The sequence below is a fragment of the Plecotus auritus genome, assembly GCF_963455305.1.
Source record: "Plecotus auritus genome assembly, chromosome: 5".
NCBI lineage: Eukaryota > Metazoa > Chordata > Mammalia > Chiroptera > Vespertilionidae > Plecotus > Plecotus auritus.
This window is the reverse complement of record NC_137776.1, coordinates 108726288-108848183: the sequence shown is the minus strand read 5'-3', so window position 1 is coordinate 108848183 and position 121896 is coordinate 108726288. Positions and strand designations below refer to the sequence as shown.

At 48.4% G+C, this 121896-nt stretch overlaps 1 protein-coding gene and 1 long non-coding RNA gene across 4 annotated transcripts; one reads left to right on the top strand and one right to left on the bottom strand.

Moving 5' to 3' along the window:
* Nucleotides 1–4192: 4192 nt before the first annotated feature.
* On the bottom strand, nt 4193–65505 carry PTCH1 (patched 1). 3 transcript variants are annotated; one of them, XM_080667751.1, is made up of 24 exons: nt 65100–65505; nt 63313–63505; nt 44028–44217; nt 41113–41182; nt 40927–41018; nt 39346–39544; nt 38928–39049; nt 38012–38159; nt 36835–36966; nt 36303–36458; nt 35570–35668; nt 34945–35070; nt 29021–29139; nt 28035–28437; nt 27310–27619; nt 22099–22241; nt 19997–20180; nt 18315–18595; nt 16579–16716; nt 13667–13809; nt 10319–10418; nt 9607–9861; nt 7465–8008; nt 4193–6981 (listed from the first exon to the last, which is right to left on the bottom strand). In XM_080667751.1, exons 1-23 carry the CDS (start codon nt 65295–65297, stop codon nt 7466–7468), a joined length of 4344 nt encoding a protein of 1447 aa, XP_080523877.1. In that variant the 5' UTR covers nt 65298–65505; the 3' UTR covers nt 4193–6981; nt 7465. The 3 variants fall into 3 exon arrangements, with proteins under 3 accessions (XP_080523877.1, XP_080523878.1, XP_080523876.1); XM_080667752.1 differs by lacking the exon at nt 65100–65505 and adding an exon at nt 64200–64409; XM_080667750.1 differs by lacking the exon at nt 36303–36458 and having other exon boundaries at nt 65100–65415.
* LOC308247917 lies at nt 63810–68638 on the top strand. The gene is made up of 3 exons (XR_013960586.1): nt 63810–63892; nt 67597–67892; nt 68313–68638. It is a non-coding gene; the product is annotated as an uncharacterized lncRNA (long non-coding RNA).
* The last annotated feature ends 53258 nt before the right edge of the window (nt 68639–121896 follow it).

Below are 121896 nucleotides of genomic sequence, written 5' to 3'. Positions count from 1 at the left end.
AACCTAGTTTCACATATTAATTGCTTCTAATTAAGAAGGAACATTTTAACCAATTAGCTTTTGGAATTTAAGTGTAATCAGAAGCATAATTCAGGGACTTGCTAATTGCTAAAAGCTCTTAGCCTTTGGTCTGTATGCACACGGTCATGTATGTATAGGTGGTGGCTGAGAGGCCCAGAAACTCTTTAGCTACAGTAGCTGTGTAGACAGCCATCACCCAGACCTTGGAAGTTAACATGTGAAACAAACGGGGTGGGAGGAATGTAGGCAATAAGAGAGAATAGGAACATCAGACTGGACTGATCCAGGTTCTAAACCAACTTGACTACTGAGGTGTTGGCTAATGTTAGGCATGTTGCATCACTTCTACAGATTTATTGGATACAAAATGGCAAAGGTCTCATTCAGCTCCCAGGATTCACGACAAACTCCAATGTTTTGTGATAACCTTCCATAATTCCATGTGAGGTGCGAGCTGTATAGGAAAAGAGAAAAACATCCATTGATAGAAGATCCAGGTGTGCTGATTGACACTTCAGCAGACACAATACTCAAGTATTATGGGTTGGCAACGGCTTCGGCAGCCCGAGGATGTTTTGAAGGAGAAGATCTTTGACTGTCTCTTGGCACTTCATTCCACTCTGGTTTTTCTTTGTCTATCTTCATCATTTTAATGGCTTTTCCTGGGCTGGGTGGTACTTCGTCTTCTCCAGTGTCGGCCTCACATTCTGGACACCTGACCGTGGCCCCCCTGGTGGGTAGCTGTTCTCTCTCTCCATGCATAGCAGAGAGCATCCTGCTCTTCTGGTCCTGCCTCATCTTGCTTCTCTTGCTGCAAAACGGGCTCTCAACAGGAGTCTACCTACCGCTGCTGCTGATTGAACTTGGTAATTACCAAGATTTTTCTTTGGCATCTTGACTTGGGCTTAATGCAGCAATCCTCATTATTATATAATAACTTACCAGCCAGAACTTGCTCATCAATTTCTCCTCCATCTACATGATTATTTTCTTTATAAAAGTAAAACAGGTTCTTATCCACCTCCTGCCGTCCCTCTCTGGGAGAAGTCAAGCTGTTGTCCATTGGGTACAAATGGTGCTGTTGATGTGTGTTTCCTGGGCTTGCGTTAGTGTGAGCTATGATCTGACTAGTTTCTGCCTTGCTGGTGGCTTACAGCTCACACTCCTGTACTCTCAGCCTCCAGGCCTGTGGATGGGAAGCAGAGGGATGAGGAGAACACTCCAGGAAAAAGGCATGGAAAGGGGTCAGCTAACTGTGTGGTTGCTGCTTTTGGGTGGCACTGCTGGAAGGGCAAATGCTCTCTACAAGTTGGGTAGACAGCCATCACCCAGACCTTGGAAGTTAACAGCATCTTTCACAGCATCTCAGCTGAAAGGCCCCGTCCCCTCAGTCTCACGAAAGGGAATCCCTATGGAGGAGGCAGCAGACCATGCCCTCAGCATCCCGGGCTGAGGCTGTAACTTCCCGGCAGGGCCTGTGCTGGAGATGGCGTCCAGCATGCCTCCATCACAACAAAGTGAACAATGAAATAGATTCATGTGTGAGGCGTGTTCTCATTAGGTGCAGCCTTCACGAAAAGTAATTAAAAGTTGGCAAATACTCTTTCTAGATGATTAATAGGTCATCTCCACGTTTCCTTTTGGGAGGTCAGTTGCCAGTTACCAAAAATGAAACACCTGCTTTTACATCAACGTGGCTGCTGCCCGAGACTGAGCAGCATGCAGCATTCCTGGAGCTGTTAAATATGTCCACTGTGCCAAAAAAAATGGGGCCTTATGTTTACCCAAGTCCTGAATAAATATGGTGGATTTGGGGACACAGATCTGATTAAAAATGTCTCCCTAAGCCAACATGAGAACTAAGCTAACTTACATGTAACTTAGGTACATGTAATTTATGAAGAATACTAGTGGCCTGGTGCATGAAATTCATACACATTAAAAGGGAATTAATTAGAGGAAATATTTTAATATTGCTCTTTGCCCTTTAATAGAAGGTCAGAGATGAAAGAAAATTAGTAAAATGTATATGAAAATCTCCCTCCTGTCAGAGTCTGGGCGCGCCACGGGACCCAAAGTCAAGTGTCCGCCCACCCGCGTATGCCTCAAAATCGCGTGAGATCCAGACCCGGCCGGCCCCTCCCCCCTCAAGCCCCACCAGGCAGGGGGTGCAGCCTCAGGTCCCCTGGCTCCAGTGCTGGGGTGGGGGATGTGGCCTCAGGTCCCCCATCAAGACTTGCCAGGTGGGGGGTGCGGCCTCAGGTCCCCCGTCCTAGCGCCAGGTTGGGGGCGTGGCCTCAGGTCCCTCGGTGCAGCCTCAGGTCGCCCAGCCTGGCGCGCCTGGCGCCGGGACGGGGGTGCGACCTCAGGTCCCCCAGCCTGGCCTCAGGTCCCGCGGCCCTGGCGTGAGGGCGGGAGGACCATTTGCATATTAGCTCTTGATTATATAGGATGATTAGATGGCAATGAATGGTCATTTTGGTGGAATAAAGCACATTTAAAAGAAAGTGCCTCTGAATTTGAATTCCAGTGAATACAATCAATATTTCCTATGTTCAGTTTCAGGGAGTGCAGTTTCCTCCAGACTTTTGCATGAACCAGGTGAGCACTGAGTACGAACTTCACTACTGAAGGGCTTAGAAACAGATTGCTGGCTCTTTCAGGAGGAGGCAGGAAGATGAGGTTATAAGGCAGAAAACCTGCTTAATAATTTCCTTTTTCACTAAAGTGTCCATTGATGCGGACATTGTATTACCTGAACATTTCACTCCTTGGTCAGTTTACTGTAAACCTCAAATGCCTCAAGGGGCTTGTTAAGGACAAAACCTTCCCATAGTACCTCTCAGGCTCCTGTCACCTTAGAGGTGGGGGCTCTTAAGAGACTCAGAGTTTGTGATTGAGCCACATAGGTTGTTCTCATTGGACTCTAATGTTCCCTCTGGTCCAGACTCATCACAACCACCATTGTTGTCAACCTCCAGAAGTCGGTGAGGGACACACAAAGGTGAGGACACAGAGGTTCCAAGGTTTCAAGTCAGACTGGGTCAACTGAAGAGGGTCTGGCCTGCCGCAGACCTCCGTCCCCTGCCTGTTAGGTCAGCAGTACCCCCACTCCACTGAGGTCCTGCCCACAGTGGCGGCAGAGCATAAAATAGGGAATTCATCTCTCTGGACTCCAATGAGCATGTGTTTCTGTGGAAAGACCAGAGAGGAGTCAGAATCCCCATGTTTCCAGGTCTAGCCCGCACTGGCTCCAGGTCTAGCCGGTACTGGCTCCAGGTCTAGCCCGCACTGGCTCCAGGTCTAGCCTGCATTCATTCCAGGTCTAGCCTGCATTGGCTGTGTAGCCTGAATCAGATGATAGAATCATGGCCATAATCTACTGGAAGGAATTTAGGGATCACCTCTGCTGGTGCATCGGAACCACCAAGACAGCTCATGAAAGCACATTCCTGGAATTTGGATTCAGTTGGTCTGGGGCAGCCCTGAAGATCCTGCTTTTCTAGCCAGCTTCCAAGGTGGGCCAATGCTGCCTCACTACGGACCTCATAATGCTTGAGCATCATCTGCTTATGATAATCTTGTCATAAAATGGATTGGCAAACTCTTTAAGGGCCAGTTAGTAAATATCCTAGACTTTGTAGGCTATATCGTCTCAACTACTCAAATGTCATTGTAGCCACAGACAACATGCACGTGAATGAGTATCTGTCTTCTGATAAGTCTTGACAAAAGCAGGAGGCAGGCTGTGGGCTCAGGGGGCTGACCTCTCAGCACACGCTTCCAGCCCTCAAACGGGGTGCTCTGGCCTGACTTTTCTCCAGGACTGCAGATAAGGTACAATCATACCATAAATAATAAGTATGACACCTTCACTTATTTTAATAATCATTGAATCTGTCTTTATAAAGATTCCCTCTAGTTATTAGGTATTACATAAAAAGTAAGAATGTTAAAGAGATGACAGAATGGACCACTTTGAATGGTAATTTAGGAACTTTCTTGGTCTCAGGAAACAGATGCAAAGAACTCCTTTGTATCAATAATACCTCCATGAAATAGAGCACAAACGGAGGCTCGATAGACGAAACCACCACGTTCCCGATGGTCTGACACACTCACTGCCTTCAAAGGATATTTTACTTAAAGAACATTCGATACACGAAGACATACCAACAAGTTATATTATTTTTTATTCATGTTAGAATTTCTATCAGTGTTTGAACATTAACATTTAGAGAGTTTGTACATTTTTGCCTTCCAAGGTTTAAAATGAGAACCACACTAGGTCACAAATGGTAACTAATACACATTTCATAATTGCATGAATACTCACTCGATCTCCATCTCTTAACACTGTTAAACATTTTCTTTCTTGCTGTACTTTACAATGAAGTGTGCCCCACTCATGTCTCAGCAAAGTTTAGACATTATGGATTCATCACATATAAATTCTTTAAAAATATACTTCTGTCAAAGACTTGATGACTACTATGTACACTACAAAAATAAATTTTCATATAAATAAATTATATGGCATACTTTTATCTTTGTAATTGAAATGACACAAACCCATTTCCACCAAAATTGGCAGGCAATGAGACCCAGTTTGAATATTTATTTCCTTTAAACTCCTTACACTAAAACCGACTATGAGACCTTAATGAAAATGTTATATACTCTGAACTATTTAACATTAGTAAGCACTCTATACAAATAAAAATTCTGTTCCAAAGTAAAACATAGCTGTAATAGTGTTTCCAATAGAAATAAAAATCCCTGCATTTTGTTATAAACTGGCATGACAAATACTGTAGGAAAACATTCTTATGATACAAAATTATAAATATCAGCAAAGATTTCTTTTAAAAAATTAAAACATCCAAATGAACAAACAAGACAGACAAAATAAAACTATTTTAAAAAGGGAGAGAGAGAAATTCTAGTTGCCTGCCAGCCCTGTGTTCTCCCTTTGCCAATGTGACTATTGGAGAAAGTTCCACGCTGAGCAGAAAGCAAGGGCTGGACAAGCTGTCAGGCACCACACAAGTTGGGCTCAGGAAAGGAGCGAGGGCACGCCACGAGCCAGAGGGAAGCAGACCTCAGAACTTGCATCCTCTCTCCTGAATGCAGGACGCATACATTTTCCGAGCAGAGCTGGGTGTTAGGTAGACAGTGTGGCTAAGGGAGGCACCAAACAGTAGCAGGGGGGCCGGCGGGCCCCTGGCATATTAACATACACCTGGGGCTCACAGGTGGCTTCCAATTACCATCTTACAGTCATGCATTTAGGGTCTGAGGTCACTGCACTGCTGGGTACTGCAGGGGGCCGTTGCCTTTCGAGGAAGATTTTCCATGTAAAACAGGAGGGCACAACAGGAGGGAGCTGCCAGTTGTGCACTCCTAGAGTAGCTTAGTCTAGGTGCCAAGTGCTTCCCCGGCATGCTGGTCTCTGGCTAAGAGCTGAGGAAGACCAAGCCTCCGCGCAAGAGAGAATCGATACAGAAGCAAATCTTTACAAATAATGCCTGGTTGAGAAATCTGCCTCCATACCCATTCCTCAGTGGAGTGTGTGCACCGAGCATCTTCCTGCTTGTCAATAAATGTCACATTGAAAGAACACTAATAATGGTGAGAAAAAAATAACTTAGGAAGTGTGCACCATCACGTTAACATAAACACATTGAGAAGGATCCTTCTAAATCCTACCAAACTTCCGACCCCGTGTCGCCTTACTGAATGCTCACTATTTATTTTTAAAGATGCAAACAGACCCAGAAAGCCCCAACCAACTGTGCAATTTAGGGAGAAAGAGAATTTAAATGGCAGGGACTCAAAACATCCCCTCTAGGTTTATTGTGGGCTCAGAATAGACAGGTTTTTCTACCTGATAGCAGGGTCATTATCTCCAAAACATTTTTAATCCACTCTTAGATTTTTTGTGTGTGTGTACTGGTCACAAGAGATACAAGGAAGGCTGCGCAACATGCTCATGCCCAGCTGAGGCTCAGCACGAGGCATGCTCTCTAGCTGTTGAACAATAATGAAGATGAACAGAGGTTAGCTCTAGGCCCTGAGGTCCCAACGTCCACCACAAAGATCCGTGTGAAGGAACTTCTCCCCTCTGAGGCACGAGCTGGGTGCCTGGATGGCAGCAATGATCTTAAGAGGTGCCTTGGACATGAAGTGAGTCTGACAAAAGCATAAGGCGATGTTTTGGGCCAGACTAGCCCCCAAGCACTAGGCAATGCTCTTCCAGCCTGACCAGGGCAGAGCCCACTAAAGGTTACAGACAGTGAAAGAAAAACAAGAAACAACAATCACAGTACAGTACATTGGGAAACCACACACACGTTCACACGCAGCCAACAGGAGGGCCACGTCCAACTACACCTAGAAGCCACCGGGTTTAACGTGCTTTCTTCATATCTGCTCATTAAACAATAACAAAATTATCACGCATAGCGTGTTTGAAAGTTAACAGTAACATTTCATACTACCACAGGGTTGTGATATGCAAATTTAAAATATTTTAAACAGAAACCTTTACAAAATAATCCTATTATATAAGCAATATTTGCATAGAATTATACAGGTAAATTATACAATATTTAAGCAGCAGCAAGATATGCTGAAATTTAAGACTAAGTTAAGCTTGGTTGGGGCACTGAGACCAATGTACAAACAGGGCGGGCCTTGCTGCAGCCGCCCCACCGCCCACCCTGGGCCCGGAGTGGAAAGCGCCAGACCGCACGCCTTTACATCATTCCTTCGTATTTACAGATGTGTACACCTCTTAAATATTTAAAGAAATATTTCACAAAATAATACAGCCAGTTACAGTAATAGCGAACTGCAACCCCGGTGCAGGGCGTCTTCCCAGCTCCGAGCAGCGCGCTCCTTGCAGGTGCGGGGCTGGGATTCCGATCTTTGGCCTCTTTGCTTCAGGTTTTACTCACCCTTCGAAAGAATAAAAAAGGAAGTCAAACGAAGTAACAGGTCTAGGAGTCCATATTTACGAAGCACACTAACAGGCAGAGAGAATCTCTGTATGGAAAGTCAGGATGGTGGGGCCGGCGGGCTCTCCAGGGGCTGGTCTGGACCCTTTCCTTGATTTAGGGGCAGGTGCCAGTGTGCTCACTTCGTGCCCATTCACCAAGCTGTGCGCCTATCAAATCACCTGCAGGGTATGTGAACCAAGACGGAAACATTGGTGAAGGGGCAGCTGCTAGCATCTTTGTTAGTTGCATCACCCTCAACAGGTTAACGGTGGGGGTGAGACCAATCTGGGACGAGACTGGTTGCCCAGTGATGAGAGCCTGGACCTGGCAGCCCTGCCTTGAGAATCAGGTCATAGGCGTTCAGGTCGGGACATACCAATGCCAGGGGCTCCGAGCCCCAGAAACCTCAGGAGCCTGGCCCTGTGTCCCCCACCGCACGCACCTCAGCTGGAGCCGCTGCCCCGGGGCCGCTCCTCACACTCCACGTCCTGCAGCTCTATGACCTCCACCTTGGAACCCCTCCTCTCGCACCGGACGTTGAAAGGCACATGGGGGTCCTCGAACAGCCCAGGGTCCATCTGGGGGTAGTCCTCGTAGCCGGGGCACAGCCCCCCTCGGGGGTGCCGCCCGGGGGCGGGCGGGGGGTGCACAGCGACAGTCACAGACGCTGAGGCTGTCACGGTGGTGATGGGCTGGCAGTAGCTGGGCACCGAGCTGCCCGTGGCAGTGAACACTGGGTGCCGAGGGTTGTGCGAGCGGGCTCCCCGGGGGCCCACGCGGTCCCTATTGCTAGGGCCAGAATGGCCTTCAGTAGAAATTTCGAAAGCGTCTCTGCGCGGTCTGTAGGGGGGCGGCCGCAAGCCTTCTCTGGGAGGTTCCCTCTGGGGCTGCGGGCCTGGCCGTCCGGGTGGCAGGGACCCTGAGTCCAGGTGGGGCTGCGGCCGAGAATTGGAGGGCGGGTGATGCCTGGCTTCCGGATGGACCACCTGCAGAGGGCGAGGGCAGGTTAAAGCAGGCTGGGTGCTGACCCCAGGACGGGCATCACCCCGTCGCTCCCAGCACTCCCCTACTGGCCCTGGTTCCCGCCTGGCCACCCACACACAGCTCTTCTTAACCCAGCGGCCTGTCGACCCTGCAAATGGCTGGGAGAGGCCCTGGGAGCCAACAAGGACCTTCCACTCACAAAGAAAAACCCGTTCTCTTACAACCCCCACGGTGCTCCTCCACGGCAGAGGAGCGCCTTACTCGGACCCTACATCTAGGCCTAGACTCTAGGAGTCTTACTCGGACCCTGGACTCTAGGCTTTCACCAGCACAGCTGTCTGGGCACAGAACAGCTGCCCGCAAACGCAGGGCTGTGGTTGTAGAGGATCCGAGCTGCCTCCCAATGTACACCCCCTGCTCAGGAGGGCCAGCTCCTGAACTCCACTTAGAGCTGCTAAGCATCTGGCCCTGGCTCGCCCAGATGGCAGGCCTTGGCAGGACCATCTATATGTACTCTGGTGAACACACCAGCCATTAGGGACATGTAGCTATTTGCATTTAAATGAACTAAATTCAAAATTCAGCCTCTTGGTCTCACTCGCCACATTTCAAGCGCGCAACAGCCACACGTGGCTACGGTCCGCATCTGCACCGTCGCAGAAAGTTCTGCGGGGCAGTGCTGCTCGGCCTGCTCGTGAGGAATCTGGCTTCTGGGTCTCTATACAAAGCGGAGAGCAACACAGTGGCCACATCAATCAAAAGGACCGTGACCAACTTCAAAGTCGTTCAGCTTGTACCTATTTTTAGGCTCCCGCTGAACTAAACCAGATTCACACTGCAGCTCAGCAGGCATCACCCCGGGGGGTAAGCGGAGGAAAATTTAGGTGATTTGGTTGGCCCTTCTCTCTTTCACAGAAGGCGTGCTCTGGCCGGCACTGGAATACCCATTTCCTGGAGGGACAGCAGGAGGCCCTCGGTGGGGGTAATCTGAGCCCCAGAACTGGCCTTGGAGAAGCTCTGTGTGCTGGGCTCTAGGACTGGGGCCGAGGACAGCCTGGGAGCAGAAGACGAGCCTGGGCCCTGCGAAGGGGCTCCCAGCTTTCCTGAATGACCTAAGGCTTAGCTTCTCAGCCACCAAGAATATGTACCTGGAGCCACAAAAGCTTCTGGTAAAGTCTTAGACAACAAGAATAGAAATAATTTTGTAACCAAGGGCAATTAAAGGTAATAGAAATGAGAGAAAACAAAAACAGATCACTTTGGCTAGCAATAAAAATCCCACTCCATTTTTAAAAAGTATCATTTTAAAACGATATGCAGCTTTAAAAAAAAAAAAAGAGGCCAGGCCTCCTCTACCTCTAGCCGCTCAGCTCACACTGCACTGAGGCCAAAGGGACAGCAGCTGCCTTGTGTCCTTCCCTTACGGCCTCTGCCGTTGTGACCCCCGGGAGAGCCAACTCTGTGAAACTGACACTTACAGTTTCAGAAGAGTCAAATATTGGCAATTGCCGACGGCTCCCCTTAACCCCCACTTTGCTTTCGCATTGGGTCCGGCAGACTTGCTGCTCAGAGCAGGGCGGGGCTGCCGAGGCGGACTTACGGAGGAGCGGGCGAAGACAGGGTTCTCCGTGGCCTCCACGATCACCTGGTGGGCAGGGCCCCTGCTGCCCTGCTGGGCCTCATACTGCCGGAGCTCCTCGCTGATGCCTGACACCGTTGTCTGAGAACTGTACTCAGAGTCAGAGGAATCAGACCCGTTGTTCACATGACGGGGGGGCACGGCAAAGCGGACCACACTGGGGGGCGGCTCAGGGGAAGGCGTGGGCAGCCGGCTCAGCCCGTTGGCTGGAGACACCTATTTGAGAGGATTCTGTATTAAGAGTGCTATCATCCACATGCCTGTTGTTCAGGGCCTCTGTCCTCCCTCACCACGAAGCTGTACTCCCCCCACCCCCTGCCACCGGGAGGACCCCCAGGGCTGTGGCTGGAGCAGAAGCACCGCCCTCGCTCACACTGCGAAGGCAGGTGGGCCTTTGACTCCTGCCCACCCCACATCTATCTTGAGTGGAAAATGCTTTACTGATATATGATAAAGGTCGATAGGACTAAGGTGCCAATCATGTGGTTTAAAAAAAAAAGTTGAAGGACCAGTACTACAACCCCAAAACTATTAAAAAAGAAAAAAAGCGATAGTTCTTGAGATGTTTGCTGAAAAAGTAACTCATCAGTAATGTGAATATACCTAAAATATCTAAATTAAGAGGGACACCAGGCAAAACAGCGTTCACACTCAGCCAGGCATGGTTACTGACCTCAGGATACGGTCCGAAGAAGGACAACAGGACCGGAAGCAAAACCAGCCCGTTGAGGACACCCAGGATCGTCAGGATCGCCAGGACGGCAAAGAAATACCTTGAGGATAAAAGGGAAACAGAAACTCTCACTGAGAACTGTGGCCAAGGTAAATTAAGCTACGATCCACATGCCCGAATGCCACAGCATGTCATAAGCCAAAACGAGCAAAACCCACACAGCGAAAAGGCTGTTACAAAACTGAGGTTCAAATTCAGCACAAGAGTATATATTTTCACTTTATGATTTTGAGGGCTGCATTGCACAACCTGAAGTTCATGAAGGAAGAAAAGAATTAGTTTGTTAATTTGCTGAACTCTCATGGCATGTAATGTTATTTATGAACGTGCTACACAAACTCAAAAATATGGAATGTGAATTGAATGGCTGCGCAGACTGAAAGCACAAATACAATGCAGAGGGGCCCTGTCCGTGAAAATCCAGCAGAAGCAAACAAATGAAGCGAAGGGTGTAGAATTGAACCAATTTGGCCCAGGAGGAAAAGCAGCCCACTGTCCAGCAGCTAACCCACTGTGAAATGGTCTGCCCCCTACAGCGGCATCTCCAAGTCTCCGGCGTATCAGGTAAGGCTCTCCCTGGGCTTTCATTAATCGCGACTCTCTGTCTAGAATTCGGTGGGTTCCAGTTTAACCAAACAGCTGCCACCTTCCTGAGACCAGGAACCAGCCTTCTGTAAAGAAGACGCTGCCCATTCTGTGTTTGCTGGGGCGCTAGTGGAGTGGGGAGGGCGGGCCACAGGGATGGGGCTGCTCTGCGGCCAACCTTTTGTGGACAATTTAGCGCCTCTGAATACTCGTTTTGCAACAGCCAATTCAAATCTAAAGGCCGCAGCAGCAGGAAGAGGAGGAGCGTGCACCAGTGGCCCTGCTCTCCCACCACTGAAGGCTAAAGTCTGGGGTGGGTTGTGAACACCAAGGTAAGCCTGTCCGCCAGGGACAGCCACTGGCGGACACTCCACCCGGGGAGGCGCAGGCGCCACACGAGCATGTGTTTCTGTAACAAATGATTTCTAGGCCGTTTTGCTGGGAGTGGGCTGTGGGGTGGGGGCTCAGGATGTTCTGGGAAGAGGGAGGGCAAATATCTCTCTGTTAATGGTCCTCTTGATCATAAAACAGAACAGGCACCAAATGTTGCCATTTCTATATATGTTTCGACATTAGATGAAAGGAGAGAGAATCCCTATAAAAATACAAATACCTCGCAGCTATTGTAAACACCGGGAACTCCTGAGCTGCATTAGTAAAAGCCAAGCAGCCGGCATCCTGCTCTAATGTAAACTGCGGGAACTTTAGGCAGAGGCATACATCAGCAGCAGGCATTAAGACATTTGCATCCCATCCATCTAACTGTAGAATAAACAGACCAATTAGATTTCTGACGCTTAGTGTATACAATGTCTGCTCATCTAGTCAACCCCAGCGAGGGCCTTATCAGGTTAATCCATCCAGTTCTAGAAAATGGGAAGCCCTTTTAAGTGCTTGACACAGGAGGAACTCTGGTGTCTCTGGGAGAGAATAGCAGCCAGGGTGAGACAAGAGAGCTGGGCTTCTCGGCCCTCCATCCAGGCTCCCAGCTGCTTGCTCAGACTCAGGCTAAGTTACCTCTGTGCGGCCCACTTGGCACCCCCCATGAGACAGCTCGATCCTCTGAGATCCCGTCATGCCCTGCGTTCCCCATGGCTTTGAGTTGCGTGTGAACTCTCTCCCGTAAGTTCCACGGTGGGGGGCAGGGTCCCTATGACTTGCTGTTGTGTGAAATGGCTCGTGTGAAGTGCTTGTCACATTGTGTCCCGTGAGAACTTACAGAAGAGAAACTCTTTTGATATAGGTTCTTTTTAATGACAAAGAAACCACTAATGTCTGAATAAGTAAATGCATGGAAAGGAAATACAGGAAAAGTCAAATTAGGAGCTTAAAACAAAGCTCAGAACAAAACCTTACTCTAGTGTAGGCATATATCTATCTGGTATCAGCAAACAAGAATGTACTAATTGGCTTGGTAAGTGATCAACAGTCCATGCTGAGGACACCGGCAGTATGGACATCACCCGGGAGTCACCTTCCCACCCCAACGAAATCCACTCTGCCTTTACAGAGAGCCCCGGCCGACTCACAGCACGTGGGTGTGAGAAGGGTGGTCCGCACTATAGTGACAGTGAGCCAAGGTCTGCCTCTCGTTCTAGGAAGGCTCTGAGATGCTGAACCGCCCCGCCCGATGGGTTATGCCCCATACCCGTGCACTGATGTTTTTTCTGTAATAAACTGGCTGAAACGGAAAACCTTCTTCTTTGTACTTGAAAACGAAACGTCTCCCCAAGACACACACGTGTACACACACCAGGAAAGCCTGGTTGGCTTCTCTCTCCAGATTCCTAAAGCATCGCAAACCGTCCAGCCATTTCTCACATTTGGTTCTAACCCTGGATCCTTGCTCCCATGATGCTGCTGCCTTCCTTGCCTGAGGCGGGCAGCGTCAGCCTCGAGAGTGGCTGCTGTGCAAAGCAGCAGACCTGCTCAGGCCAGTACATGCTCTTGCCCTGCTGTCCTCAACTTCTCTTCAAAAGGAACACCTGCTCTCCTTCTATACGTCACAAAGTCACATTCTTCATTAAACTCACCAGAAACTCCTTGCCTTCAGTTCCAAAGAGAAATGGCAAACTAGGCTTGGATTTCCGAAACGTGACACCCACGTCACATCTTAAATGTATCCCGAATCTTCGTGGAACGCAAGACTGAAAACTGGGCACCTTACCTTCGCTTCTTAAATGAGTAAGATCTAGGTGACAGTTTTAGGCAGCTATGTTTTCCTGGATCCAGTTTTGAAGGAGAAGTGAAGGTCAAATGCAGTCAATTACTGGGAACCACAGTTGTCTCTTTCTGTGGATATTTCTAACCCGGAATACTTTCCCTGGGCTTGGGGTATTGGATGATCATTTGGCCTGGAGCAGTTTGCTGCTACCCTCCAAACCCTCCATCTTTTCTCCCCAAGATATTCCCCAAGATGGCCCTGTTGGAGGGCTTGTCTTCATACCTCTCAGCATATCTCTGAGTTAATAAAATAAACATAAAGTGGCATCACAGATTGTGGTAATCAAAACGTGTTGTATACCTTACATATATATGATTTTCATTTGCTAATTACAAATTATACCTCAAAGATGGGGGGAAGTTGAGTCATAATGAAGAAATGCTGTAATCTACCACAGACAGAAGGAAATAAGCAACAGAAATCACATGAGCAAGAAATAACGATTTTCCAAACACGTCTTCTCTCCTACTCCTGCTTACCTGACGATGAAATCAAACTCCGATCCCGCCAGCATCAGCACCCCCAGCAGCGTGGAAACAGCCCCGTCGAGGACGGGCGCAAACATATGCTCCAGGGCGAGCACGGCCCTGCGATTCTTGTCGCCAATGGCCGTGAGGAAGGCCTGTGCAACGGAGAAGGGCAGGCGGTCAGTCCTGGGCATGACTGGGCAGCTCTGTCTAAATTCCGTGAGCTCTTTTATCTGCCCCGACAGGATCTCTCAGATCTTCCTGGGAACATTCAAGTGGGGTTACTCAACTAGCAAAATCTGGGCTTACACTAAAATGACCTGTTCATGACACCGGGTCATATTCGGTATTGACGTACATCTTGAATAACAACAACAACAAAGAGGGAAAGCATACTTGCCTGAAATTAAAAACCAAACCAAAACGATACAAAAATGAGCCAAATGCGCTCTTCTTTTCACCGTTACTCGCCCTTGAGCTTTCTCCCCCAAATTCTCTCCCACAATTAGCATGGAGACCTCAAGTTGTGAAAGTGACAGCATTCAGCCTGACATTTGGATGGTCAAGATCGCAATTCTGAGTGGACTTAACGCTGTGTCACGTGCAACTAGGCGCTATTTGCTTCCTCGTGAGGATGCTGAGGTTAGAATTTCTATTACTGGATTCAAACTAATGTGCTTGTAGCACATCTCAGCACCACAGACATATCACAAGAAAAAGACAGGATTGTAAATTCCAGTCAATCCTGGTCTGACCACAGGTGGACATACCCTGTTTCCTCTGCCTTCTCTAAGCTCTGCCTGGTCAAGAATGCTGTTTTTCTCAATGGCAACTTCACAGAGCCCCAGTGTACCAGACTGTTATCTCCAGACTGCTGGCCTGAGATGAGAACGTGACCCAGGTCTGATTAAATGTGGGTCAGTTACTGTTATAGCCTGCCAGGCCCCACAGCTGAACCCAAAAAGGCGACGGGGGGTGGGGAGGCTGGGCTGTGCGGAGAAAAGAGGGCTAGGAGGTTCTGAGGGCCCGGCTCCGTAACCCCCCGGCCTACATCACACTGCAGGCGCCCTGCCATCGCCATGCGCCCTGCACAGGGACAGGAGTGTTACTTTCCTTAATGGATCAAGAAACAAAAGCACACCACGGTGTGCTGTGAGTCTTCATTATTTTCTCTTAAGTGGGCTTGGGTTCCACATAGACCTAGTTAGGAGCCTTCAGGGCCCATCTATCGGCCTTTTTCTCTTGGGAGGAAAGACCGCATTGTTGGGAACCTGTTACTTTGTGCTGTACTTGGACCGTGAGGCCGTAAGCATTGGGCTGGCTTATCCTCTCAGTCAATGTGTGTCACCGACACAGCACACTGACAGGAGACCTTCACGGGAGAAGAATGCATGTCACCACCAGTAGCCGCTGCCCGCTTTAAACACACACTCAAACCCAGGATGGGGAGGAACACCATGCGTGTCCCGTGTGTAGAAGGTCTCTCGATGGAGACTTGGGCCCAAAGCCCTGAGCAGCTCCTGATCCCCCTTAAATCTCGGTACTAAGAGACATCCTTCACTAAGAGACCCGGGCACCACGCAGTGTGAAGCCTGGCGCAGGCATTTCCATCGCTACAACATGAGCGAAGACACATCTGCCCGTGCGCAGTGTCAGCTACCACAACTGCATCCGCGTCAGAATAAAAATGACTGTGGAATCCTAAATGACTGTTTTCTCCTTCCTGAAGAAATGATATTAGAATCATGTGTTTTTAAGCTCTAGGCTGTTAGGGGCCTTCCTCTCTCCCTCCTCCCAGTTCAATAGAGAAAGTAACTTGGGCAGGTTCAAAATTTAGCAAATTCTGTTTCTGTATTACCAGCTTTTCACGCTGCACACTGGGATGAAAATGGGTCCATTTCAACAAGACATCCCTTCCGAACCACAAAGGTGTACACTCTCTAAGCTGCATGAAAGTGGCCCTGAACGAGTCCTGTGGAGGACCATGAAGGCATGGAGTGGGAGCAGATGCCCAGACACGCATGTGCTAAGCGCTGAGCCCAAGGAAAGTCAATGCTGGACATGCCAAAAGCAAAGCTAAACGTAACTAGATCAATCCCAATGCTTGGGGTCCTAGCCGAGGGCAATCCAAACATCAGTCTTCACTCAGTCAATAAACAGTCATGGAATGCCGACCCACAGCCCAGGACTCGGCCATAAGCACGACGCATGGGCAGGCTGTGAGGCTCCTGAGTAATTCTCTGATGCACACGGACAAGGGGCTCGTCTCCTGGGCTTAAGGCTCCTGCTGAAGTTTACTTCCCTCCAACAAAGCACTCACAGGACGAGGGGGGAAACTTCCTGTGGAACAACACTAGCTCTCAACCCTGGAGGAGCTGGGTGGGCTCAGGTGGGAGCGCGGCCTCCACGCCGAGCACCTGGCCTGCATTCACCAGCCCCAGCGTGTCTCCACGGCTGCCAACTGGCCGCGCCCTCAATTATGCCATCCCCAGCGAGCCTCTGAGTGTGGTCTCATGTTATCCCTGCTTGATTAATGTGGTTTTTAACACTGTGTGTGGTCCTCTGTGCGTGCGCGCGCATTCTCTCTCTCTCTCTCTCTCTCTCTCTCTCTCTCTCTCTCTCTCTCTCTCTCTACATGTCTTGAAAACACAGTCGACAACTTCAGGACCTGTGGTGCCACTAATGATACCACCAAATAAATGGCATCCTTCGCGGACCTTCTCCTTAGATTCCTTAAGAGGGAAAGGAGTCCAGGCAAATTCTAGTCACTCCTCGGGAATGCGAGTGCCAGTGCCAGTGCACGTGTGTGTACTGGGTGTGTTCCTTGATGGGGGAGAAAATGAAAAGGTTCCTAACTTGGAGACTACGAGAGTTAGAGGATATGTTACTTTTTCATACAGTGGTAGCTGGCAAGTGTCCCGTACCAGAGCGACGTGAACAGTGAATTCCACGCCGATGCCGACAGACGCAATCAGGATAACCACAGGCACGGCACTCAGCTTGATTCCGATGAGGCCCATCATGCCAAAGAGCTCGACCGTCATCAAGGCCAGGACCGTCACCTGTCAGAGGGCACAGGGATGAGTGGCTGGGCACAGACTCGCTCCAGGTATGGAAAACGAGGGGAGGGTGGAAGTCCTGATGTGGCCTCACTTCAGATCAACAGCCAAGAAAGCCCTGGCACCCAAATGCAACACCGCCCTGCTGCAGCGCCAACAACTACCCTGACCTCTAATGCAGCCTCTCCCCACTGGGAAGGGAGCCTGGAGACCACGCTGGGACAGCAGGCACACGAAGGCAAAGTGCAGTATGCCCCTGCAAGTTGTTTCCAACATCCCTGCTCTAGAAAGCATTAACATTTTCAAAACTCCACCAGAGCAACCTATGGAGATTTACACAAATAAGAACTCACCACTAGCTTCAAATTTAATTTGAAACAAGGTATTTCCTTCCGTTTGGATCTTACCTACCCCTCAACTTTGTAAAAGAGTTGGTACTTCAGTTTTGGGTTGACTGGCCCTCCATCCTAAAGAATGCAGATAGGATGGGGTGAATAAAAGTTCTTTCAGCGAAAGGACCTGTGCTTTTGTCCCGAGCCCACGAACTAAGTGAGGATGACTTGGCAGCAAGTACAGCAGGAGAAAAGAGACTTGCCAACCGCTGATGCGGGTCAGGTTACAACCCCCTCACTCTGCAGAAATGGAGAGCAACGGGGTGGACAAAGCAAACAGTCAAACCCAAGGAAAAGCTTTTCTTTGCCTTGTAAGAATTTGCGAGGAGATGGAAAGAAAATCTGCCAGGGAGAATTTGGAGTTTCTTGGGCCAAAGGGGAGAAAATACAAATAAAACAATAAACTTGACACAGGAGGGAGGAGGCATGGGGCAGGGGGAGCGGGCAGTGGCGATAGGGGAAGAAGCACCATGAAAGTCTCCTTGGCTCTCTTTCAATAAGCTAACGAAAGACGGACACCATCAACTGCTTAAGAACCATGAAAAGTCCTGCAGACTAAACAGTGACCTTTTAACATACCTGCTGCAAAAGCTTATGGCGCAGGAACGAGACCTGGTCTCTTGTTTTTATAATTTTGGCATTTAAGTCTATACCACAGTTCATGGAATCTAAACACTGCCATGATTTTATTAGACTCTACATAAAACTTTCTTCAAATCTGAGAGTATTATACGTGGAGGAAGGATGCCAAAAAGTAGGTGAGCAATACTAGCTGACCATTTCCCCCAGGAGTTAAAATACACACAACACATACAACCACTCTATTCCTATTCACTGTCCCACCTTCTCTAATCGTCCCTCTATTTAGCAGAACCTTCTATATATTAGGTCTAAAGTGATCCCCAAATGACACTTGAATTGAAAATAATTAGTTTTGTTTTGAGTGTCTGCATTTCATAAATGCTTGGCACTGTTACGGAAAGAGTGCGTAAACAAAACGTTTAAGGCTGCAGAAAGGGGACACAGGAGGGAGGCCATTAAAGGCTCTCCCTAACCCCGGACCTCGCCACCTCCTGCAGAATAAATATAGTGTGGGTGATGCAATCTATCCCTGCCCCAGAGGCCCAGACATAAACAAAACTGCTGGCTGCAGAAAGAGCTAGGCCGAAAGGAATGCGACTTCCACAAAGACCCTCAGAATAAACTCACAATGATCCCGGCGGTCCAGGGGTTCAGGAGGAAGACGGCGCACACGAAGAACGTGCAGGCCAGCACCACGCTGATGGACAGCAGGAGCCAGTGGCGCAGGCCGATATACTGCTCCCAGAAGAGGAAGGGGTAGCCGTTGGGGTAGCTGGAGAGCCCCAGGCTCGTGTAGTTGTTGCAGATGGTCCTGACTTTTTCAATCGCTTCCACGAAGTCCGAGGTGTCATGCAAGCCGTTGAGGTAGAAAGGGAATTGGGCGTATTCGATGGGCTCTGCGGCTGGGACTGGACAGGAAGGCGGGAGGGAGAGAGCCGTGGGTTAGGGGCTCCTTGCAACACTGCAAAGGCAAATGGCTGGGATCCAGGCATGGGAGAGAAGTGACAAATTCCCCTTGTTGGCCATACCAGATGGGTGTCCCCAAATTCTCCGTCATTACAACAGACAGAGAGAGAACCCTGCAGGGCAGTCCACGTACTGCTCCTCTTTCAGCATCCAGGACAGACACGAGAAGAGTCCTCAGCTCTCAGAGCTGCAGAGTTTGGTTTACATTTTTTAAAGCAACAATAACTAACCTTTGCTTTTTGGGGAGCCTGTGATCTGTGTATTATTTGACCTTTGATCTCAGCGTTCTAGAAGCAGCCACTTTTGTAATGGGTCTAAACAACTTAAGAATTCAATCGCAGAGGCATTTTTTGTTCAGCTGACACAAGTGGAAATACCATATTCAAACTGCTTCACGCAGTCACTGATGAGGACAAAATAACCTGGAAGTCATGCTTTGCCGAGAGAGCGATTCCCTTCCTTATCCTCTTAGCGCTCCGAGCGCGGAGCCTCCGGCTTTCACGCAACGCTACGTCTTCAGCAGCAGGGGAAGAAATCCCCACACAACAAGCATTCAGTGACTGCCGCTGTGTGTTCCAGACCCGTTGGGGTCATTCAGCTGACTTGCTAAACATGATTTGCCCTATTATAATCTCAACTATAAATTTTCATTAAGACAAGCATTGGCCGCTTGCCACAGGCTCCGAGGTTTAGATACCGGGACGTACAACCTGCCTGCTCTCCAGTCGCATGCGCAAAGGAACCTGTCTCCTTTCTCCCGTCCCCGCGCCACTTCCTACCCAAGGTGGAAGCTACTACTATCTCTAACCCGAACGCAGACGAGCCGCACACAGGGCCGCCCTCCTCCACGGCGCAGCACGAGGACGAGGAGGCTGCGCAGGCTCCCGCTCGCTCTAAGCGGCTCTGACGGAGCACAGGTGCTCGGTGGCTGACAGGAATGACCCGACTTGCCAAAAATCCCTTCAACACCAGAGCTGACAAAGTTAAGATAAACATATAATCCCCAGTGATAAAACTCTGCAATAGTAAACCAACACTCAACCTGGAGGCGTCCCCAGCTCTCACAGGGAACAGCTGGCATTGAAGAGCCAGGCCTGGTGGGCGTCTTAGAGTTCAAGCTACAAACGGAGATTACAGGCTTATTTCTCAACATGATAGAGCACGGGCTGTATTCTATTACACATCCTCATCTGTCTCCGGGAGTTTTAAAGTAAAAGACGTAGATTGTTCTGTTTGCACTTTTGAACCCTGGGCAGCCGCAGAGGACGAGGGCTATGACTGAATGTGGAGCAGCAAGGTGAGACGGCTCCGCACGCTTGCGGGCCCCGGACGGAGGCACTTACTTCTTAGCCTGGTTTCCGGCATGTAGTCGGCCTTGTCGTGGACCCACTCGGGACGGTGAGGCCGGATGTTGGCCTGGGAGGCGGCGTAAGCCACGGGGTCATTGCTAACCCAAGCGGTCAGGTAGATGTAGAAAGCGCTGGGATTAATGATGCCGTCTGCATCCACCAGGCGCCGTTTAGTCAACTGCAAAAGGGGAACAGAGGTCTTTCAGAAGGGGGTTTGGGGGAGAAGAGGGCTCTGCACCAGCATTTGTAGCAAAGCATAGAATGCCCATGTTCGCGAGTGTGAGAACAAATCCCATCCGAACACCTTGGGTTTCTTTCAAAACGCGCTGAACAGAGGATGCAAAAACTGGAGTGTTTATAACACACACAGCCCTGCAGATGGCCCGGGAATCAACCGGACCAATTACGTCTGAATGCTAAAAAACTGTCTGCACCCAGGGCGGAGAATGAACAATCTGGAGCAGCATATTTATAGGAGGGGAAGGGGGAAACCTGGCAAGAGTCCCTCTACACGTCTGTGTGCAGTTAACCTCTGCTGTTAACACTGAAGGAAATGCCACCCAGTAAATGGAGGAGAGCTATAAAAATAAAACAACATCTGTATAAATTTTGCTAACACTAGCCTCCTATGACCTGTGCATTCAAAAAATGCCCATCACCAGAAAGTGGAGGGACTGGCGCACAGCCATGGGCTTTCTGGGTAATCTTATTTCTGAGAGTGGTGGTCACCAGCAGGACCCATAGCCCGTGCTGGCCAAACACTACGCTCCCTCGAAAGCAGGTCTGGTGGGCTTCGCTTAGGTGAAGAACACTGTGAGAGAAATGTACACACATATATACACGTATGCGGATATTTTTTTCCTGCTTACTTTAGATTCAGGCCTGGTTCCAATGCTTTTGGTCTTTTTTAACAAAATGAAAAACACCAGTGACAGCAGTTAACAGAAAAAGAGTGAAGGAAGAGCATGGAGGAGAGAGAGAGAACTAAATTTCGGAGATCTGGATTCAATTAATCCACAGGATATGTAACAACTGTATGTCTTCAAGCCGTCTCTGGAATTACATAGCACAGCTAAGGGCCTCCGCGCACGCAGCACCCTTTTCCCTCCCAGGCAGAGGAAATGATGTGTGTGTGTGGGGGGGGGGGGGGGAAGAGGGAGAGTTCCCCAATCACTTGTGTCCCATGGTGTCCCTGTCCCTGGAGCCCACCCCAGCCATGGGGCATTCCCGCTATTTCTCAGACAGGCTCCTGTGCCCACATCCTTGTCAAACCTGACAGCGTGCCACATGCAGCCATAAAGAACCGAGTTCACACTCTGTAATAACTCTGAACAATGTACTTTGTAAATCTGTCACCTTTAATGCCAGCAAAAAAGGGGAGACGATAAACAGAGCCGCCGGGAAGATCATTAGCCTGACGGTTCTCTGCTGAAGGTGAAGGCCGTGCGCCACAAGGAGCAGTGGACAGACCTGGGGAGCCAGCAGCAGAGCTGGGGTCATGGGAACCCCAACCCGCCGGAGCGAGCAGCAGGGACTCGCTGGAACCCAAGCCCCAGCTAAGGCACAAGCAGGGGGACTAAGAGGCGTGAGTACAACTCCTTTCCAAGGACTGTGTTTCCGCATGTCTTGCTCAGGACAGGGCAATCTGTCTGTCCTTCTTTACACCTAGGGCCGGGGACCCTCCCATCCTCCTAGGAACCCCTCCCATCTCCGAACTGTCCACCCCCCTCAAAGTCTGCCAGCTCAAGTGACTGCTACCCAACCACGCCACCTTTTCAAATTTGGATACAATCAGGACGAATGAGGCAATAAACATTAGAATTCAAAGCAAATAATGCAACCCAGCATTTCTAACACGGAAAAGAGCCTGCATGCCTCGACTGTGCTTTGCGCTGACAACTGCTCTGTAGGAAGGTAACACCCTTGTCCCCACTTGACGGATGAGTAAAGTGAGGCTCCCTGACCCTGTGGCCACACAACTAGCTGGTGGGATGAAGGGCATCAGAGTCGACGTAATGTTCTTCCAGGCCCTGGGACCTCATGGGAGGGCAGGCCGCGAACCCGCTGCCCCGAAGCCCAGGGTCAGCAGTGAGTACCTGACTGATGTCGATGGGCTTATCACGGCTGCCAGTCTGCACCAGGAGTTTGTAGGCCAGGACCCCATCATCGGATCCGTTTTTGTAATTGTTTGGCATGATTTTTCCAGTTTCCCAATCACTGTCGAATGCGTCCTGAAGTCCTGGAAAAGGCAAGTGTGTGTAACTCGTTAGAACTCCTCAGCGACCGGCCATGGGCCTAGCAGGGGGCAGAGGATGGAGAGCAGGGTAGGGTGGTGTGGGACATCGACCCAGAACGTTCTGTGCTCTACTTGTACTCAACTTCACATTCAAATAATACCAGGTTTTTCACAAGTGAACTTCAGGTTGCTAATAACTATTGCTTTTAAGGTAAAAGGGGAAAATGTTCACTTCTAAGAAATAAATATACATGGTTTACCTTTAAAAAAAAGAACTCCTTTTCCTCCATGACTTATTCCAAAAGAAAGAGGAAGGGAGGGAGAAAGAGAGGGAGGGAGGGAGGGCTGAGCACGAGGAGAGGAGGAAGACAGCGGCTCATTAACTGTTTCATGCCACTGTCTGGCTGAGCCATGGGTTCTTCAATGCAACCAGAAATTCCACGAGGAGGGGGAGAGACACATTCAAACTCCCAACTTCAAACAGCAACTCAGCTGCTCCAAGCTCAGGGTGAGTGAACACGGTTCTGTCAATTTGTTCCATCTGTTCGACTTGTGGAGCTAACACAAGCTGTGGGATCGGCTGCCAGGTTGTGTAAAGATCACAGCCAACACCTATTCACTCTCCACTGTTCTCTTCCTCTTTGCCACCTTCCTCAGGAGAGGGTGTGGAGGAGAGCAGGCGGGGAGCGGTGTGCGCGTGTTTGTGCGGGGAAATACCTCACAGGGGAAATTTGGATCAGATTGAGAACAGGAAGCCACAGGCCAATACAAGGGGCTCTGTGAGAACAGATGACAAACCGCAAGCCTTGGGAGGGGGAGGAAGGAGCGGTCTGGGTCTGGGGGATGGGCGAGCCCACCACACACAGCTGCGCTGGCCTCTGTAATCAAAACCATCACTACAGACCTGACGGCTTGGCCACAGCTGTAAAGAGATAAGCATGTTGGAAGAGAAAACAGGGCCCTGGTGACCCGGCCTGGGGTCTGGGCCATCCCAGTGTGCACACATTCTCCTCCGACACCCCCACCCCCTTGCCATCGCCCTGCTCCCCCCAAATCACCTCCCAAGTAGAGCTCTGAGCGCCAGCAGCTCAGGAAACCACATCTTTTGAACAAGTTGTACATGCATGGGTTAGACGTGGCCAGTAAGGATAAGAAGGACAAGGGCTTATTTCATTTCACGACATGCTCTGAATGACTTCAAAGACACCCCAAAAAGTGGGTTCCATTAGTGCTCAAATGGTTAAGCTCCTGGAGTTTGAAGTGTGCTGATTAGGGGGGAGGAGCACAGGACCCTGCCTTGTCTATGTCTCTCTTTAACTACACCTTCCTTCCGATGTTGCTGCGGGCATTGTTTTTATATAAACAATGTGGGGATGAGGCCTGTGGGCGCAGTGGTGGAAGAACTCCCTGTTAGGGCCAGAGCGGAGGAGCAGCCGGCAGCAAGACCACCGGGTGGCGGGCCCCCAGCGCTCACACAGACTGTTTTCACGGCAGGGCACGCACACCACAACCTGAACTGCACAGATGTTACTTTATTACCTGAAGCCTTGTTTTCTGGTTTTGAAAAAAATAAACAGGAAGGGAAAAACACCCCCCTCCCCCCCATAGAGGCCAGATCGGTTTTCCTCACCATAATAGAATTTTCACCCTTCATGCCTGTATGGTACTTTAACCCTCTCTCTCTTGACTTGCTAATAAATCCTAGTTTAATTGCTGCAACAACCTCTGAGATTTCCCTATTTAGTACCCCTTTACAGATAAGGAAACTGAGGCCTGGAAAGGTAGAACTACTTGAGGAAGCCCCCAGCTGTTGGAGCTAAGCATTGGACCTGTCAGCCTGATTCCAGAGTTGGCTTGAACCACTGATGCTCTAAATTGCCCAGAACACACTATTGTGCCCAGGAAGGATTTGCTGAAAACACGAATAAGATGAGTAGAGTTAACATGGGCACCGGCAACATCTGGTGGCAAATGGGGTACCAAAACTCTAAGATTCCTGGAACACCCCAGAGTGAAACGAAGGAAGAAAAACCCAACTTGGGGAGGATGACCCTGCTGGCCACTCAAGTTCAACTCCGCAGCCATGCTGCTGGCCGCCACCTGGCATCCACTCTACTTGGAATGCAGAGATGAACGAGAAATAGTCACTGCCTTTACAGGAAAGCCAAGTCCTTGGAATTATTAGTTTCTGACTAATTATCAAAAGCTCAAGTAACAATGGTTGGCCTAAGTGCACTCACAATTCACAATTCTGGACACAAAACAAGGGACAAAAACTTACTTCCACTGCCCCCTGGACAACATTTTATATTCCAACACAGGCACGCAGCAGAAAAAATTGTGGCATTTTACTGCAAAACATGAAAAGTTTTAGCTAGAACGTTCCTCCTTTTATATACTTCTCATACTAATTATTTCCTGGTGAAAAGTTCTGAGCTAATGATCCCAATTGCTCAGAACTTTTCTTTGATACGGGGCTCTAAAAAGAAGATATTCAGTTACATTTTAGTTACATAATTCACCGTGAAATATAAACAAAACCATTTGTATATGATACACACTGTGATTTTATCTCCAACTTTACCTTATTTGCATGTGGGTTCAGGGATGACATGTGGGACAATTTCTATATTGCTATTTTGTATTTTTATGAATTCTAACCCCCCCAACTATTTTTTTATTTTTTAATTGATTTTTTATAGAGAGGAAGGGAGAGGGATAGAGAGTTAGAAACATCAATGAGAGAGAAACATCGATCAGCTGCCTCCTGCACACCTCCTACTTAGGGTGTGCCTGCAACCAAGGTACATGCCCTTGAACGGAATCGAACCTGGGACCTTTCAGTCCGCAGGCCGACACTCTATCCACTGAGCCAAACCAGTTAGGGCCCCCCCCCCCCCCCCCAACTATTGAAATATTGATAAAGACCAGTGGGATGACATGGTTTTCAATGACAATTCCATTAACAACCACTGAGGGTTCCATCACTTAACTACCACACACAATGTTTTGAAGGAAAGTTGGCTCAAGGATAACTGCTTCCTGCAGGACATGTTCAAAGACCAATCAACCCCCGGATAGGCCAGAACCTCCTCTAGGCAGCCCACGGTCCAGTGTCCAGCCGTCTGTGTCCAGGGCTCTGCTGGACTCCTGATAGCTGGCTGCAGAGTTAGTTCTAAGGCTCCTGGGACCCCGACGTGGGAGCATTAAATGGATCTCACGTGGTCTAGGTGGGTGCAGCTCACTTAGCAATCAAAACATGATTCAAATGCACTTTTAAAAAAGATTCTCAAGTCCAACTGCTTTAGGTCATTAAAGGTATGAAAGCAGAGCAATAATTTACAATATGCTAAGCAAAGGTTAGCCCTCAGCGATGCCTGGAGACAATACCTCCTGCCCCTTCCCAAACTCCTCCTCACATGCCGCATGGAGCACCCAGAGGAATGGCTGGAGACACTGAAATCAGTTCTACAACAACCCTCCTTTGCTCAGACACCGGCAGCACGGCAGATCTTTGTCATTTGTGGCAAGCTATTTACATGTCTTTGGCCAATGTGGGTGGGAGGTGGGTGGATGTGGAATGAAAAGCAGGGAAATCTCTCCACTGCCTGGTCCTCTTTTGACTCATTATCCAAAAACCAGTGCTTCCCAAACGAAGACTAGAAACAAATTAAAATTAATCTCGCGAGCATGTTAAAAAATTCTATTGATATCATGTAATTTTCTTTGCTTTCCTCAACAAAGAGGTCAAATCTGGGGTACATGTAATGAACAAAATCCCAGGAACACAAGTCAAAGCCAGAAACGGTACTGAACAATTTTCAATTAAACTAGCGCTGTTTACCATTTCATGCAAACACACAGGGAAACTGGCTGCTTACTCTCTACATACAAGTATATTGACTTAAGACCCAAAAAGGCACTTAAATCTGTGTTTAAACAAGTCTAATTAAGGGGGAAATTAAGACAATCACTTGGATAATTTAAGCCAAAAGTGTTGGGGGCCATAATTATTTGGGTGTTTCAGTAACAGCATTTTTGCTGGAATCGTGTGGATAATTATCTTGATTCTCCACTTTCCATGCGTCAACACAGAATAAATGAACAGATGTTCCTGGAATCACTGAATACATTCATTCACATTCAGTCAGCAGTTAGGAGTAAATCTAGATCTTTTTTCCTCCAGTTGACAACTATTTCTTAGAGATGTTTCTAAGAGCAAGGTAAGAAACTGTAAAGGCATTTTATTCCTTTTTTAATTTTTTAATTCCCACTCGAGGATATATTCCCATTGATTTTTAGAGAGAGTGGAAGAGAGAGGGAAAGACAGAGAGAGAAACACGAATGTGAGAGAAACTCATCGATTGGTTGCTTCCTGCACATGCCCTGACCAGGGCCTGGGCTGGGGAGGAACTTGCAACCAAGGTATGTGCCCTTGACCGGAAATGAACCCAGGACCCTTCTGTCTGCAGGACAACACTCTATCCACTGAGCCAAACTGGCTAGGGTTAAAAGACATTTTCAAGCAGAATTTGATTATTTATGAAATACTGTGAGATGTGATTAAGCATTTATAAGGTTGCTTCATGGCATTTTATGCCAAATCAAAACATGGTCAGAATATGGAGTTTTAAATTACATTCACCAAGGATGCACAATCTGTGGGTATATGAAGCTATACTTCGGCAGTGAGTCAGCCTAGAAATCCCACCAACACTTCCTTTAGACTTGGTCACCCAAACCACCCACCATCCCCCCTAGAAGAACCCCAGAAGCAGCCAGCTCCACAGTTTATGACGTACTTTCCCATCTCCTAATGTGCACTCGTGAATTCTCACGAAGTGCCGGAGTCACCCCACGAACCATTTGCATTGTTTTATAGGCCAAGGCCTGCTTTGGGCGGCCTCCCCAGAAACAGTCTATAGAAGAGCTTCAAGCAACACCCACAAGTCGATGACACATGCCGTGTTACGTTATAACCCAACACAGTGGTAAAGTGAGCAAACGGGCTTGTGGAAGCTGAGCTCCCGGGCCCCGCCGTGGGAAGGACAAGCGCCCCAGCAGCCCTCACCTTGCAGCCAGTCTCGGAAGTAGTGCAGCCACATCTTGGGAAGCTGTTTGTTTTCTTCCAACATGACGTACTTCACCGTGCTGAAGCTCTTGTGAAGGTCGTACAGTAAGTGCTGGATATTCGGGTAGTCAGCTTTCTGGGTGACGATGTACATGTTGTAGAAGGAGAAGTACTTGAACTGCGCAGCAATGAAGTCGTACTCTCTGGTTTCCCGAGGCACAATGTCTGTCAGGTCTAGCCCGTCGCGCACGCGGGTCGTCCCATACAGGCTGAGCCCCAGCAAGCCCAGGAAAAGGAAGATCACTACCACCTGCAGCAGAGGGAAGAGGCACAGGGTCAGACCCCAGGGACAGAACGGACTCTCCCACCACCAACAAGCTGTTTGCGTTATGCCTCACTTATGCCATCACACGGGCCCTGATGCAGCATTGGGGGGGAGGGGGAGGCGGCGGCAGCGGAGGGTGTCATTCTCCCAGAGGGAAAACATACAAACATAGCAATCCCATTTTTCATGAAGAGTAAATGTGTAATATGTGAGGAGCTGATCTACATTCACAGACACCATTGCTACAGATCCTGTAGAAGTGAGCTCGTTGAAATGGCCCAGGGGGTCAGTGGAGTAGCTCCCCACCAGGCCTGGAATCCATCACACCAGAGAATTTTCCCAAGGAGCCTGTTCTGCTGCTTCCTGAAGACAGGAAGAGCCTTCTGTTTGGGTAGGTTACCTTGGCTTTGGGCTTCAAGAGGAAAGGAGCATAGTGTTTCTCGGCAAACGATGAGAGCGTCCACTTGGTACAAGGGGGCTCGAGGCAGTGAAGGCTGGAGTCGGAGAACTGGGAGAGCAGGTCCCGTGTGGAGCTGGTGCTCTCGGGGCTCTGGCCACTGAGCGTGTCCTGCGTTAGGGTGACAGGCTGCACGGAGATCTCGGAGCGCGGCTCGGCTGTCGTGTAGTACACGTGCGTGTGGGGGTCGTACTCCGTGCGGAGCTGCACCGTGGACTGCATGGTGATCTGCGTCTCGTGGGCGAAACTGTGGCTGCTGTAGGGGGGCGGGGGGCTGGAGCGGGTGCTGTCGTGTGTCTCTGTGTAGGCCTGAGGCTCGACCTGAATCACTCTGCTGACACAGGGGCTGAAAGAGGGGAAACGTGCTGCAGCGGCCACCAAAACGGGCTCCGTTCCTGCCAATGCCTGGTAACACCCGCTCCACACAGCTCTGACTCAGGAGAGAGGCACACGGTGGAGCTCCAGCACACTGCCCGACCGCTCAGTCTGGGCACAGACACAAGTCAATCAAAGGAGGCCAAAGGGATGGCTGATCCTGAATCTGGCTCACAAAATCAAGTTGCAGGCTGCTGAACCCCTTCAAGGCATAATTCCTTCCAAAGAAAAACACCCCAAAGGCTATCATTTTTCCAGATGTGTGGTTTTCAACCTTTGTTCTGCCCTAATCCATCGAGATGTGACACACGCCTAACAATGAGCAATATTGGTTCATGAGAGGAAATACTCATCGTGAGTATCACAACCTCAGGGCTGTGAGAATGTGGTCAGAGAGGCGGAGAACCCCAGGGGTTCTGCTATCTCCCCAAGGCAGCACCCCCACTACTAGTGCCACTCCCCTGCCCCCACCCATCCAAGTCCACAGACGAAAGCGTGTCTAAACACTACCGCTCTGTACCCCACAATAAGGGCCCTGCAGTCAGGGCCTGTACCTTGTAAAACAGCAGAAAATGTCCAGCCTGCGGTCCTCGCGCCGGTACAGGTCCATGCTGAGGATCGCAGGGAAGATGAGCAAAACCATGGCGAAGTTGAAGACTACCACCACGGCCGCCTGGGCGGGAGAACAATGTAATGTTACCAGCAGTCTCCTCCCAGGCAGAGGACTGCTCTGAAAATAAGGATATGCTGTTTTATAAATTTATTTTAATTAATTTATTGACTGATTGATTTTTAGAGAGAGAGAAACATGGATTTGTTGTGCCACTTATATATGCATGCATTGGTTAATTCTTGTATGTGCCCTGACTGGGGGTCAAACCTGCAACCTGGGCCTATTGGAACAACACTCTAACCAGGGATGGAAATAAAGATGTTTTAAACAACTTTCTTTCCACTTTCCTATTGAAGTGTTTAAACCTAAAGTAGATGTTCAAATTTCTCAGCACTTTGCTGCTCTCTCATCACTAAGAGACCATGTGACTGGACGAGGCCCCACCATCCTGGTCCTTCCCATTGCTAATAATTCCATGAACCTGTACGGTACAAACACAGGAATAAACTGGCATCTTGCTAGCGACCTACCTGGACCAGAAGGCAGAACAGAGAAGATACCTGAGACATTGTAATTTAAAACAAAAGGGAACATTTCCCTCTCACAATGTTTCTAAGAGTTCATGCAGCCGATTTTATGCTTAGAAAGTGTATATACAAGATGGATCGAGTATATCAAAATGTCACCTTTAAAACATGAAATAAAATTGCAAACGTGTCCCCTGAGGTTTTTAATAGGCGCATTCCAAATAGCCCTGCCGCAGCCTGTGGGGTGAGAGCAGGAACAGAAGAGGTCAAGGAGAGAGAATTCCTGTGTGCGATCACAGTATGCAGAGCACAGAGTGCAGATTCAAAGTCACTCCACCACCCAGAATAAACACCGGGTAGAGGCTGTAGCGCTTTGGCAAATCTACTGCTGACCTCGTCGAAATCACACCACGGGGCTGTTACTAAAGACAGTCAGCGAGGACGGCTGAACGCGCTCCCCGCTCAGAAAGGCCCGGCGAGCAGCAGCACAGTGAGAAAACGCAACTCGCAAGTTAAGCCACCAAGAAATCATCAGCAATTTTTTGGACAATTATACCCTTTTTGTGAGGTTTTTTTCAAAGAACTGCTTAGTTCTAAACCTTTTCCAATTGGGCACACATCTGAGGGTGGGGGAAGAAAACTGACACCCAGCAAAATGACAAGAACTGCACCAAGGGCTTGGGATAGTCATCGGAATGTATGCTCAAGGAGAAATTGCAAACCTGAGTTCCAGAGGGACGCCTTTCAGTACCGAATTCCCTGTCAGGCCTACAAAACCAAAAAGTCACCAACGGGCTCCTCCTGAACATGACTGGGCCCCTCTCTTCGTCGTCTGCCGTGAAGATTCCTCTTCAGCTCAGAAGAAGCGCTAAGTGCCCACGCTCACCTGTGTGAGGAACTGTAAGACCTGCAGGCGAGGCTTATTTATTTATTTATTTATTTATTTATTTTATTTTTAAAATATGTTTTATTGATTTTTTACAGAGAGGAAGGAAGAGGGATAGTCAGAAACATCGATGAGAAACATCGATCAGCTGCCTCTTGCACACCTCCTACTGGGGATGTGCCCACAACCAAGTTACATGCCCTTGACCAGAATCGAACCTGGACCTTTCAGTCCGCAGGCTGACGCTCTATCCACTGAGCCAAACCAGTTTTGGCAGGCGAGGCTTATTTAGTAAGCAAGTCACTATTCTGACTGGAGGAACCACCTAAGAGATCAGTACTTTGGAGAGAAAAGGCAGGGCACTGTGCTGGGTGCTGCAGATGCAACAGTAAGTCAGACAGAATCCTGCTCTCAGGGACCGACACCACCCTATCCACAAATGACACTCTAGGCTGATGGATGTGATGAAGCAGGCGTGGGGCTCCACAGTGGCTCAGGACAGGGAGAGAGCACGCAGGTGGGCTGGAATGGTGGTCAAGGAACAATCTCCAGGGAGACATAGGAGACAAAAAAGGCCTCTGGCAAAACCCAGAGGAAGGATGTGCCGCGTGGAGGAAATCCGAAGGGCGGAATCTGAGAGGGACATGCTGTGCGGCCATTCAGCACTGGAGGTGAAGACTCTACTAGGGAAGAGAAAGGAGAAAGCAGGAGCCCTGGGAGGTGAGGTCGTTACACATGATTCATGGATTCCTGTAGCAATCAGGGGGCAGACATCAGCATAGCTTCCACCCCCTAATGAAGACTTGGTGATGCAGAGGAAGGTCACCTGCCGGAGGTTACGCAGTAAATCGGATTCAAATGCAAGCATGGTGCCTCCGCCCTCAGCCCAACTGAGACCTGGGAGTTCTTATCCGGTCTGGTCCCCTCCTGAGGGGAGGGACGTGGGGTGGGGAGAACTCCGACCCATCAGAGAAGAGGGATGTTGGGAAGAATGGGTCTGAGTCTCCAGGATTTTCTAGGAAACTCAATCCTGGGGATGAAATCCTTTTAGCTTTTCTTTTGATTACAGTTATTTTTAGAATTCAGGAGTACAACGCAGACAAGAAACTCTGGTGACTCGGTTTGAACAAAAGTTCCTAAAGACCAGGGCCGAGACTGTGGAAGGATAAGCCACGCAGGCACACATGTGGCCCAGGTGTGCAGCCAGAAAGACACAGGTCCTTTCCGTAGGGGCTGGGGGATGTATATGACACCAGCTTCATCCATTGAAGAAATCTGACCAGCATCCTCCTCTGTCTCTCGGTGGAAATAGCGCAATGAGAGAAGAAACCCACATGGCTTATTACATATCCAGGGAGTACATTGTCTGGTGAGAAACTAACAGAATGTCACCATCCCCTCAAGGGCACCAGGACAGTGAAAGCGAACAGCAAGGACTCCTCACAAAGGAGAAGTGTCACTGCTGGAGCCAAGGTGAGGTTAAGAAATGAAGTAATTCTGAAAAGATGCTGGGGAGGACCGCGCACTGTCCATCGATTCTAATTGTGCTGAAAGGAAACGTCCCTGCAAAGCACCCATGGCGGCCTGCTGAGACCCTTGCAGAGCACAGAGACCAACAGGCTCGGCCTAGAGGGGCTCTCATCTCCACCCTCGACCACTTGGAACAATAAGGCATTCTTTCCTGGCAGTTTCATGAGGAACAAACACCGTTCAGTTACCAGCAAAGCCCCGTTGCAGGCTTAGGTTCCCAAAGGCTTTCAGCGGGTGCCCTGCTTTCTGGTCTAGAGGTGGCATTTGGACAGATGGGTGGAGATTGGCCAGGAGGTGTGAGACAGCTTCTTTTGGGGAAAAAATTTCATATAGTCTGGTAAACTCCAGGGAAAATTCCCAAGTTACATGGGTGCTTTATTGGATAGAACCTCTCTGGGTCTCTCCCTTTAGATGCTTAGTTAGTAGCATCTGGAAAATATAAACATAAATGGATACCCAGAGTCACAGCTGCACACAGTTCACTGAGGGAAAGAGAAGCATGCCGAATAATCAATTTTGAATGTCAATACATTTAAAAGGGAACCAGTGTTAAAGTTGAAGTTTCTGATGATTACTGCAAAACTCATGGCACAGTCTCTGTCTTTTCTGACATTTTCTTCTTGTTGTTTTTTTTTTTAAATTTTGTTTGACAGAGAATGAGCCAGTGTCCTGGGAAGCCGTTCTCTAACATATGAGGACTCCTGGACGCTGCAGATGCAGTTTTCTAAGGTGACACCCCAAGTGCCAGGGAACAGAAACGCAAACCGACAGTATTCATTCCGCCTCAGGCAGGGGCTTACCTTGGAAGCACTTAGTGTACTGGATTTTCTAAAAGACGTTAGGGAAACTCAGGTAGCGTTTCAGACCACCACACCATAGGATACCATTAAAGGAGAGTGTGCCTTGATGAATCACCCGTGTACTGAGAGAGGAGAAGAGAAAATGAGAGAGGACAAGGAGGCAAGAAGGAGCGTGAGGCAGAGCAGATAAAGAGCAGCGAGGGAAAGGGAGCAGGAAGGAGAGGTGCGAGAGAGGGTCCCACTACTAGAAGACTCTAGAACAACTTCTCGGTTCTAGAATCTGCTGCACAGGAGGCCAGAGTGGCGGAAGAGGGAGCTGTGCGGAGGCATGCCTGTGCAAGGGGCGGTCCACAGCCCCCGGCCCCGCACCCAGCAGCAGCTCCTTCCCTCCATCACTGAGAGGTGCTTTCTTTTTCCTGAGCTTCCATCTCAGTCTCAGATTTAACTTTACCCATGTATTCGCTTACTATTTCTCTACATATTGATAACAAAGTAAACCTTTTTTTGTTGTTTTACAACTTTTTGTTTTCGGGAGCTGGTGGTCATAGTGATTGGCACAACATCTCTCTTCATGTTATATCTAACACTAAATATCAAACAAGTCCAGTGTCCCAAACACGGGAGAGTCCTTAGCTGCTGTGTCAGTAATTAGTGAAATGAAATTCAAATATTAAGACTAAAAAAGAGCTAATCGTGTTAATAAAAATGTAAACTGAAACCCATCCTTAGAACCTTTTGGTAACTAAAGACAGTAAAGCAGTATAAATGAGGGGGTATAAAAACAGTTTAAAAGTGACACCAGAAGCTGCTTCCTTTAAATACCTGGCCATCTCATGAATCACACATCATACTGTAAAGGAAAAAGAAAAAAAGAAACGAAGGGAAAGCCATCGCTCCTCCCATCTGTTTTGGAAAAAAGTTAAGGCTTACAGAGGGGATAAATGGTGATGGGGGAAAAAATGTAAATGTAGTTCCCAAAACTTGAAGAACATCCTTGAGCTATCAAACACTAAGTCAATTCGGGTTAGAAGACCCGAGTAGCCAACAACCTCTCCCTCTGCCCCGGGAAACGGAACGGGGAGTTTCCCACATTGCAGTGAGGCAGTGCTCGAGCGGAGCCGTCTGGAGTGACAAGCTGTAGCCCCACCCCGCCTGGAGACCTCTCCACACTCAGTTCACAGAAGCGGCTCTTGGTTTGAAAAGTTCCCCATGGCCTTCAGGTGTGCAAGGGCTGCTTTGGAAGTAGAGCGCAGAATGACGCGGGGCCAAGCTGCTCTGCACGAAGGGAGAGGATCTGAGTTTTCTCGGGCAGCCTAAGAGGGGAACCGGGGGCCAAGAGTAAAGACAAAGGGGACAAGAGAGTCTGTGGGAGCTAACTAAGGAGAGGCGGTGGCAAGGGCCATCAACGGACCCTCCTGCAGGCAGAGAATGGCGACACGTTCTAACACAGTGGCATTCAAAATGTTCTGAATTATCACCTAGCTGGCTACCTGCCACCTCCTCTTACTGCCACTGAGGTCTGCTCCATCGGTGGCCTGGGGCTGGGCTGTGAGGCGGGAAGCAGGAGGGAAGGTGGCATGCTTGGGGGAAAGCATGGAAACCCAGAGGGGAGTTTCAGCAGGGAGGCCATGATGCAGCCGGACCAGGACGAACGCGGGGACTCCTGCCTATTTGCAACAGGGGCTCATTGGCGTCCCACAGGGAGCGGCCCTGGTACCATGTCAGTTTAGCTACCAATGAAAAGGGTGACTCCTGAAGGCACCAGGCCTTGAGGACACCCAGGTTACAGGCCTCTGGGCTCTAGGGCTTCCAGAGAAGGAAAGAACGTCAGGGCTCTCCTTAGACGCAAGTTCTCTTGCTCTCCCCTCCACTCCTCTACTTTGAATTTCTATTAGTTCACACAAACACTCCATCCATACTTTTGTTCCGGCCCTCCGGTCCAGTTTAAGAACCCATTGTGGCCCTCGAGTCAAAAAGTTTGCCCACCCCTGGCTTAGAGGAATGTCAGGGCTAAGCATCTGCCCAGAAGGAAGAGTCCCAGGAGCTGACATGCTATCTCTCTGCCTGGCAACGGGACCGCAGCCGCGTGGCGACGCTCACAGGCTCAGCATTGGAAACTCACCTGCAGGGAGAAGGCCCGCAGGGCAGGGATGGGGATCAACGCAGCCATGAAGAAGGCCGTGACGTTGCTGATGGACGTGAGGGCCACGCTGGCTCCTGTGCGCTTGAGGCACTCCCCGGTCCTGTCCTGAGGACAAGAAAGCACCGTGCTGAGCGCTGCACAGAGCAGGGTTTCCAGAGAGCAGCGGTTGCAGGAACAATTCAAATACAAAATCAGAGCCACGATGATGGAGAATGCTGCCTCAGGCAATCCCACAGGGAGACCCGCCCTCCCCCAACGCGGGCACCGGAGCATTTTCAGTACCATCCACACACTCATGTGCTGTCCATGCTATTACCACCCAAAACACAAAGCTACAAGATAATGACTTAATTCATACAGTTTAAAAGGTGGTGAGGACAAAGTGACCAGCCTCCCCCAACAAACCCTCAGGAAAACAAATGCATACTTTGGAATACATTTCCTGAGGGACTTCTAGCTGACCTTCCTTATGTGGAGCCAGAAACACGTCCTCTGACTTGGGACTACATTCTTTATTGGGGCAGACTGAGGAGAACCAAGGACAAGTACTCGGGAACAGAGGGGTTTGGCAGCCCCCGCAGCCCTATTCCTTTGTTTTTCTTACCTCAAAAGGGATTCTTTTGTTCTGTCCCGTTTCACTGAATGCGTGGGCCAGCAGGAACACATCATCCACACCAACGCCAAGAGCGAGAAATGGCAAGACCTGCACGGGAACGAGGATAGCGCGTCAGGCGGGGAGGCTCCAGCCTGGCCGCTCCAAGGCTGTTTCAAACACTGCCCCAGCGCCCCAAGAGCTCCCAAAGGGCAGCGTCCGTTACTCTAGGGAGATGTTCCGTTTTATCTGACAGTTAAATCCCCGAAGTCTAGCAGTTTCAGCTCACAGATCTTACATGTTTCTGATTCTAAGCGCCACACACAATGATTTTCTTTTTTAAAGTTAATAAATGAGAAGGACTGTAACTCATCTAAAGCAGTGGTTCTCTGGATGTGATCCCTGCACCAGCATCATTGGGAACTGTTTGGAATGCAGATTCTCCACCCACATCCCAAACCAACAGGCTTAGAAATGCGAGGGTGGACCCAGCCATCGAGTGTTCACGAGCCCACTGAAGTTTGAGAACCATTGCTCTATTAATGATCTGAATTCCACTGATGAGGGAAACATCTCTACTAATCACCAAGCCCATTCAGCTGTCCCGCCCACAGAGGCATGGGCATGCTCCCCGGAGAGACGTGGCATCCCAGCGGAAAAGACCCTCTAGGTGACATGGACACACAGGGGCCGGGGCCTGGGGAGGGGTGTTGGTCAACAAAGCGATGGGTGGCTCCTTTAGTACCTGAGTTGTTGCAGCATTAAAGGAAATCCCGATCAATGAGCACAGGCCCAATCCTGCAGCCACTGACAGTGCAACCAACAGGACGCCAGCCAGCCCCACGGCACCCTGGGACTTGGAGCAGTCCCAGCGCAGCATGGTTAAACAGGCATAGGCAAGCTGCAAGCAGAACCGTGGAGGGGAAGGGTGGAGGAGGGGAGGAGGGCAGGTGGGGGAGACACAAAAGCCAAACATTAGAATGTGTAAGGATTCTAATGTTTTCCCCCACCCATCACCCCAAATCAAAAGGTAAAAAAACTTAATGAAATCCAACAACAACAAAAATTTACATTACAGACATCACATGAAATGGTACAAATCAAAGATGTGCAGACTTCACACAACCACTTCTCAAACTGTTATGAAGCCCGAGCTCTCTCTTTCCGAGATGCACACATGTTAAGAGCAGTTAAAAAGCAGGAGCCATCACGGAAAGGTAAAAACCAAAAACCAAAAGAAACCCAAACAACCGGGGGGGTGCTGAACGGACTGTTACCATCAGCAAGTAGCCGCTGGCCACTCGGATGACACTGACGTCCGAGAAGGACTTGAGGATGTCGTCCAGGGTCGTCGTGGTAAAGGACAGCACCTTCTGAGAGGAATTCTGGGCGACGCTTTGATGAACCACCTGTGGTCACAACAGAAGGGAACGTCCTCGATGAAACCAACGCTTCAAGGAGCTTCAGTGAGTAGCCCAGGGGCCAGGGGCCGCGTCTCTGCACCCTAACCCCCACTTGTTTTCTGCTGCCTTAGAAAGAGTTCTGCACAATTCAGGTTTGAACTTGGACTCGAGGACCCTGGACCTGGGACAGCAACGGTGACCACTAATCAAGCGAGCGTGTAGGGCTGTGGTGAGCCGGTGTCATCTGAGTTCACGCCCAGAGCTTTCTGTGCTCTACGGGAGGACTGCTACTCCCTCCCCGCGGCTCTCCAGCAGTTCCCACTAATCCAAAACAATTCGCTCTCAGGGGCACCCCTCCCCATTCATCCTTGGGCCACCTTTCAGAGGTCGCACGCAGCTCAGGAGAGGTCACTGCTCGGGAAACAAAGGCCAGCTCCTGTCATGTGACCTAACCAAGGGAACTGCAGCTGTGACGGAGGGTATGTCTTGCTAATGTTTTCCAGACACCTTTTCTTGCACAGCAAGTGTTTCGTTTTGTTTTTTTTAAACAGTGATGCCTAACTCCAGAGTTCACAACTGGTTACTCAAAATGTTTCAGGGCACCCCAATGAGCATGTGCATCGCAGACATTAAGATTTTCAATATCAGCCCTAACTGGTTTGGCTCGGTGGATAGAGCATCGGCCTGCGGACTGAAGGGTCCCAGGTTCGATTCCGGTCATGGGCATGTACCTTGGTTGCGGGCACATCCCCAGTAGTGAGTGTGCAGGAGGCAGCTGATTGATGTTTCTCTCTCATCAATGTTTCTAACTCTCTATCCCTCTCCCTTCCTCTCTGTAAAAAACCAATAAAATATATTTAAAAAAAAAAAAAAGATTTTCAATATCAAGAAAAGGGGAAAATGTTTTCATCCCACAAGTTCCCAGGCTCAGTCTGTTTTGAAAATAAATCTTATTAAAAATAATTTTAAAACATCATTCAAATGAAGTATTTAGGAACTAAGGGGCTTGTACCCAGATTCAAAGGTGGGTGTCAGGACGCTGGCGGCTCACCTCCACGTAGGTCCTCTGCCACGCCTCCAGGATGGCCGCGGCCTTGTCCTCATTCCAGTTGATGTGTGAGACATACTCGTACCCCTTGAAGTGTTCATACATCTGCTTGGGAGTCATTAACTGAAACATGGTCTGCAGGGCGTGGGCACTGGACGAGGGGGTGGTGGTGAGAAGGCATAGGTCAGCACCCCCGGAAGCAGCTCTCCACGCACCCCACTCTCCCGCAGCCATCCTATCCTTCTACATGAGCACAGTTTTCCACGACAACCGGACCTGGATGTTACTTTATTTAACAGATTGATGTACCATATTAAAGGTGTCACCTTACAAACCTTCTACAGATAGACCTCAAAATTAAATTAATAGGCAATTTCCTTTCTCAGTTTCTACTCAATGAAGCAGGGAGGGTAGAAGAGTAGATAGCTTGGCCAGATATGCTGGGCTCACGCCTGACCGTTCGCCTGTGCAGAAATCCCAGATGGCTTTCCCGAGGGAGCGGGCTCGGACGAATGCCTGTGGCTGATGGCACGGAGTGCAGTGCCCACGGGACAATTCCTGGTTGGCCATCATCGGCTGGTCTTTCTCTTTAGCTTAACACATTACGAGGGCGTTCAGCTCGTACAACTTAACTCCACACGCTGTGACCATGTCTGCTTTACACGTGCCCTGATTTTCTATACAATGGGCAGATCTAAAACCCTATATTCACTAACTACAGTCTCGATGAAAACGGCAAAAATGTTCTCGAAAAATGCCCCCCGTGGTGCCTTTTCGAGCTGGTCTGGTCTGCTATTACACCAGACAGCTAGCCAGGAGAGCAGTGAGGCATTAATACCAATACACTTGAGATGTTAGAGGGAAGGGGTTTCTCAGGACAGGACGAAATGCGATGGCTGGATTTCCCTGTGTTGGTTACCTGACGAGCTTCCCAGTGCTGTTCTTGACCGTGCCTCCCACAATCAGCTCCTCCTGCCAGTGCATGTACTTCCTGGATAACCCATGGCACCCGCCACTCAGAACAAGGGCCATATCAAGAGGCTAGAACAGAAAGACAGCCACATAATCGTGGGAATTAGCAGGCAGGTCACATGCCTTGTTCAAACCCAGTGCATTCAGGGCTTGGTTGTTTCAGCGAGAACATTAAAAACAAGGCTAATGAGAGGCGTATGGCAAATCTTACAGCAGAATTTCGCTCTATAAACAAACTCAGTGCCACAGACAAAAGAGGTCATTGAGAATGAAATCTTAAAAATGAAAAGAATAAAGCGAAGGATGGGGGAAACCATCACAGTGTTCTCCCTGCCTGTCCTGAGAAGAATCCCGGATATACTCACTTTGGTGGCATTTTTGTTGGGGGCAGTGGTGGGGCAGTCTGGATCCGCTGGGTTGAGGCAGGGCCGGTCCATGTAGCCATGGCCAACTTCCGCCTTGTTCAGCATTTCCTCCCAGCTGTCCACCTGGTAGTTTATTTTCTTTAACTCTTCTAGGAATTCCAAAGGGTCAAAGTTTGTCCACTGCAAAGGAGGCTTACCTCTGTGAGAGAAACGAGGAGGCAATGAAGGGGCTTCTGAACCCTCAGGAGAATGACAAGATGACAGAGAGTGCACCTTACAAATCTTAACATGACACTAGCTCCAATCACATGAGGATTTTGGTAACGCTGCCATCCTGAGACCCCCAGCATGAAAAAAACAAACGCTCCTTTCCCAGTCTATGCATGCAACCCAAGTCAGGAAAGTAACTCAAACGAAGGTGGCAAGCAGAGGGCAGATGAATGAATGAAGGCACTAAGAATCTGAACTTGCCCGCCTACTGTATTTTAATACCTAAAAACAAAATTAGCCAGTGGTGCTTCTAAACAGAAGACTGAGATTAAAAAAAAAGAAAAAAAAAAGAGGGAGTCACAATATCAAATTAGCACTTGCAAGCCTAATAACTACTTTGTCAATGTCATCAATCAAAATATTTGATCTCCATTACCTGTAATAATCCCATACTTATGAGCTCCCTCTGACAGTCTGGCAGTCAACCCCCTAAGCCCCCTGCAGCCTCCACCATCACCGCCATCAAGCCACTTCCCCCCACACTCACTTTTGAATTTGTGCTGTTGACAGACCAGAAAGGCTTTTGGCTGCCTGTTATGTGGTTCAAACCACACTGTAGCTGCTTAACCAGGCTGAAGCCATTATTCAGAATCTTCCAACCAGAAAACACAAAACCCCTTATTTCCCATCTAAAACTGTACACGGAGGGTCAGGGGATGGCCACTGCAAATTGCTTCTGCAGAGATGTGCAAGCTAGGACAGAAACAATAACCCAAGCACCAACTCTTGCATAATTAACTGAAAATGTCGACATTGATTAGCAATTATTCTTTAGATGATGAGGAGTATAGAATATCCAACTGCTAAACTACGAAGCATCCACTAGCAGGGCCTTCAAAGATAGCAGTTCCCCTTTAAATGTCATTAATGTGATCCCAAGAAAGGTTAACATTTTCCTCCTCAGGAAGACCTTGAACTTTCACTCAAAATATTTAGTTCTGACATGTGCCCACTAATAAATTCTCTCCTTAAAAGATAAGCTAAGCTTGAGTGCAGTCTGCAAAACTGCCAATATTTTAAAGAGTTAAAAATCACACATACTCTGACACCATTTGCATTTTATTTGCATATAAATAGGTTGGTAAAAGTGAATGAAATTTAATGATGCCTACAGAACTTTTTTTTTTAAAAGAGGAAAAATATTCTGCTGCAGACCTCTTTTTCCCCAAACTATTCTCTCAAAAAATGCACGTGGAATTCCAATGTTTTTATTTCTTGTTCAAAACTGAAACAGAATAAACAATGATAAAGTATTATCAAAAACATTCTAATTTAGAAATCAGATGCCAGAAAACAAGATTATACACTTACAGTAGGTATGCTGTTCCAGACTGCAACTTGGCCCCTTCCCAGAAGCAGTCCAAAGGCGTGATAATTAAACAAGGGTAAAGATATTCTATTATCTGTCAAAGTTAAAAAGAACAGGCCAAGTGTTAGGCTGACGCACACCGCTGGGGTGTTTTTGAGAATGTTCTTTGTAAACAAAAAAATATATACCTGATCCATGTAACCTGTTTCTGTGATAAGTTCTCCGGATTTGTAACACAAATGTTCCAATTTCCACTGCCTAGTAAAAAGCAGAGACAAAAATTCCTCATTGCAATAAAGTAAGGAACTCAGTGCAAAACCGGAACTATAGACTATATAGAACGAATCGAGATTTTGATCACTTTTAAGTATCTGTCAAAACGAGCAGAGCTTTTGCCAAGTAGAGACCCAACAAGCTTGCTTTAATGAATAGTTAATACTCAATTGTAATTAACGTGTGGGTGTTTATGTAAATGAATACTACCAAAGTACTTGAGAAGTCTTGTTTCCTTAAGTGTTCTCCCAATAATCTTGTTTACACCATTAATCTGCTTTCCACATACATTAAACAACTTCAGGGCAAATAATTCAGATTGAGTTATCATAAATTCAAAATAACTGGAGACTAAATTGGTAAGGCTTATAATGTATTAATATATTCAGGTGGGAAAATATTACTGCCTTTTTTTTTTTTTTTTTTTTACTAGCAGACAATGTCCTTATTAATAGAGAGTGTTCACAATGAACTTTCCTACTCTTAACCATGAATGAATGCTGCAAACAATGCCAGGTACATCCATTTCCCACTTTATAGTCTTCTCTTGTCCTGTAGACATGGTATTAAGTATACTGACCTGCACTTGCGGTTCATCTAGCACCTAGATAGAGTACTGTTATCCCTAAAAGAGTGCTATAGAAGCCCATGCCTTTAGGAAGATAAGTCTAACTCAAAAAAAAAAAGGAAATTTGGAAAAAGTAGGGGAGAGAAATCCAAGAGAAGAAAAAATAGATACAAAAAGCTCCCTCCATGCTGCTCTATTGTACTGACCACCCAAAGGAGAGTTCTGGACTTTGCCTTCTTCCCTGTGGCACCTGCTCATACACCCCTCTGCAACCCACTGAAAGGCTGCCTCCTATGAAGCGTTGTGACCGGTGCTCCTAAGAATGACCCCTTTCTCTTGAGCACTGGCTGGTCAGACCTCCTGCGTGACACCAGGAGCAACTGCAGCGAAGACTGCCCGTGTCGGCTTTGTATCTGCTCATCTATATTGAACTCTTTCTTTTCCCTAACTAGACTCTCAGCTCCTTCCGCAGGACCCAAGTTATCAACCCATTCATCCATCTGCCCACCCACCCACCATGTAAATGTTCATATTCTTCTAACTCCATATAGCATCAACGCAGACTATCCAGCATGAGCAGGTTCTCACTTCACATCACTTGATCAATTAACTCATTTAAACTTGCTTGAGAAGGGCATGGCTGTGGTGAGAAACACCACTAGGCTTGGAGCCGGTAAGAAAGGTATGAAACCCGGTTGTGTACTATTTAATAACTGTATGAACTTGGACAGATGCTCTGATCGATCTAATTTCCAATTTTCTCACCTAAAAAAAATGTGATGGGTTGAACTAGGTGTTCTTTCAAGTTCATGCATAAAAGTCCTCTGGTTCCATCTCAGTGACAGTGTTACTTCATTGTACAGATGCTTTCACTGTCTCCTAGGTAAGTGACGAGCCCCTCAAGGTAAGCTCGTTAAGTAAGAACCCATCCGGCAAGCCAACAGTGGCCCTGGAACACCCATTTCCACTTGCACGTTTTACAAAGTTGCACCAGGTAGTTGCTTTCCCCACAAAGCTCCTGACAGACTGGAGGGCTGTGCTGGTGAGAGCTGGGATGCGCTCTCCACCCAAGTTTGCCTGACCAAGGCGCTAAGATACACCCCCTTACGTTTTCTAAAACCCTTTCACATATATGTGTGCCTGATCTTGTTCTGGGACCCTCCTGAGGATAACAGAGCAAACACTCCATAACTTAGTTTACAGATGAGGAAACAAGAGTGTGCTAACTAGGTGACTTGTCCCAAGGTCATGTTGAGCCCCCCAGAGCCTGCGTCCAGCTGGATGGGTCTTCCATTACAGGAATCCAGCGAAGTGCATGCAGAGTCGAGGTTACAGCAGAGACAAGGACAGACTTTCATTTTATTCTCCCTCATTCTCCCCGGCCACTAAATGTGTCTCTATTGCTACTTCCTCATGGTGTTGAAAGCCTATGGGGGCAGGATGGAGTTATATAAATGCCAACTCAGTGGTCCCCTGGAAATGGGGGTTAGGGATAGTCATCTCAACCGCTCAGGGAGAAGACCCAATTAAATTAATCAATTCAGGCAGTCAGTCAGTCAACAAACTCCAAGTGCCTGCCCTGACCTAAGTGCTTGACAAGAACGGACAAGATGTGAAATCCCCACCCTGATATCTCACAGCTTAGATAGATAAGAAAAAGTGCCAGAACCCCTCCTCTGCTTTTACTGTACCCACAGTACTGTTAAATTAGCTATGAAATTAAAGGGTAATATTTTGTGAAGCTGTGCATAGGTCTATCCTATGCCACCTACCTATCAGCAGAAATTTGCCATTGTGGCTCCACACTCTATTGGTTTTGTGACACAAACCAACAACTGTCAATATCTACAGTGAATACAAAGTAATGAGCAGTAACTTCTTTGTTTTTCCTTTCTATTCTATTCTTTCCTTATTCTTTGCAAGCTGACCAAAGACAATTCAAGATCTGACTGCTCTAGAAACAGCTCAAGTAATAAAACACCTTCAGAATAGGTGTACTGTATCGCATCCCAGTGGCTGCTTGAAGGATCATACACATTTGGGGATAGTGACAAAATACTTACTGAAAATACATTATAAAGTCATGTCTTTGGTTACCAAACTCTGGAAATGGATCAAGATTTTAAAAAAAAATTTTCATTTAAAAAGTCATTTCATTAAAAAACTATTTGAATTAACACCCCACTTGTATTTCTAGGGCAACCTTATTTACTAAAATAAAGGGGCCTAAGTGAGCAGCCTCTTTCCACCGCCTCACCTTACCTGTTATACATATACACGTGGACCCGGCTGGCCTGGAGTGCTGAGTCCAGGTGTTGGCGGAGCGCTTCTGTGGTCAGGACGTTAGCACCTTCTTCTTTCGGGGTCTGGATCATGAGTTGAGGATTAAACATAGCCTCTTCTCCAATCTTCTGGCGAGTATAATTTAATTCACGACTTACTCGTCCACCAACTGATAAACATGTATGGGTTTCAATTAGAACAGCAAAATCCCCACCTTTTCAGGTTCTATGTGCTACCTTTTTGAGAAGCAGAGGATACATGATAAACTCTGGTTATGAAAGTGTGGGGCTGATGTTTGAGGAGTAACAGTCACATGGCTGTTATCAGGATGTTTAACTTACCAATCTATATATATATAAAAACCTAAGAGACTGTTCAACCGGTAGCTATGACGCACACTGACCACCAGGGGGCAGATGCCCAACGCACAGGCATGATAACATGGAACAGACTGATGAATCTCAGAGGGAAGGGTGGAGGGGAGAGGGCAGGAAGAGATTAACCAAAGATCTTATTTGCATACTAGAGGCCTGGTGCATGGATTCATGCACCAGTGGGGTCCCTCAGCCTGGCCTGCGGGGATCAGGCTGAAACCAGCAGTCCAACATCCCGAGGGGTCCCAGATTGCAAGAGGGCACAGGCCAGGCCGAGGGACCACACCAGTGCACGAATCTGTGCACCGGGCCTCTAATAAACATAAAAAATATTTGCTAAACCCATGAAGGACTGTTGTCACATGCACGAACCTAATGCATGGGTGCTTTGTGCACCTTCTAACTACTGCACTGTTGTGCAAAGAGGGGAGAGGCCAGAAAACTCAGACACCTTTTCCTTGCAGACCAGACCAGATACCACTGTTACAATTTCTTTCACTTGTATAAACAAGGTGCCCCCACAGCACATTTCAAGATAAATGGCTTTAATTTACACTCTTCTCCTAAATAATCTGGCAAAGGTAACAAGGAAATGTTTCTCCTTGTGGAAAAAGAAACAAAGAAAGGTGACAAACTGTATTCAGCATAAAACTTGCCAGGAGAAGATGAATAATGGGATTCACGTCAGATGCACATGGGAAACCCCACTGGAGAGGAACCAAATGTGTCAGCCAGAGCTGTCAGGGGCAGGCCCTGGAACCCAGTTCCCTCAGACTCACCTGGTCAGCATCCAGAAAACACAGGTGCCAGGCTGAGCCGCCTCGGGCGGGCAGCCTGTGTTCTGGGAGCTCCCAGATAATTCTGAACGTGCTGAGGAAGCCCGAACCCCGGCCCCAGCACCAAGCCTGCACTCTAGTAGGCCAGCCAAAGCTGGGCATGCGAGACGCCAGCGCAGCTGGGCTCAAGTGGTGCTGTTGCCGCAAACTCCTTTTGTCTTTTCCTCAGGCCCTACGTTGTGGTTTTAGAAGAAGCCAAGCTGAGAATGCTGCACCTGGCTGGGAGGTATGGAGGGAGGGGAGGGCTGAGGTGAAGCTCTGGAGGGAGCTGTGATCCCATGCAGTCAAGGGGAAGGGGCTGGGAGGAGCAGCAAACAGAATCCTAGAGCACCCTGACCCCACACACTCCAGGCCCACAGTGAGCCTGCAAGCTCCTGAAGGTACTGACGGTGAGTGCTTGCCCAGGGGCAGGCCTGCGGCTACTCTGGTGAAGGAGCCTCGGCGATCACTGCAGTTTTCCCACGAGGAGGAATCCTTTTTCTTGAAGTTTAGTATTCAAGGACATAAACATTTGGTTTGGGCAAGTAAATAAGTACTGGGAACTGTGGGTTGTTTCATTCTCTTGGCATATTTTATAAACAAGGGGGCAGGCTAAAAAGCAAATAATGCCCTCATTAGGAAAACTAGTCCAGATCCACAGACTGGGGGGATTTGTGCATATGGCCCAGGCCACCTTGGAATGTGTGAGGTGAGGCTGGACGCGAACAGACGGTGTGTATCAGAGAGGAAGAGGGGAAAGGGGAAAGGGGAAGGGGAGAGAAGGGGGAAAAGACAGAGGGAAATGATCAATTGGCCACAAAAAGAGTTAAGACTCCACAGGCAGAACTTTGACAAATGCCCTGGGGAGTTAGGGAGGAGCTTGCAATCAATTTGACATTCCAGAAAGACCACAGGAAAACATAGGAAACAGCCTGCGATGCAGGATAAAGGTACAGAATGCCACAGGCCCTTTCCAGGAGGCTCCGGAACGCTGCCCTCGGTCATGGTGAGGGCTGCCTGCAGCCAGGCTCTGATTGGCTCCTCGGGCAGAGATTGCAATGCTTGTCTTTAACCAATTAGCTAGTGGGCTGAATTACACGCCATCCTACCTTCTCTAGAGACAGAAAAGTAGTTTGAGGCTAAAAAGTCAATTATTAGCCCAGAGCCCTCTGAAAGGTGACAGCACACCCAGGAGCTCTAGTCAGCCTTTTAGAAGAAGCTCGGCTGCTTCCCTTGCCTGGCTCTGACACCAGGGCCCCACACCCTGCATCATGAAGGTCTCCTCCTGCCTCCTCAGGCACTGCCTAGCAAACCATTTCGTCTGCTTACAAAAGTCACACTTCCTTTACCTTTATTGAAGCTTAAAACGTCAGGTGAATGACGACAGTGAGGTAACAACAAACAAAACCAGAGCAGGAGCCCAGGCCTGTACCCCCTTAGCAGAGCAGCGGCCTGGGGTCACGGTCAGTAAGGTAGGGACCCAAGGGAGGGGCGCCCACGAGGATGACGGGATGCAAGGTCCCAGCCACTGGGGACTCCGACTACACTCTTCCAGGCCAGTCTCAGACTAGAGCAATTACTTTATCGCAGGGGTCTTCAGAAATGATGCTATTTCCTACCAGGGGCTCCATAACATCACCTTTTTAGATGTTTTAAGATAGATGTGTTAATAAAGGCGTATATTTTCAGGTGTCTGGGATTGAAAACCTTTTTGCTCTTCCATCTCGATGCTCAAGTGATAAATACGAATATTTGGCTAACGTGACAACCAGTTTCAACCAAGATAAGACTATCATCACGGGTGGAATGAGCAACTAGAGCTGAAAGACCCTGAATTCTAAAGTTTCCTCAACCACCTATGCTGTTTCCTACTTTTGAGCATTGTTAAATTCCATTTATTTTTGCACATGACATGGCCACATTTTACTTATCATTTCATCTTATAGTTGACTAAATAAGAATTTTTTGCAAAGTTATTCAGTAATTTATAAAAAGTCTAGTTGACACCCACTTTACTTGACAAATGGCCGTAACCATTCATTCATCTGCCAACCACTGGGGTGTGTGTGCTATAAGCTAAGCCGTAGGGTGCCATGGTGGGTGGAACCAGTGTGTTCTCTGCTCCAAGAGGCTGGCTGGCCCACGAGGCAGACAGGCATCTGACAAGCAATGCAGTAACATAATCTCCTGGCACAACACGGGCCGAGGAGGAAATGAAAGTGAGGCGGGGATGCCTTCTGAGTTACTAGGTGGTGGGGAGGGGCAGGCCACGTCCCAAGGAGTGGCCCGGGAAGACCTGAAAGGAAGTAACTTTGAAGAGCGAGGGGACCAGTGTTCTGGGCAGAAGAACTGGCAATGGCAAGGCTGCGTAGGTTCGGCTTTTGCAGGGAGAGAAAGGAGGTGAGTGTGGCTGGCCCCTGCAACACCATGATAATGTCCTTCACTTGGCTGCAACGGCTCCTTCTCCGGTGTGCCCGTGTCACAGACTGCACAGCATTCCCATGCTCTTACACTGGTATTCGCCTCGAGGCGCTCTGGAACAAGCTACCAGACACGGAAACCCCTCGGGGCAGAGCAATGTTATGGACTCATCTGACTTGCTACCCCAACACATGCTCCTCTCCTAAATCACAGCAGAGTGGCAGCCAGAGGGCTCCTCATGTTGCTGGCTTTTTTGTCATGCACCCATGTGAAGCTTGGCTCTCAGAAAGCCCCACAGACCCCATTTCAAGCGACTGATATTACACGTGTGATCTGGGGGAAATGGTTTTCTTCTCTTCCCATTTTCCAGGTCAAAGCCCCTCGCTCTTATTTGTAAAATAATTGAATGTTCATGAAATATTACATAGTTATTTTTCACTACTGAGCAGAACGAACCATGAGATCTAGTATTTGTGATGTAGATGTAGGAATACTGACAGCCATGTGAACAGCCATTATTGCCGTTGTAGTGGTTTGTGGGGAATGTTCAGCCACTTCCCTTTTGGAGGTTTATCTCTGTTTCTTAAATTTTCTAAAATGTATAATTAAAGACTTCCATGTGACAAGAGAAAAATAAATATGAAGCTACTTGGTAGGAGTCTGAATTAAAAAAAAAAAAGCTCTATACAAAAATAACATGCATCTCTATAATGTCCTGAGTCCTCATAGTCTTTTCCTTCTCCAATAAAATAACAACCAACCTCTTTGAACAAGGCTCAGAAAAACATGTTGCCTCAGGATCCTGGGACACAAAATAACCTTTATACTTGTGTGGTATTTCCCACTTGCAAAGCACTTTCACACTCATTATTTACTTATTGATAAACATGTTGCTCAGTGTCACTCCCCCATAAACTGGGACACCCTGGACTGAGCAGGTGATGAGAAGGGGAACCAGAAGTCCGGGGTTCTGAGTCCCAGCCCTGCCACCAGTGGCACTGAGATTTGGAATGAGCCCACAATACTGTTAATCCACAGTAACCTTCTCTGTTAAAATGGAATAAAAATGCTACTACTAACCTCATAGGATTGACAGTAATGTGAAATTTCCCAAGCCCTTAACCAGTAGCTGAGTAGGCATCCATTCATTCATTCATTCATCGCTGGGTGTGTATCAGCACCCAATGACAGAGGAGAACGTGTAGCTGCAGAGTTTGGGTGACTACAGAGTTGGCTGCCCAGACAACAGGAGGCAGAACCAACCCTTTAACCCCGAGTCCAACTGCCTTTCAAGCCTCGCGGCCTCTGAGCACCAGCTGAGGATACAAGCCTGGGAGCACCAAACCCCATGCACCAGACAGAGCCAGTTCACGGCTAGAGCTCTCAGGATGCGGGACCGTGTTACCCAGGGCGCATGATTGGTATCTTTCTTTAAAAGGCAACAACATTGCATCGAGATTTCCCAACATCCCCGAGGAGATCCAGTTTTGTCAGTAGAGCCCCATGGACGGCCGTGGTCAGGCCCCATTTTCTTCCTGGTCCCAGAGGGGCAGAGAGATGAGGGCCCAGGGAACAAGCAGCCCTATACCTCTTTGTCTGCAAATTCCACCGTTTGGTTCTCCAGAAAGCTGAGGTTCAAACCAGTTCTTCAAAAGAGCTGGGTAAAAGAGCATTGCTTCTGCAAAGTTCTTGATCAAGCTCTGTGGATCCTTCCCTCCCCGAAGCAAACCAAGCACAGTTTTCCAAGGCGAAGAAGGGCCAGCACAGGTGAGAAACCATTCCACGCTGGGGGCCACAGCTGGGCCCACGCTATTCCGATCTGTGGTGAGTGAGCCAAAGACACCCCCTTCATGGAGTCCGCTTGCTGTCTCATCCCTTGCCTCAGCATTCTGCACAGGCTTAATACACGCCTGTGGCATTCATGCAAAAAAGCTTTGCGCAAAAGCTTATTGTGATCCACAAAAAGATAATCTGGGCGACCAACCAAAGTGTTTTTCCGCTACCCACTCACCTCGGCTCACCAGGCTCGCCGGGGCACACTCAGGGTGTCGGATGAATAAATGAATGAACAGCCTCAACACAGAGAGAGCCTTGGGAACAGGCAGTCATCTGTATAAGATATTAATGCTCCTCAAAGCCTCAAAAAGTCAATCAGTCAAAACAAATGACCCTTTCAGCCTGAAAAGTACCCACTCGGAGTCCAATTAGGAAAACAGGTCTGTGTATATGCAAGCGTAGCATTTGCATTTGATTAATCCCATGAATTATCGAACAAACGCTAGAGATCCCCACCCCCCTTTAGTTACTTCTGGTCCCTCTTTCAATGTTGCGATTAGTTATTATGAGGGTGGAAAAAAAGTACCCATCTCTAAAAGGGTGTAACTGCAAAATTATGAACACCAGCTCATTTTCTAACTTGAAAAAAAAAAAAAAAAGAAGATTCAGTAATTTGGGCAATTGGCTGAAAACTCCTAGGCTTGAGTTTTAGTCACTTTTCCACCCATCTCTTTTATTCATGACTAGCCAACTGCTGCTTAAGCTCTGGGCTGTTTTTCTCCTTGTGGGATTGTGCCCTTGGGTGTTGCCATGGGAAAATGCTAAAATCAGATAGCCCAGAGAGAATGTGCCTTCATGAAGGGAGGCCAGTGAGATGAAAACCACAAAAACAAGACAAAAAGCAGGACACGTCCCTACCCCTCCCCAGAGCCAAGGGGTAGGGGTGGGGAGGGGGAGTGCAGAAGTCGCTGGAGGCTCCTTTGGAGCATACGTCTGCTGCAAGACCCCACAACAGCTGTTTGTGGTGCCATCTGTTGCAGCTCAGCCTGCTTCCTCTGAATGGCCTTCCCTGGAGCCAACCGCTCGCCCTGTCGGACACGATCAGGTCACCCCAGCACTCTGCCCAGACTGGACCTGCTGCCTGCCACAGTCCCCCTCACCTCCCAGTATTTCTTACAGGGCCACCAGCTCCCAAAGCAACACTGTGTCTGTCAGGAGGCCCATTAGTGGCTGGCTGTGCGAATGAGGGCTGCGGTCAACCCCGCCTAAGACAGGCGGAGTGAAACCACAGCCTGCAGACCCAAGGTGCCCCTGGCTGCGGGCAGGACACAGCGGAGTAGAGCTCTGCTCTAGCCTCGATGCGTACCTGCCCCGCTGTGGACTGTCCCAGGTCCTACCACGATTTCACCTCACTGTTCAAGGGCTGAAAAGCCTGCAGATGCAAACCTAAGCCCTGTCTTTCTGAGGAGCTGAGCAAGCCCAGGAGGGTCCTGCACACAGCCGGCATGCTCTGAGGGAATGCTGAACCAGGAAGCAGCACCCAGGGACCAAAGACAGCATGCAATTATCAAGTCCTCAGTTTTTAGTTAAGGCCTGCTGAAGTCTCCACCAAAAAAATAACAGAAAACAAGCCAAGAACAACAACAAAACCCAGGGCTTGTGTGGCAGTGGGCTCCCTCACAGCATTCAGGCTGATGCATAAAATTAACCCCAGTTCCCTTTTCCATGTCTGTGGGACTGACATCACCTCTCCTCTCTGCTCTCAACAGTCTTCTTGCCATTGTCCTGCCTGGGCTCTTTGCACTGGCCTCCTCCTTGTGTGTGAAGAGGGAGGAGACAATGCAAGTCCCCACCTTCCAGTGCAGGCTCCTGCCCTGGGAAACACCAGGGGCACCTGATTTATCTCCCACGAGGGATCCTTCCCTCTGCATCTGTGTGGGAGACGCCCGTCACTGGGGCCATTTTCATGATTTTGTTGCCATTGGGATTAGCTGGATTAGGGGCTGATGCATAAGGACCCCTTGGTGTAGTGCGGAAGTTTCATCACCAGGTCAGTGGGGGTGTGAACTATATGCTGTCACCACCACACCTTACAGCCACCAACCAAAAGGGAGGCGGGGGGCTGATGGGGACATGGCAGGAAAAAAATGCTTCAAGTGCAAAAATGCTTGAACTCATCATAGCAATAAATCCCCCCATTGTGCATTTCCAAGGGCATGAGCCATTCAAGACTGTCCTCTTCTCAAACAAGAAACCTGTGGTTCCTTTCGTATCTAATGGGTCTAGCGGTGGTGGGTGGACTGGTGAGCAGAGCTGCCACAAGCACGAAGAAACTTCGAGCCCTCTGCCCAAACCAGTTAAGCAGTTTGGGAAGAGTCACTCTATTGGAACCTTAACAGGTTCCAAGGTGAACTAACTCCTCCTCTGATGGCTGTTCCCATTCTTCTAAAGGACAAGCACTACCCCATCCAGTGGGGGGCCCCCTCCCCTTTCCTCTGAAGGAAAACAATGGGGGCAGGAGTAGTGAAGGGAATGGGGGCAGGGGGCAGGGGGCAGGAGGATGGAGAGAAAAACAGAAGTGCAACTCTTCAAGTTGTCCTCCCAGAAACCATTGGGCCTGTTCACCTACCCAGAGCCTCCCATCCTGGTCACTGTTCATGTGGACCCTGCATGAAGCAAAACAATTTGTAGGGAAAGTAATGGGATTTCTGCGAGTGTGTGCCAGTGTGTGTTTTATAGGACAGTCTCTCTTGCACAGAACTGGGCTGTTCCATCAAAGCCGTATCTGTTATACTTCTGTCTTTCTCTTCTGTTTGGCGTATTCACCAACGAGAGAAAAGGAGGTAAGCTCTGGGGGCCCTGACCTGCAGCTGGAACACAATACTTTCGCACAGCCCTGCCGACCCCTGACATAAATTTTACACCGCAGCTGGCATTTACACACTCAGCATTACCATATGTATAGCTGCTCAGTGCTAATTATGCTAATCACCTGTCTAACTCGCTGCTGCGAAAAATGGTTGTATTTAGCAGTCCAGTGCCTACCAATGCAGCTTACTGTGTGGCTGAAATGTACATTCAGCCGGCCCTGAATGGTAAGATTTTTCCACGTTGCTGGCTACATTCAGGCCTCAGAAAAATTTATTCAAGTCAACTGGTTTCGGTCCGCAACAAAAAAGTTACGAGAAAAAAGTGAGTGTGTTCTTGCCCTAACATTCTGGATCTGCTTGCAAGCAAAATGATAAATCAATTGGTGTGGGAAACAAAAAGGGAGAGAGATTTCTTTTGGGAGCCATGTGAAACTGTAGCCTATTTTTTTAAAAAAAGGGGGGAGGAAAAAGGGGTCATCCTATTCCCCAAATCTCTAGAAAGAACAGTTAGTAGATATTTCGTCCTAATCCAAAGTCTCACAAATTGTAAGCTTTGTTTGCAAGTAAGCGAGGTATTAAACGTGTGCAATGATTTTTCTAGATCATGTGTGGACTGAAATGATGACATATTTATCATTTTTAAAACTTACCACAACAATGCATAAACTTCATGGGGAAGTAGTCAGGTAAGAGGAAAGCATTTCTTAGGCAGCTGGGGGAATTCTTTTGTTATTTTTTTCTCTTAAAAAGCCTCTATTTAAAAATACACATTTTGATATCTATATCTATTTTGTGAAGTTTTCTTATTTCCCCAGTAAAAGAGCAAAGGAAGTCAGGGAATGGGGTGGGAAGATGGGATAATCAAAAAAAAAAAAGTGGTGGTGGTGGGGAAAGTGTCAAGAAGCTTACACTTTCCTTAATCTCAAAATTCCTATTTTTATCATCACTGTTTCTCAAAGCAGTTTTCTGGAATCTCTGTATAGAACTGATTTCTTAAATCAGGATAACATTATTTCAGATTGTTGTAACAATTCCCCAAATTCAAACTGAAACCCATTTCCTCCTAACTCACAAAATACCTTCATATTAATTTTTAAAAACCCTGAATTTAGTCCATTTAAGAACTGCTTAGTGTTAGATGACCTGGATGTACAGATAATGTTTGGCATCCAATCTCCTTGGACTACTGGCAGCCCTGCCCTGTGATCTCCTGGAGGGGTGGCCCTACGTGCCCAGTTACTTCCTCACCTCCAAAAGATCATTATTAGATTCTTCACTTAAATTTAGAAACTGGAAGGCCATTTATTTTGCACCATATCTTGAGCTACTCCCCACCCCCACCCCCCAGTGCTACAAAACACCAGAGCAACTTTGTGATATATCTTGGGCTTACACACAGACTATTCACCAACCCAACAGGCTTTCTCAGACACAGGAGGGGGTGGGGAAGGAAGCTGGCCTCTCCTCCACTTGCTCTGCTCAACTTTCAACTTAACTCACAGCGGATGAAAAGGGTGATGCTCAAGGATGCTGCTAGGAAGTCAACAGCTTTCTTACTATCAGCGCCCCCACATTTGGTTCAACATTTGATATACTTATCTGACCCAAAGAAGCACCATTATCCAAGCCACATCTTGCTCGCTCTGGCATCCCTATTCAAGCTGCTTTTCTTTGCCAGTCCAAAGCATTAATTCATGTATGGTTCCAAACCTTGACTGTGCAGCCAAAACACCAACGACAGGGCCGTGTCGGCTCACTGCAGAGCAGAGGGCTTACCCCTCGTTCCCCGCCCCCCTCCCCCCCACACACAACCTCTCTGTCTTCTTAAATAGGAGATAGACCACCCTGCTCATGGCACAGAGCAGTGTTTACATTGCAGTACTTGACTGTGTAATACATCTGGCATTTTTGGGCAGGATTCCTGAGCTAGGGGCCAGAAACCCTTAAGCAAGGACTGGGGTGGGGGTGGGGGGATCATGCACATTGACTTAACAAAGCCCACTTCCAGTTCCTTCTGCTTACTTTTGTAACACGTTTCACCAGTAACTGAAAGCTATCTTGCTTGATAAATTGGGAAAATCTGTTTCTGTTAATTACCCTAACCAACCGTGAAAAGTCTCTGGCATGGAGACTTGCTCACACTGGCTTCCCCATCATAACCAGTTGATGTTTGGGGACCCACATGCAGTGTGGACTATGTGGGCAACTCACACCAGGGTTACTGGGCTAGGAATAAGGTCCTGACTCTACATTATAAATCTCTCCAACAACAAACTTGTCATTCATTAGCAGGTACCTGACTGCCCACCAACGATACAGTTTCCCTAACACATGACAGCTGTTTTTCCAACCATACTCGAAACCCAAATATAACAAAATAGTCATGGTCTTGAAGTGATTGAGACCAGGATGCAACTCCTAAAAATCTCCACGGCGGTCAAGCAGTTTCTTGGTGGCAGCATTCTACTGTTCTGGAAGGCTAATTATTTCTGTGAAACTTAAGATACTAGTACATGCAAGAAAAGACATTGCAGTGTCAAGGAAAAAACAACGCTAAATCCAATTTAAGAGGAAAAATCCAGTTATTATCCTAAAGCACCCAGATTCAGAGTGTGAAAGCAAAGAACAAGCAATACAGTTATTTACATTTTGATAACCTTGATACCTGTGTACAGTCCAGGGAGGCTGCTGGCGAGAAACCCCCAGGAGCTCCCTCCTTCACAAGCAAAGCCCTCCTCCCCAGGACTCCATGTGGAACGGACCATCAAACGCTGTGCAGTTGGCCAAAATGTGGTTGCGGAAGCCTGCCCTCTTCATCTCTGAGCAAGCTCCGTGCTCCCTATGGCTGTGGCGGGAGTTCCACTCAGGAAAGTCTGGCTCAGAATATGCGTGTGGAAGTTTCACTAACCATCTCAGAACCGCTAGGGGGACCGGGGCTTCCATATTCCATATGACACAGGAAGCGCAGGGGACCGACACTGACGTCACACTCCACTCATCAGTGGAGTCTACATTTCCCTCGAAGTTCATAAAAATGCCACGACTCTTCAATGGGGGAGGCACATCTTCTGCTGACAAGACCCCATCGAAGAGGATAGTCTTGGAAACAGCCCTCACTAAGGTCAGAGCTCCAACGATGCACATGGTAGTTAGCTCTGCATCGAAGAGGGCTGAAACATTCAGAATTCCCTGCCAGTGTGTGACTAACAGGATCTACCACCATTGCAGACTTGACACTAGTCACTCCTGAGATCTACTGGGAGGAAATGAGTTGGGCAGCTTAGGAGAAGGTGCGTAGAAGAAGGGTTGGGAGGGAGAGGGAGAGAAGGGAGGGCAGAGGTGAAGATGAGCAAAGGGATAGACAGTGAGGGGTAAGGGAGGAGGAAGCAAGCAGAAGGGGGTTCTGAGAGTCAGGGAGGGGCCAAGGACATAGTGTCACAGTAATAGAATCATATGGGTATGACCATTATTTGGGGATGTTACACACAGCTGGACCTCTCTCAACTCCCCCCCCTCCAAATATTGTCAAAATAGTGGTACATTAAAATACTATATTTCTGCAAAATGGCCTATATTAAAATCTGCTCCCCGGCTGGGGGAAGGTCAATGGGGGGAAAAAAGGAGATATATGTACTACTATATGTAATACTTTAAACAATAAAATTTAAAAAATTAATTTAAAAAAATCTGCTTCCCTTTAAAGTAATTTAAAGGTATTTCCATACTAGCTTTAAAAGCCAAAACAAACAAACCAACCAACCACATTTAAAATCACACACACACTCACCCACATACCTACCTGCCCCAGAACAGACTACACTCTCCAGTGGCTCAATCTGGGCAGACCGCTGCCCCCAACAAAATGGGGCAGCAACAAAAGCAGCCCTTCTCCTGAACTGTGAGCCCCCCAACTCAAGAAGGGCTGACAAGTTACAGCTCGGCCTGGGTGGACAGAGCTCTGGGGTCACAGGGAGGTCAGCTTTGAAGGAGAAAGCCCAATGAAATATAAACATGGCATTGTGGAAACCAGACAAATCTCCCATAGCTTGTCCAGCCAGCACTAATCTAGCCATCAGCTGTGGCGCATAATCCAAACAAACGGATCCGGCAGTTCGTACATCTGGAAGCTGTCATCCTCAGGGGCCTCCAAGTGGCGCTACATGCATCTGAAACACCCCTTCGCCCAGTTTGGCTTCTAACCTTGTTGGAGGTGAGGAGTGGAAGGCAGCAGAGACGGAGAGAGGGAGGACTCATAGGGCCAGCTGCCCTGGGAGAAGGCACCTGAGGCTCTTTGTTACTTTTAAATCCATTATTGTTTTAAACACTTTTCTCCAGCTAGGAAAGAAACACCACAACTGCTTCTACCTGTGTGTGCGCGCCCACTATTGGAATTTAATCAGTAAACACAGTCTTAGTTTGTAAACGTGCACAGGGAAGCGAGGAGTAGAAAGGAGGTGCAATGCCTTCTGTCTTTCTGTCCACTGTGAGATTCACCTACACGGACAGGCCTCGTGGCCAGAAACTGGGTGATCGCCTAGGAGAGGGCAGTGAACGCAGAACCCATCCCACCTCTTCCTGGCGGACTCAGTCCCTCTGGCTGTGCTGCGGAAAGCACCTGGGCAAGCGTGGTTTGTGATAGGAACATCTGGAGAACTAGACCACCAACGCGCTAATCATGTGCCGTGTGGACTTCCGGGGAAAAAAAGCTGTAATTTCAATATGAACAAAATCCAGAGATGTCTTTTATTGCTTTTTACAAAGTCACCTCCATACCAAAACCCTTCAGCCTGCTGGAGCTGAAATGCAACAAGGTCTATCTGGCAAAATTAAGTCACCTGAGGAAAAAGTACTCGAATATACATTTCTTTCTTTCTTCCGTGGCTGCCCTACCCCCAACTTGTCATGGTGTTTATTTGACTTTTAATGCAATCTAAGAAAACACAGGAATTTTAAATTAGGATGAAAAACATTAGTTACCTGGGTCAGTAAATGTGGGGATGAGAGAGTACCTTACAAAATAAAATTATTGCGTGTGTCAAGTCCATGCATTTGCAGTTGCAGCTCCATCATAATAAAAGCCTTCCATCTGCAAAGCATGGCTCTTCCAATTGGAATCTGTTATCTAAACCAGTGGTTCTAAATCAGGGTGATATTGTGCATCGTCAACCTCCCCCCCCCTCCCACACACACACTCCAATGACCAGAAATAATTTTGATTATCACACTAGGAGGGTGCAGCTGCATCTGGTGGGTAGAGGCTAGGGATGCTGCTACAAGGCACAGGAAGGCCCCACATGAGAATTAAGCAGCCCAAAAGGTCAGCAGTGAAAAACCTTGTTCTATCTAAGCGGAAAGGATGGTGAGGCTCAGTTATCTCCTACAACTGCCAAGAACACGGAAGGCAGAATGCTAGCACGGACGTATGAACTTGAGAGCACTCATAAACCTCAAGCAGCCTTTTAAAAAATTCTCTCTTTAAAAAAAAAAAAAAATCAAAGCTATTCCTCCCTTGATGCTGGCCTCCGGAGATGTTAATAAACAAACACAAAGCAATATGGATTCATTTCAAGTTTGTTCCCTTTTGTAGGAAAGAAAGCTAGGGGCTGGGCAAGCTTTGAGAAAAAAACCAAGAAGTTCAAACATATAAATGGACATTCTGTCACTGGGATATCACGACAACAAACTTGAATCTGAGAGAAGGTTGGAGTGGAGGGGGTAGATATTAAGGGAGACAGGAGGATAAAAGTGCTAAGCGAAAATGAAAGCCAACAGAGAAATGGGCAAGACTAAAAATAAAGCATTTTCCTTCCGTGCCCACAAGGGTGAGATCCAGGTGAAGTGCCTTGGTACCAGGGAGGGCACCGGAGGGCCAAAATGCTAGTGCAAATCATATAAGACAGGCAAAGATTGGGGAGGCGGGGGGAAGCTGGCAGCCTCCCAACCAAAAGCCCTACACACATCAAAGACCTTCCTGCCAGAAGTCTGGGCCTTCATCCTTCAGGCTTCCTACCTCACCTGATGTTCCCACCAAAAGCAAGCACTGGCAGTTCTCTTGGCGGCCACACCTCTGAGCCCTGAGCCTTTACCCATGCTGTTCCTTCAGCCTGGAATGCCCCATGACCCCCAACTCTCCAACCTCTATGCTTGTCTCAGGCCCTCCCCTCGGGGCTGTCCTGCCATCTTGCCGCTGGTCTGTATGCCGGCTGGGGTGGTACCTCGAGGGCAGGGACTGTGTTCTTTAGAGCTTCATGCAGTGCCCAGAAAGGAGCAAGCACTGAGAATACATGCTCAGTGGATGTTTTTATTTTTGAATAGCAATTAGCCTCTCCCTGGCCCTGCTGGTATGTGTTTGCATAACAGCAGATGTCCACTATATCATTCCACATATTCTTTTTTGTTGGTGGTGTTAATCTTCACCCGAGGATATTTTTCCTCATTGATTTTTAGAGAGTGGAAGGAAGGGGGAGAGGCAGAGGGAGATAAACAATGGTGTGAGAGAGACACATCGATTGGTTGCTGGGGATTGAGCCTGCAACTAAGGTACATGCCCTTGACCAGAATCGAACCCACAACCCTTCAGTCTGTGGACAGACACTCTAACCATTGAGCAAACCAGCCAGGGCTCCACATATTCTAAACTTCAGGACTCCATTCACAAGTGAGCTAGATTTGACATTTTTTACTCGACCTAAGATTCAAACTAATGTATACTGACACTTTCTTAAAAGGCAATCATTTTATGAACATTTGAACAACAGAATCAAATTCTCATCACCAATGCCATGAAAGAAATTGAGGCACCTTCCTTATCTAGCTTACACTGGTCTGCACATAGCAGCCAATGTATGACACTGTCTTTATAAAGCCACATCTTCCCAGCATGCTAAACAAGGCATGAAAGTGAAATCAAAGGAGACCTTTAATTTGCTGGCTACATTAAAAAGATAACATTATTTTGGCAGCTATATGAATGCATGTAGTAAGTCTATGTGCACACACAAACACAGAGGCAAGCGGAGATCTACCTACCATCTATCTATCTGTTACCTATATACAGGGGAGGGCAAAGTAGGTTTGAATTCAACCACCTGGGAGGCAGTGGGGCTGACCCAAGCAGGTCACTGAAATTTAGCTTTGCTTACTGATTTCCAAAGACTACAAGAATGTGTCAATAATGAAGCAATTTGAGCACTTACGAGATTGTATCTAAGGGCACTGTGCCATTATGACATTATTTTGAGTTAATAAAGCTATTATAATACTCATAACCTGCACATCTTTTTCCATATGAACAACTGTAAACCCACTTTTGCCCACATTTTACATGTATGCATTTGTATGTAGACATACATATGCCTCCAGCTGCCTGTCGGTGGGTATACATCTGTGTATATATACATGGCTTTTTTTTAAATCACAGAAAAAAAGAGCTTTTTCCAAACTGTCCCTCAGCATTCCTCTTCCCCTAAAATCTCTTATGCTTTCTTTTCTTCTGTTGCTTTTTAACCATGGAAACACACAACCTCCATCACTTGGTTTATTTTGTGTGGTAGCCAGCACCCTGTTTGTACCCAGAACATTTACAGTTCCTGTTAAGAAAATACCATCTAACAGACTTCTTTGCTGACAGTGACGAAGAATTTAAGAGCTTAAAATGCAAAATTAACTTAAATTCTGAGTTTGCTACTCATTTTAATTTACTGCAGTGTAAGACAGCAAGGCACTCTTCCCCCTGAAAGCAAAGGCTCCCACTACTTACTGTCGACATGAACAGCAAGCTCACTACATCACAAACAAAACCTCTACTTTGAATTTAAATTAAGATTATAAAATGGTATGGTGGCCTCCCTGGTTGGGTTTACTTGCATTTATCAAACGGTTGCTTCCTCTACAGGGGAAAAATCTAGCACACAGTGAATGAGTGAATGAATGACAAATCGAGGTCAAGGCAACAGGAGACCAAGTTGACTTAAGTCAGTGATTTCCAACAGGTGTGCCACAAGAATTTTTAAAACGTGGAATACCTGACTATTTAGTCAGGGGCACTGACCTCTTTTCCCTTAGACTGTCAAATAAAAATAAATGACAACAGCTGTCCGGTGTAAATGCCCTGTCTTGAACCATAAACATATAGGCCATATAACAGAGTTGCATCTTATTGGTCACGTCACATAATAAGGTTGTGTCAGACTGGTTAATTCTTGGTACTAGAAATCCTTATATACAAGTATAGGCACCTGATTTTTTCAAAAGTCATTTTGGAGCCTAAAAAAGGGTAGTAATTACTATCATATATATATATAAAATCAAAATTATATATAAACACACACACATATATGGTCAGATCGGCAAAAAAAAAAAAGATTTTCTGGTGTGCTGCATAATTTTAATTAGTTTATGAGATGAAAAACGTTGAAAATCGCTGACTCAAGTCATTAGTAGGCAAAGTGGTCATGGTGACATGGAGGATCCATAGTTTCTCAGATAAAAAGGACAATAATTCAGCTACCATATATAAAAGCATTACATAAACTATCATCTCACAAAAATAAATATAATAACTACTTTATTGAGTTGTAAGGCATGTGATAAAAATAAATGGTAATGGTAGTAGCTCAACAAGTGATAGTACTGTGTAGATAATATTTGATTGAAGAACCAATGAGCCACACTGAAACTGCCAAAACAGAAATGGGAAGGAAAACAGCTCAGAGGCCAAAAGGAGTTTCCTCTCAGGTGTGCCAGTCCCTAACACTCTCTTCGGAAGATAGAGCCAAAGCATGCTACTACTGCTCCTTCCAGGAACTGAATGAAATGTGTAATGCAGAAACATAGTTGCTTCTAGAAATATACAATGTTACCAAAATAAAACCACATTACTCCTCTTTAAATCTATTAAAGGTCTATTGAAAAGTCATCCTCAAAACGACAAAAAAGTAATCTTTTGTCACCAAAAACCAACACATTTTTTTGGCACACATGGTGGAATGTGAACATGTGGACAGAGCTGGGGGCCCCCTCTGTCCATCTCATCCCTTGCTTTGTCCTAGAACCTATGGTAGCTCCCCACAATCACAGTTCCAAACTACAGCCCTGCGGTCCAGGACCCACCTGAGCTATTGCACCCAATGGAGGGGGGTGGGGGGAGAGGGGAGCAGCGCACGAGCTTCTACTGCCATCTGTCCACTCAGTTTGGGCCTTTGCCTGACCCCTTTTTTGAGTTATGGCCTAGAGCTCCCTCCTTCATCCTCTCTCCCCCTCCAAATCGCTTTAATTTGCCTCACCACCTCCATCAAAGCTTTTCCTTTTTTTCATTGAACTTTCACGCCCACTTCAACTGTGAGCTCAAATTTAGTGCAAGTCCATTTAACCCTAGTAGTTTTAAGTGATGAATTTGTGCTCAGGGAGAGTCTCACAGGCTTCAGTGTCCCTGACAGTGCCTAGCACGGTGCTAGGGATGTTACAGACACTCAGAACATCATAGGTGGTCAATAAAACACTTCTTTCATCTACCTATGACAGCGAAGTGTTGCACTGAGGTAAATTACCCCATGGATTCAATCCAAATAACACTTCTGTATTCATTACCAAGCTACTTAAGGCAAGAATGTTTCCTGGTCTTAATTATTTGAACTATTATTTTAATTGTCACTTCGTAGCTAAAGGCTTCACCATATGTTTGCTAAACACTGAAGGCTGAATCTTCACAAACAAGGCAAAATTAACAAAATATTCTCCAAGGTTAGTTCTTCAACAGCATTCTGAAAGAGAGGGAGTACGCATGTAACTCAGGCTTCCAAATTTTGTCCTTGGTAGCTTTGGCTAGGAATGCTCCACATATTCTGGTTTGAAATATCTACATAATTACCTCAATCCCTCTCTCCCATCCCATTGTAAGAGAGCCAAGGCAGTGTTTAGGGGTTAAAGTGTTTCCAAAGAGCAAGACTGTTCGTTTCCAAAAAGAATTAAAAGACAACCAACAGACCTCCCCCGCCCCCCCCCCCCCCAACGAAAAACCTGTATCACCAGAAGAATGTAAAATGTTTCCGTGAGGGAGAGAGGGATCTATTTTAAATTTACGACTGCTTAAAAAGGCTTCAAGACACCCGCCTCCCCACCCCCCGCGCGCCCCAATTGAGGAATGCAGTTAAAAGACTGGCAGAACCCCTTGGAGAGCTCCTGTGGCCCCTCCCTCCAAACCCGGGTTCTTAAAACACATTTCTTCTTTCAGCCTGTAAAACCCAGCCTTCCCCCACCCCCGAGAATAATTCCATTTTAAAAGCCCCCACCCGCAAGGAAACATTAATCTACTTTGCAAACATGCGTTCCAGTCTGTGCTTTACAGTTTTTTTCCCAACTCCTTCCCCCTACCTCCCCGCTTTTTTTATACCTTGAGACAAATGTTTTTTTCCCCCAGAGTTGAAAGCCGTCCAAAAACAGGACCACACACGCCGCCGCCTCCGCAGGCCCGCGCTGCTCCCGCCCCCCACCCTCCCCTGCGCGGCGGCCGCTGCCGCCGGGGGCGCGCACACTCCCTCCAGCCCGAGGGGTGGCCTTTCTCTGCGCACCCCCTCCTTTCTCTTTGGACGCGGTGGGTGGGGTGGGGGAGGACGGAAGCCAAGGACCGGAGCCAAAAGCGGAGAGGCCTGCCTGAGGCCCCCTCTCGGGGCGCGGCGGAGGCGGGCAGCGGCGGCGGCTACAGGCCCCGCGGCCCCCGGCCGTGCAGTGGTCCGTCCCGCGGAGGCCCCGCGCCCCCGCCGGCCCGCCTCCACCGCTCTCTCCCACAACACCTAGCCCTGCGCGGCGCCCCGAGTAGATTACAGCGCGGCCTTTGTCAGGCGGGCCTGGCTCCGGGCCAGGCGCCCAAACAATCAATTCCCCCTGGTGCGGGCAAGGGGTTTTCTCTCGCCACCAGTGCTCTAGGTGTATGCTGGCAAATATCTTCATCAAGTGGGAGGAAGGGCAGGGGTCCGGATGGGGGCGGGAGGGCGCCGCTTCGGGCTCTTACCTTCCACCCAGAGCTCCTCCACGTTGGTCTCCAGGTTAGCTGCCTTTAATCCCACAGCGAAGGCCCCAAATATGAGGAGGCCCACAACCAAGAACTTGCCGCAGTTTTTTTGAATGTAACAACCCAGTTTAAATAAGAGTCTCTGAAACTTCGCTCTCAGCCACAGCGGCGCTTTCCGGCCAGTAGCTTTCCCCTGAGGATGAAGCAGAAAGGAGGAGTGGTGAGCGCCGGAGAGCCGCGGCCTGCGCGCCCACGCCCGCTTGCGCGCACCCGCCAGCGGATCCCGCGAAAGCCGTGGGGGATGCCCTCGAGGCTGGAACCCCCGCCCGCACGAGAGAACGCGAGCGGCGTGGGCGGGGGGTGGGCGACGGAGGACTAGGCATAAATCAAAGTCGGGCTGCAGCGTGGGAGTTGAACCTCGGCGACAGCAGGGGCGCCACCACGCGTGGCCTGCGCAGCATCCCCGCGTGCGACATGTGGCGCTGGCGGGGGTTGGGGGAGTATAAGAACGAGGGGAAGGGGAAGCTGAGGCAGAGAGGAGAGAAATCACTCAACACACGCAGTAGCCACGCCGGACCTGGTAAGGGAGAGGCTGCGTAATCCCTGCAAAGGAGCCCAACATTTAAGAACCAGCAAAGCTCGGCTCCCTTCCGCGCAAATCCTGCCCCACCCTTCACCTTTCTTTGGGGTGCCCCTGTAGGGACGGGGGTTAGGGGGCTTGGGGAGCAATGTAGTGCGGAATTCCCCATTCTGACCCTCGCCGGCGTGGTAGTAGGGGATAGCGCGTGGTGAGCGCGGCCGGGGGAGCTCTCTCCGGACGCATTTCCATAGCGTTGGGAGACGCCGTGTGAGCTGATTAGGAAGTGGGGCAGCCATCTGCAACTTACAATATTTGTGATCGGAAGAGGGCAGCCACAAGGATCTTTCCCTCCTCTCCCTCTCCTTCTCGGTAAACATAAAAAGCAGCGGAGTGCACAAGGGAAGGGCCCAGGCCCGGGGTCCCGACTGGGCGCTGGCTGCTCCCGGCGGCGGCGTTTTCCCCGACGGTGGCCGGGGCCCCGGCAGGCCCCCGTCTGGGTGCTCGCCTTCCCCGGATTCCACACATTTCAACGAGCCTTGTAAACACAATGAACCCGGCCGCTCCTCAGACCCGGACCGCGGATTTAAGGTGGCAATTTGTTTACAACTTTCCCTTTCCCCCAAGGCTCTGAGAACTGGGTAAAAAACTGGGAAAAAAGAGGGGGGATGCCCTCTTCCAAAGATAATTCTTAAAGGAGCTGAGATTTCATGCTCAACAAAAGCAAAACCGGCTGCCAGAAAAGGAAACCACCTTTATTTCGGCTCCCTCCCCCCCTTCTCTCCGCCTCTCTGTACTCCGCCTCCCCCTCCGAGAGGTTAAGAAATGTGGCAGCATTACAGGGGTTTGGGCTGTAAATAGGGGCAGGAGCGCGGGAAGAGGGAGCTCCGAGGCCGGGGGCGCCGGGCAGAGCCGCGCTACGGCCGCCCTCAAGGTGGTCCACTGTGGACCGCTTTCCAGTGCTCCGGAAAAGGCACTCCGGGAGGGCGCGTGTACACACAGACACACACACACACACGCGCGCGCGCGCGCGCGCGCGCACAGACACACACACCCTCCACCCCCTGCGGACCTCAGACAGCCTTTCCTCCCTGGACCGGAGGGAGGGTTTGAATTTTTCAATCCCCGCTTGTCTGCTGCTTTTCCTGGAGAACCCACAGAGGAAGAGGAGGGATGAGAGAGTGGAAGGAGAAGAGAGTCTGAAATGCACCTTGGAAATCTGCTCCAGAGCGAAGGCGGCGTCGCAGTAGCTGGGCCGGTGCAGATAGTCCCGGTCCGGCGCGGCGTGGCGGCGCAGACCCCCGGTTCGTCTGCGCCTCCCGCCTCCGGCCGGCCGGCCCGGGGCCCCGCTGCAGCTGCCGCCGCCGCCGTGATCCTGGAGCTCCGCGGCGTTACCAGCTGAGGCCATGTTGCCGCCGCCGCCGCGGGAACCGAGGCTTCCCGGGCTGTCCGGCGCGCTGCTGCCGCCGCTGCGGACTCCCGGCGCGCCCCGGCGCTGGGCTCGCGAGGACGCCTCTGGCCGCCGGCTGTTCGGGTTGGGGATCCGGTTGACAGACCTGATACTGCTGCTGCCGCTGGTACTGCTCACACGGCGGGCGCTGCTGCCGCTGCGGCCGCGGCCGCTGCCGGGGAGTCAGACCCTGCGCCTTCCATTGCCACATTGCGCGGGAGTCCCGAGGTCTCTGCGGCCGCCGCTGCCCACATCCAGTTCTCGGGAAGGCGAGAGCCGGCGCGCGGAGCCAGCCGGTCTTTCGGGCGCTCGCGTGGCGCTCCTCGCGGTCCCCAACTCCCCCTACCCGCCCCCGCCCCGCGCCGCGACCCCTTCACTGCAGAAAGCGCCAGCAAATCCCCGCCGCTCCCGCCGGCCTCGCCGGCTCCCTCGGCGCCTCCCGAGTCGCCCAAGCGGCCGCGGAGGGCAAGCGCAGAACCGCCGACGCAGGGTCTGTGGGTGCCCAGAGGGTCTCAGTGCTGCCGGGCAGGGGCAGCCGCCGCCGCCGCTGCTCCCACGGCTGCTGCTGCTGGTGGTGGCGGCTCCTGATGCTGCTGCTCGGGCTGCTCGGACTCTGGCTGCTGGGTTCGCGTTGGCTGCTCGATCCCGGACTCTGCTTTCTTGTGCTCCTCGCCGACCCACTGGACCATTCTGCCCCCGTGCAGCGCGCCTCTCTCGCTCCCGGGACCTGGGGACTCCGCTCTGTGTGTGTGCAGCGGGCAGCGGCCGCAGCAGCTCCTTGATTCAATAGATGAGATGGAAGAAGAAAAAAAAGAACTCTCTCCATTTGGAGAAAGGAGGAGGGGAGGGGGTGGAGGGGGAGAGAGCGAGCGAAAGAGAAAAAGGCTGGAGCTCCCGCCCCTGGGGCTGTCAGATGGCTTGGGTTTCTGCGACGCGATTGGCTCACGGAGGGCAGAAATTACTCAGCAAACATGACTATTATTAGCTGCTTAGCAACAGCTCACCAAAGTAGAGAGACCACCCAGGTAGGCAACCCCAGTGTGTGCATCCCGGCTTCGGGGGGGAGCCTCCGAGAGCGCCAACGTTCTCGCATGCAATACTTCCATTAAGGAATGCCCCCCCCCCCTTTCTTTTTTATTCCTTTTCTTTTCAACAGTATCTTCTTTTTGTAGAGGCCTTTTGAGCGCGCGCACACACTCTCACACACACAAACACCCACGAACATTTGCCTCGCGATAGACGCGGGGGGAAATGTAATATTTTTTTAAAGCGCTTAAACAATTTCTGAAATTCCTCAAAGAAAACCCTTTCAGAGGCACCTTGGCCTCAAGCTGCAGCAATACTGGGAGGTCCGGCTTGAATTCCCAGGCCTGCACCAATAATGACAGGGTGGTGGATAGTACACCAGTATGTGCCAGATTTTTTTTTCCCTCCTCTCTTTTCTTTTATAACTAAAGAGAAGACTTAGACTCTCGCAGGGAACAACGCCTAACATTAAGATAAACAAAATGGAAAGTTAAAGAGGAAAGTAAAGACTTCGGAAAAAGAAACCCTCTCTTAAAATCCATTCCCTCGCCCCCTCCCCTCCTAAAATCAAAACCAAAAAAACAAAACAAAACAAAAAAACACGGCAGCACAGACCGGGTTTGAAGGAGGCCGTGTATCAGACACCGAAGCATTCTCATGGAGGCGGAGACGTTTTTATTTGAATATTTAATGTGACATATATTTTAAAAAAAGAAACAACAGAATCCTTTTAACAACCCAGAGAAAGGAATTGTTTCCTTGAGGAAGTTTTCCTATTTTGGGTTTAGACACCCCCCCCTTTCTTTTAAAAATTAATTTCATGTCCTTATTTATTTAAAGTCTGTTTTAAACTTTTTTTTCAAAAACTGGTACGCATCCTGTTATATTTAATAATAGCGTGACGTAGGGGACAATAAAGGCTTTGATGTTGGATTCATTTGAAACAAATTGTGGGCTGATTGCGAGGGCTCGTTGGATACTGCGGCCAGTGTCACCGAGGCTCCGGGGGCTTTGCTTCCCATTGGGGAAGAAAACACGCGACTCTTTTGAGATGGATCCTGGGGCCCGAGTCAAATTGAACTGTTCACATAACTCCCCTTTTAATTTAAAAATAATTTTTGGAGAGTAGAATTTGTTTTTCTTACGTTTGCAAGTTAAGTTCCTCCCTGAGATAGGGTCCAGACCCCCAAACCCTCGATTCTGCCTCATTTTAATGTTTTTTCCTTTTTAGAAACGGCGTTGAACCGCAGAGGGACCCGCGGCAGCAAGGCGACTGAAGCCGTGAAATGGGGCCGTGTGGCTTTAAGATGCACACGGTGTGTGTTCATTGAAAAAAAAAGAAGAAAGGAAAGAAAGAAACCCAGATGGAGAAAGGGGGAGGAGCGGGGGAGAGGGCGGAGCTTCGCGCGGCCACGTGACTTAGGCCGGCCGGCGCGCGCTCGGCCGCCGGGCGGTCTATTACGCGCGCGCGTCTCCGAGTGCACGCGCCCGAGCTCCCGGACTCCCCGCGCGGCCCGGAATGAGCAGGTAGGGAAGCCCGTGCGCTTGGCTCTCACCCGGCGGGCTCCACTTCCCAAGCCGCCTCCCAGGAGCCCAGGCGAGGCGCGCACCCCGCCGGCGCGGACGGACGTGCCGGACGCGCCGTAGTACATTCCTGAAGGCGGTCCGGCCCCCTTACGTTGCCCAATGCCCGCTTGGCTTCTCCGCGGCCAGCCAATGGTTAAGCGCACGGGGTTCCTTTCCATTCACCCGCCCCACGGCCGCAGCCAGAGAGGGACTGAAGCACTGCCAACCGGCCACCGGGTGGGCCCACGCGGCTCCCATGGGGGGCCTGTCGGCTAGCCCTCTCCGCCCTCTTCCTTCCTCTTAAGAGGTTCCCCTCCCTCCTTTCCCTCCCTTCTTTTTTCATCCCCTTCTCCTCCCCTGTTCTCTCTCCTCCCTACCCAGTTCCCTCTAGCTTTTTCTGCTTCCTGCTTTCACTGGGAGATCCTGCCCCCTGGATCTCGAAGCAGCAAAACGTTTGCGGTACGCCGGGCGGGGTAGAGTGACCTGTAGAATAAAGACAAAGAGAAAAAAGTCTGGGGGTATTCACGAGATCAGGAGGAGGACCGGAGGACCCGGACAGCGCGGAAATTCAAAAGTCAGAACTCCAAGGGAGCACGTGATTTTGTGTGCTGTTCTGGGGAGGGCTGCTGAAATCCAGAAGGGAAGACGAGCACTGTCCAATGAAAATGATATTTCGTACTTAATAAATAATATCGCGGGAGAATTGCGCTCGACCATAGCAAGTTCAATCTTTGAGCAAAATGCTTATCTTTATTATGCTTGATAAATAGCAAACAGCAGGAAAGGTGATTTACTCTAGCTTTTTTTTTTTTTTTTTTACTGAATGGTTCTGCAGACGTTTCGTGCTTGTAGCTGAAAATCATTTTTTAAAAACTAGGTTCCCCTATTTTCCATGTCAGTTTTTATATTTAAAGGTATGCTGCATGTAGCCAGACAGGTTGCCATGTTTGTCTTTTCAAATTTCTTAACGTTTTAGACCAAAATATTAGTTTTCCTACCAATCTTTTATTTACAGCAATTTCAGTATGGCTGCTTGGATTGTGGATTCTAAAATGAAATTATAGGCTATGTACCCATCGTGGTTCTCCATTACTCTCCGCAGGCAGCTGCACATCCTCCATCCTGGCTGCGGCTACCAGGGCACCATTTCAATGGCAAATTCAACTTGGGCTCATTTCCCTCGGTTTGACTTAATTCCTAAACGTTTTGAACATTGATCTCCGGGGTTTTCATCGCCCAGCGCCTGCTCACCCGCTGTTTGATAGGTTAACTTTTCAGCATCTCAGACAATGGTCCCAGCCTGTAAATTCTACCCATTGGTTCCAGGGCGCAATCCCCAGCCTAATCTCCCCACCCCCACTGCCTCTTCCCCTGTGGTCTGCTTTTTTCATACACAGAGATGAATTACTTTGAGGATCTAATTGGCCTTGTTTCTGTAACGTTTTAAGAAAGGGAAGAGGAGCTAGTGTAAAAGCCTGCTCGACTTGGGTGGTCAAGGCTGTGGCTGCCCCCAATTTGCCTCATTGCTGATGCATGCGAGTGCGACATTCCCAGCGATAATGTTGTTCCTAACCAATCTGCCCTTATTTACATTTGTAAGCATTGTCGCCTTTAATATGCATGCCCTGTGCAGGGGACCGCTGCGCCACACCGGGTGTGTTAACTTCAGCTAACCACAAGGGTTCCCGGGACCTGAAATGAGGTAGCTGGAGGAGCCAGGCCTACAAAAGTGTCTGCTGGGAGACAGTCCCTGTAATGGCTTTTCCCTCCTGAGTTACCAAGTAAGTGACAGATTTGGCCTTTTCAACCAGCCGGACCTGCTGGCTCTCTCTGGAGCAACAGTTTAGTGTTCTATCTCCCCTTTCCAAGTAAAGTTCATCTCAGTGCATGAATTGCTATTTTGGTCTCTCCATCTCCATTCAAGTCTTCATTGGAGTCTGTAGTTTTCAAAACAGATTCCTTAAACTCTTAACATATTCACTCATATCTTTCTCTGCTCCCATACTCCAAACACCCATGGCCACACCACACACATATCTCAAAAATGACATCTGATTATCTGAAAGGTGACACTGAGATAAAGCATCTGCCCTTTGTATGTGGACATTCCAATGGTAAGCAATTGTGGGGGCTGGACTTAGTGAAGTAATGAGGAACCAGAGTGAGATTTAACTTTTCACTGGTTGCTCACATCCAACCAAATGGGTCTTTAAAATCCAATGTAACTTAACTCATTTTTGCAGAGTACAAATGAATAGAGATAAATGTGTTCTAGTAATTTGATCCTTGGGCGATGTTATAATTTTGTCTACCGATTTTAACACTCTTTTGCACAAATGCAAATGATTGCTAACATTACACCAAGTCCCATAGTATTCTTGTTGAGAGGGTGAGATGGGGAGAGGAATTTGGGGTTTGATGTAATGTTCTATTTATGGATGGAGACTGCAGGATGGATCAGAGCCTGAGCAGTTCAAAGCAGGTACCTTGATTAAGAGTTGAGTCTTGACTCAATTCAAGTCAGTATGTCACCAACCACCACATTTTCTTGGCTCCCTAAGAATGCCTTATTATTTTCTCATTGGCAGCTTTTGTATTTGCTAAAAAGGTGATGGTAGGAAATGAGTCTAAAAGGTTTGGGGGCAGATGGAGTAGATTCAGCAGCCACAAAATATAAAACCCCTAAGTATGACTCCCCTTCCCTGCTCCCTCCCATCTTCTGTTTCCTCTCCTGCACCCACCCTCCTCAGAACTGGAGGAAAGGGAATAGCTCTAGCCAACTTGTCAAAATAATGCTGCTAATTACCCCTGATCTCCTTTAATGGGAAGCTGCTCCCAGTTCCACAAAGGAGTAAATGAGGGGTCTACAGCACAAACCCAGGGGCACTGGCATTTTTTGAGCTGAGGATTGGGGGTGGTGGCAGAGGGGAGATGTCCTGAGAAGGCCCCAGAAATCTCCACATTTATTACTTCAGGTTCAAACACTAGCTTGAGCAGTGGAATTAGACTTTATGCAGTGCCAAAGCTACTGGTATTCTCTTGCTAGCAATGTCAGTCACCAAGTGCAAAGAAAATGTTCAGAGCCTACAGTGAACTTGAAAGAAAACATATCATAGAGCCTTATATTGATGTCTTCCCTTGTCTAAATGCCTTCTGAGCCACATTACTTTACTCTAATGGATAGAGATGTATTCTGGAAACAGCCCCACTTTGAACAATTCTTCCTGCATCTCTCTCTTGCCTCATCTTTATCTCCCCATCTAATATATCTATATCAAGATTTGCCTTTGGCAGAAGGCACACTATTCATTTCAGTGATCTCTGCCATTGGGTCTTGCATGAAAAAGAAGCTGAGCAACATGATCCCTTTGACCCACTGCTGGAGCAACAAATTTATTAGAGATATAGGCATGAGAAATGAAAGGGAAGTAAAACAATTCCAGCTTATTGTGTGTCTTTCTTTCATACTGCTAATCCGGTTTACACATCACGCCTACATGTCTCAATAGGGCTTTATACACTGTGGCAGAGGCGGGAGAAAATAAAAGGTGTGTGTGTGTGAAAGAGAGAGAGAGAAGGATAAACCAGGGGGACATATTTTAATCCACATTGATTTGGTTTGGAGAGAGAGAGAGAGAAGGATAAACCAGGGAGACATATTTTAATCCACATTGATTTGGTTTGTCAGTTTTTCTATCTGTAGAAAGTTGAAAAGTTGAAGACAATTGGTAAAAAAAGGCTTTTATTTTCTTTCACAGAATAGCTTCAAATGGTGCTAACTACTATTCAAATAGCTTGTTAGATTATGACTAGATTGTAAACCGAAATTATATACACTTCTTAGTGAGTCTGAAATGAAGGTTAATACCTAAGTTGAGAATGGGCCTATTGGTGTCCACCTGGATTCAACATTTTAATATAAAAAGATCTTGGACTCAAAGGTGTTCTACAGCCTTGCGGAAGGATGCTGGGTGACAACTGGAACACACACAAACTCACAATTGAAAGCCCCATGTTTTACAGCATGGGTACACAATGCACCTGAGGCAACAATTTATCCTGAGGTGCCACCCCGAAATGATGTTACAGTAACAAAGGATGACACCAAAAAGCATTGTCTTTCTTTGTGGAGGCAATTAATTGCATGTTGAACTAGGGAAGCAAAAGAGAGAAGAAATTGAACACACAGAATGCTGAAAAGATACTATTGTAATAGTTCAAGACCTCAGTTATCCAATTATTAAATATTTAGAGCCACCCATGTGGGTCTTTATATACTTCCCCTCCCCAGGGAGAAAAGAAGGATAAACGGGAAAATAATGTTTTTCTCTCCCAAGTCTAGGAAAATAGAGGTCTCTGGGTGTCTTCCACAGGCAACATTCCATATGGTTCTTCTTAGATGACAGAAATTGAGATCTAAGAACTCTGAACTTATTGATCAACCACACACTGTCATTTTTAAACATAAATACGTGGAGACACAGCACATGTCACCCCAGAGGTGTAGTCCCTGGAGGTCCCGTGGACCCAGCGTTGGCACGAGGTCTAAAGGAGTTTGAATGGGTCTGGCCACCTCAATGCTCCCTCGGCCCTCTCAGCACTGGGCTAGCGGCCCTCCTCTTTAATGGGTGGCAGGCACCAGAACCCCCCGATTCTGTAGGTGATAAAGTCAACACATACCATCTCCTACGCGTGGCCCCTTCGTGAACTCATAAAAGCCTCCCTGGCCCTTCTCCCCCCAGCAGCGGCGGGGAGGGCGACGTCTGAGGCCCAGGGTTTGGAAAGTGCCTCTCCCTCCCAGCCCCGGGGTCCCGGCCCGGGTGCCGCGAGCTGCGCCGTCCCCTCCAGCAGGTCTCCACCGGCTCCCCGGAGCCCGGGGCGCTCGCGGGGGTGCGCGCACTCAGCCCGCACCTCCCCCCCGGCGCTGTCACTCTCCGCGCCAGCCCTGCCACCCCGCTCTGTCTACACTCGCCACGCAGTAGCCACCGCCAGGCTGAGGAGCGGAAGCCAAGGTGGCGACCCTTTCAAGCGTGCAAATGGGATCCCTGGCGACCCCCTCCGTGAGAATTCCCCCTGAAGCCGTTCCCCGGCCGTCGCCGCCGGCCCCCTCCCCGCCCCGCGGGGCCGCCAGGGGCGGCGGGGCCCCGGAGTGTGCGAGCCAGCGCGCGAGCGCGGAGACGCGGGGCGGCCACCGCTCCCGGCGGCGCAGCCCACCCAGCCCGGCGGCCCTGGCGCGCCGCTCGCCCGGCCCTCGTTCCGCTGCGCGGGGCGCCGGGTCCCGCAGCGCCGCGTCCCTGGGGCGCGCGCCGCGCGAGGGCGAGGCGGCGGCTGCTGCACTCACCATAGCCGGCCGTCAAGCCCTGCCCGGAGCGCGGGTGCCGATGGCGCGGACGCGGGGCTTGGATTTCACATCAATTCCTTTTTGCCCGGTGCCCCCCTTCTCTGGTCCTCCGCGCCTCCTTCTGCTCCCCGTCTTCCCTCGTCTCCCCCTAGCCTGGCCGCTGCGGGTCTCTTTGTCTCCCCTGTCGTCTTTTCCTTCGCCCTGGTCTTCGTCCTCTCCTCCGCCTCCGTGGTTACAAAGGGAGCGGAAAGTGTAAAAACCCCGGCGCGCGGGGCCGCCGGAGGCTCTCGGCGGAGTGCGGCGCGGACTCACAATTACAAGCCTGTTTCTATTAAGCAGTTCCATGGCCCTCGGCGTGGGTGGTCTGCCGCGCCATAGGCAGGACCTGTCAGGGTCACGTGACAGATCCGAAAACTTTACCCCTTCACAATAAACTCAAGGAAAGCAAAGTAAACTCGAGGAACGTGCTATCAGCACAGCCCTCCTGGGTAAACAGGCGCTCCCCTCCCCGCCTTCCTGGGAGGCGCCCGGCCCGGCGAGCTCCCGCGAGCCCCGGCCGCCCCCTCCCCACCCCCCCGCGGCCGCGTCTGCAGGGGGCCGCTGCGCCGGGGTCTGGGCCCGCCACCTCGCCGTCTCCACCTTGTACACCTCCACCCCACACACATTCTATTTAGCCACTTTCCCGACCCCCGGGGATGAGGGGTGCTGGAGGAGCAGGGAAGCTCATTTCAGCATCCCCTGCACTCCGGGAATGCGGGGTGCCGGAGCCCGGGCAGAGCCACACCACCGGTCATGTCACGTCTCAAGCCCTTTCCTGCCCGAGTTCCCACGGAAGCCCTGAGAAGCTGGGAGCATTCCGGTCGACAGACCCACAGGCTGACAGGGAGGCAGAGAGCCAGGGAAGCCGGCCGATAACAAGAGCCTCCCCTGGGAAATGGTCAAGGCACCAAGATGTATGTGGATTCGTGTCCTTTCTGTCCGAGGTGCCTAGGCAGCCGCTACCGCTGAGGAGACCAAGGTGGAGTCCCTTAGAAACCAAGATTGGTAGCTGGCAGAGGAGTCATTAATTGAGATTTGCTCCCCCCCCCCCCGCTTCCAATTACTGTGGTTTTTGGGTATGCCACCCAAATGCTCCCACCCACGTTGCCTTCCCAAATGAAGCAAGCTTGGGTGATCGGGTTAGCCGGAAGTGCTGTGGGTCCGCGCAGACCCGGCTCAGCCTCTTGCCCTAAATGGAAAGGACCCTGTTTAACATTGTATCTGCTCAAACCTGCAGGGCAAACCGTTTCACACGGATAGGTGCTGTTTTAAATGGACCACATTATGAATAAAAATGAATTACTGCTATGGGGGAGAGGTAAGGTAATTTATTGAAACTACAAATGTTAACTAGCTGGTCTTGCAGTGAAGCCAGCCTTTTCTCATCTATTCAGGGCTGACAGTGTGACTGTGTGTGATTTTGTGTGTGTGTAGTTATTTAAAAACAACAACAACCCTAGGTGTCACAACTTATCCCCCCCCCCCAAAAGATGGTATACCATCCTTTAATAGGGCCATTTGAGTTTCCATAGTGTTTGTGTTTAAGACAAAGTAATTAAACAATTGGAATGCTGGCAGCCCTATGAATTAGGCTGGTCCAAAAAAGTTATTTCATACCAATTTACTTTAAAAAATAGTTACAAATAGATATAACCTGAGCATGGATCCTAAGAGTCATACTAATTGGAAAAACAAACCCAGCAATATTTCCCTCAGAAATACTAACTACATTTAGCGTCATATCAAAGGATTCAGTTCATACCCTGCTATGAGCTTGGGTGGGGTGAGGAAGAAGGTATCAATACATTTCCAAATAGAATAGTCTAGAATGTAAAAGAGAAGAGGAGATAAGAAAACAGAGAACTTAGCAAAAGACATTTAAATGGCCCACAATATAAAGTTGCTAGTGTCTGGCAGGGAAAATTATCTTCTACTCTCCAAGGTTCTTCTGGCTGGATTAATAAGCAAGTTAACAAGAGACAGATACGCAGGAGAAAAACAAATTAAAAGTTAATACTTGTTTACCATGTATGCATGGGAGAGACCCAGGAACTTGGAGTAACCTGTCAAAATGGTGGAAGCCATCATTTTTAAATACCTCCTTCAACTACAGACAAAAGATGTTGGGGCTGGAGAGTGCGTTAGGAGGGGTGACCAGGAAAAGCCCAGCAAACAACGCTGAGTTATGCGTGTTGTGCAGGTTAACTCATGCCTTCTCCATTGGTAGTGAGAGCAGGCCAGGTAGAGTGAGGGGAACACCTTGCAGATGGGGATTTCCCCTAGAAGAGTACAGGTCCTTTACAAAGGGAACTAACTCCTTGGCTTTTAGAGCTTCTCCCAGGTGTGCTGTTTCTTGAAGGTAACCAGCCTAACATGATCCTTACCCTAAAGAGACATCTTTTGTGGTAGCAAACGCTCTTTCACTAATTTTGTGGGGAAATTCCAGGAGAACTCGTGGAGTTCGCTTGTCCCATCAAAATGAAACTGTCATGCCAGCACATTTGGCTCCATGTCCCTGAGTGTGGCCAAGGCTGCCCATCAGGGTTACCCAGGTTTGGTGGGACCAGAGGCTTAGTGCAGTTTGGGAGGGGAAGGCTTTTTTTTTTTTAGGAACTCAGAATTACACACACAAAATCAAGTATAGGGCCTTGGAAGTGCTGCCAAATTTCTGTTCGGGTTTGAGTTTGTTCTCTCGCAAAATTGAAGAATGAGTCCATGGACAAAGATGGTAAGCACAGCCAACTTTATTGAGAGATAGGCAGACTCCCTACAGCAGGGAGGGTTGCCCATGAAGCTTCTTTCTCTCAGGTTCCAAAGTCTCTGTCCCTTACCAGTGGTCGGCAAACTGTGGCTCGTGAGCCGCGGTTTGCCGCTCTGTTGACTAATGAGTTTGCCGACCACTGTCATATACTACCCTTTACCTCTTTGCACACAATATGCCACAATTGCCTAATCCTCACAGCTTCCAACTACACAGTAACATTTAGTCTAGTCCAGTGGTCCGTAAACACATTAGTCAACAGAGCGGCAAACCACGGTTCGCGAGCCGCATGTGGCTTGCGAGCTGCAGTTTGCCGACCACTGCCTTAGGCCGTCCTGGGAAAGGTGCAGCTGGGTTCCAGGAGAGCCAAAGCAGGCCAGTGTCCAGAGCTTCCCGTCCATGTTGCAGTCTAGTGTAGTTCAGCATCCAAGCTAATGAAAGTCCATTAGTCCACATGTGGAGCCCCACGTGGCCATAAGCCACGTGGGTGTGGAGAGCATATCCCCTGCCACAGGAGAGCCAGGAGCCCAGTCCACCAGAGAGAGAAGGAAGTGTGCTTCTTTGTCTAGGGGTAGATAACTGGATATGCTTTGCTGGCTTCTGAGTTTTTTTTTTCTCAAAGAATTCTGCCTTAGCAACATGCATACATTTTAAAGCTTATTTCTCCAGCATGTGTGCTCATGCACTCTTCTTTTCCCGCCCAGTTGGGTTGCCTTAGTAACTCCCACCTAGCTGGGTCTAGTCTTCCCTGCCCAGCCGGGTTTAGTTCTAGGTCATTTTGTCTGTCTCTGTGTTTTTTCTTGGAACAGGGCATGGTCAGCAGGCTGCATTCTGCCCATGTCTACAATGCCTCACTCCGCACCCCCCACCCCTACTCCGCACCCCCCATGCCCACCCCCACCCCTACCCCCACCCCCCAAGGTCCTGTCCTTGACTGCCTAGCCCTATTCTATCTCCTCAGAAGGGGGTTGTGCAGTATGGGTTCCTGTATGAGTCTCCTATCAAATCACCTTCGTTTGTAGTGCATAGCAAGGAGATTACAGAGCTATTTAGATGTGTGGCCTTGCATCCACAGACTGAGTGTGTTCACATTACATCATATTTCAGTCCAATGCTTTACAATTGGGAGCAAAGACAAGCTTGGTTTGAATGTTAAATAGTCTGAGTTGGGCTGCAGTAGTGTAGCGAATCAGTGAGAGAGAACCTTTGGTGTTGGAACCTAAAATGTCTGGAATGAGAACTCACTGGAAATATTCTCTCCCAAGAACACCCTGCCCTTCTTGACCTTCCTCTGAAATCAGTCTTTGAAAGTGATAGTGCTGTGCCTCTCTTCCCTCCACTCTTAGATGCTAGAAATGTTCAACTGTCAAGTGGGAGGTAGATGTTCTCCAGCACACAGAGGCCCCTATGTTGTTACCTACTGGTATTTCTCAGAGACTCCCCACCAGGGTGGGCTCTTTCTCATCAAACAGCTCCCTCCACCCTTCTAAAGTTGCTTATGCCTCATCTCTTCCTGCAAACCAGCCCCAGTGCTACCCAGTCTGATAACCCACTTGGCATGAAGGTGTCAGTGACTGACAAGGCTGGCAAAAGAGCTCAGCTCTAGCTTATCCAGTATGATAAGCCAATTGGCATCAAGGTGTCAATGGCTGAGGAGGCTACTAGATGATACATTTGCAAGTTAACTTGGACTTTTAGAGCCTCCTCAGAGGAATAATTCAAAAGTTGGAGATTTCAGGCACTGTGGAGGACCAGATGGAGACATTTGGGGTATTGGCAGAGGGGACAATAGAGGGACCTTTTGAAACAGGTCTAAAAATAGACCATCTGAGCATCTTCAAACCTACTGATGGGCAAGGTCATCCCTGGCTCTGTTTGTCTTTCTAAATATCTGCTGTTACTTCAAATACAATTGTTAACCCCTGTTACACACACATTCTTCATTCCAGGGTTCTCTCTTCCCTGGCTCCCACTCAAAGTGTGTGCGTAAGCACTTTCATCTGTCCCCTCCCCCCACAGCAACCTCCAGCAACTGGAATGCTTCAGATGAATAACTGAGGGTTAAAAGACACATTTGTCCACATTTGAGAAGCTTTCCACCTCTGGATGAATGCCACTCTTGCACACAGTTCTTTGATACTGTATCAGACAGATCAAACTTTCATAAGGAGCGATGTCATTCAATGTAGGGACTCCAATTCTAAAATGACTACCTAGCCTCACCCCTGCCTCCTTCATCGGGAAGATAGGGCTTGAAGGACCAAGGAGTAAGAAATATTTAAAGGTGGTAGGTTGGAATTAGGAGAGTGAACAATAGAATTACAATGGTGAAATGTGCTGAAACAGTAAGAGGAGAATTGTTTAATCAGGGAGAAGTAAAACAGGATTGAAGAACAGAAGAGCGTGAACAAAAAGCTTGAAAACCAAAAGAGTGAAATACAACCTGGAAGATCATAAACCAAAGGCTCCATGGGACCCAGGAGGCCCACGGAGGCAGTGTAATGTTCAAGAGGGGGCTATAATCTCAGGACAAAAAGAAATAAGGAGAGAGGAAGAGACCTGTGGAACTCTTTGCCTCAAAACTTGAAACTTATGTCCTCTTGCAACTGATGTCCATGTGGGACCCCCTCTAAGGAGATGCAACTCCCATGTAGGAGACCTTCAGGGCAGCTTTGCCACCGAAGCTCGTGGTAAGGAACAAAATGCTCAAGAAGAGTTAAGCTGTGGGGACAGTGTGGCCTGGCTGGCTGGGGGGTGACAGTGATGTGGTGGGTCACAGCCAGGGGAAAGAGCTTATAGCCATCAAGCAGGTCAGAAAAATGACTACGAAGTTCTCACTGTACCTAAGAGGACTGGAAAGGCTATGAGTGTAGTAAACATGAACCACAGCCTGTCTGAGAGAAGTGCTGCTTTACACAATGAGCATGGTTGCTATCCAGAATGCATCATTCATCTTGGTGCAGGTCCGTGGGAAGGTGCAGAACTGGCCTTTATTTACTTGAGCTGTGTGGTTACAAATTTGGAGGATTAGCCAAATTTCATTTCCACTCTGAGTGAAAGAGGCAGTGAGGCAAAGGCTCTGAGAGAGGGAGATTTTCGGGGGGAGGGTTGAGGTGTGAGGGGCTGAAGCTGCCTGAGCCCTGTCCCTGTGCTGTGTTCAGGGGCCGCTCGGCAGCCTGTTGGTGGCTCTGAAAAACCCAGTCTATGCAGACGGTGCCACTCCTGGTGTCTCCAGGCCCAGGCCTCTGAAGAGCTGGGCCAGGAAAGGATGTGCTGTTCTCTAGCAGCAGCCCCCGTGGGCAGGGCCCTGGGCACAGTGCACCTTCTCCAGTTGTGGATGGAGGCGTGTTTTGGAGGAAGTCGGGGAGGTGGGAGCTGGGCGTGCCTGGCCTGCCATCCGACTCTAGGCTTGCTGTCTTTCCCTCACGCCTGCATTAGTTTGCCAGGGTTGCCGCAGTAAAGGACCGCAGGCGGGGGAGCTTAAATAGCAGACATTTATTTTCTCCCGGTCCTGCGGGCTCGAAGTCCCAGATTAAGGTGTTTTCTCCTGGGGCCTCTCTCCTTGGCTTGTAGTTGGCTGTCTACTCCTGTGTCGTCCCTCCTTGGTCTTCCAGACTCTGTGTGTGTCTGTGTCCAAGTTCCTCTTCTTCTAAGGACACCAGTCATTCTAGATGAGGGCCCACCACGTGACCTCATTTTAACCAAATTTCCTCTTTCAGGACCTTATCTCTAAATATGGTCACATTCTGGGGTCCTGAGGGTTAGGGCTTCAAGATATGAATTCAGGGGGATACAGTTCATCCCATAACAACACCCAAATGTTGAAAGGAGCCGGCTTGGGTTTGAAGGACCTCTCTGTGCCTGTGATCGGGGTTCTTCTTGGCTTCTCAGGCCAAGGACCTGCCCCCACAGGGCCATAGGACTGACCCTGGGTGGCACATTCCCTGGGAACGCTGGGCTCTAAGAAAATGGCTGTAGGCACCTGGTAGAACCCCCCACCCGCTACAAAGAATGAGCAGTGCTAGGCTAATTATAAATCTGTCTTCTTTATTTATGGCAGCAAGTTCCTTCAGGCATTGGTTTCCAAGGCTGGCTGCTCATCAGGATCACCTGAGGAGTTTAAAAACAAAAACCTGAGGAAACAAAAACAGATTCTTTTCTCCCATCCTAGAGCTACAGCACCAGCACTCAGCCCTGGGCAGCTGGCCTTGTTCACAAGAATCGCCCTAAAGCAAGTAGAGTAAAATGCTGGTGGCAGGCTCTCCAAGACGGGACTCACGGTAACATTTCTTCCAACGTTTCTGCATGTTTGACATTTTTTTGTAATAAAATGACAAAAAAGGATATCCAGTGATTCTGACGTGCAACTAGATTTGAAGACCTAAGGACAGGAAGTCAATTTACAGATGTGTTCTCCTCTGTCATGTACTTGTCACATTGCATTATTGCTCTTCATTCATCAAGTAAAAGATTTGTGATCTTTCTTTCCTACATGCATAGTCCTCTGGTAAGTGCTGGGATACGGGGAATGAAAAAGCCATCTTCATTAACAACACCATGAGTACCATTTCATACCCACCAGATTGGCAAGATTTAAGTCTGACTATGGCAAGTGTGAGTAAGACTGTGAGACAATGGGAACTTTGGGGCACTGCTAGTTGGAGTGTAGGCTGGGTCCCTTGCTTTTGGAAAATAAGTTGGCATTATTAGAAAGGTTGAACCCCACTCCTAGACATCCCTCTATGGGAAAGCTGAGGCCCCACAGTGCATTCAAGAATGTTGAATGTTCACCACAAGTATAAAACGGGGCACGACCAAAATGTCTATCAAAGCAGAAAAGGTCAACCGAGAGTGCAGAATATACGCGACAGAGATTCTGCCAAGAGGTGAAAATAAATGAGCCAGAGCTACCTGATAGCAATGCGGATGAACCTTACAAACATAATCTTGGGTGAAATACCCACATCAGAAGGAAGTCTCATAAGAATGCATATGTAAATTCCATTTATATAAAGGTCAAAACCAGGTAGTACTTATAAAGAAAAGCAAGAGCATGAATAACCCATTCAGGGAAGCATTTACCCTTAGGGGCACAGGAGGCAAAAGGAATGGGGACCTTTAGAGATCATTCATTTTCCTATAGTTTTTAAAAATGTCCATTGAGGTGCTAACCTGAAAATAAAAGGCCAAAGTGAGAGGCAACAAGCATTTATTTGAAATCAAAAGTACAGCTGTTTGTGAAGCACTGAGGCAGAAACCCACATACTGTTCTGATTAGGAGGTGCAGGGCCAGGGGAATTCATGAGGAAGGGAAGGGGCACAAGTACATCAAGGGAAGGAAGAAGGCATTGCGAAAGGTGCAGATAAGCTAACACAGTGATGCTCATTTAATTTTCAGCTCAGTCGTCATAGCAAACAGGTGTCTGGCATACAATGCCACTTCAGGCCCAGTCCAAGGGCCGTGTTGCCCAGTTTTAACATTCCAAAAGTCTGAGGAGTAAGAAGTGCAAGGCATTCCTCTGAAGTGGCCGCCTGGACTCCATGTTAAAGTGGCTCTGTTTATATTATTGTTCACACGGGCGATAAATGCACTCGATGTATTATCTATTTTATAATAAAAACATTTTTTAAACCATCATTCTGGTCCTAGACAAACTCGTGGCTTGTGGCTGTGGAGAACAACAAATAGCTGCAGGTTTGTGACAGTGCAGTAGCCAGGGAGCACAGGAGTGTGTGCCTGAGCCTGACTCCTGAGAGGGTAGGGGTGGGGGTGCTGGGGAAAGGAAGGGGGGCTGCCACCAGGTCAGAGGGTGAGAAGGGACATTCCTTGGGAAGGGGGAGGAAGAGAGCCAGCAGCACCCAAGAGGAAGTCCTGTTCTTAGAATCCGGGCTTCTACTTCTGGACCCCAGCCTGTCCCAGCTCTGAGCTACTGCCTTCATAGTTTCTCTGTATTAACACAATGACCCAGGACAGACTAGAAACCCACATTATCTGTTCCAGGGGAATGAGGCTATACATACAGACTTAAAGTCAGGAAATGTGCAAATGCAATATTACTTTACTGGACCAAACCTGGGTTTAACAAAACTCCATCCTTGTCATCTTATAATGACACTAGGGGCCCAGTGCATGAATTCATGCACCTTGAGAGGAACTGTGGACTGCAAGGCTGCAGTGGGCACAGGGGCAGGTCTTGGCCCATCCTCCACGCTCCCGCCTGGCCCCTCCCACCGTGGCCCCCAGTTCCCTGTCAGTAGGCAGCCCCGCTTCCACCACCGCTCCCACATAGTGATGGTGCCGGCCCCACTCACACCCACTGACAGCACAGATTGATTGGGGCTGGCACCGGGCGCTGGCAGTGGGTGCAGGTGCCCGGTGGGACCACGGCACGCAGGAGCAAAGAATTTTCAGTAACCTCCAGAGGCTTGCCCCGATGACAGCAACTGGCCTTGGTCTGGTGCCCCAGCTCACCTGCTCCACCATCCTGCCGTGGCGATGCCCACCATGTTCTGTGCTCTGCCACCTGCTGCCGACACCCGCCATGTTCTGCAAGCACCTCCTGGTGGTCTGCGCATGTCATAGTGACCAGTTGTTTGGTTGTTCTGACGTTCGGTTTATTTGCACATTAGGGTTTTATATATATACTAGAAGCCCGATGCACGAAGATTCGTGCCAAAATGGGCCTTCCTTTCCCTGGCTGCCGGCACCACTTTCGCTCTGGTCCGGAGCCGCCTTTCCATCTTCCTACACTGCTCAGAGGCCCAGAGCTCAGAGGCCCTGTCCTGCCCCACCCCTGGCCACTCGGCAGCTGAATATGCAAATTAACCACCATCTTTGTTGGTTACTCACTCCTGATTGGCTGTGGGTGTCGTGAAGGTATGGTCAATTAGCTTGTCTATTATTAGGTAAGACTAGAGGCTTGGTGCATGAAATTCGTGCACAGGGGGGTGTCCCTCAGCCCAGCCTGCACCCTCTCCAATCTGGGACCCCTTGAGGGATGTTCGACTGCCCGTTTACAGGGATTGGGCCATGGGGGTGTGGCCAGCCTGGGTGAGAAGCTGAGGGCTGTTTTCAGGCTTGCCACACTCCCTTCAGGGTGGGGGTCCCTGCTGGGGTTTCTGGCCAGCCTGGGTGAGGGGCTGATGGCTGTTTTCAGGCTGGCCAAGCCCCCTGGCGACCCAAGCTCCCAGCCCCTCCTTTTTTTCTTTTCTTTTCTTTTTTTCAGCGCCTCCTTGAGTGGAGGCCAGGGCCAGCTGGAAGCAGGTATCTGGGATTTATTTATCTTCTATAATTGAAACTTTGTAGCTTTGAGTGGAGGCAAGGGCCGGCAAGGGTGGGCGGGAAGCTTGGCTTCCTCCATCACCGGGGGCAACCCAAGCCTCCTGCTTGCTCCAGCTCCGTGGCTGCCGCCATCTTTGTTGGGTTAATTTGCATACTTGCTCCTGATTGGCTAGTGGATGTAGCAGAGTGATGGTCAATTTGCATGTTTCTCTTTTATTAGTGTAGATAGATTTCAGTGGTTCTCAGTGTGTAAAGTGATGTTATTTATTTACTACAAACACTATTAGGAGTTGTAAATGTGAGTAGTAGTAAAAACCCCAAAACAGTGACCTTAGCTCTCTTTTCTTGTCAATTTCATGTTGCTAGGATGTTTTATTATGAAGTCACTCAGCAATGGGTAGAGGGACAGACAGACTGCCTAGGAAATATTCAGTTACAAAGAAGCATTGGCCTAAAGGAAGTGAAGGAGAAGGCAGCTTACAAATTGCAGCTCATTGTTTGCTTACACAGATGGACTCTTCTGTTCAACCATCATGATTTGAAACAGTATAAGCCCACCCTCCACTGAATGGCCCACTCATTTCCATGCCTTCTCCTTCTGTAGACATATATGTAATTCTATTTGGCTCCACTAATAACGTCTTTTTGATACCCTCTCTCCCAGTATTTTTAGAGTTTTCCAACCTTTTATGTCATGGTACACCTAGAAAGAATGATAATATTGATACAACACAATGGAATAAACTGGAGGAAACTCAAAGGCATCTCTCTGTGGGGGGAATTAGTGGAAAGTTTACATCTTTATAGTATGAAATTATAAGAAGAATATATAAACTTTTAAAAGTTAGAAAAATATTAAGTATGAAATTTGTATGAAACTTCCAAATAAAACCTTTTCAAGTTTTTTATTGAGAAACCTGAGCTTCTTTCCATGAATATCATTTTTTTTTCATGTGAGCTTTTATGCCTAAAATGACTCTGAGTAAAAAGTCTCTGAGTAGGACTTTAATAATGATCTCTTCAAGATGTCTAAATGATGCGCTCAAATTTCTTTCTAGTTACCATGATTTAAAACTTTTTATGAACTGGTGATAAAAATTTAAAGCCAAAAAAAAAGGGTGGGGGTGGGGGTGGGGGTGGAGGGATAATGGAGGGATAAGGACACATTTGTAATACCTTAATCAATAAAGGGAAAAATAATTTAAAGCCATTTCCCAACCATTCACAATTTACACCTGTTGAAATGCAAATCAAAAACATAATGAGAGATCACTTCACACCTGTTAGTGTGGCTGTTTCCAAAAAGGCGAGAGATAACAAACCTGAAGAAAGGGAACCCTTTTCACACTGTTGGTGGGAAGGTAAACTTGTGTAGTCACTAGGAAACACCATGGAGGTTGTCTGGCATACAATGCCACTTCAAGCCCAGTACAAAGGCCATTTTGCCCAGTTTTAACATTAAAACAGAACTACCTTCTGACCCAGCAATTCCATTCCTGGGTATATATTCAAAGGAAATAAAACCATTACCTCAAAGATGTGTCTGTACCCCCATGTTCATTGCAACATTATTCACAATAGCCAAGATGTGGAAATGACCTAAGTGTCTGCCAATGGGTGAATGGATGAAGAAAATGTGATATATATATATATATATATATATATATATATATATATATATATATGTATATATATATATATACACACACACACACACACACACACACACAAAATGGAATATTAATCAGCCTTAAAAAAGGAAATCCCACTATTTGTGACAACATGGATGGAACTTGAGCGCATTATGCTAAGTGAAATAAGCGAGACAGAAAAAAAAAACAGATACTGCAAAGTATCTCTTACATGTGGGGGGAAAATGTCAAACTCATAGAAACAGAGAGTTGGAAAGCAGTTGTCAGGGGATGAGGGGATTGGGAAAATAGGGAGAGGTGGGTAAAAGAATACAAAGTTTCAGTTATAAGATGAATGATGTCTGAGGGTCTACTAATAATGTTTAAAGTAGCGAATATTCTCACCAAAAAAAAGAACAATAAAAAAAGTAAACATGTGAGGCCAGGGAAGGCGATAATTAACTGCATGGGGGTAGTGAATCTTTCCACAATGTATATGTACATCAAACCTTCATGCTGTACATTTTAAATATCTTACAATTTCGTCAATAATACCTCAATAAAGTTGAAAACACCAAAATTTATACCCGCTGAAATTATATTCAGTCTAACATATTCTTAGTTCAACTAATGTTGCTTTCTGGCTTTGACAGATACTGAAATGCCTCGTGATAACAAATGCATTTCTAGTGTCCCGCGTGCATGTGCTTCCTCGCTGTCATCACAAAGCCCCACACAGAAGGTGGCTTAAAATAACGGAAATGTAGCCTCTCACAGTCCAGAGGCGAGAAGTCCAAAATCCAGGTGTGGGCAGGGTAGGTTTCCTCTGAGAGCCAGAGGCAGACAGCCTTAGGCCTCTCCCTGCTTCCCGGAAGGGCTTGTGGCCGCACCACGCCCAGCTCTGCCTCCCTCTTCACAAGGTGCTCTCCCGGGGTGTCCGCCTCTGTCTCTCATCTTCTTATAAGGACAGCATATGGGATTAGGGGCCCACCCTATTCCTGTATGACCTCATCTTCACTGATCACATCTGCAGCGACCCTAATTCCAAATGTCACATTCCGATGTACTGAGGGTTGGGAATTCAAGATATCTTTTTTGGGGGAACACAATGCAACCCATAACATCATGGAATGTTTTCAAAAGCAAGCATTTCAAAACAACAAGGACTCTTTGATTCGCTGAGTAGACACCCATGTTCGAGCAGTCACCCTGAGCCACTTGGACACCATGAAAAGCGTGCACCAGTTACAGAAGAGAGAGACACAGTCCATGTCCCATATCTGTGAAGACAGAGATTTGAGATTCCTAGAGTCTGTTTTCTGCCTCCCGCCTTCAACGCCAACCTGCTATGCTTTGAGCCCCTGAAACACGGCCTCCCCCAGCTGACTCAGGAGCCTTATTCGGCGAGGCTGCAGCTGGCCACTGCTGGAGGACACCCCGAGGCAGCCAGTGCTGGAGGTCCTGGGAGCACAGTGGCCTGACCCTACTCGACTCCATCCTGGGAGTTCCCACTGTGGCTGCTTTGTGGCTGGAGAGACGAGCCTGGGACTCCAGCCTCCGCACCTGCCTCGGGACTGGTGGTGTCACTGAGGCACGCCCAGACTCCTGTGCGGCTCGCTCACATGCTCTGCTGCAGCCCCTCATGGCCAAGTTCTCTGCTCCTGCCTTGGCCTCTGTTCTGCTTCTACTTCTCTGACGGTACCTGCCCCACTTCCTTTGCTGGTCCCTGGCTTTCCACCTAGTCCTGAAAGGTCGGTGTCGCCCAGCGCCCAGCGCCCAGCGCTGACCTCAGCGCCTCTTGCTAGCTGACTGTTTCACTCCTGCGGGCTGGACAATGAGCCCATGGGCACCCACATCTCCTCAGCTATCTACCCCGAGCTTCAGACCGTACCTCCAGGAGCATAGGAGCCTCACAGGTGCCCGCATTTCACATGTTCCTGCCCACTGCTCCCAGCTGAGTTCCGTGTTCCCTCCCATCCCCTTCTGACTCTTGCGTTCACAGGTTGGCCAGCCAGAAGGTAAGCAGTACCTGCGCTGGCTCCCTTTCTGTTCCCAGAGGAGTTCATCAGGCACCGTGTCCACGTTCCTTGGGGTGGTTTGCAAGGCCCTGGTGAATTTGTCTGTCTCCTTCCTCCCCTGCCAGATCTCCACACCCAGCTGCTCTTTTTTAGCCAAACACAATCATGTGCAGCTTTCTGAGTTTCTCACTCCTCTAAGCCCGTGCATTTGCTCCTCCCTCTGTCTACTTTCTGTCCCTTCTACCTTCACCTACATCCTTCAAGATGCAGCTCAAATGTCACCTCATTGGTTCACACAGATGGCGTCGACTCTGCACCAGGGGTCAGAGAGAACTTCATAAACCAGGTGTTCTCGTACACAATTTAAATCTCTCAAGTATTATTAGTCATTTTGATGTTAGCTTATTAGTCACTAGTGTACTTTTTTGTCACATTGGAATTAATGTCTAGCGAATAATTCTCAAGGTGGGGCCCTGGGCCAGTAGCATCACCTCTTTGCATGAAAACACTCCAGCTGGGAATTGGTTGGAAATGCTAATTCTCAGGCTCCCTTCTCCCCCACTCCCCACACACACCTGCTGAATCAGAAGTTGTGGGGATGGGGCCTGGCAATCTGTGTTTTAACAAGTCTTCCAGGTGATTCTGGTCCCTGCTACAATTGGAGAGCCGTTCGTCTAGATCTGGCCTCAAGGGAAAGGGAAGATGGAATTGCGTTGTTCATTTGGCCTCTGTAGGCAGCTAATGGGCTTCCCTTGGCCAAGACCTGCCCACTGTCCTGCCTCTCTCCCAGGTGCAGCCATTCACCTGACTGACTCACACGTGGGTTCCCAGCAGAAAGACTGTCAAATACTTTCTGAATGGGGTGGAAATTGGTCTTCGAATCAGAAAGGTGGTACTTACAACTCAGACCCTTTTTCTTTTTCATTTCACTGGTAGGACTTTACTTGTTTCAAATTATTGGCCTATTATTTGATCAATTGCCTTTTCTGACCTCTCATTCAATGGCAAACTAGCCAACATCATATTGCTGTTTGCCAAGAATACAAAACTCAATGTCACCAAAACTGTCTGTATTTTCCCACCTCCAAACTATTCACATGTGTCTGGTCCTTTTTTGTTCTACTTACCTTCTTGCAAAAGACCTAAAGACAGATCCTCTAAACAGAGTCCCTGCTTTATCCCGCTTCTCCTAGTTACGAGGAAGGTCACATAGTTAAGTAGAATCAAATAAAGAGCACAGGACTAGATCCCAGTAAATACAGGAATGTAATATCTGACAAAGGATCAGAGGGAAATTTGATGGTGCTGACCCGAGTGAATATCTCCTGAAAGAAAATATAGTTGGAGCCCTATCTCAAACTTTTGCAAAAATCAGTTCTAGCTGGAGTGTTTTCATGCAAAAAGTAAAACAAAAATAATTTAGCCCTAGCTGGTTTTGTTCAGAGGTTAGAGTGTCAGCCCATGGACTGAAGGGTCTCAGGTTTGATTCTGTTCAAGGGCATGTACCTCAATTTCAGGCTCAATCCCTGCCCCTGGTCGGGGTGCATGTGGAAGGCAGCCAATTGATGTGTCTTTCTCTCATCAGTGTTTCTCCCCAACCCTTCCATTCTCTCTAAAAAAAAAAAAAATCAATGGAGAAAATATTCTCAGGTTAGGATTAACAACAACAAAAATAAATAAATTTTAATTTAGAAGACATAAAACATGACCTAGGGTTTGGGGAAACTTTTTTAACAGAGGTAGGAAATTCCTCGTTTATAAGAGAAAAGACAGACATATTGTAAGAAAAAAAAAGTAAATATTTTTGAATGGTAAAAAATATAATAAAATAAGTAATTAGATAAATACAGGCTTACTAATCACCTATTGAAAGGTGGGAGTAGTGAGTGGACAGTGTGGCAAACTGCAGAGCCCTGTCCAAAGGCAACAGCAACTACTCAGCTCCAGCAGGTGAATCGATGCCGTGCAGGGTTGTGGGTGCAGAGCGGCCAGATGTCTGGTCCTTAAATTCCTTAGAACTCAGAAATGTCATAATTTTTGTTTAATCTGTCTACTGGTACCCCAAACTCAAAATGTCAGCGGGTGGAAATTATTATCATCTTACCACAATATTCTCTCTCTCTCTCCCTCCCTCTCTCTCTCTCCTCTCTCTCTTCTAGGCTTCAACATCCACCCAAATCTGACACTTGGTGTATATGTTTTATTCTTTTCTCCTGCTGAGCTCTCTCTACTCCCATTCAAGAAGTCACCAACCTGTCTCTAAACCACCTCTTCTCCTGCAGTCATTTCTTTCATATTCATTCTCTTCCCTCGTTCTCACAGGTGCCCTGGCCCCAAACACTGAGACTATTCAAACTAGTTCCCTGTTTCTCACCTCATCCATCCCAATCCACCCCATATATCATGACAAAGTTCCATTCCTAAGGCACAGCTCTTTTCAACCAACTCCTGGACCAGAAACCTTCGACACTGCCCATCATTTACCGAGTGAAGGGTGATGCCCAGCCTGGCAGGCAGCACCCTCCATCAGCGTCCTCAGCCTTCTCTGCCTTGGCTCATCTTCATTCACTATGAAGCAGCAGGAGACGTGCACTCAGTCCCTCTCACCTGCTCTCTCACCTTTCCTCATGCCATTCCCGATTGCCTCACCTCCGCCCCGGCCACTCAGTTCAGGTGTCTGTTGCCCCAAGAAGATGTCCCTGGTTCCCCATTCGAAATAAGCTGTTTTGTCTCTTGCCTCCCACAATACTCACTTGATCTAACTGTTCTCTTCTAAACAGGCCATAGTGGACAGCTGTTTTTTTTGATCCCCAGTCTCCCTTTGCTCTTTCTCTGCTTGCATCACCTCAGTTTCCGCCTGCTGGATCCCTGTCCCCCACGAAGTGCCCAGGATGAGCTGACTTTATCCCACACTCAGGCACAATCCTGAGACTGGTCTAGCACACCGGGCATCTCGCTCCCCTGGCCACAGTGATTGGTTCCGTGAAGGGCAGGTGAACCAATCAGAGGCAGTGAAACACAGTGAGACATCCATCTTCTGGGACAACTCCACTGAGATGCCCTAACATTGAGTGAAAATGACTAACTCCGGTGCTGCTTGAAATGCCAAGTGCAGCCTGAGAATGAGGTAAAGCCAATGTGGTAGCAGACAGAGGAGAGGACCTCATCCTGATTGCAGTTTCAGGCACTGGTTTTATTTTACACTAGCGGCCTGGTACACGAAATTCATGCACTGCGGGGGGCTGTCCCTCAGCCCAGCCTGCACCCTCTCCAATCTGGGACATCCCTCTCACAATCCAGGACTGCTGGCTCCTAATCGCTCGGCTGCCTGCCTGCCTGATTGCCCCTAACCCAGTGGTCGGCAAATTGCAAGCCACACACGGCTCTTTGACCCCTTGAGTGTGGCTCTTCCACAAAATACCACGGCCTGGGCGAGTCTATTTTGAAGAAGAGGCGTTAGAAGAAGTTTAAGTTTAAAAAATTTGGCTCTCAAAAGAAATTTCAGTTGTTGTACTGTTGATATTTGGCTCTGTTGACTAATGCGTTTGCAGACCATTGCCCTAACTGCTGCTGCCTGCCAGCCTAATCACCCCCTAACCACTCCCCTGCTGGCCTGATTAACACCTAACTGCTCCCCTGCCTGCTGGATCACCCCCAACTGCCCTCCCCTGCAGGCCTGATCTCCTCCCCTCCCCCAACTGCCCTCCTCTGCCAGCCAATTTGGTTCTGATTGGTTGGTTTCTATGCCAGTCAGCATCTCTGGGCCTATCAATGGGGCCTGATCAGAAAGGTAGGGCTGATCAGTAGCCCCGGTAGAGGCCTGGAGAGAAATGGAGGCACGGCTGCTGGCCAGACTGGGAAAGAAAGAGAGAGGCAAGTGCTGATCAACAGCTGCCACAGAGGCTACAGATCAGAGCCAGGGGTGGGCAAACTTTTTGACTCGAGGGCCACAATGGGTTCTTAAACTGGACGGTTGGCGACGGTTCATTTCAAGCAGTCAGTGCTGGGTCTACACGGCAACCCAGCGCTGACTGCAGGACTGACTTCCGGTTGGTTGAGCCTCTGGCTGTGAGGGACCCAGTGTTTTTATATATTAGGATGGCCCTGTGCTTTCCTGTTGTTGTTTAAATAATTTAGAAGTGGGCTTTCTGATATTCGTAACCTTTTTTTTAAATTGTCAGGCAAGGATATGTTTTTAATTGATTTTAGAGAGAGAGGGAGAGAGAGAAGCATTGATGAGGGAGAACCATCAATTGGCAGTGATGTCATTTGTAGGCACAAATCATAATCAAGAAAGTTAACATGTATGATGGCAATGGCAACACCTCAGGTTTTTCTCATAACTCCTCCAAGCACATTCACTGATTCTGATTGAGTCTTCCTGAGTCAGAAGTTATTATTTAATGTGAATTCAATCTAGTTCATTCACAGTTATAGCTATTCCATCGCTTTCTGGATGGAAATGCTTTAATAAAGACAGGGTATCCTTGAAAAATGCACACGAATCACAGCACACGTGAGTCATCTTCGGAAGAGCACATCTCTAAGGGATGTCTGCTGTGACCAGAGGGGAAATGGCGGTTGTGTAAGTGAGGAGGACACTGTGGAGACCTCAGCCGCTCCTGTGGCTGGCTGTACAAAACCATCATTCCCAGGGCCACCTTTTGGTGGCTTCCGCTGGGCGGTGCTTTAACGCTTCTTTTATCCTACTATATAAACTCCCCTTTTTATAATGTCTATATTAAGGGAACCAGCAGCCAAATTCTTTCTAGAATGCCAGGGGACTCCTTATCAGCTGGAAGACAGAAGGCCTGAATATTGCACACTGTAATTTGCTTGTCAAGTCATCCCAGATGCCTTTCTGCAGCAGCTCTCCTTGAAATGAACTGTCGCCGACCGTGGAGGCTGCTCACACATTATTATTATTATTACTTTTGCCTCTAGAGAATGCAAACCATGGCAGGTAACTTGGCACGATAGAGGTAATTAACCAGCAGAACTTGGAAGGTTTGTGTCAACTGAACTCCTAGCTTCTGCTTCTCCTCCTAAATGTTTGATCTTGTATTTGGTACAATTGTCTCCTGAATATCTTTTTTTAAAGGATAGAAATAATATTTCATTGTCATTTATAATCAGATGACAGTTGGGTCTATAGTTTCTATGCTTGATCTTTTTTTTTTTTTTTTTTTTTTGTAAAATTAAAAAAAAATTACAAGAGTCGATGGCTGGTTATGTTTTCAGAAGACACCATTCAGCAATTCTTTTAATATCTTTTAATAGTTTTTAAAAGGGTTATAGGATAAATATTTTTTTCCCCTAGCAGTAGGCTTTCCACAGAATCAGAGAACTTAGGGGAGGGCTTCCCTTCCCGCCAACCGCTCCTCCTCGCCCCTGTTAGTACCAACCACGACATTTGGGGCGTCGGCCTGCGAGTGCAGTCTGGCCTAAGGCCTGGGTTTCACCCACCTTCCGGGTGGGACTGAACCCCACGGATAGGCGTCCTCTGCAATGGGCCTTGGGCGGGGGTGGGCCTGTGGGCCGGGAGGTCTCTGCGGGGAGCAGGAGGAGCTGAGCCGCATACCACGTGTGCCAGGGTTTCCATGAGAGCTGGAAGAAGCACCTCAGTGGAGAGTTTGGAAAACCGTATTTTTAATGGTAAATGGGGAGGCCGTGGGCCCTTTAAAAAAAAAAGAACTTAGGGAGATTCTTTGAGCAATTATACAAGAAAAAATGAAGGCCCTGAAAATTGAGAAATATAACCTTTAAAGAATTTAGTTGTTTTCAAGACAAATTGCTGTGATTTTTAATGCATGAATATATAGGAGGTCATTACTATACTGGAGAGGAGGATGGGAATTTGGTTGGTTCAAATTCACTTTGAGTATACACAGCAAGTTCCATTAAATAAACCCCTTTATTACTGCAACAGTCTATTAAAGGGAGGTTATTTTAGGGAAGTGGGTTTTTCCCTGTTGGAGGGAAAGTCTCTGAAAATGATTTCATGGTCTAGGTCAATGCCCTGACTGGTCCGAGTCTGCCCTCGTGATCAGGCACCAGGGATAGCTAGCTTTTATGATGTGCTTCATTGTACAGTTACCAGCTCTTTCAGGAAATTCCTTTGCAACTTCAGATAACGGCTACTTTGTACCCCAGAGCCCTGAGACAGCCCCTTAGAATTGTATTCAAGCTCGGGTGGCTCAGCTCTGCTTTTAGGCTTACACCATGGAGATTCATTAGACCTCCTTTCTCACTGACAACTTGGCCACACGGAATGTTCATTTGGACGTTTCAGTCAAAGGGCCTCAGAGCTCCGCTATCCTGCACAAAGTTGTCCTGTATTTGGTCAACTGACTGTTGAATAATTGGCACAGCTCTTGGTGCCAATGTGAAAGAACCAGTAAAGGCAAAGAGTGCAATGCCCACAGGCAGGAAGGCTGGCCTTGCGCGGATTCCGCTGTGCATGGGAAGGTGATATACATGTACTCATGGAGGTGCAGGGCCAATCCTTCCGTGTGCGGTAGTGGCTCAGCACTTCCACGTTGGAGCCAGATATGTTGTGAGGTGCATTAGAGCATGGCCTTGGAGAAGTTAACTGCCCTCCCTCTTTAGTTGTAAAATTATAATAAGAATGCCTACCTCCCAGGGCTGTTAGGAGTAGGAAGATGAAATCATCAACATAGAGGGCTCTGTACAGAGCAGGCACTCAGTAAATGGGAATGCTTTCTGTGCAATTCATCACCAACAGATGCTGTCAGTGCCCGGCTAGTGTCCCTAACACACGCCAGCCCAACTTTCAACTGCTCCAGGCTGCACTTCTTTGCAGGAGGGCTCTTGGCCACCAAACCTGCGGGGCTGCCCTCACACAGCAGGCGGGAGGAGCCGAGGACAGAACAACCCTGGATGCAGCCTTCCAGCAAGGACTGCCTGTTGTGTAAAACACCCAGCTCTCCACCCTCTCGCCTGGAATAACTCTGATCCCGCCTTCCAGCCGCCTTCCAGCCTCTCGGCTCCAGAGTTCCCCAGTGGGATGGAGCTCCAGTTATTCACAGGGGTGACTTTCGTGTTAATGGACCTTTTATTGGCTGCCTTCCCTTCCTCCCTGCCACACTCCCGACGGCGCCACTCCCAAATAAACTCCTTGCGGCAAATCCTTCCTCGGGGTTGCTCCTGGGAAACATATTGTAACACAGTCACCTGGAGCAAGAGGGAAAGTCCTCATTAGGAATGTTGGACTCGGTAGTGCCTGTTTGTATGGGTCCAGCCTCAAAATCTCTACAAGGAACCTTTCTGGAAGCAAGATGTGAGCCTTTTAACCAAATGAGTCATAAACTTTATTTCTCTTACTCAGCACGAGGGGTCCCCAGGGCTGCTCCCCAGGAGCTGCTGCCCTGAAAAGACCATCTTCTACTCAGACCTGTTTCCTCAGCAGCAGTAACTCCTCGGCAGCAGTAATGCCCGAGGCTGGGTTTGCCATCCTCTTCACCTTTCAACAGAGGCATCTGTAGTCATGCAGATTCAGTCTTAGAAGGTTGGGGAAAATACCAAAACTTGCCTTTGACTAAACAGAAGTACCCTTTTTTGAGGCAAAAGAAACAGTGGAGATTCAATCTCTGGACAGTATTGAACTGGATGCCTTTTCGTTGTTTTTGAAAACAAGAGGAAACATTTAATGAAAATGTTGAAGCTGGGAATTATTTATTTCGGGAGCATTTGTTGCTAGTGGTGGTTAGCCCATGGGCCTCGGTCTGGCAATGAAAACGCAGGCAGGTCCTGCTTCTACTGTGGTCGGGGAAACAGTCATGTAAAACGCTAGCTAAAATGTAGGGATGAGTTATTGAAAATATATTTACAAAAGCGTATCTAACACTTTTTGAAATTCTCTAATAGTTAATCAGCAATATCCTGACTAAATTTCTCTAAAACTATAGGATCACCCAAAGTAATGTCTAAGAAGTATTGTTGTTTTATTTCAATTTCAAAAAGTGTTCATGGTACATGTTGTGGGGAGGGATACAAGGAAATAGCTTTTGAGTCGCCATTTCCAGTTGATTCCTTTCTCCTAGTGGAATTATGTCTAAGGGAAGGGACTGAAATTTTTACATGACTATTGTTCTAGTTTTTCAGTTCAACTTGAAAAGTTAAGTCAGATGAATCAGCAATAAATAAACATTTTGTCAAGGAATATGTATTGGTATATGTCATTTAATCTTGTATAATAACAGAGAGGTAGAAGCAACATATAGTACTTAAGTTTTGGTAGATTTTTTTTTTTTTTGGTTAATAATTCCAAAGCCTTCCAAATATCCTAAATAAGGAAACACACACACACATACTCATTAATGCATTATTATTTCAGCAGGTATTTCCTGAGTACCCACTATGTGCCAGGCTTTGAGACATTTTGGAGCTGAGGATATGATAGTGATAAAAAACAGATATGGAGCATAAGGCCCAGCCAACAGATATTATTTATTTAATTACACAGATGAATGTATAATGATTCAGTGAAGAATGTACATAATTATAAAGTGAAATGTGTGCTCCGAAGGATAGAAGTGGAGTTCCATGGAGTCAGCTGATAGCAGAGCCTGATCTAAGCTGGAAGAATGAGTGGGGTCACCTAGGCCAAATGGGTTGAGTTGGAAAGTGGGACATACTGATGATAAGCATGTTCCTGGTGGAGGGAATAGCAAGTGCTGGGGTGGGAGGGAGACGCTTGTATGAGGATCTGAAGGGCAGTCAGAGAGCAGCAGAGAGCAGGGACAGTGGGCCCGATGAGACTAGAGAGAGGTTGAAGCCTCCTAAGGAGATGGGTCTTTATCCTGTGAGCCACAGGATAAAGGAGGGAAACGTGATCAGGTTTGTGTTTTAAAAAAACAAAAACACTCAGGTTAACATTAATAAATACATGGGGGGAGTCCAGAGAGGATAAGAGGAGGGTGGGTAATTAGGGGGCTGTAGCAAACATCCAGGGGATAGGTGACAATTCCTTGGAGTCCGGTGGGGTGATGGGGAGAGAAAGTGACTAGACTCTAGAGGTCTGTAGCATGTGAGATTGACAGGATTTGAGAACAGTGTAGCTATGGGACAAGGGAGAGGGAGGTGTCAGAGCTGACTCCTCTTTTCTCTGCTTCAGCAAGAATTGGGAGGAGATCATAAGTATGTTCGTCAATAATTTTGAAGTGCCTTTGAGTCCTCTAAATGGAGATGTTAACTCAGTATATACATCTGGAGGCCAAGATATTCTTTTTTATTATTATACTAGAGCCCGGTGCACGAAAATTCATGCACTCGGCGGCGGAGGTGGTGGGGGTGTCCCCTCAGCCTGGCCTGCACCCTCTCACGATCTGGGACCCCTCTGGTAGGGTCCCTAGGCCTGGCCTGAGATCAGGGCCTATCGGGGCTTTCCTTCCCTGGGCTGCAGGCAGCTGGCCCCACCCCCAGTGCTGCCACTGCTTGCCATCTGTGCAGCACTGCCCTCCCTGCCCTGCCACCAGTGGCCTCCCTTTACAGGTGACAGGCTAGGGTACAATGGCTTGGCTGGCCTGGGCCTCCCTCTTTCTTTCCTGTGAGGGGCCGTCTGCCTACCTGATCACCCCTAACTGCTGGCCTGCCTACCTGATCACCCCTAATCACTCTGCCTGCCTGCCTGATTGCCTCTAACCGCTTGCTTGGGGGCAGGGCCAGCACTGACTTCCGGTTGGTCAGCCTCCAGTCATTACTGGTCGTTACGATGACCCAGGGTTTTTATATATTAGGATAGTTTGTTCTTTCCAGGTTTTTAAAAATTAGATGAAATATGCAGGGTTTGTGTTTGTAAGTCCATGAGTGTATTTCTCATCCATTTAAAATATTCACACTACCTCATAAAAATCAGTTGAAAATACATAAAATGGACTTTTCTCCCCACTATAGGAGATTAACAAAATATCTTCTTATCTTCTATTACTTTGGAGATAATTGCATGAAGGTAAGTACTGAATTATTTTGTAATTTCTATTAAACTTAAAATATAGAGATTTGATGCTTGGTATTGGTAGGGAGAGCAGTGGAGATGGCCAACAGGTTATCTATTTCTATGCTATTGTGTGTCCTCTGATTACTTCTTATTCAACATTTCCACCTGGACAATTCCCTCACTCCCATGAGTTTACTCTTCATCTCACAGATATTTATGGTGTATACTGTCCTAGGCTCCAAATACAGTAGTGAATGAAACACATGAAAACAAACAAAAGTCCATACCCTTATAATGCTTGAATATGATAATGACTCCCAAGTCCATGTTTAACTCAGACCTCTCTTCAGAGATTTAGACTCACACATCTACTTTGAACTCTCCCTTGAATTTCCTTAGCTCAAGGTTTCTAAAATCAAACTCCTATCCTTTTGTTCTAGACTTGCTTTTCCTGAATTCTGTGTCTGTACATCTATCCATCTAGCCAATTGCCCAATCCAGAGACCTGGGAATCATACTTAATTTCTCGCTCTCTTTCACTCCTAAATCCTATCGGTAACCCAGTCCTATTAATAGTTTCTAAAAAAGTTCTCACATCTGCTCCCTCATCTAGCCCATCCTGTTTCCTTTAAGTCCCCTTTTCATGCTGCTGCTGGGTCGAGAACCAATCTGGCCATGTTCCTCTTGAATGACTCCGGGCTCCCGAATGCCACCCATAGCCTTCCCTGACTGTCTCCCGTCCACCTCTCCAGCTCATCTCCTCCTGCCCTGCCTTTCTTTCATGAGTGGCCTGTTGTTACCATTCCCCAAGCCCAGTGGTCGGCAAACTGCGGCTCGCGAGCCACATGCGGCTCATGAGCCGCGGTTTGCCGCTCTGTTGACTAATGATTTTGCCGACCACTGGGATAGGGGCTTAATCACAAGGAACAACAACAGCCTGTAATTATTGGAATTGAGAGTCTAGGTCAGTGGTTGGCAAACTCATTAGTCAACAGAATGGCAAACCGCGGCTCGCGAGCCGCATATGGCTCGCGAGCCACAGTTTGCCGACCACTGCTCAAGTCCATAAGGTCTTCCCAGGACTCTTCACCCATCTAACTCCACTCATCCTATAAGACTAGGCTCATGAGCCATTTCTTCCATGAAATCTTCCCTCATCTTCTAAATCCCTCCCTACACTATGCAGGTGGTTTCCAAGGTACATGCTATCTTGAAATTTCCTGCCGAAAGTTGAAACTGCCTGTCTTCTTCCCACCTGGGAAGTAGGAACTGTGTCTTAGGTATGCGTGTAGCCTCAGTGCCTTCTGCAATGTCTGACACACACAAGGCTAAACATCAACATGTGTTGAACTGTGTTGCTAAATATGTACTGATTAGAATACTTTTCTATTGGTGAGACTTCAAGAACACAGTGTGTGATTTTTCTTTTCTTAGAAGCACTAGGATAACACAGAAGGAGTTTTTAAATCTAAACTGTATCTGCAATAGAATGGGAAATAAGACTTTCTGCAGTAAAGTCTTGTCTGCAGAAAAAAAGTGACATATCGATGCTTTGTGTCTATAAGACTCAATCTACTGTTGTTAAAAGAAGATTGTCTTTTAAAGTACTTCAAATGTAGGAAGAGCATTGATTGGTTTAAATTCTAAAAGCTTCAGCTCACAGACAGGCTTCCATTGTGTTGGATTTGGCGTCCTCTCTTGACAATGATATGTACACAATTGATTCTATCACCTAGTTCTTTCCTGTCTTCAACTTATTTTCCTACAACAAAGGATGGAAAATATTCACAACTGAGAACATATGTATATTTGGAATAGTTCATCCTTTCTGTGTTTTTTTTTCTCCTTTGAAAAAATGTACTTTGATCTTCAATGTACCACATGAAGGTCCTTTAAATGCAGTACCTAATGGGGAAAATAAATAAGCCAAGAGCTGCTGTAATTTAAGATGTTTGCCTTGAGAACTATGGCCTTTCTGTCAGTCTGTCAGCCTGCCTGTCTGTGTGTACAAGACTCTCCATTATGAATGCCAGTGTTTTGTGCTAAGTACCTTAGAGATTTTGTTTTAATAACCAAATACTAGCGCCTCAGTGTTCTTGCCAGTTGCTGTAGAATTCTTTCATCACTTTGCAAGGGCACATTTTCTTCTTTGTCTCTTACTCAGGTTTGCTTGCTAAAGCTCTTAAACGGCTAAAGAAGTCCTTCCCACAAACTAAAAAGGGTGATTTTTGTCTCCTGATTGGATTCAGTGAAAAACACAGCAACCCCAAAATCCCCAGTTTCAAAGTGATTAGGTGCAAATGGAACATTCAAGGTGTAATGGATGCTGTAGTGTGCAGCCCAGATTCCTCTTCAAGACAGGGGAACTCATCTCCAAGCTGACATGAATGTAGGCTGATAACTCACAGCTAAGTCCCTCTTGGGAATTGACCTCAGTCCAAGAAAGCTGCCCAATTAAAGCATGCCACTACCTTGCGTTATTGCGGTGAGTGGAGTGGGGTTTATAAAAACCTGGCCTGTTGCTTGAATTTGGGACAACCATGAAGGGTCATCTCAGCTTCAGAACTTCTCACAGAGCAATTTCTCTTTCTGCCTCACTCACTTGGTTGTTACTCTTATGAGCACGTGCATGCCCCCACCCCACCCCCTGCATACACCTCTTGCTCACATATGTATACAATTGATTCTATCACCTAGTTCGAGAAATCCTTCCCAAGAAATCCAAGCTAAGACATAAGGAATTTGACAATGAATCAGGTCAGAGGAAAGACTGGTGTATTCAAGTTCTATAGAGAAACAGAACCAATAGGATGTATATATATCTAATCTCCATCCATCCATCCATCCACCCACTCACCAACCCACCCACCCATCCATCCATCTACCCATCCATCCATCCATTTATCCCTCCCTCCCTCCCTTCCTCCCTCTCTCCCTCCCTCTCTCCCTCCCTCCCTCCCTCCTATGTGTCTGGAGCAGGGGATGATAAGCAGGAACCAGGAAGACTCTGATGTGTCGCGTTTCTTTGGGGAACATTGAAAATGTTCTAAAATTAGATCTTGTATCGTTGAAGCAGTTTAAGTGTCATGTCAAGTACAATTGCTTTTTTCACCTTAGATTTTTGTAATGTTTGAACACAGATGTTGCCTTGGAGATTATCTGGTAGGTTTCTGACTGGGAGACCATGGATTGAGGCAACACTATTGAGTAGCTGAGAAGATGAGGACTGAGAAGAGAGCATTGGAGGTTGAAGAGTCCTTAGTTTTAAGGTTGTTCACTCACAACAGCACTTACAACTTGGGATTTTCTCCAGCTCCTTCACTTCTCTTTGTAGGTTGTGAAGCAGAGGGAGATAAAGCCTTGCAGGGACAGCTTCATAGCATGGTGAACAGCACGTAGCCTGTTGGCAGGTTAGGAATATGCTATTTTTGCTTTGGTTCCCAGTGTCCTTCTTGATCAAACATGTGAGCTGTTGGTCCTCTTCACTCTAACAGCATATTGGGCTAGTATGTTCAGGGAGTAGTCTACTGTAACAAATGCTTATTGAGTAGCTATTATGTGCCAGGTGATATTCTGGGTGCTGAGGATTATGATGAGCCAGTTTGATAATGAAGTTTAAACATTCACTCATCCAAAAACTGTGCCTTGGGCACCCACTGTGTTTCATCGATTATGCTAGTTTTCAACTAATAATGAAAACTCAAAAATAAAATTGCAAATATAGAGGAATTGTTTTCATTGAATGGTGGAGTCAAATAAACCCACATGGGCAATCCCACCTTCACTCCCTGCTGGTTGTGTGACTTTGGGCAAAATTACTTGACAAGGAATGGCAGTTTTCTCAGCTGAAAAAGGGTAAAATTGTATTGCGATAACATGTCTCATTGAACACCCAGCTCAATGTCTGGCCTTTAGTATGTGAAAATAAATATTAGTTCCCTTCTCATATTCAGCTCACATCCACGGATCTGGATTATGATTTATGAAGAAAGCCATTTAATAGCCCCATAATTCAACCTCCTCATTTGTAGGTGAGAAAGCTTGGACCCAGGAAATGGTACGTATCTCACTCAAGGTCACATAAGCAGTTAAGGACACACCGAAAGCCAGCTAGCTCAGCCCCTGGTTCAGGGCTTTCTACCACATCACAGTGACTTAGGATTTGTTTGTTTTCTGTCTCTGTTACTGCATGCCCAGGAGGGTTTGCCATTCTCTTTAAACCTAGAGATTTCACTGTGGAGTCTCAGAACATTTTAAAAAACGTCACCCAAATATTTTACCAATACCAACCCCAGGAAACCCCTCACCCTCTCACGTCACCATCCCAAGAACTGTCCGTTTGTCCTTTGTTTCCAGGCTTCCGTCGGTTCTCCACCCCTGACGGATCATTTACTCCACCCCAAAGCAGCTCAGGGCTTCAGTCCGAGTTTGGTGTCTTGAGTATCTAAACCCGAAGGCAGGGGCGCTTCCAGCAGAAGACCTCCTTGGTGCCCTCAGCGGGTCACCTCAGAGCTGAGGACACCGGGGTCTCTCCTTGTGCCTCTCATGGTGCACGCTCGAGACGGCGCCCTGTTTGAACTGCCCTCTGAGGATCCAGGGCAAGACTGTGATGATGAAGTTGAGAGGGGGAAGAGCATAAAAACATGCACTTAATTGAGTATCTCAAGATGTTGTATGCAGCCACCCAGAGAACTGTTAGGAAGGTAAGGGAGCTCTGAGGCCTAGGGAGGAGTAACTACTGCAACGCGAAAAGTGTTCCTGAGTTTGTGTCTTCTTCCTTTCAGAAACCTGGAGGAGCAGGAAAGAGCTTCTCTGTCTGCAGCGGTGTTCGGGCCCCGAGCAGAGAGTGCTCGGAGAAGAGGGATAAAGTCGGAAACCACGGCACCGGGCATGTGGTCCTTCAAAAGCCTGGAGCCGACCTCTGGCGAAAGCTCGGAGACAACATAGGTTGCCTAATCGCATCCAATGGCTCTGTGGCCCCGCTGAGGACCCCACACATGTGGCTTACATTGTCATCCTTGTAATAATTTGGACAACTCGTTGTGCCCGAGTGCCGAGGCTCACATGATCCTTGTAAGAAGCAGATGCAAAGCAAAATCAGAACAGTGTGTATTCATGGAAGGTCTTACAACTGGCCTGGCAGCAGCCGCAAAGCTCTGAGCATCATGCGAAGGGGGTGCTTAACTAGCACAATGAAAGGAAACCTTGGCTATCCTCTGAGCCCACACCCACGTCCCCGCGGGAGATGGGAACTGACTTGTCCAACGTAAGCGTCATCGGAGCCTGGAGGAGAACTCAGGTCTCTGACTCCTCCCCTCAGTGCTCTTCCAGCTACCGGTGTTTCTCCACCTTGGAATCCCCTGGGGACCTTTAAAAAATACTAGTGCCCTGGCATCAACCCAACCTCATTAAATCAGAATCTCTGAGGGAGGAGCCTGGGTGTTAATATTTGTTTAAAGCTCCCGAGTGACTCTAACATGCAGCCAAGGTTGCAAACTGCTGTGCTGCACCGAGTTGTGGCCGCCCCCCTGCCACTATGTCCTTGACCTGCTGGTCATGTCATACCTGCTCCCATGGCTTCATGAGCCCCAGTCTGGCTGCCTGCTTTCTGGCTTAGTGCCCTTTCCTGGCTCTGAATGGCTGCACCCCTGCTTCTCTCCAGGGGCGGAGGCCCATTTATTGTCTCCAGAAGTGTCCTTTGGGTGGGTTGAATGATGTATTTCCCCCAAAAACTATTATGTCCGGGAATGTGACCTTCTGAGAGTCTTTGTGGATCGAATTATGTGGAGGTTCTCTAGAGGAGGTCCTCCTGGATTTAGGGTGGATTTTGTGCGGAGCTACAAAAGCTGGGAGAGGCAAGGACGATGTTTCCCTCCAGCCTTGGGAGGGGGCGTGGCCCCTCAGATGCCTGGGGCCTCCAGGACTGTGAGAGATTATAGCTCTGCTGCTTTAATCATGGAGCTCCTGGCAATCTGTTATGGTGGCCGAGGAAGCCAGAGAGAAGCCATTTCTAGATCCTGGTTTGGTTTGGTTTTGTCTGTGGCAGACAACTGTTCAGTTCAACACACTTCCCCTGGACTCACTGAATACACTCACCGAGGTTTGCCTTTTCTCATTACTGCATCTAGAAAGTTTTGGGGTGTTCACTAGGGCAAAGCACCCCTCATCTTTGCTGCCTTCTGGCCTTCTGCTCTCTATCCAGACAAAACAACACCCACCAGCCACCACCTCAGAATGGTCATATCCCAGCATCTCCCAATAATTGCACAGGATTTAATGTTTTGATAGCACATTTCTTTTAAAACAAACAAAATGTGTGCCTGGTTATTGTACGCAATTGAAACACTTTGGAAGAGTAAGTTCCGCCTCCGTGTGCCGGCTGCCTCTATCCCACTCCGGTGTCCATCTATGGCCGCCTGATAAGCAAGAACAGTCTGGTGAGGGGCCCTGCTGTCCTCCTGGCCTCGCAGAACAGGCTCTGGAAATATAAGCTATGGCCCAGGTGGAAGCAGAACTACACCAGAAGCAAGCAGGCGCTGCTTCTCCTAGGATCTCTCTGAGGAACCGCGGGACATGAGGACAGACACATTGGAACACGCTCTCTTAGCCCTGGGGGCAGGGAGTGGGGGGTTGGCCTTGGGCGAGGCAAGTGTGGCAACCTGGGGAGCAGCGCTCGCTTTCAGGTGTGTGTGCATTACGAAGTCTCAGGTTGGTGGTGAAGACCCCACTAATGGCAGAGGAGGGTCGGCTCCCCCTATGTGTGGTTTCCAGGTGTTTCAGAAGGAGGAAGAAGCTGCAGGGGTTATTGTCGGCTGCGTCTATCAGTCACACTCTGCACGCTCTGCACGGGAGCCTCCAGTGTGTCCCCATTTTCCCTGCACTGAAAGCCAGAGTCCTGGCCGCCACCTGCCCTCAGCCCTCCACCTGCGCCTGAGACAGCCACTCCTGTGCGAAATCACTTCCCTGTCGTAACTCCCTGCACTTACTCAACTCCAGTCACCCTGGCCTCCTTCCTTCTCCAAACATACCAAGCCTTGTCCTGGCCAGTTTGGCTCAGTGGATAGAGCCTTGGCCTGTGGACTGAAGGGTCCCGGGTTCAATTCTGGTCAAGGGCACGAACCTCAGTTGCAGGCTCGATCCCCAGCCCTGGTTGGGGTGCGTGTGGGAGGCAACCAATTGATGTCTCTCCCACATCGATGCTTCTCTCTCTCTCTCTCCCTCCTCCCTTCCACTCTCTCTAAAAAAATCAATGGGGACAAATAAAAAATCAATGGAAAAAATATTCTCAGCTGATGATTAACCAAAACAACAACAACACTGAAAACCATACCTAGCCTCACCTATCTCAGGGCCGTTGTATCTGCTGTTCCATCTGCCTGCGATGCTCTTCCCCCAGGGATCCGGCATGCCCCACCTTCCTTCCTCCAGACCTCAGCTCCGATGGCACCTGAGCAGACGGGACTTCCCTGTCCAGTAGACACAAATGGCACCCTGCCAACCCACCACTGGCTGTGCCCCTAACCCTGCCTCCTTTGCCTCCACGGCCCTGATTGTTCCCAGCCTGGGTTTCCTGTCAGACGAGTGCAGGCTTTTGAGAGAAGCGGCCAAAGGTAAGCCTTGGGTTTTGTTCCCTCGTGAAGAGCGCCTTTTGGAAACTGGGCATAGGGAAGCTGCGCACCCTAAAAGCACTGGTTTGAACCTTCGTGAACTTTCAGTTCCAAGGTGCTAATTGTGTGTCTGCGAGTCTTGCTTTTCCTCGTGGGCTTCCGGGAAGTTTAAGAGGGAACCAGGACGACTGAGTGGGCCGTGAATGTGTTTCTCTCTGGTCGGGATTTTCTAGGTGGAGTAGCAGTTCCCTGAGCCTGATCACTTGCTCTTGGTAGGTGATATTGGTCGGTTTGTTCTTTTTGTCATCCAGGATGAGGCGGGAGAGAAGTAAGCTAATTACTGAGGGCTGGGGTTGGGGGGAGGCGGCGAGACTCCCAGGCCACTGCACCACAGGGATGAGTGGGTGGGACTTTAACATATTTAATATTTAATCTTGCCTGGGAAAGAGGGGGAAGGATGGGTGGAGACAAGTAGCACAGTCAAGACCTGAGGTCAAGTGTTTGCTCACACAGTCCTTACGTATACTATAGAATGAATAGAAGACATCCATAGTGTATAGCATTTTGGAGCTGGAAGAAATTGTTGGTAAACCCAAATACTTCCTTGTAGAAATGAGGAAACTGAAGGCCAAGCAATTTGCTTAAGGCTCCAAACTGTTTATTGGCAGAGACAAGATGAGAATCCTGTCCTCTCTCCTCTTGGCCCGAAGCTTTTTCCATGCTGCCACCCACAAAGCTACAGTTCTTCCCACTTTGTGTATTAACATTTTTTCATTTGCAATCCTTGGAAAATGTGTTAAGAGGTTATGCCTGCATGTGGATAATTCCCTTTCCTCCATAGACTTCTCAAATTCAATAAAGTGAGGGAAGGAAAGTGCCCCCTGATCATTTTCCCCAAAGCCCACCCTGCTTTTGCTGCTCAGGCTTAGTAGCATGCTTGTGCCAGCAGCCTTCGTTTGCTTAAGGGGTTGCGGATGGGAGGCTGAAGGTTAAAACACAGAAGGCGCTTGTAGAAACAATAGCAGAAACAGAAAACAATAGGGCTTGGGCAGCTTGGGTCCGGGGCCTGGCCCTCGGTGAATTCCAGGTGGCAGGTGGGATCATCAGAGTAAGAGGTTTCCAAGGAAAGCTGCCTGCTGGGTCCAGGAAAACAAAGAGATTGGGATTCCAGATGTGCCCCAAACATGTCTGATTCCAGGCCACATCGGAGGAATCCTTGGTGCAGCTTCTCAAAAATTTATAGACTCGGGGAGGGGAAAGCAGGATGCAACGAGAGAAGGGGAAGACCCCACTGCATGTGAGCATCTCCATCTCCAGGGGTTTGAACACACAACATGGCCCAGGCTGCATGGGTGAAAGCAGCATTAGGGATTAGGACCCAACCTGAAGAGGAAAGTCACCCTGATGAATGGGTATATTGGGCTGGTTCTGGCTGAGTGGCTCTCAATAGTGACGTTAGCCTAGAGCGGTGCAGAGCCAGCTGCAGCCTCCTGGTGTCACAGCTGCTTTTGTACCAGCCAGTCAAGCACAGTGCCCCGGGGGAGCAGGGTGAGGGGGCACCTGGGAGAAGTTTTGGGCTCAGAAGCTGCTGCCCAGAAAACTCTGCAAACGTTACTGTGGGAAAGGCAAGACAATATCGCTCACCCACCCCCTTGCCTTTTGCAGGCGTGTCTTCCGAGAAAACTGGGACCTTTTTGGCAGGTGCAGGAGTCCTGGGCAGGAGCTCTGTCAGGACTGGTCTGGTGTTCAGTGCTGCACATGCAGAATGATGGGCCTTGGCACACGGCAGCCACCCCGCAATGACCCCAATGATGATGTCACAGCATCTCTTTAAAGGCTAAGAAAAGCGATCAGATGTACTTAACAAACTTTGCCATAGTCAAAGAGACAGACACACAGCTGTGATCGTAAAGACACTGGGATGCAATGCTGAGCTTTACCCTCAGTTTGTTTAGAAGGTTACTTAAACCGTTTCTGAGTCTTGAGCTTTCGCTGTATCTCTGTGCCCTGTGCCTGGATCAAAGGGGGGTTTAACAGAATCAACCTGAAGCCCCCTGCGCTGACTGTGCCAGGGCGTTAGGCTGGGAACCAGGGTAAGTTTCTGACTGTCCCTTAGAACTCTTCCGCCTCTGAGGGAGGGTGTCAGCCTGTATCTCCCCATGCCTGGCCTGAGGACCACCTACATTAGATTCGCTCTGATTCTTTGTTAAAAGTGTAGCTTCTAGGGCCTGAGCCACCCCCATTGATCAGACTACCTGGGACATGGGCCCAGGAATTGGTATTTTCAATTCTTAAGCATGTTGAGTTTTTTGAAAAACAGTTCAGTATGTACGTGAGTGCATGCTCATGTAGCTGTCACCTGGCTGAGAAGCAACAGTTTACTCACAGTGCAGCGCCTCCCTGCTGATCCCTTCTCTCTGCAAAGGCAGCTGTTGTCCTTATTCTGTGGCAATCACTTCCTTGTTCTTCCCTGGGATGGGTGATGTGTTTTAGGAATGTGTTAGTTTTGTCTGCTTTTTGATGTCTCTATATGTGGAATCATACAGCTTGTAGCTGTGGCATCTGCTTTGCTTTTTGCCTCCTCAGCATTATGCTTGTGAAATTCATCTGTGTTGCTGTGTGTGGTGGTAGTTATGTCATATTATATAACAATTCACTTATCTGGTGTACTGCTGGTGGACACTGGGCTGTTTCCAGTCTGGGACTGTTGTGAACAACAGTGGTGCGCCCTGCACACTTGTGCACACATTCTGTCGGTTACACAGTGAGAGTGAGGTTGCTGGCGTTCTGACCTTGAACCTGAGTACATAGTGTAAGCTCTTTTACAAACGGGTTACTGCAAGTCCAACTTTGAGAACCTTTATCTATATTTTTTGCTAACTGGTTGGTGGAAGAACCACTGAGTGAGCTTTGTATGTGATCAGTTGACATTCTCTCCTCCCAGTTTCTGGATATACTGGCTAGATTTGTTTTCAACTGAAATTTTAAGTTTAATTCCCCCTTTGTTGGTTACTGCTAAGTCTCCTGACTTAATATCCTAAGCAACTTCTTAATCTGTCCCCAAATCAAAACAAATGTACCTAAGGACCTGCTACGTGCTAGGCACAATGCTCCGGCCCAGGAGCACAGTGTGAACAACACAGGGAAGATTTGGCCTTCAAGAAGCTTAAAATCTCATAGGGGAGAGACATACACCAAAGGAGACACAAGTAAATACATAATTACAGGTTGTGAGACGGTCTGTAAGGAACAGGGCGCTGGGAGGGGGGTGGCCCCGTCCAGATATGAAGTTAAGGCGAGGGGGTGGGAGAGAGCCTGGCCTGAAAAGTGACTGCTCAGATCTAGGGGAGTCCCCTGGAGAGTTCCAAGCAGATAAGGTTCTCTCCTGTGGGCTTTGTAGGAGACCGAGCTGCGTGCTTTGACTTACTGAAAGGGGGTCTTGAGGGAGCATGGGGAGAGCGGGTAGCATGAGATGGGGTGAGGCGGCAGGACCCAGACGTGGCTGTGGTCGGCTGCCCCGAGACCAAGCATGGCTGTGGCTCCTGTGAGGACGTGGGTTGTGGGAGGTTGGAGAGGAGGCTACTGCAGTTGTCGAGGCCAGAGATGCTGTTCCGCTGGACCAGGACGCTGGCAGGAGACTTGGGACGACGTTTAAGAAACATGTAGGAGCGGGGACCCCGAATGCTGGGGCTGGGTCAGCTGTGAGAGTGAGGGAGGGACAAGTGTGAGCAATGACTCTGGGGCTCTGGCTTGCGTAACTGTGTGAGGGGAGTTGTCATTTACTAAGATGGGGAATCTTTCTCCACCCATCAGAGTCCTTTTGCAGCATTGAAACCTACTCCACCCCCACCCTCCCATAGTCCCGATGCCTTTCTACATTCAATCTCAAAACAAAGCTGGTCCGTGTTAAACTCTCTCCACCCTCTTCCACCGTTACCACTGATTGGTCGGGTGGCTGTTCCTATGCTCCTGTGTCCAGAACTTCCGGGCCGGTTTTCACAAGTGGGTTAATGAATGAGTTCTTCCTACACTAACCTGCAGAGCCAGGTCAGCCTCCACATTTACACAAAGGTAGGCTGCCCCGATCTGGAAGAGGGCACATCTAGACATGGTTCTCAGAGCAAATGCAATTGCCTAAAGTGGTCTTTTGAGGAGAACAATTTGAAGCATTATGTTACAACCTAATTAAAAGTTCTGAAATCAGAAATGTGAAAGAAGTGACAGAAAAACCCCACTACTTCAAATTCTTCTTTTCACTAATAAATTGAATTACACAACATTTTTGTTTCAAATTATAACTATTTTGAGGCCCTTTGAAGTGGGCCTCCTCTTTCTGTATAAAATAGAGGATATAATCAGTTTCTTCAACATATGCTCCTTGAAACATAAAGATATCAGAAGTGTTTTCAGGATAGAGTTTGTGAGGAAACTTCTAACTTTTCAGGTGGGTCCAACTAGTGCATTTAAAAGACAAGGTTCAGGTCTCTTGGCTGGTTCATCAGGATCACCTCTTGGTGCCCCAGGTTCTCCCCTGGTCATCTGGGAGCACCAGAGACGGAAGGAAGCTATGAGCCGACTGGATGGTCATCCGTTTGCCACAGCATCACCTGGAAACCATGAAGAGGCTGGGTTTCTCCTCTGCAACCAGCAGGCTCCACCCAGCTAGCTTAGGCAGAATTAGTACAGAATTTCCAGGAGGACCAGGGAACCGAGCTTGGACACTACCCAGAGGGGAATAGCAACTGGAAGGAACACCAGCCACACAGCGAGACTTTTCAAGCAAAAACCTCACTGTCCCCACTGCCAAGGACCCAGGTCACAAAGCAAATGCCTCCATCCCCATATTTGCCAGGAGACCCCACTTCCCCTCACTAGTGTCACTTTCCATGACTCCCTGCTGTCTTCCAAGTTTCTCATGGATGCATCTGTTTGCTGTAATCTAGAACACTTGCCTAGTCCCATAAGAATGCAGACAATGATTGGTTCCAACTGGAATCCAACAATTGCTTCTTAGGGAGTCTGGGAAAGTGGTTTTCCCCTTTTAGCCTCTAGAGATAAGGAACATATTCTAGACAACGTTGGGGATGATTTTTAAAATAATCTGTAGTACCTGTCACAGACAATTAACAAAATCACCAAAAGATCTTCCCAAATCATGGTCTACTCCCAACACTAATTCCACTCAGAAGAAACATTCACCTGTGGCTTGCCCACATGGCCCAAACATGATCCTTTCAGGTGCCTCCTCTTTCAGAACCAGTTCCCTATCATCATGCACAGAGAGGTCATAAGTGAGTATCCATCCAAAGCCAGCAACTGCCTTTGAGGGCCCTCACGTTCCCATGGAAGGTCCCTGGACACCAAGCAGTGAAGCAGTCACTTTTAGGTCAGTGGCCTCGCTGTCCCTGATTTTTTGAGGCCTCTTTGATTTAGGCCAGATCATGGATCAGAGGGCTTTTCTTATTTTTAGAGTATACTATAAGATAACATAAAATGTCAATAATGGCGATATCATTCATTGTCTCATTTCATGGGATGGTTGTAGGGGCAAAGGTGGTTTTAAAAGGAATTCTTAGGATTTTCTGTTTCTGGTTTCATGTAAGGAACTGGGAAATTGCCGCTCTGTCCTAATAGCAAGTAAAAAGCTGAACAGACTGAAACAACTCAACTCTTTTTGGATCTGTGAGATAAGTCAGATCATATGGCAAGCTGGCCCCCAAGACTGGAGAGACGGGGGGTCCCAGGGAGGCCTGGCTTAGCAGAGCAGAGCAGAGCAGAAATCGCTGTGGGTATCAGTGTTGGGTAGGAAAATCCAAACTGTAATTGATGAATTGCTGGAGGCTCACCACCACATTGCTAAAGGCAGTTCCTTGCACCAGTACATTATGTCCGGCTATCAAGAAAAAAAAAAGTACAAGGCATACCAAAAGGCAAAAACCACAATTTGGAGAGACCAAGAAAGAATCAGAACCAGATGACAGAGACGATGGAATTATCAGACCTGAACTTTAAAATACTTGTGATGAATCCAATAAGGGCTCCAATGGATAAAGTAGACAGCAGGCAAGAGCAGATGAGCAATGTAAGGAGATGGGAATCTTAATCACCAACAAGAGATGCTAGAGATCAAAAGTACTGTAACAGATTTAAAAAAAGTATTGGATCCAAGATAGTGGCTGTGAGTACAGTCCATTGTTCCAGAGACACCAGAGCTGTGGCTGTGGGTGGAGGGGTTCAAGGAGAACCAGCATTCTCTCACCTGACATGAAGTACACAACATGACATGGACAGTGACTGGTATCAACTGGAGTCCAACCAGGAAACATTTTGATGGCTGAAAATAGTACTTCCATGACCTCAGTGTGAATCTGGCATCTGGTTTGACAATCTCACCTTATATCTCACTACTACACCAGAAACTGCGTTCCCTGAGACAGATGGGATGATCGCAAATGAAAGCAGGTAGGATCCAAGCTACTGAGATGAGGTAGAGAGACTTATCGCAGTGCAGGTCCCTGTCTTCCTGTGTCTTCCTCACCATTCGGTGTCGAATCAGGCCTGAGCTCTGACACCCCTGATCCCACTCCAAACTTGTTTCACTGAAGAGCTGCCACAGGCATTGATGCAAAAGCCAGGATTGCTGCTGGGTGTCATGGTGGGATGTCGGCGGAGGAGGGGACAGGACTGGACCTCCTAAAAACAAGATAACTCGTAGCCTCTCCCTGCTTGTGGGAGTGAGGAATTCTGGGGATAGGAGGTAGTTGAAAGTCGATATATAGCCTTTTGGCTTCTGTAAAGAAACTATTGATAAATCTGCCTTCTATTTAAAAAGAAGAAAGAGGAGGAGAAGGAAGAAGCAGAGAAAGAAGAAAATAACCTTAGCACTGGTTCTTGCTAATACAATTGTGGCTACTTGAGAGAAATATTTGCTTTATTCTCTTACTAACAAAAAGTCTTGGTAATTTGGCAGAAAGAATTTAGAAAGGCAGACAAATGACATATTCTCGTTGGAGAAAGCCAAACTCGAAGGAGGCGGTGCTTTGGGACTGAGGGAGACTTGCCCCTTTCACATCTTTAAGGATGTGCTTGATTTTGAAGTTTGTATTTTGAAGAATGACTTATACCCTGGAGCAAAGGTGAAGAAAGTAAACTCTTAAAAACATATCCTCCCAGAAACTGAATCTCTACGCCACTTTTAGGAAATGTGCTCCATCTGCCCCACCTGATTCTTCAGAAGCCATTTCTGGCTCTTAGGACATCTCCTTTGGTCTGATGCTCTGTCCTAGACTCCGGCACAGCCGTCACAGCACAGGCGAGGGAAGCCAGGACCTGCCTACTTTTATAAAACTCGGACAAGATTTTCCCGCACACTCCTGTGAACCAGAGGCCTGCAGAGCTTGGCTGTGGTGAAGAGACCCCAGTTCTTCCACACCCTCAGGGATACGTGTCCCTTCCGGGCGGGTGTCTTGTCTTTTGTCTGTGTTTCCCGGGCTCCCTGATGGCATGAGCAGAGGCTCTGCTGGGCCGGCTCAGGTCGGAGAGGTGTGCAGAGCCCACCAGGTCAGTGAGGGGCCTGTCTCCTGGTGGGTGGGTGGCTCCTGCCTGATGCAACACTGCCCCCAGAACACCCATCTTCTCTCCAGGGGTCCACCTTCACCTGGGCGTGGCCTTTCTTTCAGCCTCTCCTATTGTCTGTGTCTTCTTGCTTATCTTTTCTTTATTATCCGGCTCCTCTGTCCTGCTGATGTCATCTTCTTTCTTAAGACGTGGCTTCCTGAAATGTCAGCTTGCCCAGGGCTTCCTGTGGCTCCTAACCTCGTGCTTCCTCTTCCCATGACCCTGCAGCGTGGGCTCCAGGGCCTGATCCCCTCCTTTCTCAGGTCGAGTTCCTAGGAGTGACAGCCCCGCTGGCCATCTCATTCCACGTGGCTGGTCCATGCAGTGGCTACGCTGAGCCTAATCACTCGCATGGGGGTGGGGGCCCTGTGATAGGACATGCAGCCGCCTGGGTCCCCGAGGCAGCAGGGCCTGAGGGAGGGCTGGGACCAGCACTCCTCCACCTGTGGGTCCTTTTGCGCTGAATCCATAACAATCTCTGGATCATTCTGTGACAGAAATGAAACCCAGGCAGTGAGCAATACTTTTCTGACTTAATCGAAAAGGAAACAAATGGTAAGGTCTGAACATGGATGCCTTCTTCTCTGCTCCTAGAGCCTTGGGGATAAGACCTGTCTGTTAACCCCCACTCTTCACCCGACCAGGCTTCCTTATAGCGCCAGGAAACCCCTTTCCCCTGAGTTCATGGGGCCAAGCTTCAAGTCTGTTTAGTCCACGCCCAGGAGCTAGCCAAGTCCACAGCAGACAGGAGCTGGAGACCTCAGCCTGCTGCGTGTCCCCTTGACTCTCCTCCTCCGCAGAGGACACTGGGATGCAGGCTTGGGGAGCCTTGACCTGCACGTGTCTGCGAGGGAGAGTGTGGGGGTCATTTCACAGCATTTAGGTTTCATTTACCTTCACTTGTCCAGGGCTTGTGCAAGGAGGGTAGGGAACACTGGAGGGTATTTTCACTTACCTGTGGGTGTTACTGTTTCCCCAGTTTCTCCCAGGCCTGGCCTCCCCCTTTGTTGCTGTAAAGACTCTCTCTACCCTCCTCCTTCCCACCCTCCACTTTCCCACTGCCTTCCCCACCCACAACACCTGACACCCAGTTTTCCATTGAGGGGACAGTGGGCCAGGCCTCTGCATTCAGTCGAGCTGTGTGACAGGACAGGGAGGAAAATGGATTAGCAGGAGTGGCTTTATTTCGTCTCACCTCACTCACGCCCCGTCTCCAGCTCCACCGGAACGTTCGCTGCTGGCCCTGCCCTGGCTCTGCTCGCTGCCGAGCGCGTGCTGAGGGCTGACTGCGATGGACTCTTACTCTGCCTGCTTTTCTCCATTCTCCATGTTATTCCTCTCAGAAGCCTCCGCTCTCCAGGACAGGCCACACTCTGCCACCCACGCCACGTGCTCCCAGGGCACCCAGTTCCTTTCCTCTTTGTTGTCATTTCTGCGAATTTCCTCAAGGGAAAGTGCTCAGCAACTACCTGTTGAATGTCGGAGCGTGAAACTTGACTCTGGCTAGTGGAATGTTCCCGTACACTCTGGATTTGGGGTGATGGTGTTGATTATGGTGGGAATCCCTCATGGCATTTCATGAACAATGATAAGCCAGTATTTCCTGACCAATCATTTGTCTGAGTGCCCCACGAAGTGTATCACAGGGTTTTGCCTCTGGCACTCTTTCAACCCGTGAGGTAGATGCTGTTCCATGGACCAGACGCCGAGGCTTAGGGAGCGCCAGTGGCCGGGACCACCCAGCAGGTACGTGGCTGAGGGAACCTGACGGCGCGGGCCCGAACCTCTCTGCCTTCAGTGCCCTGCTGCCATCCCGCCGCTGGGCTCCTGCACTGGTAGAGACCCACGGAGACTCACACGCTCTTCGTGTCTGCCCAGTCCCTTTGCTTTCCACTAGTGATCTTGAAAGTGTCTTCAGCTGAAAAAACAAAAGCCAAAATACAAAAACCAGGGTGCCCTGCTAACTCAGGCAAGGCATTTAAAAAATGTGTAATTCTTACTTATATGTGTAAATTCAATGTCTGTTCCCCTTCTGTTCTGTTGTTGTTGCCTTTTTTGTTCTGGGAGTAATACCAAAGTGGGTGTTTCTTTCTTGGAGATCCCATGAAGCAGGAACACAGACAGGCCTCTTCACCCACAATTCCATTTCCTTCCTTGGGGATAACAATGTGCACTGTGTGAGTGGCTCCTTCGGGTCCTTTTTCGATGCATCACGCACACAGCTGTGGTCATGGAATAACGTTCTCTTTCCACATAAGAGGCGTCATACTCTGGGCATGGTTTTGTCTCTTGATTTTTTCCTGTTAGACACTTCATTTTGGAGATCAATCTGAGCCTAGTTAAGAGCATCCTAGTATCTACTGTTCTTAAACAGCCCCCTGGGCAATGTAAATGCGGGAGTTCCCAGAAAAATTGCAAATCCCAGCTTGCTTCTTCTTTTCAAAAAATGTTTATTTTGCTTTTAAAATTCTCAAGAAGGGTGCTCATTCGTACTGAGGCCTACTGCCCCTTTCATACACCCTCACAATCAGTGCCACTCACACTTCCTAGAATGTGGAATGCAGGCCACTTTGTTTTGGTGAAATTAGTGCCGTACAATGTCTTCCCCTCCCCCCTCCCAGCTGCGAGAGGCCTGTCTTTTGTGCCCTGGGAAGTAGCACAGGATGCTGTTACACTTGGCTTCCCAGTCGCACAAAGGTCTCTGGAATCAGGCCCAGCCCTGGTTACGCCTTGTTCGCTCTTCAGATGCTGACCCTAGAGGGCACAATGGGTGGCTACCTGTGCAGGTGGCTCACAGGTGGTGTGCACACGTGTGTGTGGTGTGTCTGTGTGGTGTCTGTGTATTTATGTGTGGTGTATGTGTGTGTGGTATGTGTCTGGTATGTATATAGGGTGTTGTGATACGTGTGCTGTGTGTATGTGTGGTGTATGTGTGGTATGTGTGTGTGGTACAGGTATTGTGTATATATATGGTGTTGTGGGGTGTGTGGTATGTGTGCTAAGTGTATGTGTGGTGTGTGTGTAGTAGGTGTGTGTGTGTGTGTGGTATGTGTGATATGTGTATGAGTGGTGTATATGGTACGTGTGGTGTGTGTGTGTAGTGTGTGTGTATATGATGTTGTGGTGTGTGTGGTATGTGTGTGTATTGTGTGTGTGGTATGTGTATGCTATGTGTGTTGTGTGTATGGTGTGTGTGGTGTGTGTGTATATGATGTTGTGGTGTGTGTGGTATGTGTGTGTATTGTGTGTGTGGTATGTGTATGGTATGTGTGTTGTGTGTATGGTGTGTGTGTATGTGTGCTGTGTGTATGTGTGGTATGCGTGTGTGTGCGCTGTGTGTGTTGTGTGTGCTATGTGTGCTATGTGTATGTGTGGTGTGTGTGCTGTGTGTGTGGTATGGTGTGTGGTGTGTGTATGGTGTGTGTGCTATGTGTGTAGTGGTATGTATATGGTATGTGTGCTATGTGTGTGTGTGTGGTATGTGTGTGTGGTGTAGTGTATGGTGTGTGTGCTGTGTGTGTGTGCTGTGTGTATGGTGTGTGTGGTATGTGTGCTATGTGTGTATGATATGTGCATGTGCTGTGTGTGGTATGTGTGTGTGGTGTGTGTGGGGTATGGTGTGTGTATGGTGTGTGTGCTGTGTGTGTGCTATATGTGTGTGGTATGGTGTGTGGTGTGTGTATTGTGTGTGTGCTGTGTGTGTGTGTGGTATGGTATGTGGTGTGTGCACTGTGTGTGTGCTGTGTGTGTGTGTGTGCTGTGTGTATGGTGTGTGTGCTATGTGTGTGTGGTGTGGTGTGTGTATGGTGTGTGTGTGTGGTATGGTGTATGGTGTGTGTATGTGTGTGTGTGTGGTATGGTGTGTGGTATGTATATGGTGTGTGTGTGTGGTGTGTGTATGGTATGTGTGTGTGGTGTGTGTGCTATGGTGTATTGTTGGAAGCCGCCCATTGCCTTCACTAGCAGAGAGGTGTGGACAAGGAACCCGGAAGGCTGGTCAACCTTGAAGCTCTGAAAGGTCAGAGCTCTGCACTCACTGTTTAGTTGAGACAGTGGTAGCTAAAGCAACTTCCACCTTCTAGTTTTATGTAAATCCTTGCTGATTGGCTATTAATGGAATTGCCTGCCTAAAGGCTATGGGTGTATCCCATAGTCTTAATAAAAGGATAGCAAGGCCAGAGCAGGGGTGGAGTCCTTCTCCTTGAGCTGGGCTCCCGCCTGGCCCCCAATATTTCCAAACTAATATTTTCTAGTCTCTTCCATTTGTGTGCGGCCTCCTCCAGAGCCCAAACCCTGAACCTGAACTCTGAACCACACGAGACATGAGGGGACACTCGCAACTGGCAGGCCAACGTAGGGTACTCACAACTGGCAGCCCAATGTGGGACACTCGCAGTGTATGGTGTGTGTGTGTGGTATGGTGTGTGTATGGGGTGTGTGTGTGTGTGTGTGTGTGGTGTGTGTATGGTATGTGTGTGGTGTGTGTGTGTGGTGTGTGTGTGGTGTGTGTGGGGTGTGTGTGTGTTATGGTGTGTGTGTGTGTGTGTGGTATGGTGTGTGTATGGTGTGTGTGGTGTGTGTATGGTATGTGTGTGGTGTGTGTGTATGTGTGTTATGGTGTGTGTGTGTGTGGTATGGTGTGTGTATGGTGTGTGTGTGTGTGTGTGGTATGTGTGTGTGGTGTGTGTGTGTGGTATGGTGTGTGCATGGTGTGTGTGTGTGTTATGGTGTGTGTGTGTGTTATGGTGTGTGCATGGTGTGTGTGTGTGTGTTATGGTGTGTGTGTGTGTGTTATGGTGTGTGCATGGTGTGTGTGTGTGTGTTATGGTGTGTGGTGTGTGTATGGTGTGTGTGTGGTGTGTGTGTGGTATGGTGTGTGTATGGTGTGTGTGGTGTGTGTATGGTATGTGTGTGTGGTGTGTGTGTGTGTGTTATGGTGTGTGTGTGTGTGGTATGGTGTGTGTATGGTGTGTGTGTGTGTGTGTGGTATGTGTGTGTGGTGTGTGTGTGTGGTATGGTGTGTGCATGGTGTGTGTGTGTGTTATGGTGTGTGTGTGTGTTATGGTGTGTGCATGGTGTGTGTGTGTGGTGTGTGTGTGGTATGGTGTGTGTATGGTGTGTGTGGTGTGTGTATGGTATGTGTGTGTGGTGTGTGTGTGTGTGTTATGGTGTGTGTGTGTGTGTTATGGTGTGTGTGTGTGTGGTATGGTGTGTGTATGGTGTGTGTGTGTGTGTGTGGTATGTGTGTGTGGTGTGTGTGTGTGGTATGGTGTGTGCATGGTGTGTGTGTGTGTTATGGTGTGTGTGTGTGTTATGGTGTGTGCATGGTGTGTGTGTGTGTGTTATGGTGTGTGTGTGTGTTATGGTGTGTGGTGTGTGTATGGTGTGTGTGTGGTGTGTGTGTGGTATGGTGTGTGTATGGTGTGTGTGGTGTGTGTATGGTATGTGTGTGTGGTGTGTGTGTGTGTGTGGTATGGTGTGTGTATGGTGTGTGTGGTGTGTGTATGGTATGTGTGTGTGGTGTGTGTGTGTGTGTTATGGTGTGTGTGTGTGTGGTATGTGTGTGTGGTGTGTGTGTGTGGTATGGTGTATGCATGGTGTGTGTGTGTGTTATGGTGTGTGTGTGTGTTATGGTATGTGCATGGTGTGTGTGTGTGTGTTATGGTGTGTGGTGTGTGTATGGTGTGTGTGTGGTGTGTGTGTGTGTGTGTGGTGTGTGTGTGTTATGGTGTGTGCATGGTGTGTGTGTGTGTTATGGTGTGTGGTGTGTGTATGGTGTGTGTGTGGTGTGTGTGTGTGTGTGTGGTGTGTGTGTGTTATGGTATGTGCATGGTGTGTGTGTGTGTGTTATGGTGTGTGGTGTGTGTATGGTGTGTGTGTGGTGTGTGTGTGTTATGGTGTGCGGTGTGTGTATGGTGTGTGTGTGGTGTGTGTGTGGTATGGTGTGTGGGGGTGGGGATGCCAACCTGCTCCTCTGCACTGGCTCACTCCTCACTCATGTGGTAGCAAGAGCTCCAGGGAGCGGCGTGCCACACAGGAGTGCAGCAGGACAGGGCACTGCTCCCTGATAGGTCCATTTCATCTGAACAGTTGTTCCCCAGACCAGGGTGCACACAGAACTTAGAGCAAGAGCTTCTCCTCTGTGTAGAGCCCACCAAGGCCAGCGAATACCACCCGATGGGTCTGCAAATACAGCCTCTTCCTGAGGGGAGGCCGCGGGAAATTCTCGCTAGGAGGCATCATTAGAGGAAACACTACTCAACAGGCCGTTTGTGAGTTTTGGTGATTAATTTTAAAAATATATATATTTTATTGATTTTTTTACAGAGAGGAAGGGAGAGAGATAGAGAGTCAGAAACATCAATGAGAGAGAAACATCGATCAGCTGCCTCCTGCACACCTCCTACTGGGGATGTGCCCGCAACCAAGGTACATGCCCTTGACTGGAATCAAACCTGGGACCTTTCAGTCCACAGGCCGATGCTCTATCCACTGAGCTAAACTGGTTAGGGCTTGGTGATTAATTTTATGCGAATCCATTGCTTAGACATTTGGCTTCAAAGGCCCATTGGCCGCACTGCCTTCAGTGATCAGAGGGATAGACTCTATTGATGTCACCAGCCCAATGTTGATATTAAAACAAATTGGTTCAGAGTTACATATTTCTCTTCCATTAGCACCTTGAGTTTTCCATTAGAGAGTGTGCTCCCCACTGGTGTCCAGGGCTGCCCATTGCTGCCCGTTGCTGCTGCAGGACTGTGTGGGGGCTGCGGGAGTGTGCGGGGGCTGCGGGAGTGTGCGGGGGCTGCGGGAGTGTGCGGGGGCTGCAGGAGTGTGCGGGGGCTGCAGGAGTGTGTGGGGGCTGTAGGAGTGTGTGGGGGCTGCGGGAGTGTGCGGGGGCTGCGGGAGTGTGCGGGGGCTGCGGGAGTGTGCGGGGGCTGCAGGAGTGTGTGGGGGCTGTAGGAGTGTGTGGGGGCTGCAGGAGTGTGTGGAGGCTGCAGGAGTGTGTGGGGGCTGTAGGAGTGTGTGGGGGCTGTGGGAGTATGTGGGGGCCGGAGTGAGTCCGGGGCTGCCGCCGGGTGGTGGCTGGACGCTGGCTTCGAGGACACGCGCTCTGCAAAGGCCAGTTGCAATGCCAGCGTGATCAGTGTGCGGTGAATGACCACGGAGAATTGTGCTTTGAGATGATGATCACATGATTTTAAAACTTTCTCTCCTTTCTTCCCTCCTAACTTTGGAATCTGTTTCTTTCCCGCAAGAGTTTGAGTATTTAAAAATCTATGTATTACTGCGTTTTCAGTCCTTTAAAACCATATTTTTCATAATACATACATAATTCACCTCATATTTTTCCGAAAAACTGTAGAAGCAGGTCATAATCCCTATATCACTTTTAGCCTTGAGACTGTTGTGCTCAGTCTTTACCCACTTTTATTTCTCTCAATGACATTTGAAAACAACCCATAAAAATACAGAGGTAACTTCATGAATTCATTTAAACATTCATAACCTGAGTGCAGGTTTCCAGGGCACACGTAGCTTCCAAAGCAGCTCTCGGGAGAGAAAGTAGTGTCTGGAGGGTCACGCTACTGCGCCCACTGAGGGAATCCGAATCCTGTACTCCATCTTCCTGCTCGGCTGGTAACGAATGACGTAGACATTAGAAAGCAGATGAGATGACAGTATTAATCTCCAGAACATGGGACTTCAGGAATACCTCTCTTTCCCCCAAAACACAGCTCTTGGGGGGAGGTGAGCTCCATCTATAAGATGAATCTGACCCCTGTAGCATAGCCTTTGGCATGGAGGGTCCCCACCAGGTCCCAGTCTGTCACATCTATATACAGAGAGAGCTGTTAGGGCCTTGGTTCTTCCCAGGGAGCTTCCCACCCCCTCCCTCCCCCACCGCTGGGGGTCTGCACTCTCAGCTGCTGTTACTGTCACGAATCATGCGAGCCAGGTCTCCTGGAAGGGCATCTCCAAGGGTCTCGCTGGAAGAGAAGTCCCTTCCCCAGAATGACCCCTGGAGCTGGCAGGACAAAGCCCCGAGGTGTGGTCTAGCTTATCAGCTGCCTTAAAGGCCAGTCAACCCAGGACCTGATGTCAGTGCGTCCCCCTCGGCCTGGCCAGGGGACTGAGCGGTCGTTCTTTCCTCCCAGAGAGCCTGCATTTTTTGAGGATGGAGTGAATGTTTGTGTTTTCATGAGGCCATGGGAAAGGAATGTGAATATTAGAAAAGAGCCCTATTTGTTAAAATGATAATTGCTAGAATGCTCTGGAGCCTTCCATATTTGCTCTTCTACGGTCTCATGAAAGCCCCAGGCATGGGGCAATGTCTGACCCTGGCAACTTGGACTTGCAAAGCCCCTTCCAGATGACAGAAATTTGCTGTCATTTTGGTTATAATTTTCACTAACGACTTGGATTTCCCTCTGGCCACCAAATATTGCAAAGCAACTGATTTTTGCAGCATCCAAGAGCTGACTAGCCCCGTGGCAGTTGCCCAGTCTAACTACATTAGAGCGACCGTGTGAATAAAATAATAAACGAGTGTATAAACATGCATAATTTATTTGAATCAATATTCATGCCTGATTACACCGGGCTGTGTGAGAGGTTTGAAAGCAGGCCTGGCTGGCCCTGCAGACACCCCCTGCAGCAACTCCCTCAGGAAGTGAGCTCACCTCCCTCTTGGAAGAGCGTTTATAAAATGCTTGTGTTGCTCCTGGTGCCAGCTCTGCGGGGTTGGGGTCAACTGCGAGTTTCAGTTACTCCTTGGAACTACCAAGCGAGCCTTGGAGAGCAGGCTTGCCGCCGTGTGCCTTTGCGTTTGTTTCCTATCATACAGATAAAGTGTGGTGCCTGGGCTTTCCAAGTGAGAGGCAGGGTGCAGAAAAGGAAAAGGAAGGAATGAAAAACAGCCCTGGCAGAGCTTGGTCTCTTCATGTGCTCTCTCTGGGCCAAGTGCAGGCTCTGTGCTACGCTTTAGGGGAGACGCTAGAGAACTGAAATGGCTGTATGTCTTCCCCTTAATAATCTGAAGGTGTCAGCCTCCATCACCTGAGGTCTCCCTGCTGAGCAGCATCCTGACCTGGTGGTCAAGTGTGAAGTCAGCTCAGGTCAAGTCAGACCTGGTTTGAATTCTGCCTCTACTCCTTACTAGCTGTGAGGCTGTGGCTACTCACTCAGCCTCTCTGGGCCTTAGACTTCCCACCTGGAACACGCAGATGACAGCAGGCCTTCCCCATCATGTGCTGAAAAATCTTAGAAGACCTGGCTCATAGAAGAACAAATGGGGAAACTAAGAGGACCCAGTGAGTTCTGGCTGCACAGGCTCTGCGCTCACACTTTGTGCAAAACTGCCCTGGAAGGACAAGGAAAGCCCATTGTTTCCACAGGTGATTGGCTCAGAAGTTTAAGAAAAGTGACTGTATACTTTTGTGCTATGACCACCCCTTCACCCCAATTTTTTCATTTCTTCTACGGCACCTCAGACGAGGCAAGCTCTTGTCTTTCAACAGGTTGTGGATGCTGGCACCTAGACTATTGAGAGCTTACAATTGATTCTCTTTCCCAAGTCACCCTGGCCATCCATATCATCACTCTGTTGCAATAACGCAATAAAAAGATCTTTCCAACATTCAAGTGGAGATTATATTCTTTTTAAAAAATATGTTTTTATTGATTTCAGCGAGAGGACGGGAGAGGGTA

Excerpts from the sequence above, each read along its gene's own strand:
- PTCH1 (XM_080667751.1), bottom strand. The coding sequence starts at position 65,297 with ATGGCCTCAGCTGGTAACGCCGCGGAGCTCCAGGATCACGGCGGCGGC. Across the intron at positions 35,071-35,569 it reads ACAAAAGAATCCCTTTTGAG|GACAGGACCGGGGAGTGCCT; the intron begins GTAAGAAAAACA and ends TCTTGTCCTCAG. Across the intron at positions 22,242-27,309 it reads CTTCCGAGACTGGCTGCAAG|GACTTCAGGACGCATTCGAC; the intron begins GTGAGGGCTGCT and ends TGCCTTTTCCAG.